The sequence below is a fragment of the Salmo salar genome, chromosome 06, assembly GCF_965601325.2.
Source record: "Salmo salar chromosome 06, fSalSal1, whole genome shotgun sequence".
Lineage (NCBI taxonomy): Eukaryota > Metazoa > Chordata > Actinopteri > Salmoniformes > Salmonidae > Salmo > Salmo salar.
In genome coordinates this window covers 34,744,960-34,887,638 of record NC_138296.1, presented here as the reverse complement: position 1 = coordinate 34,887,638, position 142,679 = coordinate 34,744,960, and the positions used below count along the sequence as shown (strand labels likewise).

The following is a 142,679-nucleotide window of genomic DNA, read 5'->3' as shown; positions in this document are numbered from 1 at the left end:
ACAAATGTTCTATAGGATTGAGGTCAGGGCTTTGTGATGACCACTCCAAAACCTTGACTTTGTTGTCCTTAAGCCATTTTGCCACAACTTTGGAAGTTTGCTTGGGGTCATTGTCTTCATTGTCCATTTGGAAGACCCATTTGTGACCAAGCTTTAACTTCCTGACTAATGTCTTGAGATGTTGCTTCAATATATCCACCAATTTTCCTCCCTCATGATGCCATCTACTTTGTGAAGTGCACCAGTCCCTCCTGCAGCAAAGCACCCCCACAACATGATGCTGCCACCCCCGTGCTTCACGGTTGGGATGGTGTTCTTCAGCCTGCAAGCCTCCCCATATTTTTCCTCCAAACATAATGATGGTCATTATGGCCAAACAGTTCTAGTTTTGTTTCATCAGACTAGTGGACATTTCTCCAAAAAGTACGATCTTTGTCCCCATGTGCAGTCGCAAACTGTAGTCTGGCATTTTAATGGCGGTTTTGGAGCAGTGGCTTCTTCCTTGCTGAGCGGACTTTCAGGTTATGTCGATATAGGACTCGTTTTACTGTGGCTATAGATACTTTTGTACCTGTTTCCTCCAGCATCTTCACAAGGTCCTTTGCTGTTGTTCTGGGATTGATTTGCACTTTTCGCACCAAAGTACGTTCATCTCTAGTTCTTCCTGAGCGGTATGACGGCTGCGTGGTCCCATGGTGTTTGTACTTGCATACTATTGTTTGTACTGATGAACGTGGTGCCTTCAGGCGTTTGGAAATTGCTCCCAAGGATGAACCAGACTTGTGGAGGTCCACAATTTTTTTCTGAGGTCCTGGCTGATTTCCTTTGATTTTTCCATGACGTCAAGCAAAGAGGCACTGAGTTTGAAGGTAGGCCTTGAAATACATCCACAGGTACACCTCCAATTGACTCAAATGATGTCAATTAGCCTATCAGAAGCTTCTAAAGCCATGACATAATTTTCTGGAATTTTCCAAGCTGTTTAAAGACACAGTCAACTTAGTGTATGTAAACTTCTGACCCACTGGAATTGTGATACAGTGAATTAAAAGTGAAATAATCTGTCTGTAAACAATTGTTGGAAAAATTACTTGTGTCATGCACAAAGTAGATGTCCTAACCGACTTGCCAAAACTATAGTTTATTAATATGGCTTGGGGGCAGTATTTCGACATCTGGATGAGAAGGGTGCCCAAAGTAAACTGCCTGTTTCTCAGGCCCAGAAGCTAGGATATGCATATAATTGGTAGATTTGCATAGAAAACACTCTAAAGTTTCCAAAACTGTTAAAATAATGTCTGTGAGTATAACAGAACTGATATGGTAGGCAAAAACCTGAGGAAAATCCATCCAGGAAGTGGGATATTTTTATGTGGGTATTTTCAATTGAATGCCTATAGAGTATCTAATGGGTTAGGACCCAGATTGTAGTTCCTATGGCTTCCACTAGATGTCAACAGTCTTTAGACATTGTTTCAGGCTTGTTTTCTGAAAAATGAAGAAGAATGAGACCTTTCTGTCAGTGGACTGTAGAATCATGCAGTGCTGGTTTGCGCACGTGACCGAGTGCGCGCCCTTCGTTGTTTTTCCTTTCTATTGAATACGCTATTGTCCAGTTGAAATAATTTCGATTATTTAGACAATTGACCATCTGAGGATTAATTATAAACATCGTTTGACATGTTTCGACGAACTTTACCGGTAGTATTAGGATGTATTCGTCTGCATGTTGTGACCGCCTTTGAGCCAGTGGATTACTGAACAAAACGCGCCGACAAAACAGAGTTTTTGGGATATAAAGAGGGACTTTATCGAACAAAACAAACATTTATTGTGTAGCTGGGACTCTCGTGACTGCAACCATATGAAGATCTTCAAAGGTAAGTGATTAATTTTATCGCTATTTCTGACTTTTGTAATTCCTTTACTTGGTTGTAAAATGTTTGTATGCTTTTGTAAGCGGGGCGCTGTCCTCAGATAATTGCATGGTATGCTTTCGCCGTAAAGTCTTTTTGAAATCTGACAAAGCGGCTGGATTCATCTTTAAGCCGATGTATAACACTTGTATTTTTGTGAATGTTTATTATGACTATTTCTGGATTTTGAATTTGGCGCTCTGCAATTTCACCGGATGTTGTCGAGGTGGGTCGCTAGCGGAAGCCTGCGCCAGAAAGGTTAACAAGAAATTTGTGGAGTGGTTGAAAAATGAGTTTTACTGACCAAAGGAACTTAAACGTTAGCTTTTTTACATGGCACAGTGCACTTTTACTTTCTTCTCCAACACTGTGTTTTTGCATTATTTAAACCAAATTGAACATGTTTCATTATTTATTTGAGACTAAATGTATTTTATTTATGTATTATATTAAGTTAAAATAAGTGTTCATTCAGTATTGTTGTAATTGTCATTATTACAAATATATATAAATAAATTGGCCGATTAATCGGTAGCGGGCTTTTCGGTCCTCCAATAATCGGCATTGAAAAATCATAATCGGTCGACCTCTAGTGTGGTGTAGCGCATGGCAGTTCTCTAGGCCCTGAACACTTTTCTATTTTTTACCTATGACCTGCCACTGGCATTAAGGGGATCCTAATAAATGCCAAATGCCAAATACCAACAGATCTGCTCGACAGGCGGGGGAGGAGGACACTGTCTAGTACCGGTCGCCGCCGACCTCCCGCTGGCACAGCAGGCGGGAGGCTGGAGTGACACTGTGATAGTTAACTAGCTAGCTAATCAGCGACACCGTGTGCTATCTTGCTAGTTAGCACACAGTGTCGCCCCCGACTTCTGTGCACTGGAGAAAACCTTGCTTGACAAGCGGGGGCAAAGGACACTGTCTACCAATCGTCCCCAACTCCCGCTAGCACAGCAGGTGGGAAGCGACACCATGGACTAGCTAGCTTGATAGTTAGCTCGCTAACTAGCAAGCACATGGTGTCGTTAACTATCACGCTAGCTAGTCCATGGTGTCGCCTCCCGCCTGCTGGGCTAGCAGGAGGTGGGGACGATTGGTAGACAGTGTCCTTTTTTTTAAGCTAACTAGCAAGTACGTGGTGTCGCTAGCACACAGTGTCGCTCCCGCTTGCTGTGTACTGGTTCTTAGGACTAGCTGGTTAAGCTAGTACACAGTGTCCTTCACTCCCGCCTGCCGAACACCTGCCCTCGCTGTCGGCAGGGGCGAAGGACACCATCTACCGGTGTATGGCTAGCTAGCTACTGTTGCCGCACCTTCTTCTGTGAGTTTATTGGCGGCTGGCATCCAACATTATTGTAACGACCCGGTATTGTGTTCTGTGTTTGTGGGTGTGTTATGGTTCTCATGGCTACTAGCAGGGGTTAAATATGTCAGGACAGAGGGAAAGCTTGGGGGGTTATGATGGGTAATCCCGCGGGATTTGGAAATGCATAAATAGGGATTACTGTCTCATCTTCTTTCTTTTCTGTTCGGGGCCTTGATCTGTTCCTATGGGAGTGACCCGTAACTCGACATGGTATAATTGTGTACGTTCGGCATTTAGCGGCGTGGGCTGTGGCCTGAACAATAGCCCAGTTTAGGAATAAACCTGTGTTCTGACCTGCACACCTAGAGTCCGTCTCTTTTCCCTTTATGACCCAGCCGGGTCATTACATTATTGTGCATTAACCCCACTTACTGTACTGGAGCGCCCCCACTTCCTGCATGTCCTAACTTAAAAATGTACCAATAAAAGTATAAAGAGTGGTTCCTGCAGATGCAGGAATACCCACATGCAGAAACACCCTGAATTGCGGGCCAATTGCACCCTTCTCCTCATTACTGCCATGCACAGGTCAACTGATACAGCAGGAGTACAGTATCCCAAAAGATCATTGATAAACATTTATTCCGAGTACTTCCGGTTTGGAGCGAGCAGTCGCACTACGCTTCGCTCCACAGGTAATATTACACTTCACTACATTACAACGGCTTGATTTGTTTGATCTGAGCAATTCTTCTTAGCTAGCTACATAGCCGTCTTTGTATCAAAGATAATTGTGTAGTTTAGAGTAATTAGAGTAAATATCGAGGCTAGCTATCTTCGTCATCCTAACGTAGTCAACACTGCTAGCTGCTAGCTAGCTAGTCATCACTGCTAGCTAGCCAACTTCTACCGACTAGCAGCACTGCAGAAACTATTACATTACAACGTAACGACTTGATTAGTGTGGTGTTAGTGTTAGTTAGCCAGCTACATAGTTGTCTTTGCTGTCTCTGTATCTAAGATAATTGTGTAGTTTGAGTAATTATCGAGGTGAGCTAGCCAGCCGCGACGCGGCGCCAGACTTAGTCAACACACCTAGTCATCATTAACCCACTGCTAGCTAGCCAACCGTTACCGACTAGCAGCGCTGTAGATACTAATACTTTACAACGGAACGATTTGACTAGTGCAGTGTTAGCTAGCTAGCTACTTAGTTGTCTTCGTCATAGCTTGATAATTGTGTAGTCTAGTAATTACCGAGGTTAGCTAGCCAGCCATTGAGGTCAGCTAGCCAGCTATTTCCGTCCCCCGCGACGCCATTTTTCCTAACCCAGGCAACTATTACCGACGAGCAGCATTGTAGAAACTAAATACATTACAAGGAACGTCTTGATTAGTGTTATGTTAGCTAGCTAGCTACAAAGTTGCTTTGTATCATGACAAGGGGTAGTACTGAAACTATCGAGGTTACCTAGCCAGCTACACGTTCAAAGTCAACAACGCAGCCACTGCTAGCTAGCCTACTCCACCAGCCAGCAGTACTGTATCATTTTCGTCATTTTAGTCAATAAGATTTTTGCAACGTAAGCTTAACTTTCTGAACATTCGAGACGTGTAGTCCACTTGTCATTCCAATCTCCTTTGCATTAGCGTAGCCTCTTCTGTAGCTTGTCTACTATGTGTCTGTCTATCCCTGTTTTCTCCCCTCTGCACAGGCCATACAAACGCTCCACACCGCGTGGCCGCTGCCACTCTAACCTGGCGGTCCCAGCGCGCACGACCCACGTGGAGTTCCAGGTCTCCTGCAGCCTCTGGAACTGCCGGTCTGCGGCCAACAAGGCTGAGTTCATCTCAACCTATGCTACCCTCCAGTCCCTAGACTTCCTGGCGCTGACGGAAACATGGATTACCACAGAGAACACTGCTACTCCTACTGCTCTCTCCTCGTCTGCCTATGTGTTCTCGCATACCCCTAGAGCATCGAGCCAGCGGGGTGGTGGCACTGGAATCCTCATCTCTCCCAAGTGGACATTCTCTCTTTCTCCCATGACCCATCTGTCTATCGCCTCCTTTGAATTCCATGCTGTCACAGTTACCAGCCCTTTCAAGCTTAACATCCTTATCATTTATCGCCCTCCAGGTTCCCTTGGAGAGTTCATCAATGAGCTTGACGCCTTGATAAGTTCCTTTCCTGAGGATGGCTCACCTCTCACAGTTCTGGGTGACTTTAACCTGTTAGGGCTAGGGGGCAGCATTGACACGGCTGGATAAAAAACATACCCGATTTAATCTGGTTACCACTCCTACTCAGTAACTAGAATATGCATATACTTATTACATATGGATAGAAAACACCCTAAATTTTCTAAAACTGTTTGAATGGTGTCTGTGAGTATAACAGAACTCAAATGGCAGGTCAAAACCTGAGAGATTCCTTTACAGGAAGTGGCCTGTCTGACCATTTGTTGAACTTCTTTTCCATCTCTATCATTTACTAAGGATCTCTGCTCTAACGTGACACTTCCCACGTCGTCCATAGGCGCTCAGAGCCCGGGAAAAAACAGAATGTCGTCATTCCAGCCCCAGGCTGAAACACATTATCGCCTTTCTCAAGTGGCCGATCAAGAGACACTAGCTTATGCGCATGACCCCGACCGCCCCCGCCTTTGGGATTTTTTCCTCTGTTTGCCGAAAAGGAGATTCCCTGTCGGAATCCCCACGTCTACCTTTGACTCATTCCTCTCTGCCTCCTTCTTTCCACTCCTCTCCTCTTTTGACCTCACCCTCTCACCTTCCCCCCCTACTCACAAGGCAGGCAATACGCTTGACCTCATCTTTACTAGATGCTGTTCTTCCACTAATCTCATTGCAACTCCCCTCCAAGTCTCTGACCACTACCTTGTATCCTTTTCCCTCTCGCTCTCATCCAACACTTCTCACTCTGCCCCTACTCGGATGGTATTGCGCCGTCCCAACCTTCGCTCTCTCTCTCCCGCTACTCTCTCCTCTTCCATCCTATCATCTCTTCCCTCTGCTCAAACCTTCTCCAACCTATCTCCTGATTCTGCCTCCTCAACCCTCCTCTCCTCCCTCTCTGCATCCTTTGATTTCCTCTGTCCCCTATCCTCCAGGCCGGCTCGGTCCTCCCCTCCTGCTCCGTGGCTCGACGACTCACTGCGAGCTCACAGAACAGGGCTCCGGGCAGCCGAGCGGAAATGGAGGAAAACTCGCCTCCCTGCGGACCTGGCATCCTTTCACTCCCTCCTCTCTACATTTTCCTCTTCTGTCTCTGCTGCTAAAGCCACTTTCTACCACTCTAAACTCCAAGGATCTGCCTCTAACCCTAGGAAGCTCTTTGCTACCTTCTCCTCCCTCCTGAATCCTCCTCCCCCCCCCCCCCCCTCCTCCCTCTCTGCGGATGACTTCGTCAACCATTTTGAAAAGAAGGTTGACGACATCCGATCCTCGTTTGCTAAGTCAAACGACACCGCTGGTCCTGCTCACACTGCCCTACCCTGTGCTTTGACCTCTTTCTCCCCTCTCTCTCCAGATGAAATCTCGCGTCTTGTGACGGCCGGCCGCCCAACAACCTGCCCACTTGACCCTATCCCCTCCTCTCTTCTCCAGACCATTTCCGGAGACCTTCTCCCCTACCTCACCTCGCTCGTCAACTCATCCTTGACCGCTGGCTACGTCCCTTCCGTCTTCAAGAGAGCGAGAGTTGCACCCCTTCTGAAAAAACCTACACTCGATCCCTCCGATGTCAACAACTACAGACCAGTATCCCTTCTTTCCTTTCTCTCCAAAACTCTTGAACGTGCCGTCCTTGGCCAGCTCTCTTGCTATCTCTCTCAGAATGACCTTCTTGATCCTAATCAGTCAGGTTTCAAGACTGGGCATTCAACTGAGACTGCTCTTCTCTGTGTCACGGAGGCTCTCCGCACTGCTAAAGCTAACTCTCTCTCCTCTGCTCTCATCCTCCTAGACCTATCTGCTGCCTTTGATACTGTGAACCATCAGATCCTCCTCTCCACCCTCTCCGACCTGGGCATCTCCGGCGCGGCCCACGCTTGGATTGCGTCCTACCTGACATGTCGCTCCTACCAGGTGGCGTGGCGAGAATCTGTCTCCGCACCACGTGCTCTCACCACTGGTGTCCCCCAGGGCTCTGTTCTAGGCCCTCTCCTATTCTCGCTATACACCAAGTCACTTGGCTCTGTCATATCCTCACATGGTCTCTCATATCATTGCTATGCAGATGACACACAATTAATCTTCTCCTTTCCCCCTTCTGACAACCAGGTGGCGAATCGCATCTCTGCATGTCTGGCAGACATATCAGTGTGGATGACGGATCACCACCTCAAGCTGAACCTCGGCAAGACGGAGCTGCTCTTCCTCCCGGGGAAGAACTGCCCGTTCCATGATCTCGCCATCACGGTTGACAACTCCCTTGTGTCCTCCTCCCAGAGTGCTAAGAGCCTCGGCGTGACCCTGGACAACACCCTGTCGTTCTCCACTAACATCAAGGCGGTGACCCAATCCTGTAGGTTCATGCTCTACAACATTCGCAGAGTACAACCCTGCCTCACACAGGAAGCGGCGCAGGTCCTAATCCAGGCACTTGTCATCTCCCGTCTGGATTACTGCAACTCGTTGTTGGCTGGGCTCCCTGCTTGTGCCATTAAACCCCTACAACTCATCCAGAACGCCACAGCCCGTCTGGTGTTCAACCTTCCCAAGCTCTCTCACGTCACCCCGCTCCTCCGCTCTCTCCACTGGCTTCCAGTCGAAGCTCGCATCCGCTACAAGACCATGGTGATTGCCTATGGAGCTGTGAGGGGAACGGCACCTCCGTACCTTCAGGCTCTGATCAGGCCCTACACCCAAACAAGGGCACTGCGTTCATCCACCTCTGGCCTGCTCGCCTCCCTACCTCTGAGGAAGCACAGTTCCCGCTCAGCCCAGTCAAAACTGTTCGCTGCTCTGGCACCCCAATGGTGGAACAAGCTCCCTCACGACGCCAGGACAGCGGAGTCAATCACCACCTTCCGGAGACACCTGAAACCCCACCTCTTTAAGGAATACCTGGGATAGGATAAAGTAATCCTTCTAACCCCCCCTTAAAAGATTTAGATGCACTATTGTAAAGTGGTTGTTCCACTGGATATTATAAGGTGAATGCACCAATTTGTAAGTCGCTCTGGATAAGAGCGTCTGCTAAATGACTTAAATGTAAATGTAAATTCCAACCTTTTTTGGAAGTACATACCGGGTGTGAAGGCAGTAAATGACGATAGTTGCTCAGCAAAACTCCATATTTGGTGAGTATAGCAAACATATTGACATAACGTTTGCAGAGCTGTCTAATAGAAAAATGAATGGTGGCTAACTGGGCTAGAGTGGCTACTCGTCATATTCATTGTCTCCTCCTCTACGCAGTTCAGATCATCCTGGCCAGGAAATGCATGTACAGCAAAGTGTTGCTATGTAAACATACACCGTTTTGAGAAAGTTCACAGTGTGCACAGCAGGATCCCACTAATGAGATGGTGTCTGCACAGCACAGCTCTGCAGTCTGCACTGTTCTTTTGTGTGAACATAACTTGCTACATTACATAACCTGGCAGTCTCAGTACACCACACACCCAAAGAGGTGCACAGGGCGTAAGCAAAGCTGTCATTCCCAATAACAGTGATCATGTCCTCCTCCTCTTCCTCCACCAAGGCCATTAGCCAGTCTTTTCATGCTTGCTGCATTGCTGGCAAGGGGTCACACAATATGAATGTGTGTTTGAGAGGTTGGAGTGTGTAGCTGGTGATGGGGTGCAACTTTATTCACTGGTCCCAATAGAGAACTACACCATGATGTAGGATTTAGATTATGGATCATTTATTGCCAATAATGTGTTTTTAGAAATAGACCTAGTTAGTTATTGTTCATCCAACTGTAAAATAGTTATTACTCAATTCTAAAATTATCCATAAATAAGACACACATTACAAAGCATGGCGCAAACGTGCAATGCAACTTGAACTGGACTGTGTTATTATGAAAGGAAAAATCCCGTTAGCTAGTAGCCCTTACAACATATGTCGCAAGCCTATCACTTTTGCTAGCATCTACTTTTCAATCTCGCGGTTGCTTCGTTCACTAAAATAACATGGCTAACTAGCTAGCAAAGCTAACTAGTGTGCTAGCGACCTTCGGACTGAACTTCTTAACTAGCAACACTAGTTTCCCGAGCCCGTCGGTAGGGGCCATTCCTGTCTTATCCATAATTATAACGTTTGAATTCACATTTGTCTTACCTTATACAGTGTTGTTGTTGCATGTTAGAAAACGGGAATACATGTCAAGGTGGCAGTTTTCAGAGAGCCCTCCAAGGTCCAAGCAAAAGTAATCGTAGCCTTCCAATAACTAAAGGAAAGTAATTTTGAGTCAGTCTCCCACAGAAAGCGAATCTTAGTACTCCTCTTGTGTCCAGTAAACACATAACCTACTCTTCACAAATATATGTGAAATATAAAAATACATAAAAGTATGTATAATTTGATGCAATATTTTCCAACTCCGACGCGAAAGCCAGACTCCGCTACATTGTCACTTGCTCCGTCAGATCCAATCCAGAAAATGTTCGTCCCTCCCACAGTCTTCTGTCCCCGCTTTCCCTTCCTCCGCTTCCAAAAAGAGCGAGCTGTGCGACCCGACTCGCGCCAGTGCGACTTGAAATGATATGAAATAAATAATATAAATAAAAAGTACATAACATGCACTACACTACATTTTAAAGCTAGAATCCCTAGTTGTACATACATTTTTAATATTTAATATATAGAATTGATTATTGAAGATGATAACATAAATGCCTATGAGCTTAGTTCAACTGTTGTACCCATCAGAACCAAAAATGTGTTTGTAAACAATGTAAATGTATTTAAACAAATTGTATAGCCTCAAAACATGGTTACAACTATAATGTTGATATCATGGCTGGTCAGTCCTTGCATCCATAGCTCTATGAATTTGAGTTACAATTTGGTTTCAATTAAGGACTCTAGCTTAATTAGGTTTGTAAAATTAAATATTTGCAGATGGAATAAGAAAACAATTGCACATAAGATGCCATCCCATAACATTTTGCACAGCTGTCAGTGGCAGAAAATGGCCATAACACAGCTTTCCCCATAAATGTGTAACATGTTTTACAAGTGGTCATTATCTTGCTTTTACAGTGAATGACATAATCTAGCAGCATTCACTAGTCTATTATCAGGATTTTTCATAACAGACACTGGAGATCCATTTATGTATTTAACAATAGCTCAGCAGATCAAAGCTTGACACAAGAATGTGTCACTTTGTCTTTATTGTGGCTTGGAGTAACCTATCCTTGGATAGGCACTGGACAAAGAGGCTGCAAGTCAAAGCTCATTTACAAAAAGGTTGGCATGAATGGACTGCTGGCTTCATAATGTGAATGCTTTCATTGTGAGTCCCAGTCAAACTGACAGTTTCTAATGAGAATAGGCATTGCAGGAAAATGAGAAAGAGGAATGACCGAGAGACTATAGTCTCGGCTCCCTGCACCTGCCTTCACAGAGAAGATAAGGGTTGTTCAAATGATCAAAGAAGGCCCGATCCCACAAACAGACGCTTGAAACACCTGAGCTTGGCTTTACACCGTCAAAGGCCTTTAATGTTGCTGTGAGACTAATGACAAAGGACGCCACACAACTCCAGCAGCCACTCCTTCAGAGGGACTACCTCCATGGCAAACATAGGAGTTAACAGCATTTCAAGGAAGGCTTTTCACATGAAAATACAATTGAGTGTCCATCATTTTACTTTTGTCCTCTTGTACAGTGACATTACTTTTCGTGCATGTAGTACCTCCCACAGCCAGCTCTCCATCTGCATGTCGTGGTTGGCATAGAAGCGCATGGGCAGCATCACAGCATCATAGTAGTGGTCAGAGAAGTCTGCAAAGTTTTTTGTGATGAAACCATAGGCAGACACCTGCAGGAGGGTATGAGATTTGTTCACTTCTGCATGAATTGCATTCTCAGTCAGCTGTGTAAATATTTGTATGCATAGTTTCAGTATAGCACCATCTAGCCTTCAATACAGATGTAGGGTCTTAATTTCATCACCCTGTTGCAGTAGAACTTTTCTGCATAGCAGGAAATTAAATACTTGTGTGTTTAAGATTTAAAAAGGCTTCTGAAGTTTGTAACGTACACTTTTACATTTCAGACTTGATTTTCCCTTACAAAAAAACGTATCAACCCCTACAAAAATGTTAATTAATTATAATCCACATTTACTGTTTCTGCAGGATTATGTTAATGAATTACATCTGACACAATCAATATGGAATAACAGTATATGGGGTCTATACCAGGACTATAAACAGAGGATGTCATGGTTTCCCAATAAATCACTTCCATACTGGCCAAGTTGCCATATGTCATTAGACACTTGGTTGGTTAAACAGTGACCAATAGATGACCAAGGGCAAGCGTGTGGTGATGTGACCTGACCTGGTCACACACGTGCAGGGCAGTCAGAAGCATCAGAGCACCAGTGCTGGGCATGTAGAGCTGACTGTACTTCAGCAGGGGAGACTTCAGAAACCTGTGCAGCATTGACAGTCAACAGTCATTAATGTCAAAAGCAGCCAATAATTATCTAAAAGTCTCAATTTGACCTGGCAATACGAGTCCCCTTACCTTTGTGTTACATATGTAATAAAATCTGGATGAAGCATTTTAAAGTGCTGAACTGGTGGCTTAAATCCAAAGTATCGAGAGGGCCTGTTTGAGGGGGTAAATGTAGTAAGAGGTGAAAAAACTTTCCATTAAGAACTTCAAAAAGTAAATCAATTGCAAGGGAGCTTACAAAAAGATGAGCATCATCAAGTGAATTGTATGCCTACAGCCCTACCACCACTCACAAGATTCTATCCATTGCGGACTGCACCACATTCATAGAAATACAGCAGCATCATCTTGTGGTAATAAAGTGAATTACAGCTGAGAAGCCTATTCACCAGCATAAGCGCAAGATCATTGTGCTTTCCTTGACCACAGTACTTCAACACACCATCGTATCATGCTGTTCAAATGTACTACTCTTCTTAATGTGGGCTTCACCTATGTGACCCTCTCAACTCACCAGTCCCCCTTGTCATGACCGGAGATGACATTTAGACCCTCGATAGCAGCTGACATCATCACATAGTCACGTTCGTTGGACGGAATGAAGATATATCGGACTCTCTGCAGATAGGAAATAGTCAAAGCTTTTAGGAATAGTTGCATAAACAACCACTCAGAGTATGACAAATTTCTAACACTTTAAAATGGACCGGATTCAACACTGTAGCCCAGGGTTTCCCAAACTTGGTCCTCGTGACCCCAAGGGGTGCATGTTTTGGTTTATGCCCTAGCACTTCACAGCTGATTCAAATAATCAACTAATCATCAAGCTTTGATCATTTGAATCAACTGTGTAGTGTTAGGGCAAAAACCAAAACGTGCACCACTTGAGGTCCAGAGGGCAGAGTTTGGGAAACGCTGCTGTAGCCTGTCCCACAAGTTCTTACCCGTCCCCGTGGGACCTTGGTGAAGCCATCTTTTCTGTAAGAATGTAGGGAATTCTTCATAGTATTTGTGGTGAACCCATAGAAAGATGTCTTTGTGCCCACATCCTCCTCAAAGTGCTTGGTGATTGCCCCATTGACCCTGGAATAAATCATTTACCATCACTCTAATACTTAAGCGTTTCCTTAACCTGTTGGGGCTAGGGGGCAGTATTTTCACGGCTGGATAAAAAAACGTACCCGATTTAATCTGGTTACTAATCCTACCCAGTAACTAGAATATGCATATACTTATTATATATGGATAGAAAACACCCTAAAGTTTCTAAAACTGTTTGAATGGTGTCTGTGAGTATAACAGAACTCATTTGGCAGGCAAAACCATGAGACATTTTCTGACAGGAAGTGGATACCTGATGTGTTGAATTACCTTTAAGCCTATGCCATTGAAACACACAGGGGCTGATTAATGTTTTGGCACTTCCTATTGCTTCCACTAGATGTCACCAGCCTTTACAAAGTGTTTTGAGTCTTCTACTATGAGATCTGACCGAACAAGAGCCTTGGAACGGTGATGGCCGATTAGACTCTGGCGCGTGAGGTCATGTTGGGTACCCTCGTTCCAATACGTTTTAAAAGAGAATGCATTCGTCCACCTTGAATATTATTCATGTTCTGGTTAAAAAAGGCACTAATGATTTATGCTATACAACGTTTGACATGTTTGAACGAACGTAAATATATTTTTTCCCCTCGTTCATGAAGTGAAGTCCGGCGGGCTTAGATCATGTGCTAACAACACGGAGCTTTTTGGACATAAATGATGAGCTTTTTTGAACAAAACTACATTCGTTATGGACCTGGGATTCCTGGAAGTGACATCTGATGAAGAGAATCAAAGGTAATGGATTATTTACATAGTATTTTCGATTTTAGATCTCTCCAACATGGCCGTTTGTCTGTATCGCAAAGCGTATTTTTCTGGGCGCAGTGCTCAGATTATTGCAAAGTGTGATTTCCCAGTAAGGTTATTTTTAAATCTGGCAAGTCGATTGCGTTCAAGAGATGTAAATCTATAATTCTTTAAATGACAATATAATATTTTACCAATGTTTTCTAATTTTAATTATTTAATTTGTGGTGCTGACTTGACTGCCGGTTATTGAAGGGAAACGATTTCCTGAACATCAACGCCATAGTAAAACGCTGTTTTTGGATATAAATATGAACTTGATAGAACTAAAAATGCATGCATTGTCTAACATAATGTCCTAGGAGTGTCATCTGATGGAGATTGTCAAAGGTTAGTGCATCATTTTAGCTGGTTTTATGGTTTTGGTGACGCCTGTCTTTGAATTGACAAAACATTACACACAGCTATTGTCAATGTACTCTCCTAACATAATCTAACTTTATGCTTTCGCCGTAAAACCTTTTTGAAATCGGACAACGTGGTTAGATTAAGGAGATGTTTATCTTTCAAAGGGTGTAAGATAGTTGTATGTTTGAAAAATTTGAATTTTGACATTTATTTGGTTTCAAATTTGCCGCTCTTGAAATGCACCTGCTGTTGATAGGGTGCACCACGGGTGGCACGCTAGCGTCCCACATAGCCCCAAGAAGTTGTGAATTAATATAAGGAAATATTTACAATTGCAACAAACTTGGTCTTAGTTATGTCAAAGAGTAATAAGAAGTCTAATAGTTTTTTGAAGATGGTCGAAGGGGAGCTGCAGCAGCACTACTGACCTGAAGACAAAGTGGTGACTGTCGATGGCCCTGCCTTGTTTGGAGCCTCGAAGGATGCCGCCATTTCCCACCACAGCACAGCGGACACACTGATCAGGCCACCTGCGCTCAAACAGGCGGCTGCTGGACGAGTCGTTGAGCAGGGCCAAAGTGGATCTCACAACTGATCAACAACAAATGAGCAAAAAGGTGAGAGGACAATGACTTTATATACAGTATACACGTAGTTTGGTTGAGATGACTAAATAGGGTCCTGAAGGGAATGTTCATACCGTCCTGGGGCAGGCCTTTCCAGCCGTAGGGGGGCATATACGTCTCCAATCGCCCCCACTCTGAATGGCTGAAGCTCCCAGCCCACTGCAGCACAGGCACTTTAAAGTTAAAGCGTAGTCTGAGGAAGTTGTCCTTCTTCACTGCTTTTCTCAGAGGACACAAACCCTCCAGCTGAGTAGAGACAGACCTCACTTGACATTGTACTGTACAAGACGGATATGTGTGCCTTTGTTCTATTAGATGAGAGGCAACTACATCATCTCTGTGCGATTACCTTCTCTTCCCCAATTGCTGTGGTGTTGTCCCAAAGCTCCTCATCACAAGTCCAAATGCGATCAAACTCTGTGTCTTGACTGGAAGGAGAAGACAACATGTATTGAAAATGCACAACAAAGAGTTAAATCCACACAAAACCTTGTTAAGTGGACAGAAGCACATCAGACCAATCCAACGGATCTGTCTAAGTCAGGGATGGGCAAGTTTGATGGGGGTGGGGGCCACAAAATCTGACCTCATGGCTCGCGGGTCTGCGTACCCACATCCATACCCACACATGCAGTCAGAGCTGGCCCTAGCCTTTTGGGGGACCCTAAGTAAAATTTTAAGTTACATTTCTGTACATTTCCTGCAATTCCACACATGTTGCAGTTGTAAAGCAAGTTTGCTGCAAATCTACACATTTTGCCATGGCGGGGAGGGGGAGGGGGCAGAAAAGTTTCCAGTTTTTAGTAGGACATCTGACTGAGAGTGACTAACAAAATCACTGGGGCCACCGGTAGGTAATTCAACCATGATTACTGCAAGTTTAAATAGCTGGTTGCAAATCTGGCTGCAAAATGAATTGACAATAAATAGATAAAAAATAGCTGACATGGGCTAATTGAGTGACATGCGAAAAACTGCTGATGCACAACCAAATTTCAAAATTCCACTTGATGTATTCTACTATTTTAACTCTCAGTAAATTGAGACCCCCCACCCCTTAAAAAAAAAAATGGTATTTAAGTCTTTGAAACTTGATCTACGGCCTGTGGGCTGTCAGTTACCAATCCTTGGTTTAATGAATGCATGAAGATTTTAACAGATATTTTATGGTACTAGAAATTCAACCCATCAAAACAATTCCTAACATGCATTTTACAAGGTCCTTTCCTTGGAACAGAGGAAAACAAGTGACAAGACTCCTGACCTCAATTCAGAGGAGAGTTCAAATTACTGCCATAAAAGTGTTGTAGTTGTGATAATTACTGCTGTCAGTTGTGTAATCAGCATATTACATTTACATGCACAATTTAAAAACCAGAGCACAATGTCTAATCTGTAATGTAGACAGTATTTGGTTCATTTAGGACATGTCTGAACAGGAATAAAAATGAGGTCAGTTGTGGGATATAGAGCACAAATGCGTTAGACACATTAGCCTAGTCAGTAGCTTTACCATTAACCACAAATTCAGAGCTTGACAAAATGGCAAGCATACATTTGAAGACACCAGCAACACTGGAAACTCAAACAATCTCTCATTTAGTGAAACATTTGAGTTTCAACTTTCAGCAACAAAAATGAAGGTAGAGTCTTATGAATGGGAAATGGATTATTACAAACTCCCCCCAAAAATGCATCAATTTGATAAATGTAATCTCATCTGCCAAAATCGAACCATTCCACAATAAGACACAAGAAAACTACAGTAGCAGTAGGTTGAGAGTGTCAGTGTCTCAGTTGAATGCAACAGGTCATAGAACTGTCAAGATTGATGGATTACAGGGATGAAGATACAGGTAGTTGATTTGCATGGATTTTATTTTTTTGGACAATGGTTTCCCAATTAACTAAGTAGCCTAGATTACATTCTACCAACGTTTTAGAATATACAAATATTTGAGAGGGAAAACTATTTTTTTTAAATGCAGAATATTCACCTGTTCGCAAGTCTGTCGTGGAAGAAGTCCAGGTCATAGCATTGTCCATACATAATCATGGTTATAGTAACACTTACACATAAAGCCCCCACTAGGAAGACACACTTCCTCAAAGAAATCGTCATATTTCTCAACTAGAGAACAGAATATCTTGTGCTGATTGAGTAAAAAAAAAAAAAGAGTTTGAGTTTAACTTTCTGTTACAAGTCATTTACTGCTCTAAATCCCAGGTGAGTCAGTTGTGCGAACAAGGTCCATATCCTTAATGCTCCACGTGTTGTGCACAACAGGAGCAAAACAATTTTCCTCTGTGTCTTTTTTCAGTCAGACTATGATCTGTCCCGCAGAGTATGATTGTGTTGTCTCTGTCCTGTTTTTTATTTTTAGCTGTCAATATAACGACACATGGTGAGACCCAGATGCAGACACAGGAAGCAGAAGGTTCGAGTCTCTGATATTTCTTAAACAACAAGAGTCAGAGTTCCAAATGGTACAGGGAGGCAGGCAGGCTCAAGGTCAGGTCGGGCTGAATGTTCAGGCAGGCAAAAAGTCAAAACCGGGAGCACTGAAAAAAACCACACTGGCTGACTTGACAAGACAAACTAGCAAAGACAGGAAAATCAGGAAAATCAAGAAGTATAAATGCGATTTGGAATATAAGAACAACAGACTAATATATCTCTGGCGAGACTCTAAACACAAGAAACAAAAAAAACGGAAGAGACAAGCCGATGACAGACGCAGAGTTCCTCTGTCAGACCGACTATCCACAGACAGCACTAACTCTGTCTCCTCTACCAACGCTGAGCGTTTTATCTACCCCAGAGGGCGGGGACACCGGGGACAACGTCCAGGACAACACCCCCAGCACGTAAGAGGGTTCGACACATACGTCAGGGGAAGAAGAAATCCACTACCACCCCGCAACACTTATCAATTGAGACCCAGGACGGGCCCCCAGTCCAACAGGAGCTAAATGTCTTCAACTTATCAAGTAAGACCCTGACGTCCGCTCACCTCAGTGTTCTCAATAAGGGGATAACATTTGTACCCACTGCATACATTAATGACTTTGATGTCTAGATAGATCTATTCAAGTTTTTCGTAATCTGAGATTGCGTGAGTTCTTTGATAAGAGTGATACTTACATGACTCCACTTGAAATGTAATCCTCAGTGAGATGTATACATAGGTCTACCACGCTAATCAATAGACTTACCTGTCCTACCGTGAGTCAAGGAGGAGATGGAGCCATTAACCCAGCTGAGGTACCTGAGAACTCTGAGAGAACTACATTTAGAGCAAAAAGTTCATTTGTACCTCCCCCAAACGCAATGCCTCCATAGAAACCTTCTGTAGGATTGTTGAAAATGATGTAGGTGACTTACTGAAAGATAAACAGAAACACAAATCCTATGATAACCTGAGTAGAGACGAGAAAACAGCTCTTAAGGACTTAAAGTCAGATCCTTCGATAATCATTAAAAAATGTGACAAAGGAGAAGGAATTTGTATACAAAACAAATGTGACTATGTGAATGAATGTCGCCGACAACTATCTAAAGGTGACTTTTATCGCAAACTGAATTGTGACCCTACCCTGGAATTGCAGCATAATATTTCATCCACAGTGGAAAGCTGTTTGGAATCAGGACAAATCACTAAACAAGAAGTTTAATTTCTATGTGTGAAATTTCCCAAGATACCAACTGTCTATATCAAATCAAATCAAATGTATTTACATAGCCCTTCTTACATCAGCTGATATATCAAAGTGCTGTACAGAAACCCAGCCTAAAACCCCAAACAGCAAGCAATGCAGGTGTAGAAGCACGGTGGCTAGGAAAAACTCCCTAGAAAGGCCAAAACTTAGGAAGAAACCTAGAGAGGAACCAGGCTATGAGGGGTGGCCAGTCCTCTTCTGGCTGTGCCGGGTGGAGATTATAACAGAACATGGCCAAGATGTTCATAAATGACCAGCATGGTCAAATAATAGTAATCACAGTGAACAGGTCAGGGTTCCATAGCCGCAGGCAGAACAGTTGAAACTGGAGCAGCAGCACGGCCAGGTGGACTGGGGACAACAAGGAGTCATCATGCCAGGTAGTCCTGAGGCATGGTCTCCTAGGGCTCAGGTCCTCCGAGAGAGAGAGAGAGAGAGAGAGAGAGAAAGAAAGAAAGAAAGAAAGAAAGAAAGAAAGAAAGAAAGAAAGAAAGAAAGAGAGAATTGGAGAGAGCATACTTAAATTCACACAGGACACCGGATAAGACAGGAGAAATACTCCAGATATAACAGACTGACCCTAGCCAGAAGAAGAATGCAGCACAGCACTCCTCCGCTGTTTGAAGGTCCAATGCAGTCATTTTTATCTCATTATCAAATCATTTCTGGGTAACAATTAAGTCCATTACTGTGGTTGTTTTCAATAAAAATTGTCAAAAAGGGAAAAAAAATTTTTTAGCAAAGGGCAATATCTCAAACAAGAATTTTGCTAGGATTGTCTGGGAGTGGGGAGAGAAACTGAAAATTAGCTGTTATTGGCAGAGAGGTTTGGAACTTTTTTTCTTATTGGTCTATTAACTCATTTATTGCATGTTGACGTCACCATGGAAGGCCAAAACTCCATTCCACCAAAACAGGCTGAAATTTCAGGTAGTCTTTTCATACAGCTCTTACACTAAAAGTGCATTATCATAATTTTCACAATTTCACAGTATTATTCCAACCTCATAGTGTGGAAAAGTACATTCACCGGTCAGTTTATTAGAAATACCACTCCATTCACAAAAATGGATCGCTCCTACAGACAGTGAGTCACGTGGCCATAGCTTGTTATATAAAGCAGGCAGGCAAGCATTGAGGCATTCAGTTACTGTTCGATTGAACCTAATCGACTTTGAGCGTGGAATGATCGTTGGTGCCAGGCGCGCCGGATCCAGTATCTCAGAAACAGCCGCCCTACTGGGCTTTTCACGCACGACAGTGTCTAAGGTTTACCAAGAATGGTGCGACAAACAAAAAACATCCAGTCAGTGGCAATCCTGTGGGTGAAAACAGCTCGTTGATGAGAGAGGTTGAAGGAGAATGGCAAGAATCGTGCAAGCTAACAAACGGGCCACAAACTGACAAATAATGCTGCAGTACAACAATGGTGTGCAGAACTGCATATCGGAACGCACAACACGTCGATCCTTGTCAAGAATGGGCTGTTGCAGCAGACGACCACAGAGGGCTCCACTTCTAACAGCTAAAAAGAAGAAGAAGCGGCTCCAGTGGGCACATGATCACCAACACTGGACAATTGAGAAGTGGAAAAACATTGCCTGGAACATGACAGCGAAATCAGTTTACTTGAGTGGCCTGCTCAGTCCCCAGACCTCAACCCAATACAGCATCTTTTGGATGACATAGAATGGGCTATTTACAGCATGAATTAACCGCCGTTGAATCTGCAGCAACTGCATGATGCCATTGTGTCAGCGTGGACCAACATCCCTGTGGAGCGTTTCCGACACCTTGTAGAATGTCCTGACGAATTCAGGCTGTACTGAAGGCAAAGGGGGGTCCGAACTGGTACTAGATGGGTGTACCCATCAGAAAAATCATGTTTTTGACTGCACTGGGGCTTTAATAAACAAAACAAAAACAATAATAAATGCGCCTGGGGCTGCCAGTGGCCAGTGGTGTCAAGTACTTAAGTAAAAAATACTTGAAAATACTACTTATGTAGGTATTTTGGGGTATCTGTACTTTACTATTTAAATTTTTGCGAAATTTTACTTTTATTTAACTACATTCCTACAGAAAATAATGGACTTTTTACTCCATACATTTTCCCTGACACCCAAAAGTACTCGTTACATTTTGACAAGTAAATGGTCCAATTCACACACTTATCAAGAGAACATCCCTGGTCATCTCTACTGCCTCTGATCCGTAAGACAGGACTCACTAAACACAAATGCTTCATTTGTAAATTATGTCTGAGTGCTGGAGTGTGCCTCTGGCTATCCGTTAATAAAAAATGTTGTGTCTGGTTTATACTTTTACTTTTACTTTTGATACTTAAGTACATTTGAGCAATTCCATTTACTTTTGATACTTAAGTATATTTAAAACCAAATACTTTTAGACTTTTACTCAAGTAGTATTTTACTGGTTGACTTTCACTTTTATTTGAGTCATTTTCTATGATGGTATCTTTACTTTTACTCAAGTATGACTGTGCACCTTTTCCACCACTGCCAGTGGCGCTGTTTCTCCAAGTGCGGAGCTCGGCTTTAAGAGTAAAAAAATATGTTTTGAGCAAAATCATTTTTTCAAGTTGCCCTCTGATGTCATCGGCCTCCCACCTTGATTGAGGAAAAATAGAGGAGCAATAGAGAACATTTGTGCCATGTCAGAGGACACCTGGACCACCTATCGAGATATGCCTTTTGTTAATAAAATCAGGTGATAAATGAGCTGAAAAGGAGACAGGAGTTCTGTGGGTATTCCACTAAAACCCCTACTTCTTCTCTGATCCAGACTTGGTGTCGTTAATCTTCTCACCTGTGGTGCTATGTAGAATGATGCCAACACAGCTTACAAATGTTATGGCAAGAGGATGTGATTATAATTATGCCTTGAAATTTATTATGACATAAACACAAACATTGTATGACTTTGATAACGATCTGAGCAACTATATTTTGATATAGTTAGGCGTTTAGGTGTTTTTGTTAGGTGTTTAGGTGTTTTTCAAACATGTACTGTGTAACTATGTACTCTAATTATTTCAAACATATACGGTGTAACTATGTACTCTAATTATTTCAAACTTGTTAGTGGTACCACCCCACAGAGGAATGATAAGAGCGTGACAAACAGCAGCCGGGAAGACTACTCATCTACTCATCTACTCAACCAGCTAGACCATATCACTGTAGCCTACCTCATTTGTCCTTGCCTGGTTTTACATGTACAACACATCATCAGGGAAATGTTGGACAAGGCATAAACAACTTGTATGTGTTCATTTGACAGAATTATAACAGTTGTTTAAACATTTTTACATTTCATAGTTAGCATTTTCTCATAGAAGTTTAGCAAAATAATGTTGGTGTTCGACTTACTGAAAGAAAATGTGAAATCATGATTTATCAAATGGACTGTTCATACAGTGTAGAAACAGATTTTAAATAAAAGCATTATCACTCAAACACACATAAAAAAAGTACATGATCACACGACCTGTTTTGAGTGTCATATTATTTAATAAAATAACTGGTAAAAAGATACACCTGAGTACATGAGGCTGCTGAGGGGAGGACGGCTCATAATAATGGCTGGATTGGAGTGAATGGAATGGTATCAAACACAAGGAAACCTTGTGTTTGACGTGTTCGATACCATTCCATTAATTCCGTTGAAGCCATTAGTATGAGCCCGTCCTTCCCAATTAAGGTGCCACCAGCCTGTGGTACTAACTATTAAAACCTCATCGCTTGAGACTCTAAACAAACTACTAAAATATCTCCATACAGTATGTACATCCATTAAAAACATTTGAAACATTCAAAATATGGAGTGTTTAGAACATATAAAAAACATACACTGAGTGTACAAAACATTAGGAATACCTACCTAATACCCCCTTTTCCCTTAGAACAGCCTAAATTCGTCAGGGCATGGACTCTACAGGTGTTGAAAGCATTCCACAGGGATGCTGACCCATGTTGACTCCAATGCTTCCGACAGGATGTCCTTTGGGTGGTGGACCTTGATACACACAGGAAACTGTTGAGCGTGAAAAACCCAGCAGCGTTGCAGTTCTTGACACACTCAAACCTGTGCACCTGGCACCTACAACCCATAACCCCTTCAAAGCACTTGTCACGTCCTGACCAGCAGATGGAGCTGGTGTAGTAGTTTGGGGGTCAGGACGTGGCAGTCTTGTGTGTGTCTTGTGACTCCTGATCAGGAACAGCTGGGAATCGTTGTTCCTGATTGAGAGTCATATATGTAGGAGTTGTTTGTCACTGGGGTTTGTGGGTGGTTGTTTTGCACTGCGGTTTTTTTTAGCCTGCAAACTGTTGCTGCTGTCACGTTTATTGTTTCCTGTGGATGCTTTACTCCTTTTGTTGGGTAATTAAAAAATGAGTATTCACATACCTGCTGCGCCTTGGTTCATTTCAGAAGACAGTCGTTACAGCACTTTTTTGCCCATTCACCCAATCCATGTCTCAATTGTCTCCAGGCTTAAAAATCCTTCTCTAACCTGTCTCCTGCCCTTCATCCATACTGACTGAAGTGGACTTAACAAGTAACATCAATAAGGGATCATAGCTTTCACCTGCATTCACCTATGTCATGTTTTGTACACTCAGGGTATATTTCCATATTACCTATATTAACACTACAAAGTCATTCCAAAATAGTTCTTTACAACTGAAAATACATACAGTATATGTGACTTACCAACAATACTTCATAAAACATTTAAGTAATATAAACAAATAGGGTGTATCGATATACTAAATGTAAATAAATTACTGCAATTGTTTTCATTAAATTGTTCATACTCTAAGAACATATGATTATTAAAGCCACTGTAACATTTCCATACTTTACGATAACCAATGTTAACAGAACAAGAACAGTATGAAGACTTGTCTTACATTCAAGTATTGTACAATTTGTTTTGGTCTTATGGGTAATGCCATTTAACCTATCCCTCTACAGTATGTCAGAATATTAAACCTATTGTCTTTGTCTGTTATGGATCATTCTGACCTGACATGATAAGTCAAACATAAATATGGTATTATACATTGACAGTTGCTCTGCTTGACACCTGCACTTTAAAAAGAGGAACAGGCTATTCAGCCCTATACAAGGTTGACAATAACAGAACCGCCCCATTCTGCTACAGGGAGTAGAGTTTGAGCTGCTCCTCCATGTCTCCCTCAGTCACCTCCCCTAGTGCCTCCTGGTTCTGCATCAGCAGGAGAAAGATGACTGCCAACTGATCGTTTTGCACCCTAGAACAGATACACACAGACATGATGGCATTGCTTCCAATGCCTGGGTCTATATGACACACAAACTCACACTCATCAATACACACAATAGATACATATAACAGAAACTCAGTGTACACAAACAACACGTGACACCCCAAAAAACACACACATGATACACCCCCCTTTGCATTTTTCCTATTATTTGATTTACACAACATGCCTACCACGTTGAGGATGCAAAATATTTGTTTTTGTGAAACAAACAAGAAATAAGACAAAAAAAACAGAAAACTTGAGTGTGCATAACTATTCACCCCCCCAAAGTCAATACTTTGTAGAGACACCTTTTTGTAGCAATTACAGCTGCAAGTCTCTTGGGGTATGTCTCTATAAGCTTGGCACATCTAGCCACTGGGATTTTGCTCAATTCTTCAAGGCAAAACTGCTCCAGCTCCTTCAAGTTGGATGGGTTCCACTGGTGTACAGCAATCTTTAAGTCATACCACAGATTCTCAATTGGATTGAGGTCTGGGCTTTGACTAGGCCATGCCAATACATTTAAATGTTTCCCCTTTAACCACTCAAGTGTTGCTTTAGCAGTATGCTTAGGGTCATTGTCCTGCTGGAAGGTGAACCTCCGTCCCAGTCTCAAATTTCTGGAAGACTGAAACTGGTTTCCTTCAAGAATTTCCCTGTATTTAATGCCATCCATCATTCCTTCAATTCTGACCAGTGTCTCAGTCCCCGCCGATGAAAAACATCTCCACAGCATGATGCTGCCACCACTATGCTTCACTGTGGGGATGGTGTTCTCGGGGTGATGAGAGGTGTTGGGTTTGCGCCAGACATAGCGTTTTCCTTGATGGCCAAAAACCTTCTTCCATATGTTTGGGGAGTCTCCCACATGCCTTTTGGCGAACACCAAACGTGTTTGCTTATTCTTTTCTTTAAGCAATGGCTTTTTTTCTGCCCACTCTTCCGTAAAGCCCAGCTCTATGGAGTGCACGGCTTAAAGTGGTCCTATGGACAGATACTCCAATCTCCGCTGTGGAGCTTTGCAGCTCCTTCAGGGTTATCTTTGGTCTCTTTTTTGCCTCTCTGATTAATGCCCTCCTTGCCTGGTCCGTGAGTTTTGGTGGGCGGCCCTCTCTTGGCAGGTTTGTTGTGGTACCATATTCTTTCAATTTTTTAATAATGGATTTAATGGTGCTCCGTGGGATGTTCAAAGTTTCTGATATTTTTTTATAACCCAACCTGATCTGTACTTCTCCACAACTTTGTCCCTGACCTGTTTGGAGAGCTCCTTGGTCTTCATGGTGCCGCTTGCTTGGTGGTGCCCTTTGCTTTGTGGTGTTGCAGACTCTGGGGCCTTTCAGAACAGGTGTATATATACTGAGATGATCATGTGACACAGGTGGACTTTATTTAACTAATTATGTGACTTCTGAAGGTAATTGGTTGCACCAGATCTTATTTAGGGGTGTCATAGCAAAGGGGGTGAATACATATGCACACACCACTTTTCAGATTTTTTTTTTTTTTGATTTTTTTTTTAACAAGTAATTTTTTTCATTTCACTTCACCAATTTGGACTATTTTGTGTATGTCCGTTACATGAAATACAAATACAAATCCATTTCAATTACAGGTTGTAATGCAACAAAATAGGAAAAACTCCAAGAGGAATGAATACTTTTGCAAGGCACTGTAGGTGTACATAGTTGGACACTGTGTGTCTTCTAATGTTATAATAAACACAGCTATAAAACATATCCTGGGATAGACAGGTCCTTCACAGTTTATTATTGTCATCATTCACATACTGGACCATTACAGGCTGCCCAATAGAAACACCTCAAAATACCTTCTTCTAGAGGGCTTCAATCTCAAGTCCCACTGAAGTTAACACCTACCTGACAAAGGCACGTCAACTAAGGCACGTCTTAAACATACAAAGCCCTACTAGTTACCAGAAATCATATGTCGAGTGGTGCAATGAGAACGGCTATTATTGCGTATGCATAGAGAGATTTGAAGTTATGATATCATCATCAATCCATGTATGACCTTATCTGGCTTACATAGAAAGATGCGATACATGACATACGGATTAGCATTGTGTTGTATGTAAATGTACTACAAAATGTGCTACAAAGTAGGTGAGCAAAACTCAATGATGAGACAAATTTACTGCTTTTAATTAGATGTGCTGATATGGAAAAATGGGTGGATTACTGGGTGGAAATGAGTAAGAGGCTTAAACAAGCATTGGTTTTAGACAAACTGGCTTTTAATAGTCAAGAGTTTACAAAAACATCATGTTTAAACAAAACATTTCAATCTCTCTACAAAAATCACTACGGGTTGTCATACACATATTCCACTTTAGCCATTCTAACAACCGAGCTCCAGTCCCATATGAAAAGAAGCCCATTCATTGTCAATGTGCATTGGTTACATACTTATAAAGTGACAAAAGGCCCCAGGGTTCGTCAGAGTCAGGACAGGAATGAGATATATGGTTCTCTCAGCATTCAGAATGCCATCATTAGGGTATTCGGATGTTACTGATTGGCATTTGTTACATTACCTAAAGTGTCTGGGACTGGCTCACAATGGACAGTGGCCACACAGACCAAGACTTGGGTAGAGGGGGCCTTTGCATGCAAATCACTTGTCTTGGCTTTAAATCACAGTTTCATATTTTAAAACAATGAAAAACAACACAATACTTCCCTACCCCTTCACCCATAATAGCTATTTAAACACTTCCTTACTGTATTGGTATTGCATTGGTCATCCATTTCTTCTAAAACAGTGGTTCCCGACCTTACTTCTTTCGGGGACTTTATTTGCACACCCCACACATCATACTTTGTAATAAGCATGGATGTATTATCTTCAAACGTTCCTTTGCGACTATCAGAGTCTCAGAATCCAGAATTAATATTTCCTGCTCTAATCAAAAGGATAGATGCCACCAGTAAGACAGCAGATAGAAAGCGAAGGGGGCGGGGACTAAAGACTCACAGAGGCACTTGTGTGTTTGGTGTAATGCAGCATGCTATTCACAGGCAGAGTTGAGCAATAGCCTTTAATTCACATCCTTCAAAAGTAAGAAAGAAGGAAAGAAAAGGGGAGAGGACAAAAAGCAACATATATTTTCCATATCAACAGCAAAGTTGCCAGACAATCAATCAACAGAAGAGATCGCTCTTCTCAGCAGAGGTTTCAAAGGTTCTTCTTCAGTGATCACTTTTCACAAAACAAAGTTAAGAATAGAAAGGTGTGGGTGTAGACTCATTCCTTTTCTTCATCGCCTACTCAGCTGCACTGAAAAAAATAGAGTACTAATATATCAGTACAATGTGGTACAGTTTTATCTATTGACAAATATAGGTATTTCATTGATATTATTAGCCAGTTATTGTTATTAGCTTAAGAGTCAGAAATGTTAAGTAGTTGTAGTATTGGAATTTGACTGATATCAAACTCGTGATTTGGAAAAGAGTGAGATCACTCACCATTGTCAGGGTTGTTATTTCAGCATGCATCAGGGTTAAGTAGGTTTCAAGAAACCTAAAGCAGACAGTGCTCTAACCAAAGGTTGATCAAAACACACCCGGAAAATACCACCATAGAATACCCTCCCCCACCACAGATCCCCCCTCCCCCACCACCTCCAACTGGTATATGGTGAAGTTGCCCCTAGATGCTGATTTTGGGTCAGTTTTGCATGTTCCTTACTAATTAGGGTTGTGAGAGGGGAAGCTGATCCTAGACCTGCACCTGGGAGAAACTTCACCCCGGAGCGCCGCAGAGTTCCCAGGCAGGTTAGATGGCAATGTGTGAGATGCATGCCATTTCAAAGGTTAGTATGTCCTAATTAGTGCAATGTAACAAAGAGACCAGATTATCATATGCATTCTAATAGCTGCAGTAGGCATGTGAATGTGACAGCTGAACAATTAACGATTGAAACAAGCATAGACTAGACGTAACATAGTAAATGTATATCTGGGACACTCCACTTGGTATGATATGTTACGTTTCGTACGGCCTTTGCAGACTGTACAATTTTAGTCGTTTTATGGCACGACTTTGCCGTCCCAGACAAAATTTCCACGTTGTGGACAAATTCTTAGGTCGTAAACGATTGTCGGACGTCTTGGCTCGTTCAGTGTGACAGAGTCTAGGTCTGCCGATTAAGTGCAGATTAAGTACCACTACGTGCAATCGTAGGCTCCGACAAAGTTCTAGCGGTGTCCACATTTTTTGTCCTTTATCGTGTAGTGTGGCTGGTGTTATGAGCTGATCCCGGTGACTGACCAATAAGAAGACGGCCGCCACTGAGTATGCACACAACAATAAAACTATTGTGAATAGTCAGATTAATATAATAGTTTGAATTAAACGTTTAGCCTACATGCTGTGCAAGAAGAATGATTTCCCTGTAAATAATCTTGTTTATATGACACATCGGAAATTTGGCTACCTGGTGGGATTTCGATAATTGCACAAAATCGCCAATCAAATGAAACGTTCGGACATATAAAGTTTGTATGTGAAAACTATTTCTAAGATGCCTACTTGTATTTATTCAGAACTCACTTCCCTCACGCATAAGCATTGAGTGAGGCTTGCGCTGCTGGTGCTGGCACATGCGCAGATCAAATACACCGCGGCAGGCAAATTGCAGAATGTAACGACAGAACTGAAGCAAATCGTACAATCTGGCCAGGTTGATATCAAGATTTTAATTTGGTGACGTCGCACAGTGTAACGTGATAATCATTAAAGACTGACATACAGTCTGCAAATGCTGTAGCCATTTCCTGCAGTCAAATGAATAGTGGCCTCATGGGTGGAATGTTATTAATATTTTTCAGAATTCCATTATTAATAAACTGAAAATCTGGTGTTTCTATGTCGAACGGTTTTGATATATGTCAGTCTTCTATGATGTATTTAAAGTGTAATATTGGGATGCAAACTCAAAACTTGATACATTTCAACTCTATATCTGACATGGTACAGGAGTCTTCTTTTTTAAGCCCATAACAATGTGTGTGAGGTGTATATTTTGGGGCGGCAGGTAGCCTAGTGGTTAGAGCGTTGTGCCAGTAACCGAAAGGTTGCTGGATCAAATCCCCGAGCCGAAACGGTAAATATCTGTCGTTCTGCCCACTGTTCTCCGGTAGGCCATCATTGTAAATAAGAATTTGTTCTTAACTGACTTGCCTTGTAAAATGAAGGTTAAATCATTTAAAAAAAATACTTTGCTGTCAAAGTATTTTTGTTTAAGACTACCAATAAACAGTCTGTGTGACCCTGATTTAGCCCACTCAAGTAAAAGGTTAGTTAAGGCAAAAACGAAAGTAGGGTGGTTGGCTGGGGTGGATGGGTGGGAGTATAACGCGAATGTCTAGCCACCCAAAGGTTGCGTTTTCAAATCTCAGCACGGACAACTCTTGCATTTTAGCTAATTAGCAACTACTTAGTACTTTTTAACTACTTTGCATGTTAGCTAATCCTTCTCCTAACCTTAACCCTTTAATCTAATTCCTAATCCTAACTTTAACCCTAACCTTAACCTTTAGACTAGCTAACATTAGCCACCTAGCTAACCTTAGCCACAACAAATTGCAATTCGTAACATATCATAAGTTTAGCAATTTCGTAACATATCATACAAAATGGATTGTGGACATCTACAAATTAAATCCGGGACACGCTATCATACTAATTAGAGTGTCCCGAATTTACATTTACTGTGTGACGTCTATCCCTGAGTCTAGGTTGCCCCTAGATGTAACAATGTTGTAATTGGAGATAGGACAGGCATACAGTAATACACATTATAGATAGACCTACAGACACTGGTAGGCTGAACATAAACAGTTTATGAGCAAAACATTTGTTGGGAAGATACCTATATTCCAGTGAGTCAGCGTTAATGCAATAATAATGTTGATCTTTATTTGTCAAGTAGAGACAATAAACATGGCTTGCAAATAGTGGCCTGATTTGCCTTTTCAGGCTACACTGATCAAATGCTGTCACCATCTGGAATAAAAATGCAATTATAGTGAAAGCATTTCAGCTCACACAGACACAGTAACAAAAATCCCCAATTTAAGTGTCTTACTACCTCAATATCGCCTGCAGAGGGCACAATGGTATAGCAGCAAAGGTCTAAGGTTCAGGGCTCAGCTATAATTCAACTTTAAAACTGCTCTCTGCAAGGCCCCCTGAGTGTGTACAAGCGCAGCTGTTGGCATAAGATTAGTTCTCATTTTGCAGGTGGCTCCTAAAATCAGAGTGGTCCTGATAAAAGTCCCACCCAACCACTAAATTATGAAACTCTTTAGTACTATCATGGCAGCCATTTGGGTGTGCAGTAAGTGAGTAACTGATTCTCTCTCAGGCATTTGTTTAGCAGGTGTCACGCACAACCAACCAATTCCAAATGGATTCCCCTCTGGCACCAGCATTAAGAGGTAAAGAACGTGCCTTTGTGAATGATTCCTCACAGATGTAATCTCAATAGAAGGTGGTGGGGGAGTCTCCCCTGCAGCACTGATGATGACCCACATTGGTGCCCCAGTGCAGTATTTCCCATGATCGCAGGGCCCTTTGTTTTCAATGGCCGTGAGACAACAGCATATGATAACTATTAACTGTATCCTTAGAGAACCTGAAGCTCCAGGATATTAGACTGTCTGAAGACACAGGGGGACGTAGATGGGGGGATGGTGGAGGGATGTTCGGGAAGTGATGTACAGTGCATTTGGAAAGTATTCAGACCTGTTGACTTTTTTTCCACATTTTGTTACGTTACAGCCTTATTCTAAAATTGATTAAATTGTAAATAAGGTATTTCTGTTTTTATTTTTTATAAATTAGCTAAAATGTCTAAAAACCTGTTTTCAATTTGTCATTATGGGGTACTGTGTGTAGACTGATGAGGAAAATACATTATTTAATACATTTTAGAATGGCTATAACGTAACAAAATGTGGAAAAGGGGAAGTGGTCTGAATACTTTCCGAATGCACTGTAGTGGTGGTGGTGGTCGTTGGCAGGGATCAAACAGAAAGTGTAAAATAGAAAGGATAAAGCAAGCTCTGCCAGCATGTGCCCTATCAGACCCAGATGTGTGCTCTACCACATCAGTGGAAGCCTATCAGTGGCTAACAGGTCCGTTCAAAAACAAAAAAACAATAGCCTACAGCCCAATCGCCTGGTGGCAAGGTACACTGTTGGTGATGTCATACTAGTGTAATCAGTAAATGGGTGAATGCGTCGATACACACTGCTTTCACCAGAGTCATGTATACAATGCCTTCGAAAAGTATTCAGACCCCTTGACTTTTTCCAAATTTTGTTACGTTACTGCCTTATTCTAAAAAATATTAAATCGTTTTTTCCCCTCATCAATCTACACATGATACCCCATAATGACAAAGCAAAAACTGGTTTTTAGAAATTTTAGCAAATTTATAATAAATACAAAACTGAAATATGACATTTACCTAAGTATTCAAACCCTTTACTCAGTACTTTGTTGAAGCACCTTTGGCAGCGATTACAGCATAGAGTGTTCTTGGGTATGATGCTACAAGTTTGACACACCAGTATTTGGGGAGTTTCTCCCATTCTTCTCTGCAGATCCTCTCAAGCTCTGCCATGTTAGATGGGCAGCGTCGCTACACAGCTATTTATAGGTCTCTCCAGAGATGTTCGATCATGTTCAAGTCCGGGCTCTGACTGGGCCACTCAAGGACATTCAGAGATTTGTCCCGAAGCCACTCCTGCATTGTCTTGGTTGTGTGCTTAGGATCGTTGTTCTATTGGAAGGTGAACCTTCGCCCCAGTCTGAGGTCCTGAGTGCTCTGGAGCAGGTTTTCATCAAGGAGCTCTCTGTACTTTGCTCTGTTCATCTTTGCCTCGATCCTGACTTGTCTCCTAGTCCCTGCCGCTGAAAAACATCCCCAAAGCATGATGCTGCCACCACCATGCTTCACTGTGGAGATGGAGCCTGGTTTCCTCCGGAAGTGACGCTTGGCATTCAGGCTAAAGAGTTCAATCTTGGTTTCATCAGACCAGAGAGACTTTAGGTGCCTTTTGGCAAACTCCAAGCGGGCTGTCATGTGCCTTTTACTGAGGAGTGGCTTCCGTCTGGCCACTCTACCAAGGCCTGATTGGTGAAGTGCTGCACAGATGGTTGTCCTTCTGGAAGTTTCTCCCATTTCCACAGAGGAACTCTAGAGCTCTGTCAGAGTGACCATCGGGTTCTTGGTCACCTCCCTGACCAAGGCCCTTCTCCCCCGATTGCTCAGTTTGGCTGGTCTGCCAGCTCTAGGAAGAGTCTTGGTGGTTCCAAACTTCTTCCATTTAAGAATGACAAGAGGCCTTTGTGTTCTTGGGGACCTTCAATGCTGCAGACATTTTTTGGTACCCTTTCCCAGATCTGTGTCTTGACACAATCCTGTCTCGGAGCTCTACAGACAATTCCTTCGACCTCATGAATTGGTTTTGCTCTGACATGCACTGTCAACTGTGGGACCTTATATAGACAGCTGTGTGCTTTTGCAAATCATGTCCAATCAATTGAATTTACCAGAGGTGGACTCCCATCAAGTTGCAGAAACATCTCAAGGATGATCAATGGAAACAGGATGCACCTGAGCTCAATTTCAAGTCTCATAGCAAAGGGTCTGAATACTCATGTAAATAAGGTATTTTGTTTTTTTATATATTGGCAACAAAATAAAAAACACTTTTCGCTTTGTCATTATGGGGTATTGTCTGTAGATTGTATTTTTATTTATTTAATCCATTTTAGAATAAGGCTGTAACGTAATAAAATGTGGAAAAAGTCAAGGGGTCTGAATACTTTCCAAAGGCACTATACATATGTACTGTATATGGCTCTGCCCTTCACCAGTGATGGAGTGCCAGTCACACAGTGTGTCATACCCTGGGTAGTGGGTGAGGGGAGCAAGGAGAGGGAGGTGAGGTGGTATTTTTGAGACTTGGGAGTGGATAAGAGGCTCTGGGGGGGTTAAAGTGAAATGATACCTTACCCATAATCCTTCCTAACTCACAGTGTGCTTGTTGATGTTGCTTATAGAGAGGTAAATTCAGGTGTGAGCTCTATCCTGAAAAGATAAAGGCAGGGTGAAAGCTGTTATGTTCAGCAGCACAGAACTCTACACAATTCCACAGCTTGGAAACAGACAACTTAACCACAGCTTTGTCCCCAACTTTGGCACTTATGGCAATGCAAATAGCTTTCACATGCTTACATCTTTTCCACACAAAACCTAGTGCCAAAAGGAAAACATTGCACTGAGCTTTATGAAATCAAGTTTAGGCCAAAATTGTGGTTGAGTTTAATTCAGGCCCAACGGTTGGTGTGGTGAGCAAGTACATCCTGTGCTCGTGTGTAAACACATAAGTGAAAGGCACAGGGTACAAGGCACAGGGATGTAGTAACATATAGCTGGGTTTGGGGCTGGAATGGGACTATAGTTAATCGTATAAAGATGTATTAATACATCGTTGGTCATTTAAAACCATGAGTCAATGCTCAGGCTTCAAACAACAGTGGAAGCATATTCCCCAAAAAAGACAAAGAAAAACATTCCTGAAACTCAGAGCCCACATGCCTTTCCTCCCTTCCTCCTATCGCAGCTCGCAACTCCATGGGAACATAACAAACCAACAGAGCAAAGCTTGGCAGATATTTTAAGACCTTGATTCAATTCCTGTGTTAGAAGGCACAAGCCACCAATCACATGGCGTTTAAGACATCCACTCTCCCCCCCCCCCCCCCAAAACGGTAAGTGTTGCTATTAATCCATGCTATTGCCTTTTTGTCACACCCCTAAACAGAGTCCACATCCGCTCCCTGCACGCTCACTCACTAAGTCATTCCAACCCCCAGCAAGCATTGGGCCCCAGGCTCACTGCACTGCTCCACTAGCAGAGAACAGGACTGGCTAAACCAAAAGATAGGAGGCATCTTGAGGTGTTACATCACATAACGCCTCCCTCCCTCTGCTTATGCAAGTTCAAGCCCTAGGATGTGAGAGAGAGAAAGAGAGAGAGGCTGTTCGCTCCATATGCCGGCCTCCCACCACAAGCTCACCACAGTCTGTAGGAAGATGTTTAGCATTACAAACTAAGAGTAACCTTTAGGCTTCAAAACAAGCAGTATTTGTTGTTGTTTTTGTCTCCTTCCTTAAGTGCCCTTCAATTTTCTTCATTGAAGTTCACTAATCTTATTTTACAATCTGGTGACCTATAAAGATACAGAACATCCCACCGCACACACTGGTTGAATCAACGTTGTTTCCACGTTATTTCAATGAAATGACGTTGAACCAATGTGGAATAGACGTTGAATTGACGTCTGTGACCAGTGGGATGTCTCAAGTCTACATTTCTTTTGAGGGAGTTAGTAGCTACAGGTACAAAGTCTGGAACGTCCCTCACTGCTTTGGTGGGTTATTGGTTTAACTGTCCACTCTGTGACCAACCCCCTCCTATCTGCAGAGGAGATGTTGTCATAGCACCTAAATGCCAGGTCAACACACAAGGACAGGATAGGGGAGGGAGGAAGAGGGGGAGAAGGTGGTTGCATTGGCGTGCAGTAGGAGGATAGGTTAAACTAGTCATGCCAGGAGAAGGGGGGCAGTAGGGAGAGAGAGGGGGGCACTCACCTCTGCTCCTCCTCCATCTCCTCCTTGGTCATCAGCTTCTCCAACTTGCTAATCTTCATTCCTGGGGTAAAGTGCACCTCCTCAGCTGATGCCACGTCAAAGAAAACAGGAGGGACCATGGTCAACACACTTACACATCATTCATACATACAGTACACACACGTGCATGTTCACACAAACGAACGCACGCATACACACACACACACAGAGATAAATGTTTGGAGGATTTCTAAGACCTCTGGGACCTCTGTGGCTGTTAGTTACAGTCCTGTTGTTGCTACAGTATATCAGGATTACAGGAAGGACACACAGTAGTAGTGTGCAGTCAAAACGGAGCCAAGAGTGACCATTTGGCTGTAATTAAATTCAGAGTCAGATGGCTGATTCACTTTTATGTGTGCCAACGTCACTGATTCAATTTACAGTACACAGACTGACATTACAACCCTGTGCTATTGGTGGAACCAGACCCCAACAGTCCCGTGTCTTAGTGAGGCAGTTTGTCTCTCATTTAGAGGAATACACTTTACTGATACAGACAGTGGTACAAACCAGGCCATATCCTATAGACAGGTCTGATAGTGAAAGAGACACTGATCAGTTTTTCAAGGAGTCCATTCTACCGAGAAGATACAAGCTCAATAATTAGATGTAATGTGGTGTTTCATGTAACACCTGAAAGGGTACATAGAGATCTTAAACATGATCATAGGATGACAAGAGTTAAGACCTCACATAGTTACAGCTCCATGGAACTGCATTACGGTGAACTAATGTTCATTTTCTGTCCTTAGGTAACTGTCAACTTCAAATGACGCAATAAATACACTGAGTATACAAAACATTAAGAATGCCTGCTCTTTCCATTTCAGACTGACCAAGTGAATCCAGATGCAAGGTATGATCCCTTATTGATGTCACTTCTTAAATCCACTTCAATCAGCGTAGGTGAAGGGGAGGAGACAGTTTAAAGAAGGATTTTTAAGCCTTGAGACAATTGAGACATGGATTGTGTATGTGTGAAATTCAGAGGTCGAATGGGCAAAACAAAATATTTAAGTGCCTTTGAACAGGGTATGGTAGTAGTTGCAAAGCACACCGGTTTGGGTGTGTCAAGCACTGCAACACTGCTGGGTTTTTCACGCTCAACAGTTTCCTGTGTGTATCAAGAATGGTCCACCACCCAAAGGACATCCAGCCAACTGGACACAACTGTTGGAAGCATTGGAGTCAACATGGACCAGCATCTCTGTGGAAAGCTTTCGGCACCTTGTAGAGTCAATGCACTGACAAATTGAGGCTGTTCTGAAAACAAAAGGGCTGGGGTGAAACTCAATATTAGGAAGGTGTTCCTAATGTTTGGTATACTCAATGTACATTCCTTGCTAACCAGTTTGTTCTAAAAACCAAACTCCCCTACAGCAATCATCCATCCATGTCACTTAATGAAACTCATGTTTCACTGTCAATCAACATTTAACTGTTGGTGAGGTGGAGACATGAGATCAAATTTGGCCTTAAAGTCCACATTTTTCCCCTTTACCATCTCAACATGCAAAAAGACAGCTTTACTATATGTTTTGTCCTGGAAACGAGTTATCTGCCCTGCACACACGTACAGTGATGATTGCCCGCTAGCAGCAGCAGTGGCCAGTATGCTATTCAGTGAGGATATACTGTAAGGCAAGGTTCCCCAACTGGTGGCCCTCTGGCAGAATTTGGCCCACAGGTGATTTTATTTGGCCACCCAAGTTTGAGCAAAAAAATAAAAAAATGTATATTTAATTTTTTATTGTTGGACTTACAAAAATGTAAAAACAACAGCAAATCAGTTCCAGGTTATTTTAATTTTGAAAATCTGTTCCAAAGAATTGCCACGCATAATAGAGAGATATACAGTTATGTGATCGTATACTATGTTATTATGTTTTAGTCAAATATGATACAGTATTCGTTTGGGCTTTTTGCGGTCAATTTGCAGTCTACAAATAACAAAAGGAGGCGTCCAACCGAAACCTAGTCAGATATATATGTGACAGTATAAAAGGCCATGTAGGCACAAAGCTCTTGTGTTTGTGTGGCTGTGTGGTTGTATTGTACAGTATTCCAGGGAGGCCTGACCTCTCACCTGGAAACACTTACTGTAATCTGCGACAATGAGACCTGCCTCAATGGAGACCTGGGGCCTCGAGGGATCAGAAAAGACCTGACTGAAAGACAAAATGGTGGCTGGTTTGAATGCACAACTCAGTTCCAGTGAAAGGAGGGCAAGTCTCAAGACTGTAAGGGGATGTGTCAGTGACGGATCTACCCCCGCAGAGTATACTCAAGCCAGTGTATCTGCTAGCCACTCCAGATCCAGTTTAAATGAGGATTTGCTGGGTATGCAGTGATGTGCATCCGGTTAATGCTGGCTAATGCATTAGGGCCCTTTGAGGTTGGTTTGATGCAGTTAGTCACTGCTAAAGTCAATCCATTCAGGGAGTCAAACTTGATCTGCTTTCGGACGACTGACAGCTGACAATTAGCGAACACCAAAAAACTATTAAAACATACTACCGATGCTCTCAAGGTCCTCTGGCTCTGGCACGAAGATGGGCTCAGGGATGGGTTCCCTCGCTGGCTTGGGGTTGGGTTCCCTCGCTGGCTCAGGGGTGGGCTCTCTGACTGGGACCTCCTTCACCACAGATACAGGTTCAGGTTCGGCGATGAGCTCAAGGATGGGCTCCTCAACAACGACTGGGGTGGGCTCTGGTTCAGGGATGGGCTCAGGCACGGGTTCTGGCTCAACCACGGGCTCTGGCACGGGCTCTGGCACAGCCTGCAAGGACAAAGTGTATAACAGATATAATTTACTGTACACCTGAAATGCTGTTTAAAACAATGGAATTGTGATTAATATTGAGCAAAACAAATCTGACCACGAACATGACTTTGTTTTCCAATGGCCTTCAATGGTCAGTGTAGCGGCTAATGGAGGTTAATAGGGAATTGTGTTGTATTCCCAACCTCGCAGTCCTAGGTTCTAAATATAGCAGAGCTTTAGGCTAGACTTGTTTCTATAGTACCTGAGACAATTACATTAGTGAAACCAACTGCTCACGGTAATAACAATAAGAACTGATGAGTGTTGTTTGTCATGCATAGCCTCCTGGGGAATATAAGACAGAGATGACTGAGCCCAGTGATTGTATATGAGAACTCATCAGCTCAACCAGTACTGACTTTGGGAAACTGCCAAGAATAGAACCACTGAACAGAACTCATGCAAAAATACAGAGGGAGTGTCTGTCAAATTGTCACTAAAGACAGCAATAGGACACCCCCATTGTATCCAAATTGCCCCAGTCTATAAGGAGTAGGTCTATGGTGGGGAAATATATCCATATACTTAAACAGTATCGCATCCCACATTCTATAAAAAGTAGAAAAGGTAAGAAAAATATTAAAACACAAACTGCAGAAATTACAGGAAACACTAAGAAACTTAGAACGAACTCATAGTCAATACAAAGACCCTCTTATATTACGAGAGATTCAAAAGGTAAAACAGGAAATTGACTAGATTTATAGAGAAGAAGTAGAGAAAAAGCTCAGGTTCCTGAAACAACGATATTATGAAGCAGGCTCAAAGGCAACCAAATTACTAGCCTGGAGACTGAGGAAACAACAAGCACAGAATACCATTTTCATAATAAAAGACCCCAAAACAAAGAAGATCACATGCAAATTAGATGAAATAGAGAATGCATTTGAATCATATTACACAAATCAGTACAAGCAACCAGAGAAGGCAGATGCACAGACAATAGAGCATTTTTTTAACTCACTTGATCTCCCCTCAACTGGGACAGAGCAAAATGATAGACTAACTTCAGAAATATCCACCGAAGAAATTAATTAAGCAATATCTCAACTAAAAGTAAACAAGTCTCCAGGCACTGATGGCTTCCCTTCAGAATGGTTCAAGACCTTCAGAGAACAACTAACACCTCTACTTAAGGCCTGTTTTAACTGGACTCTGCGGGAGGGGGGTCTCCCACCGTCATGGAGAGAGGCCATCATATCTGTAATCCCAAAAGAGGGTAAAGCTAAGAAGGAATGCAGTTCATATAGAGCTATCGCAATTCTTAACACGGATTATAAACTATATGCATCAATAATAGCCAAAAGAATGGAGAACATAATCCCAGAATTGATTGACGGAGATCAAACTGGTTTCATACAAAATAGGCAGACACAGGACAATAGAAGAACACTACATGTCATGGACCACATTACTCAGAATAAGACAAGTGCAATATTAATCAGTCTAGATGCAGAAAAAGCATTTGATTCAGTGGGATGGGATTACCTATTCCAAGTTATGGAAAGATTTGGTTTCAAAAAAGAAGTGATACAGTGCATCAAAACACTGTATTCATGTCCGACCGCTAGAATAAAGATAAATGGAGATTTGTCACGAACGACAAAATTAGAGCGAGAGGCAAGACAAGGCTGTAATATTTCACCCACGCTCTTCTCCTTGTACCTCGAACCATTAGCACAGGCAATAAGACAGGACCCAACCTTTGAGGGAATAACAATAAGAGGCAGTGAACATAAGATATGCATGTATGCTGATGACGTTCTGTTATTCCTTAAAGACCCAGGCTCAAGTGTACCTAGATTGATGCATGTTTTACAAACATTTGGAACATATTCAGGGTATGTGCTTAACGTACACAAGACCCAAGCCCTAGTATATAATTATACCCCACAGGAAGAGCTGAAGAGTAGGTATAACTTCCACTGGACTTCTTCATCCATTAAATATCTTGGAGTATACAGTGGGGGAAAAAAGTATTTGATCCCCTGCTGATTTTGTACGTTTGCCCACTTACAAAGAAATTATCAGTCTATAATTTTAATGGTAGGTTTATTTGAACAGTGAGAGACAGAATAACAACAAAAAAATCCAGAAAACGCATGTCAAATTTTATAAAATTATTTGCATTTTAATGAGGGAAATAAGTATTTGACCCCTCTGCAAAACATGACTTAATACTTGGTGGCAAAACCCTTGTTGGCAATCACAGAGGTCAGACGTTTCTTGTAGTTGGCCACCAGGTTTGCACACATCTCAGGAGGGATTTTGTCCCACTCCTCTTTGCAGATCTTCTCCAAGTCATTAAGGTTTTGAGGCTGACGTTTGGCAACTCGAACCTTCAGCTCCCTCCACAGATTTTCTATGGGATTAAGGTCTGGGGACTGGCTAGGCCACTCCAGGACCTTAATGTGCTTCTTCTTGAGCCACTCCTTTGTTGCCTTGGCCGTGTGTTTTGGGTCATTGTCATGCTGGAATACCCATCCACGACCCATTTTCAATGCCCTGGCTGAGGGAAGGATGTTCTCACCCAAGATTTGATGGTATATGGCCCCGTCCATCGTCCCTTTGATGCGGTGAAGTTGTCCTGTCCCCTTAGCAGGAAAAACACCCCCAAAGCATAATGTATCCACCTCCATGTTTGACGGTGGAGATGGTGTTCTTGGGGTCATAGGCAGCATTCCTCCTCCAAACACGGCGAGTTGAGTTGATGCCAAAGAGCTCCATTTTGGTCTCATCTGACCACAACACTTTCACCCAGTTGTCCTCTGAATCATTCAGATGTTCATTGGCAAACTTCAGACGGGCATGTATATGTATTCTTGAGCAGGTGGACCTTGCGGGCGCTGCAGGATTTCAGTCCTTCACGGCGTAGTGTGTTACCAATTGTTTTCTTGGTGACTATGGTCCCAGCTGCCTTGAGATCATTGACAAGATCCTCCCATGTAGTTCTGTGCTGATTCCTCACCGTTCTCATGATCATTGCAACCCCACGAGGTGAGATCTTGCATGGAGCCCCAGGCCGAGGGATATTGACAGTTCTTTTGTGTTTCTTCCATTTGCGAATAATCACACCAAATGTTGTCAACTTCTCACCAAGCTGCTTGGTGATGGTCTTGAAGCCCATTACAGCCTTGTATAGGTCTACAATCTGGTCCCTGACATCCTTGGAGAGCTCTTTAGTCTTGGCCATGGTGGAGAGTTTGGAATCTGATTGATTGCTTCTGTGGACAGGTGTCTTTTTTACAGGTAACAAGCTGCGGTTAGGAGCACTCCATTTAAGAGTGTGCTCCTAATCTCAGCTCGTTACCTGTATAAAAGACACCTGGGAGCCAGAAATCTTTCTGAGAGGGGGTCAAATACTTATTTCCCTCATTAAAATGCAAATCAATTTATAACATTTTTGACATGCGTTTTTCTGGATATTTTTGTTGTTATTCTGTCTCTCACTGTTCAAATAAACCTACCATTAAAACTATAGACTGATCCTTTCTTTATCAATGGGCAAACGTACAAAATCAGCAGGGGATCAAATACTTTTTCCCCCCACTGTATCTACCAAAAGATACACCCAAATTTTATAGCATGAATTACGATCACATCAACAAGAATATAAATGATGACCTAGACAGGTGGAATTCACTTCCCTTAGATCTTAGTAGTAGAATTGAAACAATCAAAATGAACATCCTGCCGAGGTTACTGTATTTATTCCAATCACAGCCCATAGAAATCCCACCTAAATAGTTTAGAGAATGGGATAAACGGATATCAAGGTTTATCTGGAACAGTAAGAGACCAAGAATTAGATATACAACATTACAATTACCAAACAACTGTGGGGGTATGGCCTTATCATACCTAAAAGATTATTATGTGTCAGCCCAATTGAGACCTCTGGTGTGTTGGTGCAATTCAGAATACGAATCCAAATGGAAAGACATTGGGACTACTTTAACAGAGACACCCATACAGTCAGTTTTGGGAAATACGGACATGGTAATAGAAATATACAGTAGACAAAATCAGTGGATTCATTTCTCTCTGGAGACATGGTTTAGGGTAGTTAAGCAAAATAAATTAGACAGAGAGATCAAACTGCTGAGTTGGCCAGCATACGACCCCAGCTTCATCCCTGCAACTCAGGACAGCAGATTTAAACAATGGACGCAGAAAGGCATCACATCATTCAGTACAATTATAAGGAATGGGGACCTAGATAACTTCCAGGACCTAAGTAAAAAACATGGCTTGGATAAACAAGATTTTTACAGATACCTACAAGTTCGACACTATTTCTGAAGGAAGATAAAAGTGACTGACACTCGAGCACCTCCAAAATTAATCCAAGTATTCACTAATGCATACAACTTGGGGAGTAACAAAAAAAACGGTCACATCTCTACTTGGGTATTCAATCCTCAAAGAAACATTCTACAAACTATATTAAAAAGAAATGAGAGGAGGAACTTAACATTGAAATAACTGATGAAACATGGTTGAACATATTAGAGTCTCAACAAAGCTCCACCAGCTCAAGGTCATGGAGAGAATTCTGTTGGAAGAATGTTGTACGTTTCTTCATAACACCTAAACTGAAATCAAAACAGACTGGCTCCCTACATCCTTGTTGGAGATTGCAGCCTATCGAGGGTGGATCACTCTCATATCTTTTGGACTTGCCCCGCAATCTAAACCTACTGGGGAGAAATAAGATCTAACATTGGAAAAATAATGGGATTTGACATAGAACAAACATTAATTCCTTTGTACTTGGGTGAAATACCTGATAACTTACACAATAGAGAAAAGTACCTCTTGAAGGTCCTACTGGCAGCCAGTAAAAAGGCTGTCACTAGGAAATGGCTACAAAAAGACCCTCCCACAGTGACACAATGGATAGACATTGTAAAAGAAATACACCACATGGAGTGTATGACCTTTGCTTTAAGAACACAAGAGGAGAGAGGTCAGGAATACTGGGAAGAATGGGTTTCGTACTTGGAAAAGGTCTAATTCAAAGATGTCAATGTAACTAATATGATGAAGGTATGACGTGCACTATAACTGCCAGATCTTTTTTGTTGTTCTTTTATTTGTACTTTCTTTGTACTTTCTTTGTGTTCCTACAATAAAAACAAAGTATATAAAAAAAAAAGTAGAAACGCTTTTTTCTGCTCTGAAATTGGTGCTGGAGGGACATAACCCAGAATATCATCCTTCACATGCTGAAATGTAAAACCTGCATATTTTGTGCAAACCTCTACAAATTGCTGACTCAACTGCTGAGCCCTGTGGACATGATAACCTCATGACACATTGTAATGGTTCTTCTATGAGTGACAGCTGTCATTTGCAGCTCTCTCTCAGGTTCTTGTTTAGTGGCTGTGTCCTCTCTGTATGCCGCCTGCCAATGACACAGGCACAAATAAACCCCCCTTCAATCCATCTCCTTCCCTCCCTCTCCAGAACTTTCCCTAGCCCTGACAGAACTGGATTTGCAGGAACGCACACACATACACATGCACACAATGCACCAAAAATATATTTTAATGCTTTTGGTGTCTGATACTTGGGAGAACTAATCTCACAGTGAGGACACAGAGAGACAGCGAGGTCACATATGGGGACACAGTGTGCTCAGGGCTTGAGGCCTCCTGTCATCTCTGATCAGAGTAACAATGGCTAAAGCCTAGAAATAAGAGTATAAGTAGGGTGCTCATTTACAGTAAAGTCCAGCTCTAAAGTAGTTTTAAATTCTCCAAATGTAGGAGACCAAAGTGAAGGAAAGAAGCTGAAGGTGATTTAATCAAAATATTAAATGTTTTGTTGACATTTCTGCCTGTGGCTGTTCATATTTGTGTCTATATAAATTGGCCACATGACTATAAAGTGTATATTAAATTTAGCAGAGGAAGCTCATGGCCACCTGTGTCACAACCCTACCCCTCCTCTTGGAGCAGACTTTATGACGATGGACATGTTGACTAACCCACCACAGTAACAAATGGTAGTAGACAGAGCAGGCCAGGGGCATGGATTCTACCAGGCCCAACTGTGTCTCATAGCCTAACCCCTGAGCAGCCCTCTTTAGACTACTCACACCCAACCACTGGAATGGAATCCATTTAGCAGACCTACCCACCAACAGCCTCTTCCCCTCTGCCACTGAATTCCTCAGCTATTAAACACCAAAATACTCCATGCATAGGACCCAACTCACACATTCACAAAAGCTATCTTATTCAGGGTCATAATAGGGCTGAATGTAGGTCTATAGAATCCCTTTAGAGCAATGGTATTCAAACCTTTTCAGCGGGGACCACATTTTTTGGCCCAGAATTTCTCGCGACCCCACCTTACCACAAATCTAATGACACAATCTTAAAATCATTAAATGTAGATTTTATATCAACAAATAAACTTCCATTCATTGCATTTTGATCTCTTATCAAAATGAAAATAAACCAATAAATACATTTCCACAAAAACCCCACTGTAGTTCCCCTGACCTTGAATACCACTGCTTTAGAATGAGATGATGCATTGCTCACATTTTGTAAGTCTAAGATTCAACATCCTCACCAATACTACATTTTTACATCTCCTAATTTGGTCAGAGAGCTCTCTCTAGTAGAAGTGTATGAGGTCATTATTCCATTCTGCATCAGTCATCATCTCTTAGGCTCCTCAAGTAACTTTCATTTTTCTAACGGTGTCTGTACCACCCAGAAACCAAACGTAGTCCAAGAGCTGTAGGATGGCTTGTAGAGGATTTAGAGCCCTGTTACAACTGCTTGTCCAATTAACCCCTCACTCAGCTCATATAGTGACATTGACCTCTGACCTCATGCTGTAAATGTGGCATCCACTGACATGCACTCAGCCATTTTGGGTCAGTACACTCTTAGAAAAAAGGGTTCCAAAAGGGTTCTTCGGCTGTCCCCATAGGAGAACCCTTTTTGGTTCCAGGTAGAACCTTTTCTTCTTAGCGTTTATGGGCCATGACCTCACAGCATGAGCACATCAAATCAAATTGTATTTGTCACATGCTTCGCAAACAACAGGTGTAGACTAACAGTGAAAATCTTACTTAGAAATGGTGACACAAGGAATAAAATACACAGTTGATAACAATAATGAGTAACAATAACATGGCTATATACAGGGAGTACCAGTACCGAGTCGATGTGCAGAGGTATGAGGTAATTGAGGCAGCTATGTTCATATAGATAGAGGTTCAGTGACTAAGCAACAGGGTAGATAGACAGTAGCAGCAGTGTATGTGGTAAGTGTGAAAGTGTGTGTGTGTGTGTGTGTGTGTGTGTGTGTGTGTGTGTGTGTGTGTGTGTGTGTGTGTGTGTGTGTGTGTGTGTGTGGCCTCAGTATGCATGTGTGCACGTGTTATGTTTGGGTGGGCGTATGTAGTGTGTATGTGTGTGTGCGGTGTCAGTGTGTGTGTGTATGGGTGGAGTCCAGTGCGTGCATAGAGCCAGTGCATTTGATTAGCTATTCAGCAGTCTTGTTTAGCAGTCTTATGGCTTAGAGGTATAAGCTCTTCAGGGTCCCTTTTCTTCCAGACTTGGTGAACTGGTACCGCTTGCTGTGTGGTAGCAGACAGAACAGTCTATGGCTTGGGTGACTGGAGTCTTTGACAATTTTATGGGCCTTCCTCTGACACCACCTGGTATAGAGGTCCTGGATGGCGGGGAGCTTGGCCCCAGTGATGTACTGGGCCATACTCACCACCTTGCAGTTTTCGTACCAAGCGGTGATGCAGCCAGTCAAGATGCTCTCAATGGTGCAGTTGTAGAACTTTTTGAGGATCCGAGGGTCCATGTCAAATCTTTTCAGCCTCCTGAGGCGCATGCTCTGAGTACTCGTTCTGGTATTTCGTCTGGCCCATCGGCCTTGTAAATGTTATCCTGTTTAATGGTCTTACATCGTCTACGGAGAGCGAGATCACACAGTTGTCCGGTACAGCTGATGCTCTCATGCATGGTTCAGTGTTGCTTTCCTCGAAGTGAGAATAGAAGGCATTTAAGCTTGTCTGGTAGGCTTGCGTCGCTGGGCAGCTCACAGCTGAGTTTCCCTTTGTAATCTGTAATAGTTGGCAAGCCCTGCCACATCCATTGAGCGTCAGAGTCGGCGTAGTAGTATTTGATCTTAGTCCTGTATTGATGCTTTGCCTGTTTGATGGCTCATCGGAGGTCGTAGCGGGATTTCCTATGTGTCCAGATTAGTGTTCCGCTCCTTGAAAGCGGCAGCTCTACCCTTAGCTCAGTGCGGATGTTGCCTGTAATCCATGGCTTCTGTTTGGGGTATGCACATACGATCACTGTGGGGACGAAGCCGTCGATGCACTTATTATGAAGCCAGTGACTCATGTTGTAAACTTCTCAATGCCATCGGATGAATCCTGGAATATATTCCAGTATGTGCTAGCAAAACAGTCCTGTAGCTTAGCATCTGCTTCATCGGACCACCTTCGTATTGAGCGCGTCACTAGTACTTGCTATTTTAGTTTTTGTTTCTAAGCAGGAGGATAGAGTCATGATCTGATTTGCCAAAGGGAGGGTGAGGGAGGGCCTTGTATGTGTTTCTGATCAAGAGGTTTGCCGCCTCTAGTTGCACAGGTGACATGCAAAAAAATAAAAATTAAATGGATTTCAGTTTCCCTACATTAAAATCACCGGCCACGAGAAACGCCGACCTCTGGATGTGCATTTTCTTGTTTGTTTATGGCCCTATACAGCTCGGTGAGTGTGGTCTTACTGCCAGCATCGGTTTGTGGTGGTAAATAGACAGCTGCATAGCTGTGTACACCTGATACCTGGCATCTGCAACATTGACAGTGGTCCGTGCATAGGAGGCAGAAGAGAATGATACCTCTCTGCAATTGGATACTGAATAACGTGGCTACCTTCATAGCAATAATAAACAGAAGAGTGATAAACTGCATTGGTCTCACTGGAGAACCTCTTAAGAGTTGTTGGGGTAGGGCCCTTGGCCCGCCAAGTGAAATTCTAGCTGCCCCAGGGAACTTATAGTGCTACCGCGCCCCTTGAGTGGGTGGTGGGCAAGGGTGGTGTTGATACTACACCTCTGATGTAGCGGGATGAACTTTGTGTATTTACTGTCCACATCAAGACTGCAGCAGCTGAGAATTCAGCTGAAGCCCCTTGGGTGTATTGTACCCGCTCCTTTACATTGTCCATGCCAGTTCTCTTCTCTTCCTCCATTGATATGACCAGGGGGTACCAGGCTGTTTGTGTCATGTTGTTGCAGTCCATCAGACAATCCCCTGAAAAGAGGCTCAGGGCAATGGGCCAAGGCATCTGGGGTGGAATAGTGTCCTGTTGTCTCAGCAACCTCCCACCCCTGCTCTGTGTCTCTGCGTACACACAGACACATTGTTCCCCCAAAGCCACTGCCTTATCGGTGGCTGATATTACCAATGAATGAAACAACGACAGACATACCTCGACAGTGTGTGGAGCTATACAGCGAGGAACATTCGGTGGGGTAGCATGAAGCCAATTAGTGTTCAGAACTCTCAAGTGCAGAGCTAGCCATAGGGTGTTGCTAATAGAGGTGTTGTTAACAGGCACAAACACACACAGCTTTGTGTCCTGGCAGTCAATGGTCACAGTGTGCTGTGGAGGCCTGCAGGAATGAGATCCTACACCATTGTGCCATCGATGACATCACCACTGGACTGGAGACCAGGGGTGAGGTTTCATTTCAGCATGTCATTGGCTCTGAATTGAGTCCAAATGTTGATTCTCACGAATAATGATTGACTTGGAATATGTTTGATTATTACTAAAATTATACAATAGTTTTGCCCTTGTTATGTTATCCGAAACAGCTGACTTTTATTAAGTAAGAACATCCTCAATGATTCAGGCCACATGACGGCAATCAAAAGAGTGAATCACATGATACAGTTTATCTGTTGTTTTGGCAGAACAATACACAGATCCAGAGCAGCAACACTTCTATAGGAAACAGCTCAACCCACCATGACTTCCTCCATACATACCAACACTGTATAGAAAGCATGTACTGTACTGTTTAGACATACAGTATACAGCACTGCAGTTGACGGTAGCTTTTAAGAGGAACTACCTGCCAAGAGGCCTGTGCAGGCCTGGCCAATGAACTTACAAAGAGCTGCTGTTTCTTAGCTTTTCACTGGGGGATTGGCTAACCTTTTAAGAATGGAAATTACTCCCTCATGCTTCCTCTCTCCCCCTCTCACTCCGGCACTGGGCAGACCTCCTCCATTCCTCTGTGTTGACTTGTCTAGTGCACAGCGCAGGGCCCAACATGGCCAGAAAAGACACCAGAGTTTCAGCTCTATGGTGAGTCAAGCTGGGGAGAGAGGGAGTCAGTGCCCACTACAGTGTCAGTGCCAACTGCCAACTTCTTGTCATGGGCCAATGCCCGTGTTACAGAGGGGAATTAGTGGTTGTAATGTGATGTGAAGCCATGGCATTGTCTTCTCATGGGGATGGGTGCCTGCCTGGATCTGGGTCTGAAGTCCAGCTGGGAAAGGGAAGGACAACAGGGACCAGAGCAGACTGTAGCTCCAGCGTGCATGCAGAGGTAGGTAGGCAGAGAAACGAGGGGAAATACCAAGAGAGGTAGGTCAGCGGAGAGCTTGACCAATGAGTAAGCAGCCCTGCAGATTCCATCACAGGCTACTGTTAGGAGTCTGACGAACACACAAGAGAGCAGAGAGCTGAGGACTGTTCTGAGAAACACTCCCTAGTCTCCTCTTGTAGTCTGTGTACTATACACATAACTCCCACTGTGTACTGTCTTAAGATAACTCAGATTTACTTATGAACTACCCTCATGGGACAACTGACAAACATTGGATTTACCCAATGAGCACTCAAAGGGTACCATACATTGGCCCTTATATACTAAGAATGTTTTGCCTGTATAAAAACACGTTAACAGCCTTCGACAGGCAGCAAACTACTTCCGGATAACAGTGTCCTCCATGTTGCATCTGACAAAAGAACAGCTGGCTCCAGCTGTTGCCTGTGTGTATCTTTGCCTCCTCAGCGTGAGCAGTGAGTTAGCTAGCAGGCCCAGACACATTCCCATGTATAGTGTGTTTCAACACGATGGAAGAGGTTAGAATGGAAGGTGCAGAGAGGTGCAAACAATTTCTTGAGTGTTTTACATATATAAATAAAGCAAAAAAGTCACACTTGTGAAAAGACACAATCAACATTTGTGTTGTTCCTCCCTGATACAGTAATTCATGGAAGATGTATCGCTAAAAGAGGTGAGCAAATACAACACTTGATTAACATGGTTACATTCAAGCCTGAGGCATAGAACGCTAGCTTAACTCTTTCTGACGGTACAACAAGAAAGGATGGGTATGGGGGCAGGGTGTGGAGTGTCGCAGCCATTGGAACATGTAAAACAAGAATGCTGTTTTACATCAATCTCAGCCAGAAGCATACGACAGTATCTTTGCTACTGTAACAGTATAGCTTCCATCCCTCTCCTCGCCCCTACCTGGGCTCGAACCAGGGACCCTCTGCACACATCAACAACTGACTCCCACGAAGCATCGTTACCCATTGCGCCACAAAAGCCGCAGCCCTTGCAGGGCAAGGGGAACAACTATTTCAAGGTCTCAGAGCGAGTGATGTCACCGATTGAAACACTATTAGCGTGCACCCCGCTAACTAGCTAGCCATTTCACATTGGTTACACTACCTTAAGGCCAACCCTGACACATACGCACATCTATAGAGTGCATATATCACCAGATAGTTAAGTGGGCAGCATTGAGGAGAGAAGGGGGCAGTCTTAATCTCAGAACACAATGCAGACATTGACTTGACAAGGCCTGGATACTGGGAGTTAATAAGTCATGGCCCCTGATTGGTCACTATAGGCTGACGTGCATGTGTACATGTATGTATGTTATACCGTGTGCTCCTCCACAACACGTGCGCACACACACACACACACACACTCACACAATGTTACAACGCTGCTACAGCTTGAGTATGGAATAATGGGCTTTAGTGGAGATTGTTTCCTTTCTGGTTTTGACGGGGCCACGATAGCATGTGGCATATTCACAGACTACTATAGGTGTAGGGTACAGTTAAAAAGGTTTGCAGACCCGACCCATAACAAGCAAAAAAAGACTGCTGAATATTCAATACTCTTTTCTTGTTTGTTACCCTCTGTCTTGGGAATGTGTCATTGAAAATTTGATGGAGAAAGTACTGTTCAATACTGTTGATGGAGTATAGTGAGGATATGGAAGAATGACTGTGGGTTGGCTTCTGATCTTAATGTTTCTCTTTACATTTGTCAGTGGCTGCTCTATAGTGGCTGCTCTGTAGGGTCTATACTAGTCTATAGGGTTTGAGAAGGGTGTGTGTCCAGGACAGTAACACACATTTATGAGCATCTTACACTGACCCCCACACCCAAAACAACACAGGAGAATGATAGTGAGAGAAGATTAAGGAACAGAAATGTGAAGTTCAAACAGAAGGGAAGACTATGGACGTGACACAGAGCATGCCTCTGCTGCTAAGCACACACAGACATACAGGACAAACACGAGCAGACAGAGGTAATGAAGGAGAGGAGAGGAGAGAGGGTGGGGTAATGATAAGGGAACACTTTCAGCAAAACAAGCAGCACAGGAAGGAGCCCCAAATTCCACAGCTCCAAGATGTAGCCTCGTCGCAGAGCAAAGGTTTAGTGATTATAGATTTTTAACCTCCAGTTAGAATGTAAATATGCAGTTTGCACTGCTGCTGACAACGGTTATGCATACTATGCAGTTACAGTACATATTGTATTGCATACCACCTATGGATCTATCAAGATGTTACTCCACTTCAATTGTATTACATTTGTGCAGAGTAGAGTAGTGCAGGTTAGCTACCAACATGGTAAATGAGAGGCCAGATCAATGATGTGAAACCGGTAAAACATACACACACGTTACTGTAGATAATATTAGACTTCAAACGTGTGCAGAGCAGAGCAGTGCATGGTGGTTTTCTAATGTGGTAAATGAGAGCCCAGCCCCAGATCATTGATGTGAATGCTGATGGTGATAAAAGTGGAGAGATAAAACAGACACCATGTTATTCTAATCTAGCCCCTCAGAAAGCCAGCCACACGAGGTGCCATGCCATTCGTACTGCATGTCGACTCGCCAGTGAGCTCCCCCTGCCCCAGGGCTGCAGCAGCACAACTTGGCTGGGTCCCATACAGCAGGCAACGGAGAGAAGTTATGTCTCTCATAACAGAGAAGGCTGTATGGGCTGGGTTTCTGTATAAGCACTTTGTGACATCTGCTGATATAAAAAGGGCTTTATAAATAAATTGGATTGATTGATTGTTTCACCTTGAGGGAAGAGAGAGAGAGAGAGAGAGAGAGAGAGAGAGAGAGAGAGAGAGAGAGAGAGAGAGAGAGAGAGCACTCTTAAATGTGCACTTTAAATGCAACTGTAAAAAATAAACCTAATAGTAAAGCTCAGACAGTAATGCTGCGTTCACGTGTTAGCCCTAATTAGGAAACTCAGAAATGTCCCACTTGCTAACTGGTTGTAGTTATCCACGTGCCACGTTCAACCAGTTAAGAAGTCCGAAATGTCTGAGTTCCGACTAGCATGTGAGCGCGGCAAAATGCACGGCAGGTGGTAATGTACACACAAACTACCTCAACTTAGATGGCACCGTGCCACTAACATAGTGATAAAGTCAGTCTAACAAAGTGGACCATAAAGATAAATATTACAGAAGAAGCTGTAAAATAGAAACTAATGGTAAATAATGTATTGTGTCATTTTGGAGTCATATTTATTGTAAATAAGAATATAATATGTTTCTGAACACTTCTACATTAATGTGGATGCTCCCATGATTACTGATAATCATAAACTAATCATGAATAATAATGAGTGAGAAAGTTACAGAGACATAAATATCATACCCCCCCCCCCCCAAAAAAAAATGCTAACCTCCCCTGTTATTGGTAATGGTGAGAGGCTAGCATGTCTTGGGGCATTATTTTTGTGCCTCTGTTACTTTCTCATTCATCATTATTCATGATTCATTCAGTATTAATTCACCATTAATTTCTATTGGGCACAAAATAATCTGAAACACAACCAAAACAAACTGAAAATGCATCCAACAAGTTTGTAGAGTCACGGGTTTGATGTGGTTATTGTGTGCTAGGAATATGGAAGCAAATACTACATTTTTGACTACTTTAATGTCCAGATACTTTTGGTTCCCTAAAATGGGGAGACTATGTACAAAACATGCTGTAATTTCTAAACGGTTTACCCCATATGGATTAAAATACCCTCAAATGAAAGATGACAGACTGCATTTTAACCTCATTTACATTGTATCACTTAAAATCCAAAGTGCTAGAGTATAGAGCCAAAACAACAAAACATGTGTCACTGTCCAAATACTTTTGACCTCACGGTAGTTAAATATAGAAAATACTGTATGTTTGGGACCAAACGTAGAGGGTGTCTCCAATGTATACTCTGTGACGTGTGTGTCAGGTGACAGCAGCAGTGGGCACATTCTGTGTGATGGAAAAGGTCAGTTGCACTATAGCATACACGGGGGGCAGGTATGGGGGTCAAAATGCTGAGTGCCCTTGGGAGACAAGGTACATTCAGTTCTGCTTATTGTGCGCTTTAGAGCATTAGCTCTGGAATGCACATAACACAGTCATTAGCTAAATGGGCATTATAAATCAAGTATTGTATTAACAGCCTTGGAGACACAGATGGTTTTTCATTGTCATTTTCCCTTCTGTGACAATACAAGCTGGGCTCATTTTAAATCCAGCTTGAAATGTAAGGATGTATTAACTGAATAAACACATTTCATGTTAGATTATCAAAAGAGACAACAGCTTTTGGTGGAATTCGTATTTGATGTGAAATAGCCTGCAAGATAAATGCATTGATGTTGCAAATGACGTGCTTAAGCAGTGTGTAAATGGCACAACTTTACACAAAATTTGGTTTATAACGATATTGATTTTGAATACTTTTAATTGAAATGTAGAGCAATTGCAGTGTTTTCAGACCAGGTACTATGCAACAAAGGCTGTGGTCAGTTCATGAAGTTCTGGAGAGTTGCCAAAGAGTCACTTCATCATCTTACATTTTTATTTTAGTCATTTAGCAGACGCTCTTATCCAGAGCGACTTACAGTAGTGAATGCATACATTTCATACATTTATTTTTCCTGTGCTGGCCCCCCGTGGGAATCGAACCCACAACCCTGGCGTTGCAAACACCATGCTCTACCAACTGAGCTACAGGGAAGGCAGGAAAGGCTTCAAACCAATTACTCAAATAATTACCTATGGCCAGATGTTCTATTCATAACAGGTCAATGAAGCTAAACAGAATATCTTACCTGAACCTCGGAGATAATTTCAGGCTCTTTAACTGTCTCTTCGTCTACAACATTGATCTCTTCAACTACTGGGGCAACTGTTACTGGCTCGGTTATAACTTCAGCTTCTACCACTTGTGGGGGTACCTCCACTTTTGGTACTATCACCGGTGGTGGTATCTCCACTTTTGGTACTATCACCGGTGGTGGTATCTCCACTTTTGGTACTATCACCGGTGGTGGTATCTCCACTTTTGGTACTTCCACTACTGCTACTGCTGGTGCCAATGCTCTGGAAGGAAGAATGTCGTCTCCGTTGCCTACTTTAACCCTCTTCTTCTTCTCCTCTTGTTTTTTGGGGATGAATTTGGCTGCCAAGAGAACAGCAAGAATGGTAAAGAAGAGCGCAGGGAGAATGATAGACGCGTCAAGTTCCATGATGGTAGAATTATTTAACGTTCACTTGACAATTGTTATGTTTTCTGCAGATGTAATAAATAGTATTTTTATGTGTACATGCAAAATTGTCCTTCTTGCTGCAGATGCCAACTGGTGTGTAGGTCAAAGTGTAGTCCCGCGCGCACTGTAGATCATCTCACCGCGCTTCCACTAAACACAATCGTATAAACCTGCTAGCGTAAACGCAGGCTATAAAGCTGAGCGTAATTTCGGTCGCGTTCCCCTGCTCAGACGTTGCATTCAACAACCAATGGTTGCGTGCAACGTAATATACTGTGCCGTCGGCATCAGATTGCTATAATGGTGGTTTCAAGAGAACTTGGAACCTGGAAAAACGTTTTTTTCTCAGACGGAGCTCGTTTTTTCCCAGTAGTCTTGAACTCACTGAAGTCGAAGAGTTCCGAGTTTCCAGTTGTTTTGAACAGCAATCTTCATATGATTGTATTAGCTGGGTCATTCCTACATTGCAGTGCCTTCCTTTTCTGTCCCTAGGAAATATCACTTCTTATTTAGTTTAAAATGTGGATTCTACAAGGCTTTAAATATAAGGTCAGGTGTCCTTTACCTTAAAAACACAAAAATATGCATCTTGAAAGGGAATTGTATGCATTTTGAACCCTTTGTTTCAGTGGAGATAAGCGTTTTTGCCATGACCCCAGGTGTTGTTCATCAAGTTCCACGAGAAATACAGTATAAGCCATAACATATTTAAAATCTTTCTTCATTATTTTATAGTCCTAGTTAATTTCTCTCTTATCAATAACGTTTTTTTCCCATGATTTATTTATTATTTTATATTTTCTGTGTGTCGCTGATATTACCTTCCACACGGTTAGTTTGTTGTAATTCTCCATTTAAGAAAACAACCCCTTCCTACAATGACACCACATTCAGGAAGTGTCATCATGTCTTTGGTGGGAAAACAATGGTGCAAAGCTAAATAAATATAAACACTCAGTTTTATATATTTTTCCACATTTCATGTTAGTCTGTATGTCCCACTCATACATTTCCACCCTGTTGGGCTAAATTATAGAGAAATGTAGCAACATTTCTAAATGTTAAAAAATGTGTGATAGAGAAGTTAAAATCCTGTTCAAGTGGTCACCATTATGCTAGCTCAATCTTTCTCACTCGCAGAGCTATGTTAGGTTCCACCCTGTTAGGATTATGCACCTAACAGGTTGGAAAATGCACCCCAAAAAAAATGGTGTTATTTTTTTTCTCAAAAAGTCAAACATTTCCCTTTTCTGATAGAATACTTGCATAAATTTTTTTATTACGCAAGTTATGAGGTCCAAAAGGAACCACATTGTAGGAATGAACCAGCTGATAGGTGAGAAAAAAAGAGAGACCTGCATACTACTCTTGCTAGTATCACTGGTCTTTATGAATTAAACTTTACGTTTAGGCCTCAAGGCCTTTGTCAGAGCTTTTGTGAGTGTTTCCAATTTGTACCCTTATGTAGACATTGCTCCACCCACATCGGTCCAATGCATAAAATGGGGTTGGAGTCGAGGGAAAATAAGCAGGTGTTACAAAATATAACAATGTGCATTTCATAACTATTCTAATAAAGTCTGTACATAAAACATATTATACACGTCTATAAAACCACAATGAGGAACAAGTAAGTTTTCATAAATCATTTGGTAGAGTGCAAGAAAAAACGTCAGAGTAATCTGAAGTGATGGCATAAATTCATGTTCACATTTACAACATAACATCAAATCAAATCAATCAAATCAAATCAATCAAATTTATTTTTATATAGCCCTTCGTACATCAGCTGATATTCTCAAAGTGCTGTACAGAAACCCAGCCTAAAACCCCAAACAGCAAGCAAAGCATGTGAAAGAAGCACGGTGGCTAGGAAAAACTCCCTAGGAAAAACTCCCTAGAAAGGCCAAAAACCTAGGAAGAAACCTAGAGAGGAACCAGGCTATGAGGGGTGGCCAGTCCTCTTCTGGCTGTGCAGGGTGGATATTATAACAGAACATGGTCAAGATGTTAAAATGTTAAAATGTTCATAAATGACCAGCATGGTCAAATAATAATAATCATAGTAGTTGTCGAGGGTGCAACAAGCACGTCCGGTGAACAGGTCAGGGTTCCATAGCCGCAGGCAGAACAGTTGAAACTGGAGCAGCAGCACGGCCAGGTGGACTGGGGACAGCAAGGAGTCATCATACCAGGTAGTCCTGAGGCATGGTCCTAGGGCTCAGGTCCTCCGAGAGAAAGACAGAAAGAGAGAAAGAGAGAATTAGAGAGAGCATATTTAAATACACACAGGACACCGGATAAGACAAGAGAAATACTCCAGATGTAACAGATTGACCCTAGCCCCCCGACACATAAACTACTGCAGCATAAATACTGGAGGCTGAGACAGGAGGGATCAGAAGACACTGTGGCCCCATCCGATGATACCCCCGGACAGGGCCAAACAGGCAGGATATAACCCCACCCACTTTGCCAAAGCACAGCCCCCACACCACTAGAGGGATGTCTCCAACCACCAACTTACCGTCCTAAGACAAGGCCGAGTATAGCCCACAACGATCTCCGCCATGGCACAACCCAAGGGGGGGGGCGCCAACCCAGACAGGAAGACCACGTCAGTGACTCAACCCACTCAAGTGACGCACCCCTCCCATGGACGGCATGGAAGAACACCAGTAGGCCAGTGACTCAGCCCCTGTAAAAGGGTTAGAGGCAGAGAATCCCAGTGGAAAGAGGGGAACCGGCAAGGCAGAGACAGCAAGGGCGGTTCGTTGCTCCAGCCTTTCCGTTCACCTTCACACTCCTGGGCCAGACTATACTTAATCATAGGACCTACTGAAGAGATAAGTCTTCAGTAAAGACTTAAAGGTTGAGACTGAGTCTGCGTCTCTCACATTGGTAGGCAGACCATTCCATAAAAATGGAGCTCTATAGGAGAAAGCCCAACCTCCAGCCGTTTGCTTAGAAATTCTAGGGACAATTAGGAGGCCTGCGTCTTGTGACCGTAGCGTACGTGTAGGTATGTACGGCAGGACCAAATCGGAAAGATAGGTAGGAGCAAGCCCATGTAATGCTTTGTAGGTTAGCAGTAAAACCTTGAAATCAGCCCTTGCCTTAACAGGAAGCCAGTGTAGGGAGGCTAGCACTGGAGTAATATGATCAAATTTTTTGGTTCTAGTCAGGATTCTAGCAGCCGTATTTAGCACTAACTGAAGTTTATTTAGTGCTTTATCCGGGTAGCCGGAAAGTAGAGCATTGCAGTAGTCCAGCCTAGAAGTAACGAAAGCATGGATTAATTTTTCTGCGTCATTTTTGGACAAAACATTTCTGATTTTTGCAATGTTACGTAGATGGAAAAAAGCTGTCCTTGAAACAGTCTTGATATGTTCTTCAAAAGAGAGATCAGGGTCCAGAGTAACGCCGAGGTCCTACACAGTTTTATTTGAGACGACTGTACAACCATCCAGATTAATTGTCAGATTCAACAGAAGATCTCTTTGTTTCTTGGGACCTAGAACAAGCATCTCTGTTTTGTCCGAGTTTAAAAGTAGAACGTTTTCAGCCATCCACTTCTTTATGTCTGAAACACAGGCTTCTAGCGAGGGCAATTTTGGGGCTTCACCATGTTTCATTGAAATGTACAGCTGTGTGTCGTCCGCATAGCAGTGAAATTTAACATTATGTTTTCGAATGACATCCCCAAGAGGTAAAATATATAGTGAAAACAATAGTGGTCCTAAAACGGAACCTTGAGGAACACCGAAATTTACAATTGATTTGTCAGAGGACAAACCATTCACAGAGACAAACTGATATCTTTCCGACAGATAAGATCTAAACCAGGCCAGAACTTGTCCATGTAGACCAATTTGGGTTTCCAATCTCTCCAAAAGAATGTGGTGATCGATGGTATCAAAAGCGGCACTAAGATCTAGGAGCACGAGGACAGATGCAGAGCCTCGGTCTGACGTCATTAAAAGGTCATTTACCACCTTCACAAGTGCAGTCTCAGTGCTATGATGGGGTCTAAAACCAGACTGAAGCGTTTTGTATACATTGTTTGTCTTCAGGAAGGCAGTGAGTTGCTGTGCAACAGCTTTTTCTAAAATTTTTGAGAGGAATGGAAGATTCGATATAGGCCGATAGTTTTTTATAATTTCTGGATCAAGATTCGGCTTTTTCAAGAGAGGCTTTATTACTGCCACTTTTAGTGAGCTTGGTACACATCCGGTGGATAGAGAGCCGTTTATTATGTTCAACATAGGAGGGCCAAGCACAGGAAGCAGCTCTTTCAGTAGTTTAGTTGGAATAGGGTCCAGTATGCAGCTTGAGGGTTTGGAGGCCATGATTATTTTCATCATTGCGTCAAGAGATATAGTACTAAAACACTTTAGTATCTCCCTTGATCCTAGGTCCTGGCAGAGTTGTGTAGACTCAGGACAATGGAGCTTTGGAGGAATACGCAGATTTAAAGAGGAGTCTGTAATTTGCTTTCTAATGATCATGATCTTTTCCTCAAAGAAGTTCATAAATGTATTACTGCTGAAGTGAAAGCCATCCTCCATTTGCGAAGGCTGCTTTTTAGTTAGCTTTGCGACAGTATCAAAAAGAAATTTCGGATTGTTCTTATTTTCCTCAATTAAGTTGGAAAAATAGGATGATCGAGCAGCAGTGAGGGCTCTTCGATACTGCACGGTACTGTCTTTCCAAGCTAGTCGGAAGACTTCCAGTTTGGTGTGGCGCCATTTCCGTTCCAATTTTCTGGAAGCTTGCTTCAGAGCTCGTGTATTTTCTGTATACCAGGGAGCTAGTTTCTTATGACAGATGTTTTTAGTTTTTAGGGGTGCAACTGCATCTAGGGTATTGCGCAAGGTTAAATTGAGTTCCTCGGTTAGGTGGTTAACTGATTTTTGTCCTCTGACGTCCTTGGGTAGGCAGAGGCAGTCTGGAAGGGCATCAAGGAATCTTTGGGTTGTCTGAGAATTTATAGCATGACTTTTAATGCTCCTTGGTTGGGGTCTGAGCAGATTATTTGTTGCAATTGCAAACGTAATAAAATGGTGGTCCGATAGTCCAGGATTATGAGGAAAAACATTTAGATCCACAACATTTATTCCATGGGACAAAACTAGGTCCAGAGTATGACTGTGGCAGTGAGTAGGTCCAGAGACATGTTGGACAAAACCCACTGAGTCGATGATGGCTCCGAAAGCCTTTTGGAGTGGGTCTGTGGACTTTTCCATGTGAATGTTAAAGTCACCAAAAATTTGAATATTATCTGCTATGACTACAAGATCCGATAGGAATTCAGGGAACTCAGTGAGGAACACTGCATATGGCCCAGGAGGCCTGTAAACAGTAGCTATAAAAAGTGAGTGAGTAGGCTGCATAGATTTCATGACTAGAAGCTCAAAAGACGAAAACGTAATTGTTTTTTTTTTTGTAAATTGAAATTTGCTATCGTAAATGTTAGCAACACCTCCGCCTTTGCCGGATGCACGGGGGGTATGGTCACTAGTGTAACCAGGGGGTGAGGCCTCATTTAACACAGTAAATTCATCAGGCTTAAGCCATGTTTCAGTCAGGCCAATCACATCAAGATTATTATCAGTGATTAGTTCATTGACTATAACTGCCTTGGAAGTGAGGGATCTAACTCATGAGGATACCCTAGGATAGGGGGCGCCACAGCGCATTTTGAAAAGAAATCGTTCCCATTTTCAACGGCCTACTAATCAAACTCAGAAGCTAGGGCATGCATATACTTATTATATATGGACAGAAAACACCCTAAAGTTTCTAAAACTGTTTGAATGGTGTCTGTGAGTATAACAGAACTCAAATGGCAGTCAAAACCCCGAGACCGATTGAAACAGGAAGTGGAATTCAGAATTGTGGACTCGACTTCTCATCTTTCCCTATAAATAACACCGTTAACCATGGTTCAGTGAGCACTTCCTATTGCTTCCACTAGATGTCGCCAGTCTTTTCACAGTGGTTTGAGCCTTATACAGTCGAAACTCAGTGAATGAGAGTCATTGGAAATTGGTCACAGGGGATGGGCCATCACCATTATGACGCCGGCGGCCATGTCTACCCCCACCTTTGGAAATGGTTTTAAAGGCAATGAAATCATCCCCCTCGAATCTTATTGGCTCTCTTGGTGTTACAGGCCCTGAAGATTAATGTTTTACAACGTTTGACATGTTTGAACGAACCTACAGGCGGGAGAATCTCATTTTATCCGGAACTTCAGCCCTGCGCTTGGAGAGAGCATTAGGACGCGCTACCAACAGCAGGCTAATGGAACGTGAAGTATGGACTTTTTCGACCGAAAATACATCTGTTGTGGACCTGGGATGCTTTCTGATGAAGACAACTAAAGGTAGGCGATTATTGACAATATTATACAAGATGAGATGTGACATGCGATTGTCCCAAGATGGTGCCGAGCTCTGTATATTAGCTCATTTTCTGAGTATCGCATCTCCTTTTATCGCAAAGTGTGATTACCCAGTAAAGTTAATTTAAAATCTGGTATGACAGGTGTTCTCAAGAGATATTCATCTATAAATGTTAGATTGACAATATAAATTTAAAAAATCGTTATCGGATAGTAAATTAGGGAATTGTAGCATTGTTTACCGGGACGCATTTGAGGGGAAATTATTTAGTCAACGTCAGACGCCGATGTAAAATGCTGTTTTTATATATAAATATGACCTTTATTGAACAAAAGAATGCATGCATTGTATAACATGATGTCCTAGGTGTGTCATCTGATGAAGTTTGTAAAAGGTTAGTGCTGCATTTAGCTGTTTTTTGGTTATATGTGATGCAAGTGGTTGGTCGGAAAATGGCTCTGTTGCTGCTTTTTACGATGGACTCATCTAACATAATCTAATTATTTGCTTTTCCTGTAAAACCTTTTTGAAATCGGACGATGTGGGTCGATTCAGGAGAGGTGTATCTATAAAAAAAAAATATATATATATATATATATATATATATATATATATATTTTATTTTTAATTATGATTTTTTTTAATGCTAATTGGCGATATGATTTTTCGCTGGATTTTGATCCCGCTGACGGGATGAGACGCTGAAGAGTTAAGTAACCCAATTTTGAGATGTGAGGTATCACAATCTCTTTCAATAATGGCAGGAATGGAGGAGGTCTTTATAATAGTGAGATTGCTAAAGCGAACACCGCCATTTTTAATTTTGCCCAACCTAGATCGAGGCACAGACACGGTCTCAATGGGGAAAGCTGAGCTGACTACGCTGACTGTGCTAGTGGCAGACTCCACTAAGCTGGCAGGCTGGCTAACAGCCTGCTGCCTGGCCTGCACCCTATTTCATTGTGGAGCTAGAGGAGTTAGAGCCCTGTCTATGTTCGTAGATAAGATGAGAGCACCCCTCCAGCTAGGATGGAGTCCGTCACTCCTCAACAGGCCAGGCTTGGTCCTGTTTGTGGGTGAGTCCCAGAAAGAGGGCCAATTATCTACAAATTCTATCTTTTGGGAGGGGCAGAAAACAGTTTTCAACCAGCGATTGAGTTGTGAGACTCTGCTGTAGAGCTCATCACTCCCCCTAACTGGGAGGGGGCCAGAGACAATTAATCGATGCCGACACATCTTTCTAGCTGATTTACACACTGAAGCTATGTTGCGCTTGGTGACCTCTGACTGTTTCATCCTAACATCGCTGGTGCCGACGTGGATAACAATATCTCTATACTCTCTACACTCGCCAGTTTTAGCTTTAGCCAGCACCGTCTTTAGATTAGCCTTAACGTCGGTAGCCCTGCCCCCTGGTAAACAGTGTATGATCGCTGGATGATTAGTTTTAAGTCTAATACTGCGGGTAATGGAGTCGCCAATGACTAGGGTTTTCAATTTGTCAGAGCTAATGGTGGGAGCCGTCGGCGTCTCAGACCCCACAACGGGAGGAGTAGAGACCAGAGAAATCTCGGCCTCCGACTCCGACTCGCTTAATGGGGAGAACCGGTTGAAAGTTTCTGTCGGCTGAATAAGCGACACCGGTTGAGCATTCCTACAGCGTTTCCCTCCAGAAGCTATGAGAAAGATGTCCGGCTGCGGGGACCGTGCGAGGGGGTTTATACTAACGTTACTATCTGTACTTAATGGTCATTTCATCATTAAGACCTTTCAGGAATAATTTCTGGAGGGTGAAAATCTAAAAACATTCTCTTTTGCTCAGAGTATTATTTATATCCACCTCCCCCAGTGATGCGTTGTGCAGACCGCACCACCCTCTGGAGAGCCCTGCGGTTGTGGGCAGTGCAGTTGCTGAACCAGGCGGTGATACAGCCCGACAGGATGCTCTCAAATGTGCATCTGTAAAAGTTTGTGAGGGTTTTAGCTGACAAGCCAAATTTCTTCAGCCTCCTGAGGTTGAAGAGGCACTGTTGCACCTTCTTCACCCCACTGTCTGTATGAGTGGACCATTTCAGTTTGTCTGTGATATGTACGCCAAGGAACTTAAAACTTTCCACCTTGTCCACTGCGGTCCCATCGATGTGGATAGGGAGATGCTCCCTCTGCTGTTTCCTGAAGTCCACGATCATCTCCTTTGTTTTGTTGATGTTGAGTCCGAGGTTATTTTCCTGACACCACACTCCGAGGGCCCTCACCTCCTCCCTGTAGGCTGTCTTGTCCATGTTGTTTCTAATGATTGAACTTTAATGTTCACTGATTCTGTTTGAGCGAACGACAGGTTTTACCTACATAACACAACCCACATGGACATTTAATCATGTAGATAACATGAGTGGTGGAGTACGTAATAATGTTGTTAATTTGGAACCGTTTTCCTGTATGTGGGTGGCAGAAATAATTCACATGAGCGGTCATGAGTAGATGTGCTTGTTTTGAGATTTAAGCGAGAGCTACATGTAGCCATGTGTGCACATTTGTTCATACCCTTTGAAAGTGAGTTATTAGCCCAGTTATAGATTATTTGAAATGGGGGAGTGATTGCTTCCTACAAGAGCACAACACGTGTGCATTTCTAGTCATCTTTGTAAAGTGAGTCAAGTAATTAGATTTTTTCTTGTCTTAAAGGGGCAGTGTTGTATTTTCAGACAGGCTTGAATAAACTAAGTAGCCAACAGGCAGAGGGTAGCATAATTTGATTGATTCTCTGTAATAACGGTATGGGAATAATGATGCATTTTATTTTGTAAAGTGGTTCCTTGCATCAAACAACAACATTTTCAGTCACCTCCTTGTCTGAAGGACATTAAACAGATTCATGTCAAGCCCTGCATGTTTTTTTCCCAAATCTCATGGAATATAGGCCTACAATGAACACCACACATTGGCTACTGTAGGCAGAATGATAGCTATTTCCATGTTAAAATGTTACAGGATGTATTTTCTCCATTGTTTCTGATGATAGGCCACTCTGGTAGGCCTACATTATGATCAAATAGCCACAATAGACTACTTGATTACTGTTAAAACTGTAACTTAAAGTGGGTACAGCCTCAGTGTTCACAGTGAACACGCACCGGAAGTTGCACAGAACTTCCACAATGTTCAAGTTTGCGCTCAGCAGACCTGAAATTTGCTCAGTGCCGAAAACAATGAGGGAACATTGGTTGTAGGCCAAACCATTCAGATGCTACAGACGTTTTCTGGTCTAATAAACTGCGCTGTAGCGTTGACACTTTCAACCGCAGATGTGGAAGGGCCACATAGGCAGATGCAGTGGACTGAGACGCAGCCCATGCAAAAAAAAACATATCTCTAGCTTAACCTGACAGATTTTGATGGGGATTTTTGTATTATGTTACTTAGATTGACACACCGGTGTGTCAATAGACTCTAGGGGTTTTTAAAGTCGCCATTGGCCTCATGGTGAAATCCCTGAGCGGTTTCCTTTCTCTCCGGCAACTATACTGCTCAAAAAAATAAAGGGAACAACACATCCTAGATCTGAATGAAATAAATAATCTTATTAAATACTTTTTTCTTTACATAGTTGAATGTGCTGACAAAATCACACAAAAATAATCAATGGAAATCCAATTTATCAACCCATGGAGGTCTGGATTTGGAGTCACACTCAAAATTAAAGTGGAAAACCACACTACAGGCTGATCCAACTTTGATGTAATGTCCTTCAAACAAGTCAAAATGAGGCTCAGTAGTGTGTGTGGCCTCCACGTGCCTGTATGACCTCCCTACAACGCCTGGGCATGCTCCTGATGAGGTGGCGGATGGTCTCCTAAGGGATCTCCTCCCAGACCTGGACTAAAGCATCCGCCAACTCCTGGACAGTCTGTGGTGCAACGTGGCGTTGGTGGATGGAGCAAGACATGATGTCCAAGATGTGCTCAATTGGATTCAGGTCTGGGGAACGGGCGGGCCAGTCCATAGCATCAATGCCTTCCTCTTGCAGGAACTGCTGACACACTCCAGCCACATGAGGTCTAGCATTGTCTTGCATTAGGAGGAACCCAGGGCCAACCGCACCAGCATATGGTCTCACAAGGGGTCTGAGGATCTCATCTCTGTACCTAATGGCAGTCAGGCTACCTCTGGCGAGCACATGGAGGGCTGTGCGGCCCCCCAAAGAAATGCCACCCCACACCATGACTGACCCACCGCCAAACCGGTCATGCTGGAGGATGTTGCAGGCAGCAGAACGTTCTCCACGGCGTCTCCAGACTCTGTCACGTCTGTCACGTGCTCAGTGTGAACCTGCTTTCATCTGTGAAGAGCACAGGGCGCCAGTGGCGAATTTGCCAATCTTGGTGTTCTCTGGCAAATGCCAAATGTCCTGCACGGTGTTGGGCTGTAAGCACAACCCCCACCTGTGGACATCGGGCCCTCATACCACCCTCATGGAGTCTTTCTGACCGTTTGAGCAGACACATGCACATTTGTGGCCTGCTGGAGGTCATTTTGCAGGGCTCTGGCAGTGCTTCTCCTGCTCCTCCTTGCACAAAGGCGGAGGTAGCGGTCCTGCTGCTGGGTTGTTGCCCTCCTACGGCCTCCTCCACGTCTCCTGATGTACTGACCTGTCTCCTGGTAGCGCCTCCATGCTCTGGACACTATGCTGACAGACACAGCAAACCTTCTTGCCACAGCTGGCATTGATGTGCCATCCTGGATGAGCTGCACTACGTGAGCCACTTGTGTGGGTTGTAGACTCCGTCTCATGCTACCACTAGAGTGAAAGCACCGCCAGCATTCAAAAGTGACCAAAACATCAGCCAGGAAGCATAGGAACTGAGAAGTGGTCTGTGGTCCCCACCTGCAGAACCACTCCTTTATTGGGGGTGTCTTGCTAATTGCCTATAATTTCCACCTGTTGTCTATTCCATTTGCACAACAGCATGTGAAATTTGTCAATCAGTGTTGCTTCCTAAGTGGACAGTTTGATTTCACAGAAGTGTGATTGACTTGGAGTTACATTGTGTTGTTTAAGTGTTCCCTTTATTCTTTTGAGCAGTGTATATTAGGAAGGACGCCTGTACAGTATATTTGTATTGACTGGGTTTATTAATACACCATCCAAAGTGTAATTAATAACTTCACCATGCTCAAAGTGAATTTCAATGTCAGTTTTTATTTTTTATTTTAATAATGACACAACCTACCTATAGGTGCCCTTTGCAATGCATTGGAAAACCTCCCTGGTCTTGAATCTGTGTGGGTTACAGAAATGAGGTAGTCACTGTTATTGCATACAGGGTGAGTCCACACAACATATGTGCCTTGCTAAGCACATTTTTCCTCCTGAACTTAAGGTTTGCCATAATAAAGGGGCTGAAAACTTATTGACAAGACATTTCAGCTTTCCATTTTATAATTAATTTGTAAAGATTTTGAAAACATAATTCCCCTTTGACATTACAGGGTATTTATTGTGTGTAGGCCAGTCACAAACACATGTAAATGTAATCCATTTTAAATTCAGGCTGTAACACAACAAAATGTGGAAAAAGTCAAGGGGTGTGAATACTTTCTGAAGGCACTGTATTACCCTTACAATGTTCGCAATGTCCATGAAAACAAACTGTTTGTGTGTGTACTCAGATCACTGAATATCCCATTCCCAAATGCCCTGCCCAATTTGACACTATCACAGGCAGATTCCAGCCAGCCATACTAGTGACGTAATGCTTCCTCAGTATTTATGATTCACCAGGGTTTGCTTTGGCAACTACCATCACAGGTACCAGTTTAGTAATCTTACAGATGCTAAAACTAACAACTGCAACACTACTGATATGTGGTTAAGGTAAGGGCTAAGGGTAAGCCAATGGTTTTGGATAGTTAGTTGGACAATTGATTGATTTAGTTGAAAATCTATAAACGATCTGTAAAGGGATTCTGATAAATTGTGATGAAACTATGGATATGTAGAATGAAACATACTAACACGTTGCTGCATGAAAAAAGAATTTATTAACTCATCAATAATTTATTAACTTTGATCTGGTTAGCGTCAAGGTATGTCTGGGTGTACATCTAAATATCTTAAAATGGCTTCCTCTCATCATTCTCCTTTATCTGCCCTGATCTGGACCGACAGGATAGGTGAAAGCCCTGATCTGGACCGACAGGATAGGTGAAAGCCCTGATCTGGACCGACAGGATAGGTGAAAGCCCTGATCTGGACCGACAGGATAGGTGAAAGCCCTGATCTGGACAGACAGGATAGGTGAAAGCCCTGATCTGGACCGACAGGATAGGTGAAAGCCCTGATCTGGACCGACAGGATAGGTGAAAGCCCTGATCTGGACAGACAGGATAGGTGAAAGCCCTGATCTGGACAGACAGGATAGGTGAAAGCCCTGATCTGGACCGACAGGATAGGTGAAAGCCCTGATCTGGACAGACAGGATAGGTGAAAGCCCTGATCTGGACAGACAGGATAGGTGAAAGCCCTGATCTGGACAGACAGGATAGGTGAAAGCCCTGATCTGGACCGACAGGATAGGTGAAAGCCCTGATCTGGACCGACAGGATAGGTGAAAGCCCTGATCTGGACCGACAGGATAGGTGAAAGCCCTGATCTGGACCGACAGGATAGGTGAAAGCCCTGATCTGGACAGACAGGATAGGTGAAAGCCCTGATCTGGACCGACAGGATAGGTGAAAGCCCTGATCTGGACCGACAGGATAGGTGAAAGCCCTGATCTGGACAGACAGGATAGGTGAAAGCCCTGATCTGGACAGACAGGATAGGTGAAAGCCCTGATCTGGACCGACAGGATAGGTGAAAGCAATATGACAGAACCCTAATAGAGGGCTTCCTTTTTCCAGTCCTGTAGATTTAGATCAGTGCGGCTGAAGGGAAGAGGTCGACCAAAGGAAGCCACATTAGACAACTGAGATGTAACCACGTAGGCTCCTGGTTCACACCATTCCCCCATCGGATCCAAGGCACTATGTGACCGACCCCAGGGACCGTAATAGTGCTAAATGCTTGACATGAGGTGAGCACCTAATGGGTTAAAAACAGCGCAAACACCAGACTCATTGACCACAAGTAGCAACACAACCTCTCATCTGCAGGCCAATGACAGTATCAATTGGTGCTTATAGGCACTTTTGTCTAAAGACAGTGGAAAACACCTACTGCACAGACATACAGCAATTCACATATTTCAAAGTACTTTCAATCATTTTAGATGACAAAGCCACATTTTAAAGCACAAAAAAACTGTATTCACTTGACTCCATGTTAAACCCACAGAACAAAGTTATACAAGCAGAATCTGCATTCAAACCATTAACTTGTATTTGCTGAATAACAGTAATGTATTAGCTAGTTGCTTTTGTTTGAATTTACACTAACGAAATACAAAGCAGTTGAATCATTGTAGAGCAGCATATGCCACATAACCTAGAAGCCACTTGGAAAGAACCATGAATTTAGTCTGTCCAAAATATCTACCTATCCTCTCACATAAAATGTATTTGCAACATTTCACAAACCCCCTTAGCTGTACTACACAGAGAAATAAGATCAAGATGTGCAACTACAAGGCCTAGAATATGTTTAAACTTTTCCCTGTGCCAGCCCTCATTTCTACTTTAAACACAACTGTATCTTCTGGACTGTAACCCCCACACACTAGTGCCAAGCTAGTGTGAGAACTCTGGCATTGGTGCCCCCTTCTGTATGCGATGGAGAATATAAAATGGTGGCTCAGAATGAGAACACAAGATCAAACACCTAGGGCTCCTTTCCTGGAAAGAGGTTAATTCTAATCTTGGACTAAAAGGCACCCGTGATAGAGACTTCTCTGAAAGTGCTTTTTGTACCAGGAATAGGCATGATTTGGGTCTGGGAAACCAGCATTTACAACAGGGGTGTTATACTCATTTTGCCCCAAAGGGCCACATTGTCTTCACTGAGGTCCACTTGTATTGGTTATATTACTTGCTGTCAAAATTGGCAAAAAATTGTTCTCTAACCATCAAATTTTCTAAACTCCCCGACTGTCTAGCTTTCATTTTGATGACTGTTAACAAGCTGGACAGAGTATAGAGACTATAAAATTATGTCCACTATAATTTCTACACAGTTTAGATTTGGTTTTAGGCATGTCAATTGAGATGGTTCTCCGGAAAAATTAGGGGGGGAAAAATTTAAAAAAATTGACACCCCTGATCTACAGTATAGCTGTGTAATGTCAAATAAATTGAATAGTTTGATTTCATTCATCTTAAAATGTTGATTAATATAGCAGCAAAGGGCACTCTTTTACACAAGAGACAATAACAATTGTTATCATACAAATTTGAAAATTGTGTGAGTAACCCATACGTAATTAAATTAATCCCGAGTGGTGCATCTCAGTGCAAGATGCATCACTACAGTCCCTGGTTCGTATACAGGCTGTATCACATCTGGCCATGATTGGGAGTCCCATAGGGCGGCGCACAATTGGCCCAGTGTCGTCCGGGTTTGGCCAGGGTAGGCCGTCATTGTTAATAAGAATTTGTTTTTAACTGACTTGCCTAGCTAAATAAAGGTTAAATTAAAAAAATCTATATAATAATAATTAAAGTCATAGAAACATTACATAACCAGGCAATATTGTTGTTGTTTCTTGGGTGGAATTTTGTTGATAACCCAACATTCATTTGTGGCACCTGAGAGTGATTAATTTTACCCAATCTAGAGCTAAGGGAGTGTAGTATAGGCAATTTCCTCCCAAAAGGGCAAGTTTTTGAATGTCAAGCTGAACCGGCTAAATCTAAGTCAGGAGGGGATCCCTTGGCCTTTACAGTTGTTGCTGGATGACTTGGGCTAAGTCTTGAAAAAGCTGCTGTTTCACTAGACATGTGTGCATTAGTCTGTACTACAGATGCCAACAGCAGGTAAATATGATATGAAAGAGAAATGCCACTATGCAATCTTTTCTTTGCTTTCTAGATCTGTTTAATGGTCTTGACTGGATTGTGGACTGTTGATTTGCTAATCGTTTAATTAACTGAAATTGAATGAACTGTTTTGATTGCAGTACATACGCATACCAGTTCAACTGTTACTAGCAAAAGAAGCCCAGAGGATGAAAGCAGAAATGTTAAATAAAAAATATAAAATCAGTGGCTTTTTTGCAGACTAAGAAGGCAGCATCTCCCTCCACCCTTACCCTGTCATACAGTATCAACTTATAAAACTCACAGTACACTTTAATATCTAAAGATGGTCAACTCTGCCATGATAAAACTCAACTGGCATCCCATGTACTGCAAAGTCAATCCAAAGCACACCTATCTATCTATCTATCCATCCATCCATCCATCCATCCATCCATCATCTCACTGTGAATAGAAAACATTTCCCCACTGAGCAACATAATACCATGGCACTGTAGGAGACAGGCCAGCCTGATAGGCTCCCTGCCTCAGCACCAGTACCTGGTGTACAACAAGGCAACAGCCCACCTCTCTCCAAAGGTCAACACCCCTCCCTCGCACTGAAATACTGCTCTTCCCACACCCCACAAGCAACAGCAATATAGATCGACGTTTGACTAGAAGCTGAGTGGTGGCAGATAAATCTCCAAGAGGTCCGCGCCTCAGGGGGAATCTCCTTTATCACAGCCTAGGGTTAGGCTGGCCCTCTTATCTATCCAACAGACTGACAGAGGGCCACCAGACTCTCCTTTGGAAAAACACAAATGAAAACAAACAAATTGGCCGCTCTTCATGTGAGAGTCCCCCTGGGTGTGGCCTTTTTGGAGAGCCGGGGCAGAGCGAGGGGGTCACCGGGAGGAGCTGCGCTCTTTGCTGACACAGTCGTCCTTGGTGCTGCTGTCTCCGTTGGATATCATGCCGCACGTCTTCCTCTTCTTCCGCCTGTGAGACATGGCGTCCCCCTCCGAGCCCGACTCAGCCTGCAGGGAGAGGGACAAACCAGAGAGACGGGGGAGGTCTTGGATACATCTCTCCATAGAACATACTACATATCTATCACCATCTATTTACCTAATGGGGGGACTAGGTGTCACTGTCCCTCATACACACCGTCTACTCACAAACACCCGTTACCAATTTAACATGCTATATACAAACAATCATCTGATGACAGTAGTGTTCTTGTTCAACCAGTAGAACACATAAGTCAGCAGAACAGAATATTCTCTCCAGGGGGAAGGCAGGGCCTACCAACCATTACACAAGGGTAACCCCCAACCTCCACCCCAACCCAACCTGATATGGATGTATATGTAACTGGAGGGGCGTGCTGTCCACCAAGCTATTCAACACCAGTTCCCCCAGTTCCAGAAACCCAAGACCCGTAGCCATGTTTCTGTGACCCAGCAGGACAACTTAGAGGGAACAATATAACCTTAACATGAAAGGTATTATATAGGAGCGTGTTAAGGCAGGGCTATGTAATATGCTCATAGTAACTTGTTGTAATTTCTTGCATCTAGACTTCCGTCATCTCTGACTGCCTTCTAAATGTAATATCAAGGCATGTTGTTGCCTGCATGCAGTAGTGAGAGAGACAGGACCTTTGCATTACAGCATTTCAGAGTGAGGGGACGTGTGTGGCTATATAGTATGTGTGGCCGTTTCACATGCACATGTGTGGCAGATCCCGTGACATCTGCCTGCATGTGAACAGGTGCCTGCTGCCCTCTATCTTACACCCAGCTCAGGGGTCCCTAGAGTAGGGGGCTACTGTATATTCATGTGTGTGAATGTCACACTGTGTGTGTGTGTGTGTGTGTGTTTTGAGGGAAAAGGATGTACCTCTGAGTCTGAGTCAGAGGAGCTGGAGGAAGAGGAGGAGGAAGAGTCACTGGAGCTGTCTGAGGCGATGCCAGTCGATTCCTGGAGGTCCACTTTGTCTGCCAGGGTAGCCATGTCTGGCCTCTCCTGCTTCAGGATACTAAGAGAGAGATTTTATGTATGAAAATAAATACCCTCCTTGTGGAAGTTAGTGGATCTGGGAGCAAATATATTAGAACATTATCATTAAAGACCATGCAAAGGAATATCAGAGACCATTCTTCTACAATGTATTTTCACATTGAGGTACCTACAAAAGGCAGCTATGGGTGACATTTTTGCAAAAACTACTATTAACCTCAATCTGGCAGTATGATTTCATTTGAAACATCTCTTCAGCAAGGTCCATTATAAGGAGGCGACTAATTATGTATTGCTTGGTTATCAAACTCTAGTTAAATAATCACACAATATAACGCACATTATTGAAGAAGTTACAAATTAAATTATGCTGCCAGATTATGAGTTTGCAGTAGTTTTTGCACAAATCAGTGCCCCTTTGGACCATGAAAATGTTGCCCAATGTATGGACTGGGGCTTTTGGTCCTCGCTGCTCCCAGGTCTCGTGGGTGGGGAAGAAGCATCAGCACTTGTGCCTTTGCACCAGGACATCCCAGGCACTCGTACCCAGAGGTTCAATGTGGATGCCAGTGCCAGAGCGGGCAGGGCCCATTCTTTACAAAACCTGCCAACACACTTTTTATTGGTTCCCATAAGTTTGGAAGCCCAGAACCAAATCTTACATGAATGCTGCCATCTGACCAGCTACTGGATTTGATGGGAGGGGGTGGTCGTGAGATGTTTGGCCTAGTGCGAGTGGCAGAACCAGGGCGGATCCTATAGACCAGATGTATTCAACTCTTACCGTACGAGGTCCAGAGCCTGGTGGTTTTCTGTTCTACCTGATAATTAATTGCACACACCTGGTGTCCCAGGTCTAAATCAGTCCCTGATTAGAGGTGAACAATGACAAAACGAGTTTGGGGGCTCTAGAGGTTCACATCCCCTCCTCTATAATCATCTCGGCCATCTATGTGCCAAACTAACCACTTCCCATCCGAGAATTCTAAAGATACCAGGTGAAAGTTCACCCCTGCTAAATCGTAATTGGTCCAAATAAACAGTGACGCAAAACCCAGTGTGTGCAGAATTGTTCCTCATATTGCACAGCCTCCCAACAGACATAATATTTTAAAGTTTCTTCTTTCACGAGGTGTTCCTACAGCTGTAGGGGTTCTGTTAGGAGTGCTTACCGATACCACTTCCTTGATAGTTTGGGCCGGCCCCGCACAGTTTTATGCCACACGATGGGGAAGTTGGTGGTGCTGGCAAAGTTCTGAGTGATAGCGATGGTGGTGTCCATGTTGAGAACCACATGCCACCAGCCTCCTAGAGAACAAGCAACAGAGATGACCAGGATTAGGTTTCGGATCACCAAACCACAGAAAAGAAAACACAGAATGGCCAAGTACAAAAATACACCATCTGACCTTCTCACATGGCAGAAAACATACTCTGTCCGAGGACATTTTGATGAAAATCTTAGTTATTAGTTTACAAGACCTTTATGGAGTGGAGGAAGAGGTTGGTGGAGAGACAGAAATAGTAAGGTATGGATGGACATCTTCAGAGGAGACAGAACAGCATGTCCAACAGGGTTCTTCTCTTGAAACAAATACACTCCCTCACATACACTCTCTCAGTCATCAGGACCTAATATTCTGGTCTCCAACTTGAGTAAACAGGAAAAGTTCAAGATCTGGACCAGATCCAAAGGAAACAGAGAGTTTAATCCCGTCTTGTCAGTCAGTTAACGCAGGAGGGTGCAGGGTATTAGGGTAGGTCAGTAACACTGGATTAACGTCTGCAACCATGTCGATCACTGAGCCCTACAGTGTAAGTGTGGTTGTAAACAAGGTGGTGGCTACACTTCTTGTTTATTTTCATGGAGAGAGCTAGCAGAAACTGGATAGCTAGGATAGCCCAGCTACATAGTGAAAGTGAAAAGCTGTGAATACATATATTACATGGCATATCACCGGACAGTTTATTACATACAAAATGGATCACTCCTACAGAGAGTGAGTCATGTGGCCGTGGCTTACTATATAAAGCAGGCAGAGAGGCATCAAGTTACTGCTCGATTAAACGTTAGAACGGGTAAAACGAGTGACCTAAGCGACTGAGTTTGGTATGATTGTTGGTACCAGGCACATCAGGTCCAGTATCTCAGAAACTGCCACCCTCCTGGGCTTTTCACGCACGACAGTGTCTTGGGTTTACAGAGAATGGTGCGACAGACAAAAAAACATCCAGTCAGCAGCAGTCCTGTGACCTCTCTCATGGATGAGAGGTCGAGGGAGAACGTGAACAATCATGTAAGCTAACAGACTGGCCACAAACAGACAAATAACGGCGCAGTACAACAGTGGTGTGAACGGCAACTCAGAACACACAACTCTTCGGCCCTTGTCACGGATGGGCTATTGCAGCAGATGACCATAGAGGGTTCCACTTCTATCAGCTAAAAACAAGAAGACGCTGCTGCAGTGGGCACGCGATCAGCAGCACTGGACAATTGGAAAGTGGAAAATCATTGCCTGGTTCGATGAATCCCGGTTCCTGTTGCGTCATGCTGATGACAGAGTCAGGATTTGGTGTAAGCAGCATGAGTCCATGGCCCCATCCTGCCTGGTACAGGCTGGTGGCAGTGGTGTATTGGTGTGGGGAATGTTTTCCTGCCACACGTTAGGGTCCCTTGATATCAATTGAGCAACAAATGTTTCCGACATTTTGTAGAATCCATGCTCCAAAGAATTCAGGCTGTTCTGGAGGCAAATGGGGGACCAACCCGGTGCATCTAATAAACTGGCTGGTGAGTGTATGGCACACACACACAATACCAGTCAAAAGTTTGGACACATCTACTCATTCAAGGGTTTTTCTTTATTTCTACTATTTTACGCTATCTTCAGTATACCACCCTTACCTTGTCACAACACAACTGATTGGCTCAAACACAAGGAAAGAAATTCCACAAATTAATGTTTAACAAGGCACACCTGTTAATTGAAATACATTCCAGGTGACTACCTCATGAAGCTAGTTGAGAGAATGCCAAGAGTGTGCAATGCTGTCATCAAGGCAAAGGGTGGCTAATATAAAATATATTTTGATTTGTTTAACACTTTTTTGGTTACAACATGATTCCATATGTGTTGTGTCATAGGTTTGATGTCTTCACTATTATTCTACAATGTAGAGAATAGTTAAAATAAAGAAAAACCCTTGAATGAGTAGGTGTGTCCAAACTTTTGACTGGTACTGTACATATACACACAGCTATAATTTATGTATTCACAGCACATAACATTGGTATAGCACTTCTCATCAAAGACCTTTCATACTCACTGTATGTTCTGCTCTACTTTTATATAATATATTTCCTAACTAACTGAACCCTGGTCTTTTCAGATCTTGACAAATGATTCAAAATCGCTGAAGATTAAAACTACTTCTCTCTCTCCAGTCAAACAGTATTCAAAGTGAAAGACAGACCAGACATGTCTATAAAATGGCAGCAGTAGCCCACTGACCAGGGACAAACACGGTCTCCCCTGGTCCCTGCAGAATCTCCAGGGGTCTGAACTCAGCAGGCCAGGTTGGCTGCTGGGTGCGTGGGTACACCACGTTAAACCAGGTGATGGCCTCGTCCTGCTGGTTGCCCCCGTCCTCCCGGGTCACCTTGATCAGCTCCCGGGGTGTGTGGGTGGGGAACAAGCACCAGCGCTTGTGCCCCTGCACCAGGGCATTCCAGGCACTCGTACCCAGCGGGTCAATGTGGATGCCAGTGCCAGAGCGGGCAGGACCCATTACAAACCATCTGAGAAAAAAGACAGAAAAATAAAGGGACAGGTGTTACTAGAGTTAGTTCAACTTCACAAAACATACAATAACATTGCAGCTATTTTAGTTTATGTTACTGAGAATAGCTCTTACCTGTAAGGAGGCCGACGCTTCTCCCCGGCGAACTGGAAGAGGTCGTCCCTAAAGTAAACTGGCACCTGGTAGTCCTCCAGCAGCTTACGGCGCTTGGCGTGCTCGCCGTAGCTGCTGTCGAAGATATAGAGTGGGCTGTCGTCCTGTGTGGACTCCAGGTACTCCACGTAGTACTTCATCTTCATCTTCACAGAGTAACCGTCATTGTCCTCACCACACTTGAACTTCTGGTTGCGGTACTTACGTTTGAGGCGCTCCATGGTCCACTTCTCGCGGGCGGGCCAGGTGTCCTGACAGTTGAGCAGCACCACAGGTTTGTAGGGCCTCTCGAAGCGCTGGATGAACTCCTCTGCGCTGAGACGCAAGGTGTCCACACGCTCAACATTGTCCTGTGAGACGCATATGTCATGTCAGTTTGTGTGTGCGAAAGAGAGAGGGTTGAGGGCTACATTTCATGAATGTACGACTACTTTAATCAATAACCTTTCTACCAATATAAATTACTGTACTGAATTCAAAAGGAACACTAGTCATTTCTGACTTAATGCTTCCCAGTCATTGGGCCTAGTATTGGTCTCACGGATTGAGGTTGAGTGTTTTACAAAAGTGCATCACAATAAAAGATCAACTGTTTTTGAATGCAATGCAACCAACTGGAACATTAAGGAGTAGACTCGGAGGAAGACCTTTTGATATAGTCTGATCTGGGGCAAAGGGAATACAAAAGGTCATGGGCATTTTTGTTCTGCTTTTACATGGAATGACGGGGTCTTAAAGTCACCTTTTTTTAAATGTATTTTACCTTTATTTAACTAGGAAGGTCAGTAAAGAACCAATTCTTATTTTCAATGACAGCCTAGGAACGGTGGGTTACCTGCCTGGTTCAGGGGCAGAATGACATTTTTACCTTGTCAGCTTGGGGATTCGATCTTGCAACCTTTCGGTTACTAGTCCAACACTCTAACCACTAGGCTAAAAGTTAAAGTTAAGTTCAGAAGCTCAACCCCAAAAGAGAAGGAATTAAACAAAAATGCTGAGATGAGTTGTTAACCTATAGGAGAACTCCTGAAACTACCTAAGCTTCGAGTGTCATGGGTATTCTTAGCAACCCAGAGCAGCCCTTAACTCTTGTGATGAAAACTAATCTCCTGCTGAACCACTTGGCAATAACCCAGTGTCCCACATGGTGCAATGAAAATGCCCTCCAGTGGGCTTATTTCAAACATACAGTTAACAATGAAGTTGGTTGTAAGATCAATGCATTATCAATCATACAATGTTGTAGTGATTGTGTCAATATAACAGTGTTTTATCAGGACACACTGTGGAAAAGGTATGGGCTTTCCTAACCATGGTAGTTGTTTATCTTTGAGAACAAGGGCAATAATTCTTACAGACATAATATAATTACAATCTTCTTATAAAATATAAACAGTGGATCAAGGTGGACAAAATACCATCATCAGCTGTCTATTGGGTGTGAGAACATGGGTCAGTAGGCTGGCTACCTGTTGGTGGTGACTGGCTAATATTCACATGTAAGCCTCAATGAAATACAAATGTAACAATGTCACGATTTCACAAAAAATTAACTATACACCGTCAAACTAATGTGGTCAATAATTAACGGAATGGGCTGTGGCACACAGTGTTTGAGTCCAGACTGACCGATTTGACAGTTGCGCCAATGAAGACCACTGTGCGCTGAAAGTGCAGCAGCGGCCTACGTGACCATCCGCACTGGTTTTGTAAGGTGAAACGTGTTAAAAGAGCTAACATGGCTAGCTAGCCTAGCTTGCTACAGACAGTTTACCTTCACTGAGCGGTGTGACACATCGAAAGTCTCGCAATAGTCATGTTTCGTCCAGTCTGAAGAGTCCTTCAGTTCAGGTCTGGCGCTCCGCTTCGCCTCTTTGATCCGCTTCTTACTTTTATGGTTCATTCCTGCGAATTTATGGACTTGGGTTAGCTAGCTAGCTAGACTGGGGTGCATAGACAAACACATTTGCTAGCTTGACTTGCTAGCTAGTAGTGAAGCGAACGTTAGTTTAGTAGCTAGTCTGGAGTTAAAGTTAAACGGTAAGCAACTTCATACGAGTACTTTGTTGGTGTTACTGAAACACGACACGTTGGCCTTAAAATTACTTTTAATAGCGAGGGGGAAGCTGCCCGGATGAAATTAGCTAAGCAGCTAACGACAACAATGCTCTTGCAACCAAACCCGGGGTCCCTACAATTTGAAACCCGCCCACCCAGAGAGCCGTAGGAAGCTCGTTGGCCACATACAAGAGCGAGTCATACATCCGAGAAAACCGATTGGATAAAATGTGGAATACGCCTTCCCACCAGTCATTAGCACATGTCATTGGCTGTAAACGTTCTACGTTTTCCCCGTCCTTCAGCAGACAGTCTCAAGCGTGTCTGTTTTTTTTTTAGAAGAGACGGGTTTTATGATAGTAAACGTAGTGTTTTACCACTGAATTTATTTACTAACTCTCACTTTTACAATTGGGATGGTAAATGGAAAACAGAGCAACTGAGATGTCCAACATAGTGCAGAAATCGTTCACATTCGAAGAATACGAGGACCCAAAGCAATCACTGAATGTGTCCATCCCTGAGGTACTTGCGCACTTTCGCCATTTGGAACCAGCGATGTTTCTGTAAATAATATTGTTCGTCTACAACTGCATTGTGGTAATTGGCTCTGAAGCCTGCCGAGGTCCTTGGAGAGGAGTACAGAAGATATCCTGCCAGGCAGACTTTTCTGAATCAATGGAAGTTAACATTCATGTCGTTTCTCCCCTCTGTACTAGGTCCTTGATCCACAATATGGGATGCATGTATGGCCCTGTGCAGTGGTATTAGCACAATATGTGTGGACACATAGGGAAGAGCTGATGCACAAAACAGTGCTAGAGGTAATTTACTGAATCAAACTAATTCACAGTCTACTCTCCAATTCACTTATTTACCATGTAAATGTGTAATTTGTTTCTAAAACAAACTATTGAATCAGAATGCACTGCTGTTTGTTCACAGCTTGGGGCTGGTGTGAGTTTACCTGGTGTGGTGGCAGCTAAGTGTGGGGCACAAGTGATCTTGTCAGACAGTGCAGAACTTCCACTGTGTCTGGAGAACTGTAGGCGCACCTGTGAAGTGAATGAACTGCCCAATGTGCTCGTGGTGGGCATTACCTGGGGAGAAGTCTCCCCAGACCTTCTGCGCCTCCCTCCATTAGACATCATCTTGGGATCAGATGTTTTCTATGAGCCTGAAGGTTAGCTCAGACTGACTGGTTAGTTTGGAAAAATTTGAGCAGATCATTCAGATCTGTAACTCAACTGAATTTACAACTTTCAGATTTTGAAAATGTCCTGGTGACCATCTCCTTCCTCTTGAGGAAAAACCCTGAGGCCCAATTTTGGACAACTTACCAAGAGAGAAGGTATGCCTTTCAGGACCAGTAGTCCATGGCTGTCAGTCAAGGTCAAGTAAACATTACTCATTTTCTTTGTCTTCATGTTTCAGTGCCGACTGGTCCATAGAGGCATTGCTGCACAAATGGAACTTGAAGTGTCTCAACATTCCACTGGAGAAATTCCATGCCAACAAAGATCAACTAGCTGGGTCAACACTTCCTGGAAGCCATACTGTACAAATGATTATAACCGAGGACAAGGAAAGCTGAATGAAAGACAATTGTCAACTTATCCTTCAGTTACTGCTAGCAAGGCACATTCAAAGTCACCAAATAGTCATGACCCAATACAAGATCAATGGTTCAAAACAGTTTAAGTTGTATAGTATTAGTGTTCTGTTAAAGTTTTATAATAAATAGATAACCCAAATGTTTTAGAAGACAATTTTTATTAGCTTTCACATTGGACACCTATACAGACTCTTGCAAGGGGGAAAAGGAATGCACAAAGGGCAAGACAGAATGCATGAAACAAAATTAGCACACCATACTTAGTGCTCTGAATTAGAGAACATTTTAACTTGTTGAAAGACAGGCATTCTACCGATGGTGAATTTGTAGCAGCCATTTAAGTTGGCCACCATCACAGCATTGTAGCCACAGGGGCATTCCGGAGAACACTGGAAACAGCCAAGCACTGCAACACGCCACCTTAACAGCTAACCAGCAATACTCAACTGCTACACAACTGCGCCTAGTGCACAAAAAATACAGGAGAGAAGATTAGAGTCACAATGAAATTAAACAAAGCTACATAGCAAAGTTAACCTGCAAGTAAATCCATGCCTGGTTCTTTTCATACTTATCCTAAAAGCCATAGCCATTTGAACTTCAGTAATGGCCTTCATGAAACCCAAAATAACAGTTGTAAAAGCTAGGCCATCAAATCTTCACTATGACAGTTTTAGATAAAAATAGCCATGCTGTCCAACAAATTGAAATCCCAGCAGTTTTAGCTTCTACCTCAAAAGCACATTAAGTATAGTTTTTATTTTTTGTTAAACATTGCACAATGAAAGACAAGCAGTCTGGGCGAACGGAAAAAAAATGAAAATACACCAAAAGCCTTCAGATCAAGATACAATAATAACCTTTTACACAGAAATCATTGTATGGACAGGGTCCTCAGTCTGAAGTGTGACATCCTCATTGGCATCTCACCTGAAAAATGTTTGAAAGACAAGGATGTAAGAAACGTGTGTTGGAAAACAAATAACTCAATTTTGTTTTCAACCTCTAGTAATGAAGTGGCGACGACTTGTTAACTTTACCACCACTCCCTTCAGATAGACATGGAGACACCTCCAGGCCATATGTATGGTGTAATCAGCTGGCAAAGTAATGCCAACTTCATGTGCATAGCACATTTCCCCCATATTAGTAGGAAACTAGTCTACATTTGAAAGAAAGAGCCAAATCAAAAGCTATGCAAACCCATTTCTGATGGGTGAAATTTTTTGGATCAAGGAAGGAACCAAACGTCAAGAGACGCCCGGGCTTCACAAAAAGGAAAAATCTTGTCATGAGAAACCAGAGTCAGACAAACCTTGGTTCCCTCCTGAGCACAAGTCTTTGCCCCAAAAAGCAGAGAGCATGACCTGGAGGACAATGCAAGGCTTCTGTCCATTGTCCTGCAGACGTACCTCAACACCACCCCAACACTGACTGCAACCTGCAACCGGCCTGCTCCATAGCAACCCCCACAGCAGCAGGTGCCCGGACAGCTCACACACCCAGCTCACTAACTGCTCATACTGCCTCAAACTCCTCTTTTGCAAACAGGATTCCGCAGCTTGGAGGAGAGAATTCCAGATTTTTTTTATGAACATTTTATTTTTTACGGTAAAAATGTATTCTCAAATGCCACATACGTACAATGCAAGAATGGACCTAAATTTACCCTACGCTGATAATGAACTGGAACATTGGGCAGGACAGAACAAAATTGTGACAAAGGAATAGCCCCCAAAATCCATCAAATGTGGGTTTAAGGAAACCAGCATATGGGAGAGTTTTCCATTCCTCTTTGCCATGCCCAGTGTTACAGTAATATGCATAACCACTGAAGTGGAAAAGACTTAAAGCAGTTCACATTGTCAAGACATCCCACAACCAAACCCCTTCTAGTCAACCACAGATAACCATGGAAAAGGGAGACTTGGTGCAAATCCATCCCACACATAATATCCCCACATCACCTTCCTTATGCTATTCATTCAATCTAGTGTAACGCTAGACTTCACTTCAAACCATCTACAAAAAGGTAGTGTTATGGTCCCATCTCCTTGCCCAACACTTACCATTTTGTCAGTCATCTATGGGGTTTCAGCTCCATTCTCCCCAGGTGACTTGGGCTGGCTCTTGGATCTTGATCTTGAGGCTCTTTCCGCAGGGGTGTGGCTCCTGGAACGGGACTTTGACTTAGGAGACTTGGATCTGGAGCGGGACCTGGACGGGGACTTGGCCTTGTCTCTCTTAGGGGAGCGAGACTTGGAGCGAGAGTAGGAGCGAGACCTTGATCGGCTGTTGCGGGAGCGGCTGCGGGAACGAGATCGGCTTCTGCTCCGGGATCTGCTGCGTCTCCGACGCCTCGGACTGGTGGGGAGAAACGAGTAAATTCGTTGTGTCGAGTTATCGCCTATCTAAAAACAGTTGTAAACGTAAGGCGACAACACCCTCAAAACGCTGCTAAGTTACCAGGTCAAGGAACCATGCATGTAATGGTGGCCTATCGACGCTACATAATCGAAGCAAGGGCCATAAGGTACCGTTACAAGATGTAAGTTCCTAAACAAACATACATCATAGTTAACGTTAATTCAATAATTATCACATAGCTAACAATGAAAAAAAACTACCCAATCGAAGGAGAGCTAGAGCAACTACTTAACCATGTGCTCAGCTCTTACCTCCTACTTCGTCGGCCATCACCCCCGTACCTCCGGGGAGCACCTCCACGCCGACGGTCACCACGATCTCCACGGTCACCACCGCCTCCATGATGAGAATCTGGGGGACGTCCGTAACGGGCCATCTGGACTCTCAGCTCGCGTCCGTCCAGCACAGCACCATCCATTGCGTCCATCGCATCCTCTGCGTCCCGCTTGTCATGGAACCGCACAAAGGAGAACCCTCTGCTCTCTTTCGTATAACGATCTCGGGGGATGTAAACATCTCCTACCCTACCATACTTTTCAAAGACACGGCGAAGGGTCTCAGGTGAGGTTCGGTAAGTCAGATTATCCACTTTAAGAGAAGTCATACCCTCAACATCGGGCGGGGGCCTACCATAACTCATGTTGCAGATAGCGCCTTAGTTAGCCTAGCTAACAAACACGCAACGGTACTACCAGAAAATGTGGGCGAAAGGTCAACACCCGCTTAAAGTTGTTGATTAAAATGATCGTGCTTAAACAGCCTGCTAGCAATATGTCGAGTTTTTCTTAAAAAAATGCAATATAGCTTTCCAAATTTATGACGATTTCCTCAGCACCGACCATATGTTGGAACGAGGTGTTGGCCCTTGCTCCTCCTCGTTGAATGAGGTTGACGAGTAACGCTGCTGCGTATTTATTTGGAGGGAAAAGCAACACACCTTCAAATTACACATTTTTAAATCTTAATTCAATTCACCAAAACATATTATATTATATACAAATAACTCGGACGGGACACAAATGGAAAATACTTTCAATTTAGTAATGTTTTAATTTTTTGACCCGGAAAGGAGATTGACGTCAGACTATAGCAAATAAACTCAGTTTCCCAGTGGGCTTTGGGTTGTACGCCTTGAAATGTCAGCTGACTATCTCACATGACGAACAGTTTTGGTCACTGACTGAAAAATATTCAAAGACTATTTTTAAGCTAGACGGGAGAAAAGGGTCGTAGTCTAGTACATTATTGTTGGATTCTTTCTAGGATTTGAGTCCATCTGGTATCTCCACAAGTCGTTATTGGTTTGCTAACTATGTAGCTTGCACAAACAAGGACTATACAGTGCAGCACCCGACTCGGTCAATTGTTCTCTTCTCAAGTGGCTAAACAGACAAAAGTAAGGAAATACTTACTATAGTGATTATTTGGTAGCAGATCTACCTAGATATGTATTGTCTTGACAATAGTTCATATTCATAGCATAGCATCCTTTCTACAGTTTTGTCACCAAGGTTGTTTTGATTCTGTTTTCTTCAGATGAGCTGTGGACCCCTTCAGAGGTTTTTTAACTAACCCATTTCGTCAAGTAATATTACAGTGACACCCTGCAGCAAGCATGGGTCCAGAGGGAAAGACACTATTGAACATCATAATCCTGGGGTTTGGATTTATGTTCATGTTCACTGCTTTCCAAACATGCGGCAATATAGAGGTATGGTTGAACTGACAAATGATACATACAAATTCAAGCCACACAACTGTAGGGAACCTACAGGGGAAGTTCATATTGATGCTGTCAATTGTTTATGTCTCATGCTTTTTCAGCAAACTGTGATCAAGAGTTTCAACAGCACTGAATTCCATGGGAGTGGATACACAAGGTAATTCATTGTGATGCTGAAATACTGTGACTGACCTATGCGGCTCCTATGGTATAGATTAGAACTGTTGGAAAATTGTAATCCTGTCTCTCTCTCTCAAAGAGGTCTCCAAAGGTAAGTAATTGAATCTGCCCAGTTTAGGCAACAAAGTTGACTTTCAGTTCTCTACACTATCCCAGTTTCCTGAGGTATTTCGTAAATAACATGCATATGACTGTGGTGATGTAGGGCCTCATCTGGGATTTAATTGCTGCTGTTGGCCTTTATGGACATCTTAATGACACCACCCGTGGCAGGCAAACACCAGGCATTTTTTTTATTCAAACACATCCTTATTGAATAAAATGCCTGCACTTGTAGCCATGTTGCTAACATTTTCTATGAATAGTGGTATTACATTGGCGCAATATCATCTAATTCACTTTTACACGTGTCTTTACATGTAGCATGGCCATCATCTATGGAGTTTTCTCTGCATCCAACCTGATTGCTCCCTCAGTAGTGGCTGTTATAGGCCCCCAGTTGTCCATGTTCTTTAGTGGACTAGTATACAGGTGAGCACACTCTTTTGACCTTTCTTTAAATCAACCCACTGTAGCCTATACCTGTTTACAGAACTGTTTATTTATCTATTCTCTCTGAGTGTGCATAAAGAACTTGTTTTCATTAGCTTATTTGTGATGTTAACACTGTCCAATGTTTTATTTCCATCAGTGGATACATTGCAATGTTCATCCACCCCTACACTTGGAGCTTCTACACGGCGTCTGTAGTTGTTGGAATAGCGGCTGCAAGTAAGAAGACTGTGTTATTCTTACTTGAGAATTAACGACTTGTATTTCCTATCAACACATAACTCTCTTTCTTTTTATTCTTTCAATCTCTTTCCATCTGTGGCCTAGTATTGTGGACAGCTCAGGGGAACCTACTCACCATCAACTCTACAGATGCCACCATCGGCAGGAACAGTGGTATTTTCTGGGCCTTGCTACAGTTCAGGTACTTCTTTTATCAGCATAACTGTATTGATTGCATCACTGTTTACCACAGCTTTTTTACTCTGGTACTGAATCCACGGTGTTGGACTGCCTAACATGTATCTATCCCATTTTGCAGCTTATTCTTTGGAAACATGTATATTTATTTTGCCTGGCATGGCCATGTTCACATATCAGGTATGTCATCAGTTTTGGTTAACTTTTTACTATAACAATGTAGATATCTTTTGAATGTATTCTACTTAGATTCATTAGTCTTTTCCCCTTTCCTTTTTATAGTATCTAGCATTCCCTAAGTTCCCTTGACACAATGAGGAAATTTCATTTTGGCCATAAGTTGCTGACGTGTGTGTGTGTGTGTGTGTGTGTGTGTGTGTGTGTGTGTGTGTGTGTGTGTGTGTGTGTGTGTGTGTGTGTGTGTGTCTAGACAAGGATCGCCAGACGGTTTTCATCTCTCTCACGGTCATCAGCCTGGTGGGCAGCTTTCTGTTCTTCCTGATCCAGAAGCCGGAGCCTGAGGCCACACCCTCCGAGGCGTCTGAGTCACTGCTACAGACTGAGTCCACAGAGAGCTCCTCTATCGTCGTGTGAGTGTAGTCTGCAGACAGGCTGTGATGGAAAACATTGTCTAGGTCTAAAGTTAGAGTAAACTAGCACAAGAACATTTTTCCTTATCTACCCTTTTATTGACCAGAATCACGCATGTTGTCATGCATACATACACATGAAATAGTGATATACTAATAGATATGCCATACAAATGGTGTTTGTGCATTCTGTACCTGCTGTTTTATGTAAGGTACTTTGTATTCCTCCATAGGCCTGGGTTGAATCTGGATAATCCAATATTCCTTTATGTCTGGAAAGGCTGTACTTAAGTTTATTTATGGATTTCTCTTCCTTGCAGAGCGACTCCAGGTCTCGGTTCCCAGGCTCTGGATGCTTTCAGTGAGTCAGAGTTCATTGGTTGCGTCTTACTTCAATCTGTCATGTCAGCAACAAAGGCCCAGAGCTCAGCTGACTGATATGTGCCCTCTTCTTACAGAGAAAGCGTTGCAGTTGTCTGTCACTAAAGAGATGCTACTGCTGAGTATCTCCATAGCATACACAGGTGGGCAAATTCATTCCAATTAATCAAGATTCTTTTTTGGGGGGGGGGCTATTTCCAACATGAGGAACTTCTTTCAGTGGATGCTAGTATAGAAATATAAACGGATGCATATTCAATTGACATTGAGTATGTTTAAATGCGTAACCATAGGTTCTATGTGTGTAACTCTTGCTCCTTCTCCACCTTCAGGCCTAGAGTTGACATTTTACAGTGGGGTATACGGGACATGTATAGGAGCCATGACTCAATTTGGGGACGATGCTAAGAGTCTGATCGGGCTATCTGGCATTTTCATTGGCCTGGGAGAGATCCTGGGTGAGTCAAAGTCATTTTTTTAAATCTTCAGTGCTGTTTCAGATCACATGATACACGTGAGGTTTGGAAAGCAGATAAACTGGTTGACAGGAAGGGACTGATGATTTGAGGAAGTCAACGCTTCTGTTTTTGCTGTGTCTCTGTTTGTCCAGGAGGGGGCGTGTTTGGGATGCTGAACAAGTGCAACCGGTTTGGGAGGAACCCGGTCGTGCTGCTGGGGCTGATCACTCACTTCGTGGCCTTTTACCTGATCTTCTTGAACATCGCCAGTGATGCCCCTATTGCCCCAGAAGAGGGCACACACCTACAGGCATACATCACCCCCAGGTACACAGCAGGGCTTACTCAGTTGGCCCATAAAACAATGACTATTGATTACTATTACAACAATTCCACGTCCTTTGCATAGGAATACAGCAGGTCAGGACATGAGCATTATGTTAAGTGTAGCAGTAGTTCATAATTGCATTTGAACTCTATCAGGTTACTGCAGATTGTGTAAGGTTTCATGTCTGTATTAACTTGTTGTGTTGTTTGTTCAGTGTTGAGGTGGCTCTGCTGTGCAGCTTCCTGCTGGGCCTGGGGGACAGCTGCTTCAACACCCAACTGCTGAGCATTGTGGGATTCATGTTCCGGGAGGACAGCGCTCCTGCCTTTGCCGTTTTCAAGTTTGTCCAGGTACATTGATATCTGTTAGGCCTACACACACGATATGGTTTGCTATCTATGGTGATAATGTATTACTCTGAATGATTTGAAGAAATATAACATTGAGCTATTTGCTTGGTATATCCCTTGATGATTCCCCATACTTGCTAACCACAGTTGCTGTATTACAGTGGTGTAACTTGGTGCTCTTGTCCACAGTCCATCACTGCAGCCCTGGCCTTCTTCTACAGTAACTATCTCCTGCTGCACTGGCAGCTGCTCATCATGGTTGTGGTGGGCTTCCTGGGCACGCTATCCTTCTTCGTGGCTGAGTGGGTGGTGGTCTCCAGCCGACGGGACACTGACTATGACAGCATATGACAACCTATGGGAGGAGGGGGTCACGGTGGGAGGAGCTATTCACAGCTGGACGGGTCATCTGGGGAAGAGTCGGTATAACACCTTCCTATCAACCTAGCTATCCTTTGGAATCCTTCAACTGACAGTTTGACTGGCCCACCTCAGCCCCAATAAGCAGACTGTAGTAACACTGTTTTAGCACAGTCATTCACAGCTCTATTGATTCCAATAAGCAGAGACTAGTAACACTGTTTTAGCACAGTCAATCACAGCTCTTTAGATTTTTGCCTTTCAAGTGGAAGATACACTTAAATACTGTATATTTTACTTGGAGTGAATCAGTTGTGCACAGAGGAGCCTTTATTTTCATGTTCAATGTCATTCACTGTGCTTCTGTCTTCATGTAGATGTTCAGCTGGTTGGTTTCAATGTGCAGTAGTCATTGACTAAGGTTTGGCTAGACTGCTATTCCTACCAAGGTTTCCAGTCTCAACATCAATCTTATTATACTACTTCAATTTGATAGAAGAAGAAAACGTAGTACAGTCGATTCTTGATAAGCGCACATTGGATATGTACAAACTCTGTTTACATGCAGTACAGTTTATCAGTTCAAATACACTTTTCACTTCTGCATGCTCAGGTTTAGTATACACATTTAGAATACTGCCAAGCCATTGCATTTATCAGGACTCGACTGCATCTAGATTTCTTGAAAGATGGCATTTGTCATAAAGGGATAAATTATCAAGACGCATATACACTAGCTTATTGCAATTTAAATTATTTGTTATAGTGATATCTGTACGAAATTGTTGATCAATGCTCTAAATGTTTTTTCTTTGTCAATATTTGCATCACACTTTCAGAGTATCTAGTATTCCATAGGTTTTGTCAAAAGTGGGATCCAAAAGGCCATAGATAGTGTATTGAGGATGAATGGTGAATTACAAAATGTAGACCAGAATTTTTATGTCTAAACTGCTCTAGGTTATATTGCTCTGTTAAAATGTCACATTGAAGAACTCTTGAGCTTATAAGTTTATAAGGCTATGGTTTTATTTAGAACTCACATCGAAACAATGGCCTTTGCACTCTGCAAACATCAAGCATTTTTTGTTCTACATTTTCATCATGCAATTTCGATTGAGGTCACGAACTGTTTACAGTGTTTGTGCTCCTCCTTGCCAAAAATGTATAGTCTAATTCATGAATCATTTCATTCATTGTGTGGATTGCTTAATGTAGAGTTCAGTTCTGTGGCACATGAAAAACTGAGTTTGAAGATTGTTCAGAGCCATTGGATGTGAGGCAATCAATAGGATTTTGAGGGAATAAACTATGTGTTTTGGATTATGAACTAGATTTTATACTTGAATGTAGTTACTTAGAAAGGCACCAGGATATGCACGCTTGTTTTTTACATTTTTATTATTATTAAATTGCTATTTTGAGCCTTTTTTCGTGTCTGTATGCTCCTTTTGCATACCTGGGGTGAGAACAGGTGATGCTTTGCATACTTTCTCAACAACACAACCTTTGTCCTACCTGATGAGGATTTGATGCCCGCCTCTGCCTTGTTGCTCAGCAACCAGGGACGCTGTGAGTCACAATGTGGGACGCAATTATTGTGTAATGGAAGGAGGCTACATCCAATCACAAAAGAGAACTGTACTCACTGTCATTGTTACGTCCAATACGGTTCTATGGTAGGCGTGAGAGATTAGAACCAAATTGAACCAATTTCTAAAATAAGGTTAGAAATGGCATTGGAATAAGAAACAACCGAGATTGAGTAGCAACGAAAAGGTGTTGAAAATTAACTGTGTAGGGAACATTTCATTCTAATTTACAAACACTTTATTTAGTACAGAAGAATCAGAGTATTTTTGTTCTATAATTTTACATTTAAAAAAAAAATAGCGTTCGATCCTGTCGTTTTTTTTCATCTTATGTTGTTTAATTGAATCATTCTGGCGTTTAATTTTTACAAACTAAGATGGCAATATTGGAAGAAGATATATCTTTCATATCCCTCGTAAATACTTTTTAATAACATCAACTCAAAAGTAGTGTGAGACAAAATGTCAGCTGACATTAGTTTGTTCGATTTGGTGAACCTGTCGATCGGGACACCTGAAGTTGGAGCTGTCAACTTCAATGCGTTGCATACCCTCCTCCACGCTATCCTGGGACACCTGAAAATCCAAAATGTGACCACCGGCTGGAGAGAGCAGGATACCCCGCCACAGGAGCCCCATGGCACTGTGGCGCATCTGACCAAGTCCTCTAGCCCGTACCATCACATGGAAGACAAACTTCGGCAGATAGAGAGACAGATGGCCGCGCTGGAGAAGCTTCCTAGCGGTACAGATCTTCTGAGCCGCACTGCCTCAACCACAACACCGGTCAACGACTTGTGGCAGCTAATGCAGCTTCGCAGCAAGGCTCAGGCGAGTGAGGACGGCGTGTCCAAGGTGAGACAGGCTCTTCCTCAAAATGTAATTATTAAAATCACACTGTCATCGCTGAGTTATAATTGTATTATAAATTGAAATAATGTTATGCGAGGACAGGTGAAAGTTGAACACTGCTGCTGTGGCAGTGCTGCCTCCCTTGATCAACAGTCAAAACTGTGTTGAAACTTTGATTTGTCTGTGATGCACAATTTTGCTTGTCGTAAGATAGGCGCCAAATCATCCCAAAACATTTTTGTGGTCAAAGAAAAATGTCCATAACAGTCAAGAAATAGGATTACATTCCAGTTCCACTGGGTATTCTAGACTAGACATCCATCTTGTGACAGATGTTAGAGTCTGAGGTTTATTTATTGACCCTTATTTTACCAGGTAAATTGACTAACATATTCTCTTACAGCAACGACATGGGGAAGAGTTAACGTTGGGAGGAGAGGGCACGAATGAGCCAATTGGAACCTAGGGATGATTAGGTGGCCATGATGGTATGAGGGCCAGATTGGGAATTTAGCCACAACACCGGGGTTAACACCCCTACTCATACGATAAGTGCCATGGGATCTTTAGTGACCACAGAGTCAGGACACTGAAAGACAGCCCTGGGGCACTGGAATTTCCTTAGACCAGAGGGAAGAGTACCACCTATTGGCCTTCCAGTGTAACCGATGTGAAATGGCTAGCTAGTTAGCGGTGGTGTGCGCTAATAGCGTTTCAATCGGTGACGTCACTCGCTCTGAGTCCTTGAAGTAGTTGTTCCCCTTGTTCTGCAAGGGCCGCGGCTTTTGGCGCGATGGGTAACGATGCTTCGTGGGTGTCAGTTGTTGATGTGTGCAGAGGGTCCCTGGTTCGAGCCCAGGTAGGGGCGAGGAGAGGGACTGAAGCTATACTGTTACACCAGCAGCATTCTGTCTCCAATCCAGGTACCGACCAGGACCAACTACCTAGTTTCTGAGGCAAGCCAGCAGTAGAATGCAGGGGGATATGCTGCTGGCAAGTGATTCAGCCCCTCTTATCTGTATTAAGTCCTTGAGTGCTTGCTCATCAAAGCCCTGTTCCACAGCTGGGGGCCTGTCTGTGTGGTGAATGGTGAGCATTTCAGAACACTCAACACTGGATAAGGATATTGATGACAGAGCACAGCACAATAGGTGATGGGCACCACACTGTCTTCTCAAATGACCTCGCTGTGTCTCTGTTCCAGTTTCCAAAGGAAAGGCCACTCCCCAAAGATAAGCACCACTCCTGTGTTCGCTGTGGAACAAAATTGAATAGCTGAGTAGTACAGATCACGAGGGGAGGCTGCTGAGAGGGGACGGCTCATTGTAATGGCTGGAATGGAATTAATGGAACGTAGTCAAACGTGGTTTCCATATGTTTGATGTGTTTGAAACCATTCCACCTATTCAGCTCCAGCCATTACCACAAGCCCGTCCTCCCCAATTAAGGTGCCACCAACCTCCTGTGGTGTACACAATTTAGAATCGGTGTCGGTCCAGTACTTCATACCACACTCTGAACTGTATCTCTGCTGTCATCTGAAATGAGTTTGAAATATGGACACTGATAGAGACATGACAGTCTGCGTAAATAAAGCAAGTAGGAAGATAAAAGATTGCGCAGGACTTAGCTATCTTCACTGATGTTGCCCAGACCTGCCCAGTTAACACTCAGGTGATATGAGGGAGGGACAGCCAGTGGGTACAGGCAAAGGTGCCTCTGAAAATCCTCTGCTGTGGGTCAGTACCAGTATCCACTGGACCTGTCTGGACCTCTGGCCCTCGCTGGCCCTGTCTGGCCTTCTCTGGCCCTGTCTGCCATATCCCTGAAGACCAAACTAAGACACAATGTCCATCAGTTTCTGCCTCACAACTCATAGCAGCATATTGTATTTCCCGCATACAGGCCCTTAGCTAGGGTCTCTTTCTTCTTAACCCATGGCAGAGGTTATCAGGGGATTGTTGTGGTTGATAAAGGTGTGCTCCGCTGTGACCCCACAGGGTACATGTCCTGGATCTGAGAGGGTAGCTAAAAGTCTGCCTGAGTGGCGCTCTGTGTTCACAGTGGCGTGGAAGGATTCCAGGCCACCGGCCATCTTAGTTAATGGCTGACTAAAGAGTAACAGGGAGGTAGAGCGGATGTCTATCTTCCCAATCGCAAATAACTTCCTTATCGTTGGGACAGTAAAAGTCAGTGTACTTATATTATGTTAGTTACTAATTTCCTACCCCTTGTACTGGAGTTTTGCTTGTTGTCAGAAGGGGCTTGTATTTATGTTGTCCTGTCCGTTACCATTTGCAACAGACTTGTGGGTGATGCTGACCCAGATGTTGTGGCAGAAACAGGAAGGAGGTTGGGCACTCTGTCCAAACAACATCCTCACAGACAAACAGACAGAGTACTAGGGACATTGTGTCAGAGGAAGTTACGGTTGCGGACGTCCCCTGGTTAGGGAGCGCAGCTCCTTTGAGGGAATAGGACGATGCATACATTTTGCCTACTGTTTGCTGATGTAGGCAATTATCATCATTTCCTGTGAACTCAATATGTCCAATCAGCCTCACGAGTAGCTTTTAAAGTGTCAAAGGAATCTCATAGGAAATGAACCATACCCTGGACCCACTCATCAAAATGTGACAGATACAGTTGATTGTCTCTCTGTTTGTCATTAGGAGTTGGGTTGGTTGCCAGGTTAGAATATTCTAGTGTATGTCCTGCTTACAAGATTTGATCATGTTTTGCCTAATCTCATGTCTTTGAGATGCTTGAGGCGATCAATGAAAAGGTGGTCTCCTCCAGAAATTCCATACGCGCAGGTCATATATCACTTCCACGTTTACAGCTCACTTAACAACCTATTAGTTATTCAGCCAATTGTTTGACGGCCTGTGCAGCTCAGTGGGGTCGCTATGCGTCATTTCATGTCTGGGTGCATTAGAAAAACCCACCGGATCTCTGGTCAATACGTTCAAAGCCACCTGTTTCAACTTTGCTTAGTTAACACAAGCTATTTCTAATTTGCAACACCCAGAGCAAATGTGTGGGTTTACTCTGTCAACAAGGCCTCAGCTGTGTTAGAGAGTGGAGTGGTTCCATATGGGCAGGGGTTATGTACTCTGAAAAACATGGATTATCTGGAGACAGACAGGTCCTACCGCTGCTTTGTAACAGCTGGTGTATCTCATCTACTGCATATGGATGGTGGTGTCCTGGTAACCTCCCTTGGGGTGAAATGTCAACTGGATGGAGCCACAGAGAGGGGTTTTGGGATCCCTCCTAAATGAAGGGGTTTAGGATCTTCCTACTGATCTTCAAAGGAAGTAGCCAGGGGAATAGTCACACATATGGCTTTGGTCAGGGGGATTTCTACCTTAATGAGTCCCCTGACCGCTTCAAAGTTTCACAGAGTCTTACTTTGGGAGATTAGAGAACTGGGCTGAGTCAGTTTCAAGTGTTTTGGGCATGAAGAGGCTGTGAAAAAGCTTTAGACCTAATGTAAAGAGATCACCATGCGTGTTGATTCACCCTGAATAAGGCACCGTGATGCCGAAATGTTGGAGGTTTACCCAATACATTACTGGGAGCTTATATATCGCATGTGCGACCCTCTTTATTTCTATAGCCTACGATTCAGTCATTATAACAGAAACTGACAAAAAGTAATGATTGTGTTAAGTGATCTGACCAGTGAAGTGAGGTTCTTTGAGCTTTGAGTCCTTCGAACACACTCTGTTGTGTTTCCAGTCTATGTCGCTGATCCAGGATCTGCTGAAGGAGATCCAGGACCTGAAGGAGTCCAGAGACGACCTGAAGAAAGAGGTCAAGAGCCTCCAGAACCAACTCAACCAGGTCAGACACACATCCATACTGGCAAACCCTCATAGTGAGGTAGGATTGCAGACAGACAACATTTGGCAACCTTGCTCATCTCCCTCATGAATCTACAGTAGGGGATATACCCAGTGCTCATCACTAGGGAATCCTTCTCCATTTCACCACCCCACACAGTGGTGAAATATAGCGTCATGTAGAGCCCGATCCACCCTGGCCCTGGTCCCCTCCCCCCATCACTCTCTGTAGGGGACATGGTGTCATACAGAGGGCAACAGCATCAAAGAGCCACAGCTTATCTCTGGCAACCTGGCCTGTCACTCACCCCAACAATAGAGTGAGGATAATAGGGATCATCCTACATATCTGTTTCCATCTGGTAGCATGACGTTGCTCTGGGTGTTTTTGGGTTCCAGCTGAATATGAGTGAGCTGGTTGACAGAATCAACGAAGTGGAACAGTACTGCCACCGACTGGACAACCTGGACTCTGCCACCGTGAGTTGGAACTGAGGAGACTGCTTTCCGAGCTCAGAAATGATATACTATATTGTTAAGAGGAGACAAACAATAGTATAGTACTGTAGTAGCTAACTCTAGTAAAAAGAGGTTAATCATGACTTCCTCTCTTTCTTGTCTTCTCTCTATCACAGAAAGAGCTGCAGGACAGAGTTGGGCGTTACCCAGACCCAGACGAGCTCATCCAGTGTGTAACCTGGGACATCATGCAGACCACCTTGGTTAGCGAGCAACAGAATCTGCAAAAGGCATGTCTTATGTCTTGCATGAAAGAGCGAGATTCCTTTATCAAGCAATCATATACAAGACATAGGAATAGACATTAGCTTTGTGTTGATGGTAGCTATTTCTCCAATAGGAAATCAGGCACTCAGTCCCTGTCCCCACATCAGTTGTCATGACCACCATGACTCCTTTCAGCGCCTCAGTCAATGCCAACACTGGAGCTGCTGCCTTCACTCCTGTTACTGTCAGTGTCAGCCAGCATGGGGGGGCACTGCCCCAGCAGTCCCTCTCTGATGGAGCTGCTGCCTTCACTCCTGGCACTGTCACTGTCAGCCAGTATGGGGGGGCGCTGCCCCAGCAGTCCCTCTCTGATGGAGCTGCTGCCTTCACTCCTGTTACTGTCACTGCCAGCCAGCATGGGGGGGCACTGCCCCAGCAGTCCCTCTCTGATGGAGCTGCTGCCTTCACTCCTGTTACTGTCACTGCCAGCCAGCATGGGGGGGCGCTGCCCCAGCAGTCCCTCTCTGATGGAGCTGCTGCCTTTACTCCTGTTACTGTCACTGCCAGCCAGCATGGGGGGGCGCTGCCCCAGCAGTCCCTCTCTGATGTGGCTGCTGCCTGTACTCCTGGCACTGTCACTGTCAGCCAGCATGGGGGGGCGCTGCCCCAGCAGTCCCTCTCTGATGGAGCTCTGATGGTGGGCAGAAAACCCCTGTCTCGTGTGGCCAGCGGGGCAGAGCGTTACCCAGAGACAGTGGAGGCCCTGAGGGACGTGGGCAGGCTCAGGGAGAGACACAACACCCTGGAGACCAGAGTAGAGCTGCTGGAAGCAGGCAAGGCCGACCAGGCCCAGCTCCAGCACCTCCGGGAGCTCCTCACTGACATGGGTAAGATAACAATGTGGAGATTGGATAGTGTATGGCTATTCTATGTTTTCTTTTACTGAATGATATCTTTTGTGTGGGATGACCATTTTTGTCCTGAATGTGTAGGTGACAGGGATGTGCCAGACAAACTGTTGGATCAACTGAATCATCTGAGAGTTCTGGTCGACAGCCTGATGGGTGACAGAGCCAAGGTGAGCGAGGAAGATGTACGCACGCACACGCGCACACACACACATTGTTGATGACCCCATGTCCCTGTCGTAGCTGGGAGAACTGGAGCAGCTGATTCTGAACATAGGGACAGTTCAGGGCTCAGAGGGAGGCTCAGAAACAGCCAAAGGGTCAGACAGTGAGGACTCCTCTGACTCTCCTAATCAAGGACTGCTCAGACTGCAGATATTATACCTCAGGTAAACAACAACACAGGAGCACACAGGAAGGCTAAATAGAGATGATAGATAGTTTATTATGGAAACTACATTTGATATCATTTGGTAGTCTAAGTAATTTGTAACACAGGAGGTTGGCGGTACCTTAATTGGGGAGAACGGGCTCGTGGTAACTACTGGAGTGGAATCAGTGGAATGGTATGGAGGCCATGGTTTCCAGGTGTTTAATGCCATTCCATTTGCTCTGTTCCGGACATTATTACGAGCCATTCTTCCCTCAGCAGTTTTATGGCCAGTTGAGATGTGGTAGTTTTCCATTGGAAGAGAGGTGGTGGCCTGCTCCTCATGGCCTGGTGCTCCTGTTCCACCACTCTGTGTTCAGGAACGCAGTGCAGAAAGTGGAGGAAGAGGTGCTACTGCTGAAGACTGAGAACACCTCAGCCAAGGCTGAGCAGAAGACCAAGAAAGACAGACAGCTACAGGATCAGGTTAGACAGACAGACAGACAGACAGACAGACAGACAGACAGACAGACAGACAGACAGACAGACAGACAGACAGACAGACAGACAGATATTCCAGTGCGTATCGATATTTGAATACACTGTCAGGTCTAACACCAGCGTGTAAAACCTTCAACTGTAGAATATAGCTGAGACAGCATCATCCATAATGTAACAGCTAGTGGCCCCTGGTGGCCCCAACATGGCCCTCACACTGCCCTCTCACCGCAGATGGACAACCTGCGAGGCATGCTGGAGGACATGATGGCGTCCTCCTCCTCGCTGCTCTCCCAGAGCCTCCAGCAGGAGCCCCAGGGATCAGAGCAGGCAGGCGGGCAGCAAGGCTCCACGTGCCCCTCCTGCTCTGTAGATGTGAGCAGGAAGGTCAGCCAGCTGTTCCAGCGCTATGAGAATCTCCAGGGCCTGGTTAGCAGATTCATGAATCAGCAGGGAGGAGGCAGACCTGGAGCAGAGGTACTATAGGCAGGGCCAGGATAGAGGATGAAACAGAATAAGAAAGGGTTTAAATTAAATAATAGGTCTGTTATGTTGAACCCTGAGGGAGGGATACGTTTAGAGATGATATGTAAGGGAAGCTCTAGCAGGGCAGTAGTGTGTTAAGGGAAAGGAGTGTGTCAGTGCCAGCGCGCTCCATGGCAGTGGGGCCATGGCTGTGTATTACACATATAGAACCCTGTCTCTCTGTGTTGTTTCTGCCAGAGCTCGGAGCTGATGAATGACGTTCAGGGAGCCATCATGCAGCTGCAGGCTGAGTGTGAGAAGCTCCACGGCACAGCCAACCACCTGATTGAGGAGCACAGCCAGAAACAGGTCCACATCGACGTGAGTCTGGGAGGGAGGGCTGCAGCAGGGGGAGGCCCATAGGGGAATAGGAGATGCTCCATGCTGTACTTCTGTTCCAAGCCACAGAAAGAGGATTCTCAGTAATGTCTTTCTGTCACAGCATCTGTACAAGTCCATGGAAGAACTGGACGAGAAGAAAGCTGACAAAGAGCTTGTGGAGATGGAGATTGAAATCGTGAGTCTCTCACCACAACATGGCATAGTTTAGCTTTCCTTCAGCGTGTTATACTCATCTCAGGTGAACTCTCACAAGTTCTCACATGTTGTTAGTCTAGACAAGCTTCCACAAGTCCGTTCAAGACCATAGGGGTACCTACAAATCCCAACATGCTCAAGTTCACCTGTACCAGTCCATGCTAAACCCTAACAAGGCCATACAAGTCACCACAAGCCCATACGTGTCCATACACAAGTTCATACACATGTGTATTTATTCCAACAAGTCCATACAGGTTTCACCTAACCCCTACAAGTCCATACAGGTTTCACCTAACCCTTACAAGTCCATACAGGTTTCACCTAACCCTTACAAGTCCATACAGGTTTCACCTAACCCCTACAAGTCCATACAGGTTTCACCTAACCCTTACAAGTCCATACAGGTTTCACCTAACCCTTACAAGTCCATACAGGTTTCACCTAACCCTTACAAGTCCATACAGGTTTCACCTAACCCTTACAAGTCCATACAGGTTTCACCTAACCCCTACAAGTCCATACAGGTTACACCTAACCCTTACAAGTCCATACAGGTTACACCTAACCCCTACAAGTCCATACAGGTTTCACCTAACCCTTACAAGTCCATACAGGTTTCACCTAACCCCTACAAGTCCATACAGGTTTCACCTAACCCTTACAAGTCCATACAGGTTTCACCTAACCCTTACAAGTCCATACAGGTTTCACCTAACCCCTACAAGTCCATACAGGTTTCACCTAACCCTTACAAGTCCATGCAGGTTTCACCTAACCCTTACAAGTCCATACAGGTTTCACCTAACCCCTACAAGTCCATACAGGTTACACCTAACCCCTACAAGTCCATACAGGTTTCACCTAACCCTTACAAGTCCATACAGGTTTCACCTAACCCCTACAAGTCCATACAGGTTTCACCTAACCCTTACAAGTCCATACAGGTTTCACCTAACCCCTACAAGTCCATACAGGTTTCACCTAACCCTTACAAGTCCATACAGGTTTCACCTAACCCTTACAAGTCCATACAGGTTTCACCTAACCCCTACAAGTCCATACAGGTTTCACCTAACCCCTACAAGTCCATACAGGTTTCACCTAACCCTTACAAGTCCATACAGGTTTCACCTAACCCTTACAAGTCCATACAGGTTTCACCTAACCCCTACAAGTCCATACAGGTTTCACCTAACCCCTACAAGTCCATACAGGTTTCACCTAACCCTTACAAGTCCATACAGGTTTCACCTAACCCCTACAAGTCCATACAGGTTTCACCTAACCCTTACAAGTCCATACAGGTTTCACCTAACCCTTACAAGTCCATACAGGTTTCACCTAACCCTTACAAGTCCATGCAGGTTTCACCTAACCCTTACAAGTCCATACAGGTTTCACCTAACCCCTACAAGTCCATACAGGTTTCACCTAACCCTTACAAGCCCACACTAGTACTGCCATTGCCCTGACTGCATCTCCTCTCTTCCTGTAGAAAGCAGACAAGCGTGCCCTGGACACCAAGGTGAGTCGCATGCAGTTTGACTCCATGACAGAGGAGCTCAACACCATGTTCCAGGAGCTGCTCAGCAAGATCACCGGCCAGGAGCAGGACTGGCACAAAATCATCGACAAAATCTCCACCGAGATGGAGTGCAAGGTGGGACTGAGCAGGAAGTTACCCTGCTAAATGGATGTTTTTATAATAGGCCTACATGTCCATTGATATGCTATCACCAATACATATATCTCACAAGTCTGTATGTCACAAGTTTTTAAGTGTTTTACGAACGTGTTTATAGTGACAGATAGCATTGCTTGTAAAAATCTCATGGAATGTCTGTCTGGAGTGTCTGGTGGTAGTTTATATCTTTGGGATCCCTGTAGTACATCTGTTGTCTATCTGTGTAGCTGGACCGGATTGAGCTGGATCCTGTGAAGAAGCAGCTAGAGGACCGCTGGAAGAGCATCCGTAAGCAGCTGCAGGCCCAGCCTGCCCCGAAGGAGGACGACGCTGCAGGCATCAGGAAGTAAGTCACATGTCACTGGTCACAGCCAGGCCCAGGAGGGATGATGGCTGGATAAGTCCAGGTAGCTCTATGGAGTTTTACATGATGATGCCTTCATTGTCTTCCTGTGTTTTTTCGTTCATTTTATCTCTGTCTATATTCTGTCTATATGTCTATGTTCTGTTTGTATACTGTTGTTTACTCACGGTGTATGTACAGTATATACTGTATTCTGTTCATAGCGCATCCTAATATACCTACTATTGTACACACTATTTTCCTTCCAAATGATATACTGTCTATACACACCACTGTCGTGTCTTTGGTATCATTAAACTGATGACTGTTAGTTTATCAAGTCAATTCTCTGTAATTATTGTTACGTGATTATAATCAGGTAAAATGTAATTAACTAGGAAGTCGGGGCACCAAGGAAAATATTCAGATTACAAAGTTATAATTTTCCTAATATAACTTTCAGATATTTTAATATCTGATCAATTAGTCTCATTCCAAACGTCGTAAATTGTTGGTTATCTGCACGAACCCAGTCTTCACTATGAATCCTCGATACATCAATTGTCTCAATAATTTATTTATTAACTAACTAAATAATCACAGAAATGCACATACAAACAAACAAACAAACAAAGTAGATATGGTTACAAGGAAATTATAGGGGATGTGCCCTAGTTGGCTAAACCGGTATTACGGCTTGGTGGACAAAAGGGAAGTGGGTGTAGACTGAGAAAGGCGGGAATTACGCAAATGAGTCACTACACACTTGATAATCATATTCATTGATTGAAATGCTAATCCTTTATACATGAACGCTCACTCATTCGGGAATAATTGCAATCAATATATATATTTACGCTCAGTGTGTCGTCATGATCGCTGTTGGGATCGTCCGTCTTTCTGTTGGAGAGTTTGTCCGCCCTCTCTCTCTTCCGCGGTTAGAATGGATAGTTCAGAGTAACATTCAGCAATGTTGTTATAGAATAGATGTTTCGGCAGTTGTTGGCCTTCGCATTCAATGGTATAGAATTCCTAGCTGCAGACTAGTAATTAGTATCAAAGATTTGCTCTTATTCTGTCGGTATCGATAGTCTCAGAGTTTCAACAACCATTACAACCTTAGCTTATACTCAGGTTTATGGTTTCTCCTCAAACCTTAGCCCTCTCGTGGTAATCGAGGTAAGCTGGTCTGCTCTCAAACCTTAGCCCTCTCGTGGTAATCGAGGTAAGCTGGTCTGCTCTCAAACCTTAGCCCTCTCGTGGTAATCGAGGTAAGCTGGTCTGCTCTCAAACCTTCGCCCTCTCGTGGTAATCGGAGTAAGCTGGTCTGAAGGGAATTCTTCAGGTTGGGGTTAATGTCTGTGCTCATGGGGCGGGCCAATGATTTAGTTAAACTCCAAAGGGAATTGGAGTTTCTTTCTTTAAACAGTTTAAAATCACATGACATAATTTCACAAATAGTTTAATCTTTACTCATTCATTTTATACAAGAATTAGATGCAAGCCTCACAACCGAGTCTCTTGTATAAACAGAGTTATGGTAATGTGGCTGTATTGTCTCTCATGAGATTCACAAAATTGTACAAAACGGACCAGTTCGTTGCTAGATTCTTCCCCGACCGTGTAGACATTCTCCAAAACATGGACATTGTTCAGTTCTCAAGTTCTGTGATGTGGAAGAGGTTCCTTTGTTCTCCTGTGAACCTCACTCCCTCTATACTCTGGCCATGAGGAGAGAACTCCTCTAGGAATTTATGACTTGCCTAACAGAGCCTGGGTGTAGGGGGAAGAGAGAGAGGTGGTGGTGAGAGAGAGAGGGGGATGGTGCAGAGAGAGGGGGATGATGCAGAGAGAGGGGGATGGTGCAGAGAGAGGGGGATGGTGCAGAGAGAGGGGGATGGTGCAGAGAGAGGGGGATGGTGCAGAGAGAGGGGGATGATGCAGAGAGAGGGGGATGGTGCAGAGAGAGGGGGATGGTGCAGAGAGAGGGGGATGGTGCAGAGAGAGGGGGATGGTGCAGAGAGAGGGTGGTGAGAGAGAGAGGGGGATGGTGCAGAGAGAGGGGGATGGTGCAGAGAGAGGGGGATGGTGCAGAGAGAGGGGGATGATGCAGAGAGAGGGGGATGGTGCAGAGAGAGGGGGATGGTGCAGAGAGAGGGGGATGATGCAGAGAGAGGGGGATGGTGCAGAGAGAGGGGGATGGTGCAGAGAGAGGGGGATGATGCAGAGAGAGGGGGATGGTGCAGAGAGAGGGGGATGATGCAGAGAGAGGGGGATGGTGCAGAGAGAGGGGGATGGTGCAGAGAGAGGGGGATGGTGCAGAGAGAGGGGGATGATGCAGAGAGAGGGGGATGATGCAGAGAGAGGGGGATGATGCAGAGAGAGGGGGATGGTGCAGAGAGAGGGGGATGGTGCAGAGAGAGGGGGATGGTGCAGAGAGAGGGGGATGGTGCAGAGAGAGGGGGATGATGCAGAGAGAGGGGGATGGTGCAGAGAGAGGGGGATGGTGCAGAGAGAGGGGGATGGTGCAGAGAGAGGGGGATGATGCAGAGAGAGGGGGATGGTGCAGAGAGAGGGGGATGGTGCAGAGAGAGGGGGATGGTGCAGAGAGAGGGGGATGGTGCAGAGAGAGGGGGATGGTGCAGAGAGAGGGGGATGGTGCAGAGAGAGGGGGATGGTGCAGAGAGAGGGGGATGGTGCAGAGAGAGGGGGATGGTGCAGAGAGAGGGGGATGGTGCTCGCTGTACCCAAAGAGGGCCACGTCATGACACCATGTATTTATATTCAGGATTCTGACACATGCTCCCTCTGATATATCTACTCTGGATTGTTAATTGGACTCGTTCTGTCATTTCTTGTTTGTTTGTTTGTTTGTTTGTTTCTTGATTATTTGTGTATTTCTATTATATTTGCTAGACATTCTACTGCGCTGTTGGAGCTAGAAACAAAAGCATTTTGCTGCACCTGTTATAACACCTGCAAATCTGTGTATGCAACCAATAAAGTTTGATTTGATTTGTCTTTGTTACGTCCCTTTCATAGACAACTTGTGGCAAGGTTCCACTGCATCTCCTGCGACCGCCCAGTCGATATGCTTACCCCAGGACCGTAAGTAAATGATAATAATGTCCTATTTTTATACAGTGCATACAGACATTGTGGAAATTGAAATAATAGGATTGTGGTGCTGCTTATTCACCTACCTCTCTTTCTTCTTTCTCTCTCTCCACTGGACAACAGGCACTTGGTCACCGTGCCCTCCACTCCTGGCCTACCCTCCCACAAGTCCAACCGACCGTACACCATCTATGAGCTTGAGCAGGTTCGCCAGCACTGCAGAAGGTGAGAGCAGACAGTCATACTCTATACATCTCCGTCAAACATCACAACTGAAACTCTTACTTGGCCCCATTTTAACCAGCAGGGGGTGCCAGTGTCCCAACATCCAATATACAGTGTAGTCAACTTTATCTTACCCCCAAAGACCTAACACCCACGCTAGATCAGTCAGAAGTGTTCCATAGTTACAAGTGTCTGAAATTAGCCAGCTCTCCCCCCATCTCAGCCTGAGGCCAGGAACCAACCACAGCCACTTTGAGATGGCCAGCTCCGAAAGGGCCATGATGCAGGTGCAGAGGATCCACACCATGATGTGTAGGCAGATAGAGAGAGTGCAGAGCCATCTAGCTGGCCCAGAGCGCACCTACAGCCAGGGGGCTCTGAGGGAGATCGGGTCCTCCCGCTATCCACACATCCTGAGCCCGCTGCAGAGGACCAGCCAGAGTCTGCCCAAGCAGTGAGTCAGTCAGTTAGGCCAGGGTCAGGCAGGGAAGCCGGGAGCACATGTATTGAAGCAGGGGAAGGACCAAAAAGTTGTCCATATTGCTTTGTCATGGTTTAGAAAAGGGTCAGGGAGGCAAGGTGACCCAATTTACCTACAAACTATAAATACTGTATTGTCAGGTCTGTTTAAAACCTCTAGAAGTGTTTATCTTCTGACCTTCAACCTCCACTCCTGTGTCCATCCTAGCGAGCGCATCCCAGAGATGGCGGACTACAGTTACCTGGCCATGTCCCGGAGCTGTGGAGGCAGCCACACCGTGACCTACCCCAACCGCCGCTACACCCGCCTGCAGCACATCAGCCACTTCATCCAGGCTGAGGAGGAGACACCGCCCGTCTCCAGCTCCCCACTGCGCATTCAGGTGAGTGAGACCAACCTCACCTACTGTGGGTTACTGTACTGACAGATAACTAAACCACTGCCAGCCCATAGGAATACACCTGGTCGATCACGTTTGTTGAGCCATTTATACAAGTTATCATGTTGAGTACAGAGTATATTTGAGGTGTATTTGACAGTTGTAAGGTATGCAAATATTTGACCTTGTCCTTGTGCCTATTGGTCAGCCGGAGGAGGTGGACATCCTGGGATTGGACGGACATATCTACAAGGGCCGCCTGAAAACCAGATTGGTCAAGACTGTGGATGCCAGACTACCCACCATCTTTCCTAAAGACGGTACAGGGTTCTGGACTGGGATTATATTCAGCTCTACTCTACAGTACTGTGTATTTTTAGAGTGGAATTACATGTATTGAAAAGAAAATGGAATCTGGACAATTGTGAACAAAAGATAGACTACTTAATTCATGTTACTCAATTCAAGCAACTGCAGTGCAGTTAAACTATTCCCACTGGTCCATTTTGTATTTTTATGCCATCGCTCCAAAAAGTCACCTAATGTTAAGTGTGACATGTCTGCATGCTGTGGGCAGCTGTCATGGTCCGGGCCTGGGAGAGAGGTGAGGTCCAGACTCCAGTTCTGACAGCCCATATGGACTCCTCATTGACAGTGACGCACACTTCCGAGGATTCACTGTCACCCCTGGGCCCAGTTACACAACGCGTCTTAAGATGATGATCACACTGTGCCTTCTGTCCAGGCCCCAACTGCCCTTAGCCTGTTTCCTCTCTCTCGCTCCCTGGACAATGTGTCCAGAGTTGGGCTCGCGGTGCAGAGATAAAGAGTAAAGTGGAGTGTGTGGAGGAAGAGTGAGGGGGGACATCATGGGGAAGTGGGAGGTGAAGGGTCAGGAGAGAATGGGGAGGAGACTGAAAAGTTGGGGTGGGTTGAGAAAGAAAGTGGGCTGTTTGGTTGGGAATGAGAATTTGAGGAGGGATACAGTACAGTGTTTAAAGTGGCGTATGATGAAGGATTTGGAACGAGGGTCTGGAGAAGGACGAGGGTGAGGAGATTTAGGGAAGGAGAGAGGAGCTTCCCTAAATCTAGGGAGTATTTTAGGGAGTATTTTAGGAGGGTTTAAGGAAGTGAATTAGCAATAAGAATGGGCTGCACTGGGGTTGGGGGAGGGGCTCTGGTTGGTATAGTGTTCCACACTGGAAAGAACCCAATGTTACTATGTTATAGAAGATCAGGCCTGGTGTCTGTAACAGACTGTAAATAGAACCTGGGGTAACACTGCTTGCATTCCATCATTTCTATCTTAATATCCTTAATATCTGATCATACAAATCAAGCCCTGTAGGAAGAAAGAGGGAAATGTGCTGTCCTGTTTTATGCCTGGGATTTGGTGTTGTGATTCCCAGTAATTTATGAGACAATTGAATGAGTCAAAATAGTATTGAAAGAGTATTTTGCTCAATACTTGGAAGAAGGTGTATGTCTGGTATGGGTATGTAGGTACAGTATGGCTATGGTTGTGGTGGGGTCCTGTCATTCCCATGTCAAGGCCGCGATGTGACGTTGTTGTTTTAATGACAGCAGGCATGTGCAAGAGCAAAGACAAGATCATGCGCTCCCAGTTCCAGAAGCCTGGCTGCACAGAGCCGGGCTGTGTGACCCCTGTGCGACCCCAGAGTGCCAAGACCCAGCGCAGCCGCTCAGGTAGGTCAACACCAGCGTCATTACCCATTTGCAACATATAAACCAATTTCACTAACTGGAATAGTGATTACTATGGAATGGTACTGAAATAACACTCACATGGAAATAGCATTCTTCTTTGCTATTGCTGCTGTGCAGCTGTTAAGGTTGATTGTAGCAGACACCTGAACCCTAACCCTTGACCTTTCCCCCTTGCCCCCCTTCCTCCCTTTATCTCCCCCATTCTCAGGCAGCTCTGTGCGGGACCGGCCCATGTCTTCTTTAGGCTGCCTGTCCCAGGCTACCCTTCCCCAGAGCTCGTCCCATGCTGACACCACCAGCGAGCTGCTGCAGCAAGATCTGGAGCTTCACGTGGACCTGAGCCAGTCAGAGGAAGAGCCTGTCATCATCCTGTAGGGGGCGATGGAGAGCCCCACACACCTTATTTTAATAAACCGTTTACAGCAGCAGCAGGAGGGTATCCTGGTCTCCATTTTGTAATGGAGCATACAGACGTTGTGAAAATCAAGTCTGATATTAGTCAGTTAGGTTATTTATGGATTGTAATGGAAAAACACATTCTGGGACATATGAACACTGTTTCCATGCAACAAAATAGCTGAGTCACAAAATAGTCACATTTCCAAAATGTAGCTTTACAAGTCAGATACCTTACGTGTGGCTACATTACGATTTTGGTTTATGATGCCTGATTTTCAATTACCTTCATAGAGAAGCTTTCAGACAGGTGACCTGAAATACCAGACTGTTTGGATGCAGAAGAATACCACCATGGAGCAATTCATTTGACATATAGGGTCTTATAGAGCGGTATCATTAAGGGCTTGAAATGTCTTCCCTCTCACAGACCCAATTTCTGTAACGTCTGATTCATTGTATTAGTGTCTCAAGTTGTTCCATCACATGTTAAGAGGAAAGACATTCATGCGTGCTGTCATTACCACAAAAATGTACCCCTGTCGTGGACTCATAACGATGGTAGTCAGCCACCTGCATCTATTGGGGAAGCAAAGCAGCCAGGGTTGTAAAACCGGCCCAGATGGCGTTCCCTTCAAATGTCACCATGCCTGTGTCCAGTTACAGCAGTCTCCTGGTGTCTGTGTTTTAAACAAGGGGGTTAGCTATGTGTGTCTCACTCTGGCATAGCATACCATTTTTAACCATGGCACAGCATTGGCTATCATAGCATATCATTTTTAACCATGGCACAGCATTGGCTATCATAGCATACCATTTTAAACCATGGCACAGCATTGGGTATCATAGCATATCATTTTTAACCATGGCACAGCATTGGGTATCATAGCATACCATTTTAAACCATGGCACAGCATTGGGTATCATAGCATACCATTTTTACCCATGGCACAGCATTGGGTATCATAGCATATCATTTTTAACCATGGCACAGCATTGGGTATCATAGCATATCATTTTTAACCATGGCCATGCATTGGGTATCATAGCATATCATTTTTAACCATAGCACAGCATTGGGTATCATAGCATACCATTTTTAACCATGGCACAGCATTGGGTATCATAGCATATCATTTTTAACCATGGCACAGCATTGGGTATCATAGCATACCTTTAGCGTAGCGCCATGTCAGCACTCTACTGCAGTTGTCCGTGGGCCGGGGCGTGGCACGGGGGGAGGGACACAGTTCAAAAAGCCTGTGTGATTGCAGGACACAATATGAATGAATAAACTTGAAAGGACAAACTGTACTGTCAGTGAGGAACGGGGTGACAGTTTCCTAGAAGCAGGGGCTCTGCTTAGACACATTTTGTGTCAATGAGAAATATCATGTATATGTATCTCTATCCATGCCAGTTTATTAGGTACACCCATCTAGTACCGGGTCAGACCTCCCTTTGCCTCTAGAACAGCCTGAATTCTTCAGGGCATGGAAACGTTGCTCAATTGGTATCAAGGGACCTAACTCTGCCAGGAACACATTCCCCACACCATTACACCACCGCCACCAGCCTGTACCGTTGACAGCAGGCAGGATGGGGCCATGGACTCGTGCTTACACCAAATCCTGACTCTGCCATCAGCATGACGCAACAGGAACCGGGATTCGTCGAACCAGGCAACATTTTGTCACTCATCAATAGTCCAGTGTTGGTGATCGCGTGACAATTGGAGCTGCTTCTTCTTGTTTTAAGCTGATAGGAGTAGAACCTGGTGTAGTCGTCTGCTGCAATATCCCATCTGTGACAAGGACCAATGAGTTGTGCATTCAAAGTCGCTTAGGTCATTCGTTTTTCCCATTCTAATGTTCATTCGAACAGTAACTGAATTCCTGGATGCCTGTCTGCCTGCTTTATATAGCAAGCCACGGCCTCCTGACTCGTGAACAAGGTGGTGTACCTAATAAACTGAGTATAAATGATCCCTTTCATAGCATTTGGATGTAGTCAGGAGTAATGATGCTACTGAAAGGTATTTCAGGAGAGTATTTAAGACAGGCAGTTAATCTGAATGTAAGATTTCCATTGGTAGATGTATCTTTGTTTTCAAAGATAAATGGGCCTTCATGGAATATGTGATGTATGTGTCATATGATGTCCATATAACTGTTATGCGAACATATGTTGACTCATTGACTGTCTGCAATGAATTTTACTTGTGGTACGTAAATATATCTGTACTGTTTTACACAACTCCATCACATGCATATAATTCGACTGTGAAGGCACATTTTGTGAGCCACGCTGTTATGACACACGTCAGTTTCAGACACTTAACACATTAACTGGGCTGGATACACAATTCTAACCACATCCTTCCTCAATTAACTGTCACGCTGTGTGTTTATTGTCTCTCTTATATAGGCCTACTTGTTCCTTTGTACTATAGAGACACACTATTTATAGGGATATATAGATTACTATAGTATTATGCAGTGTCATATTACTGAAGGGGTTCCCTTACAGAAAATATCTCAAAAGCAAAGTTACTATGATGTGTTCAAATGTGCCTTAGCAACCATATTTCATAAAAGCACCAACATTATTCTCCGCAAAAACAAGACCCCAGAACAACTCCAACACTTAGCAGATCATACCTTATTTTATTAAACATATAAATACACATTTCAACAGGGGAAATAAACACAAAGTACAGGAGAGAAATATCTATATAAAAAGACAGATTAGAGAGATGTAAATGAGGGTCCATGAGAAGTTCTTGGTTTACTCGTGCACTGCAAATTGCTTGGTGTTTGACTTGTTTTAGGATTTCCGTCAGGCATTCTGCACATCTTGAATGGGTGAACACGACGTTTGAAAACTTCATAACACCCAGTTTGTACAGATATCATGGGGGACCAAACGGTCTACTGTTGATCGAGATTCATGAGAGCCTTATAAAATATGTTGATGAATTCCAAAGCTGTGGCAGGAGAATGGCGACCGGGTCACATCACCACAGGAACCATAATCCCCCAACACTACTGTGTCTGGGTGTGTTAGTTACCACAACAATACTGAGGAGAAGGAGCCAGTAATCCACACAGCAGGAAACACTCATTATGGAACCAACCTCCACTCCCACCTTGTTAAAAACACAGAACTGGAAAATCACCAACCAAAACTCATGCAGTTGACAACAAACATTCCCCTTAATAGAACACATGAGTTAATGAATGAGGTGGTGTTATGAACACCCCAAGAGGAACCGCCGTTGAGTTTCTAATATCCATCTGAAAAGATCCATGGATTTAGAACCAGCTCAGACTACATGGCAGCACAGTGGAGAAGTGTCCCTTCTTTCTGGTGACATTGACAAGGGTCCACATTGGCCAGGTGGCATCTGTCCAACATTACATGACTGTCCATGTTGTACATTATAAAATCCTCCTCACAAGGTCACAGCTTGACAAATGTGATTTTACATGTATTCAACCAGAGGGAAGAAAGAACATGTGAATATGATTGTGATTGTCTGAGTGAAGACGTGGCAGGCAGGCATAATATAAAAACATCATTTAGTGAAGGCATGAATGAATGTGACATTATTTCAGATAAAGTACCCTCTGTATACAACTGTAACCTGTTCAGACCTCCCTATTCCCTCTTCATTGTGATAATTATAATGAGAATGATTGTGAAAATGGCTATCTTTCCATCTGTCATCATTGATAGATTTGCAAATGTTCTGACATGGGCTGTTGTATGAAGAGCTCACCTATAAGTAAGACTCTGGGTTATGAAGCATTGTTCATCAGTACACTGAATCTCATAATATGTAAACATTGCCTGAACAATCATTTAGTAAATATTTGCAACCCGTACTAAATTCATAACTCTATAGTTGACAAGACACTCATTTCATTATCAGTCAATCAAGTAATTCCACTATTCTAACGGAGGGAATTACACACGTTTTGAGCACTAGGAGAGATTCTGCTAATCTGACCCATTGAAACCGACTGTTTCTGCAGGGAATACATTCGGCCTCTCCCATTTAACCAGAGGTAGGACCAGTTGATCTTCTGCTAGAGGTTGTGTAGTAAATCACTGAGTGGGCCTCTACTCCCCATAGAAACCCGAAGAGGTTGCCTACTGATGGCTCACACCCATCTATGTTAGTCAAAACATTTGCAAACCAGATTAAATTCAGTGTTGACAGCATAACTGAGATCTCAATCTCGTCCCCAGCCAGGTTACGGAGTTCAACATTTTTGCACTTTGTTTCTGCTGAGCCTTTATTTACAATGGAGTTCAGAAGATGTTTCCATAATTGTTACTGAAAACAAGTTTACATTATCAGTCAAAAGAAAGTTGACTAGGCAAGTCAGTTAAGAACAAATTCTTATTTACAATGACGGCCTACCCCGGCCAAACACGGACGATGCTGGGCCAATTGTGCGCCACCCTATGGGACTCCCAATCACGGCCGGTTGTGATACAGCCTGGAATCAAACCAGGGTCTGTAGTGACGCCTCTAGCACTGAGATGCAGTGCCTTAGACCAATGCGCCACTCGGGAATCCTTTGACATCCATAGGTAGAAAATATTCCCAAAAACAATGATAAAAATGCATCAGCCTTTAATCTGGCTTCAATCTTCCTCAAATGATTGCATACTTTGCTGTATCTCAACACAAACTGAATTACAGTATTAACATTTCTTTACACGTCTCCTTAAAACACCTCTGATGTCAGCTTTCAGACACTTTAAACCAAAGCTTCGAGTCCACACATACTGAAGAGCCCACTTCTCAGACACAACAGCATGCAGTGGAGCCACTGAGTCAAGTTTCACTAAGCTACATAGTACTTACAAAATAGACATTTTAAAAAGGGATACATGGCTACATGAAACTTGACAAAATGGCTACAGTGTTTGTTCATGATCTGTACTATACAGATACCACAAACAATATTGAAAACATATTTTTTCTGGGCTATAAGATCAGCTGAGAACACAAAACCATCATCATTTGTGTTGCAGTCCCATTTTGTTTTTGTCTGCTGGTTATTGTGAAATCTGGTCACATCGCTGGAGCGTTATTGAACCCCAAGGGAGAGAAGAGTTTTAAAAACAGCCAATGATCAAGCACTTTAGCAGATCACATGGCTCCTATCCTAAGTAAGTGCTCTGCTGGGTCCAGGGCTCGACTTGCATTGACGAAGAAAACTGCATTTCCCAGAGTCCTTTGGGGGGGGGGGGGGGGTTCAGAGACTCCACCCCCTTCGTTATTCCACTTCCTCATATTGTTATTAGTGGTTCTCCCCCGGTTCTTCCCAGGCTTTGATGAGTTATGATGAAGAGAGAGAGAGGAAACAGACGTCCTCCAAAGAAGACATTGTTCATCGTCATTTTAGAAAAACAGAAAGAAAGGAAGGAAAACAACAGTAGCGTGTCTTTTCCCCTTGGCCAACAAGACCCTTTAATCCTGACAGCCAACCCCCCTAGTAGATTCATTAGGCTGCACTCAGCCCAGCCCAGCCCAGCCCAGCCCCCTCCCTCCCTCCCACACTTGGGTAGAGTCTCATCTCTGGCCATGCAGGACCGATACAACAGGGGTCTGCTGGGCGCTGCCGGGCTGGGACACAGGGGGCCACATGGGGGTCTGGTGCATGTGGTGATGGTGCTGGTAGTGGTGCATGTGGTGGCCTGTGGGCGAGGAGGGGGGCAGCCAGACGGGCTGGTGGTTGGGGGGTGATGAGGCCCAGAAGGATCCGAAGCCAGCTGTGGAGGAGGGGGGGGAGCAGGCCATGGACACCTGGGTGGGACCTCCGCCCCCGGAGCTCCCCGAGCAGTCAGACGCCCTCAGCTTGGAGAACATGGTGATGGTGTCGGGGAAGTTAGGCGGCGTGGCTGGGGTGTTCCTTGGAGTGCACATCTGGAAAACAGAAGACACGTGGGGTTTAAAATGAGTGACTTACATTGAGTTGAATGCAAACACTTCATTAACACATTATGTCCCAATTATTTGGTCCCCATGGGGTGCTTCCATTGCTGCTGCCTGCTGTGAACTGTATGTACCAATAGAAGGCATGATTGGTGAGTTCATAAAACAAATAGCCTAGACTAGTTAGTTAGTTACTGTTGTGGGAGGCAGTTCACTTGTAGACTTGGGCATTGTGTGCAGTACAACTGCTGAACATTTGTGAAGACAAGGTTTCTAAACCCTGCAGCCAACGACATCCATTCACTGTGGTAAACATGGCAGCTTAACATGCTGTGCAGTTGCACAAAATGTCAGATGTCCCCACTGAGGCCATGAATTACTTCATAATTTGTAAGACTGAGTGTGGTGCCTCAGGATAGAAACACCCCCACCACCAACAGGGATCAGGTAGCAGGCTAGCAGCCATTACAAGACGGAGGACTTCTTAGCATTACAGGAGGTCAGGCCTGTTTTATTTCTAACACACAGCCATGGCCCCGCTGACATGAGGGTCACGCAAGCACCCGAAATGTGGATCTAATAGTATAAAAGAGGTGTCTAAAGTTGAAAAGGTAAATTGATTAGGTCACCAAACCAGATTAGAGCCTGGGGCAGGCATGGTCATAGCTAGCTAAGATACTAGACATTTTGAAAGTGGAGGGAGCAGAGTGTAGTGCAGCGTACAGTATAGTATTGAAGTGAGGAAGTGAGGCACAGTCTTAGTGTTGATGTGAGGTGACAGGTCTGTCAGAGTGAGCAGCAGCTGCTCCAGTTAGGAGATGGACAAGCATGGTTTCAGTCTGTCTGGGTCTGTGATGGTTGACCACACTGAAACTGCCTCTCCTGCAGGACCCAAGATGGTGGTCCATACAGGGGGTTTCCTGTTTTTCTTGGGAGAGACGTGACTGAGTTTTGCTTTAAGCTGTGAATTATTCAACTTGTTTGTTATGGAAATCAATAGTAAAGGAGATATTCAAATATGACATCTAGTCAAGTGATCAAATGTAGCTATAAAGCAATGAAGTCGACCCATTAGCAATACAGCTGCTTAGACTGTCCAGATACAGCTGTAAGGCTTGGTCCTAGTGAAGCAGTGAGTAGGTAGACAGAACAATAACAACCCTATGCTGGGAAGTGTTTAGCTACAGTGCTGTGCTGGGAGGGTGGGGCTGGGGCCTTGTCTAGCAGGTTTGGCTGAGAGGAAGGGCAGGTCTGGACTGGACCCCATCTGCCTCCCATATGACACCCATCGTTAAATAAAACACATACACACATTCACAAGGGAGTTTGAACACTACGTTCTTTCAAGTTACAACTGTTGCGATATCATCCTTAATGTTTACAATAGTGGTACAGCTAGTAATAGTGGTAGTGGTGATAATAGTAGTGGTGATAATAGTAGTAGTAGGGATAATAGTAGAAGTGGTTATAATAGTAGTGGTAATAATAGTAGTGGTAGTGATAATAGTAGTAGTGGTGGTGATAATAGTGGTAGTGATAATAGTAGTAGCAATGATAATAGTGGTGGTATTGATACTAGTGGTAGTAGTAGTAATAATAGTAGTAGTAATAATAGTAGTGGTAGTAATAACAGTAGTAGTGGTAGTAATAATAGTAGTAGAGGTAGTAATAATAGTAGTAGTGGTAGTAATAATAGTAGTAGTAATAATAGTAGTAGTAATAATAGTGGTAGTGATAAGTAGTAAGGATAATAATAGTAGTATTGATAATAGTAGTGGTAGTAATAATAGTAGTAGTAATAATAGTAGTAGTGGTAGTAATAATAGTAGTAGTGGTAGTAATAATAGTAGTAGTAATAATAGTGGTAGTGATAAGTAGTAAGGATAATAATAGTAGTATTGATAATAGTAGTGGTAGTAATAATAGTGGTAGTAATAATAGTAGTAGTAATAATAGTAGTAGTAGTAGTAGTGATAATAGCAGTAGTGATAATAGTGGTAGTAATAATAGTCATGGTAGTAATAATAGTAGTAGTGGTGGTGGTGATAATAGTAGTAGTAATAATAGTGGTAGTGATAATTAGTAAGGATAATAATAGTAGTATTGATAATAGTAGTGGTAGTAATAATAGTAGTAGTAATAATAGTAGTAGTAATAATAGTAGTAGTAGTAGTGATAATAGCGGTAGTGATAATAGTGGTAGTAATAATAGTAGTGGTGGTGATAATAGTGGTAGTGATAATAGTGGTAGTGGTAGTAATAATAGTAGTGGTAGTAGTAGTAGGGATAATAGTAGCGGTAGTAATAATAGTAGTTGGGATAATAGTAGTGTAGTTGGGATAATTGTAGTAGCAGTAGGGATAATAGTAGTAGTAGGGATAATAGTAGTGGTAGTGATAAAAGTAGTGGTATTGATAGTAGTGGTAGTAATAGTAGGGATAATAGTAGTGGTGATAATAGTAGTGGTAGAAGTAGTAGAAGGGTTAATAGCAGTGGTGGCAAATAGTAACGGTAGTAATAATAGTAGTAGTGATACTAGTAGTGATAATAGTAGTGTAGTAAAAATAGCAGTGATAATAGTAGTGATAATAGTAATAATAGTAGTGATAATAGTAGTGTAGCAATAATAGTGGTGATAATAGTAGTGTAGTAATAACAGTAGTGATAATAGTAGTAATAATAGTAGTGACAATAGTAGTGATAATAGTAGTGACAATAGTAGTGTAGTAATAGTAGTACTACTACGACTACCACCACCACCATCACAACTACGACCACCATCACAACTACGACCACCATCACAACTACGACCACCATCACAACTACGACCACCATCACAACTACGACCACCATCACAACTACCATCACAACTACCATCACAATTACCATCACAACTACGACTACCATCACAACTACCATCACAACTACGACTACCACCAGAGTGCACTACCCACTTTCCATGAATTACATTATGTACAGAGTAATGAAAAGAAACAATGTCATTCAACTGGTTGTGGCTTCTATTCATCAGATTGAGTACATATTAAACTGATATAGGAATGTCATCCTCTCTAGGACTTACTTATTAGGACTTGTTTTCTCAGGTCAAGTACTAGGCCTAAATAAATAAAAACCCAGCCCCATGTTAACAACAAGCAATGCAACCCTGGATGTCAAGTGGTTGTGGAAATGTGACCCTTCGGTGTAGCTTTAAGGCTATAAGAATCCCTCACATATACACATATTTGTTCTCCATGTATAGTCAATAGTGTTTGACTGAGGGCAGTGTTGTGTACACTATTGTTGCTACACTGAGCTCTTTCTTACCCACACCCACTGTTTCCCCTTCGGCTCCCCCAGGAGAGTACAGAACGAGAGAGAGAGAGCGAGAGCGAGAGAGACGGAGGACTAACACCGGCAATACATGGAGATGGCTTGCAGCTGCTGATGACTGACTCTCCACTCTCTCTATCCTTAACAGCCCTTCCTCCTCCTCTGTAGCAGATAGCTCTCTTACATCACTCCTCCTCCCAGCATGCACATGCCCGCCTCACACACAAACACACATGCACACACACACACACACAGTCGCAAACACACAAACACCCTCCAGCGGTATGATGTAATGGCTGCACCGAAAATAATAACAAACCCTGGCCCCCGCCACTCACACACTTCCTCTCTCTCAAGCTCGAACATGCTCCTCCCACCCAAGAGGAAGGGAAAGAAGAGAGAAAACCAAAACAGTGTTGTAGCAGCAGACCAGCAGCAGACAGATGATAAGGGGATGGCTGGGTTCAGTGTGCACGTCAACACTGCATGCTCACAGCACAGCCTCCATGTGGTAAACATTACATTACATTTCCAGCTCGCCGCTCCAGGGCTTTTACTGGTCAAATGAGGGAGCAGAAATGGTTTCATGCACGGACCACATGATCACTATAGCCGTTAGGGAATAGCATTGCGTAAATTGGCTTGGGCCAAGGACAGGGGCCAGCCTTGTGCCATTGCTTTCATCGCAGTTAAATTAGCTATTGGGTCCCAGCTACTTCGCTGTGCCTGACATATGGAGTTGGCATAACAATGCATATTTTCATGAAATACATGTTGAAGGAAAAGGTTTCAAAATATTGTGTAAGGTTTAAGAATTCATGATATGAAACGCGTGTTGCACTAAAAAGCATGGTGCCAGTCCATGTGGCAGTATATCTTAAGTAAGTTTACCCTAAAAGGCTTGGGCAGTGTTGAAAACCAATAAGTACCGTGGAGTAGTACAGCAGGATGTAGACTATACTACTCAGGAGCGATAACTCCAGTGATGTCACTCTGCCAGACACAGCTGTACTACTATGCCCATGGCTCTAGTCCTGTCCTGTTGGTGAATCTGTCCATCTGTCTGTCTGACTGAAGAGGAGGAGCAGACTGGCCTGGTCACTGACGCTGCAGCCATGCCCTAAATTAGCTCCCTGAACACACTGACAGAATGTAATACATGCCGTAAGCCCTTTTTTCATTTTTTTAGGGGGAACAAAATGCACTTACCATCTGGTGGTGGTGACTAGGGATGTTGGCCTCCTGGAAAAAGGAGCTTAAGGCTGTCTGTGGAGGGAGAGAGAGACAGAATGAGGGGAAGAGAGGAAATTGTGTGTGAGAACATTGTGAGCACTTGAACTGCCATTAGCGGTAGGGTGGGCATTTGACCTTTGACTGTTCGAGTACTCACATGATTTTTTTCCTGAATATTCGGGGAAAAAAACGACTTTTAGAACACAAGGCCCACACTGGAAAAAATGTGTACATTTATCTATGCCAACAGTGCGCAACAATGCGGAATTTATCATAACCATTATTAAAGATAACAAATCCTAATTGCCTCATATATACACACTGAGTGAACAAAAACATTAAGAACACTTTTCTAATATTGAGTTGCTTGCGAACAACCCCCCCACCCCCTATTCCCTCAGAACAGCCTCAATTCATCGGGGCATGGACTCTACAAGGTGTCGAAAGTGTTCCACAGGGACGAGGACCCATGTTGTCTCCAATGCTTCCCACAGTTGTGTCAAGTTGGCTGGATGTCCTTTGGGTGGTGGACCATTCTTGATACACAAAAAAAAACTGTTGAAAATGTAAAAATCCACCAGCGTTGCAGTTCTTGACACAAATCGTCTCAATTGTCTCCGAGCTTAAAAAACCTTATTTAACATGCCTCCTCCCCTTCATCTACACTGATCGAAGTGGATTTAACAGGTGATATCAATTAGGGATCATAGCTTTCAACTGGATTCATCTGGTCAGAGCAGGTGTTCATAATGTTTTGTACACTCAGTGTATATTCAATCAATTAATAAACAAGTGTCATTTAAGATACATTTTCTGAAACTGTAATATCAACTGGTTATATTATATATTGGAACTCAATCTTCAAAAAGGTAGTAAACGCAGCAGTGTGGCACTTCTTGTAGAAGGCTATAGCTGTGCAATGGCATAGCCTTGTTTTGTTAATTTAGCAGACAAGACTCTTATTTCCCGAGCCGTTATCACAGTCAAGACACATCTATTATATATTAGCAGTTAAGAGCGTTGGGCCAGTAACCAAAAGGTTGCTGGTTCGAATCCCGAGCCGAGTTGGTGGGAAGAAATCTGTCGATGTGCCCATAAGCAAGACACTTAACCCTAATTGCTCTGGATAAGAGCATCTGCTAAATGACTAAAATGTAAAAATGTAACATAACAGAATAAAATAGAACCAAATAGTGCGAAGTGATACACATCTGATCATTTGAAAAGGGTTACAAACAAAAATATGTATTTTTGGGGGGGGATATACACAGTGGTCTAGTTTATTCTGCCTGTTCTTTGGAATTTTCTAAATGGAATAACAATTCCACTTTGAACACTGAACGGGGATGAATTATGACCATGACATCTGTTTGGTGAGTAGGCCTAGGCTTAATGATTCTGATGAAAATAAGCTCTGTCTTTATCAAACTAATGTTTTAGCATATTTCAGAGTAGAACCTGTCTATGTTTATAGGGGGGGTATATATAGCCAAGGCTAAATAATTCTGGCACTAGCAGTTCGCAAAGTGGGGTCATGACTAGTTACCACAGCCACAAGGTCAAGCTCCCGAATGGCGCAGCGGTTTAAGGCACTGCATCTCAGTGCTAGAGGCGTCACTATAGACCTTGGTTCGATTCCAGGCTGTATCACAACCGGCCGTGATTGGGAGTCCCATAGGGCGGCGCACAATTGGCCCAGCGTCGTCCAGGTAAGGCCGTCATTGTAAATAAGAATTTGTTCTTAACTGACTTGCCTAGTTAAATAAAAAATAAACTCTGCCTGTTTCTACAATGTCTCTTCTTAAAATCAGATTTTAAACCTAACCCTTAACCCTAACCTTAACCACACTGCTAACCCTTAACCTTAAGACCAAAAAGCAAATTCTTTGTTTTCATGAATTGTTCCGTGCAGTCAATTTTGACTTTGTGGTAACTAGTGACAACCGCAAAGTAGCATAATAAAGCGGAAAATGACACAATTATTACAAAATTATTGAGCATTGTTGGAACACATATTTCCCAACTTCAGTCAACCAGTCCATTTTGAATTTGTGATAAATCTGACGTCATTTGGCAAGGAATGTAGCTTGTGTATCCCATCAGTTAGATACGTTTTTATAGGCATTTATTTCTGTAGGCCTAACGGGAGCTTGTGTGTGCACTCAACACGCGTGTGTAGAGGGAGCGGTCAGAACACAACTGAGTGAGTGAGACAAGGAGGGTAAAGGGAATTTAGGGAGCAGAACTGTGTGATGCTTGGCCTGGTTTCTTTTTTTGTGTGTTACGCAAATGCACATGTACAAATTGAACAGAGTCAAAGCAAATTGACATTGTCTTCAATAAAAAAAATTGAACCAAATAGTTTTACAGTATAAAAAATGATAATCTCTGGTTAAAGACTGAGTTTTGATGTACGTTCAAGTACTCATGCCCATCCTTAGTTTGCGGACCACAAAACAGTAGTAACACATTTCACCTTCCTTTCCGCTCACACTGGAGAGCCTGACCCCCATCCCCCTCTGCTAGCATCGGCCTATGGGTCAGTTGGTACGAGTAGATCACATGGCTCTGGGGTTAAAACTATTATCCTCCACTGTCCAAAACAGGGCTTGTAAACCACGCTGAGAGAGAGGCAGTGGCAGACAGGCTAATGGCTCAGTGAGAATGTACACACTACACAGGCTTGTTTAAAATCATAATTAGCATGGAAAAGAAGATCGCTAGTACCCTAGTACTGTTCCTTTACTTAAAACTAGTGTTTACAACTCAGTGACGTGAAAACACTTTAGGCTATATAAACTACCGTGAATAGGGTATGTGCTATATGCTCAGGGACAATTCACATAGACCACAACAAAACCTTGTTTGTGACAGCCTTCCTCTGACGGGCTATGAGGAAACACAATGTAAACAAGTAGTCCTACTTTCAGTTGCTTCCCTTGAACACAAACAAGGAAGTCCATAGGCTACTTCTATTGTTTCACTCTGTTGTGAATACAAAGGCCAGCCTGGTAAGGACACCATGGTCCAGAAACAAAAATACACTGATACCAAAACATATCCTTAGTAGTTTATCAGATTTTATTGCAAGATACCGGTTTTATGATTCACGTAGTCTGACTGGCCCATGATTAATGTTCTTTTTAAGAGGTGGAAAATTGACAAATGCTGTGTCATTCCTTCGTATACAAATCGCCTCAAATATGAATGTGTCTTAGTAACTGGATTAAAATAATTGCATGCAGCCTACTACTAAAATGACAGCATGTCTAGCTAAACCTTAGTCCCTTGCCTAGCCTCCATTTCCCTTCACTAAAATCTCTCTTTGCGAACACTTCAATGAATGTGTGGTTTCCCCTCACGGCTGAAGCCGGCCCCCTCCCCCACAAACCATTTTCTGTGGTTGTTTGACAACAGCAGCAGTAGTGCTGGAATGTCTGCTGCTCAACGTGACACACATATCAACATGAATGTGCTGCACTGCCATTGTCTACCAGGCTGCTGGGATCACACTGCTCTTTGTCTATTTATGTTTTTTAATGTTAAGGGTGTTTCTGTGTACATCCAAGACCATCAACAACGGTTCCGTTTCACACACAAATTATGTAGGTTACAAACACACAGTGCAACACCATATCTAAGAGCATCGGCATAAAGGTTTCAGTACTACTCATGGGCTTTAAGTGAGAGCATCCATTACCTTACGGAGCAGAGAACCTAGCAATGGAGCAGAGAACCTAGCAATGGAGCAGAGAACCTAGCAATGGAGCAGAGAACCTAGCAATGGAGCAGAGAACCTAGCAATGGAGCAGAGAACCTAGCAATGGAGCAGAGAACCTAGCAATGGAGCAGAGAACCTAGCAATGGAGCAGAGAACCTAGCAATGGAGCAGAGAACCTAGCAATGGAGCAGAGAAGAGTCATGACAGTGTTGCTTATGTAACATGACTGACAGAACACTGCAATGAAGCCCAGCACTAGGCCTATATAAAAGCAGAAGAATTGAACAGGCGTCTAAATGAGGGCACAGCAAACAATAACAAAAACATATTTTAAAAAACAGCCTGAAATAGAAATAGGATAAATAAATATAGGTGAACACAAAAAGAATACTGAGGGTGATACGGAAGAGTGCAGAAGAAAGAAGTAATGATGGTGTAGTAACAGGGATAATGAGGCTGAGTGGGGGCTGTGCCCTGAGGGAGTGACAGAGTACGGAACATGCCCATGGACACGAAGACACAGCCTACCCTGCAGCCAAGAGCCATGAGCAGACACGACGACACAGCCTGCCCTGCAGCCAAGAGCCATGAGCAGACACGACGACACAGCCTGCCCTGCAGCCAAGAGCCATGAGCAGACACGACGACACAGCCTGCCCTGCAGCCAAGAGCCATGAGCAGACACGACGACACAGCCTGCCCTGCAGCCAAGAGCCATGAGCAGACACGACGACACAGCCTGCCCTGCAGCCAAGAGCCATGAGCAGACACGACGACACAGCCTGCCCTGCAGCCAGGAGCCATGAGCAGACACGACGAAACAGCCTGCCCTGCAGCCAGGAGCCATGAGCAGACACGACGACACAGCCTGCCCTGCAGCCAGGAGCCATGAGCAGACACGACGACACAGCCTGCTCTGCAGCCAGGAGCCATGAGCAGACACGACGACACAGCCTGCCCTGCAGCCAGGAGCCATGAGTAGACACGACGACACAGCCTGCTCTGCAGCCAGGAGCAGCCCAGTGAGAGGGACATTATACTGACATCATAGAAAGATGACTAGCCACAAAGACATTCAATTAACTAATAAAGGCTAACATTTTGAGATTGTATTATACATAAATATTTTATATAGAGAGACTCTACATATACGCATACAGTATATACAATATGTATACACAATATATTCACAGAGAGCACAAAACATTAGGAACACCTTCCTAATATTGAGTTGCACCCCCTTTTGCCCTCAGAACAGCCTCAATTCGTTGGGGCATGGACTCTACAAGGTGTCGAAAGCGTTCCACAGGGATGCTGGTCCATGTTGACTCCAATGCTTCCTACAGTTGTGTCAAGTTGGCTGGATGTCCTTTGGGTGGTGGACCATTCCTGATACACACGGGAAACTGTTGAGGATGAAAAACCCAGCAGCATTGCAGTTCATGTCATACCATCAAAACGGTGCGCCAGGCACCTACTTCCATACCCCTTTCACAGGCACTTAAATATTTTGTCTTGCCCATTCACCCTCTGAATGGCACACATGCACAATGTCTCAATTGTCTCAAGGCTTAAAATCCTTCTTTAACCTGTCACCTCCACTTCATCTACACTCGTTGAAGTGGATTTAACAAAAAACATTAATAAGGGATAATAGCTTTCACCTGGTCAGTCTATGTCATGGAAATAGCAGGTGTTCCTAATGTTTTGACCCTCCACTCCTTAGCCAACAGCACCTGGGGGAGCTCAGCTCAGCCATAGGCAACTAGCCCTTTGACCTTGAGCCGGACAGGTTACCCAGAGGAGGCTAAGTTGTCTCTGCAATGCATCTGCTCCAATCAAGCTACAGGCTGACTCTGCTCTCAGAAGCTTGGGAGGACCTGAGCAGCCTCCTCAGCCCCTTCAAACCACCTGGCCCAGCCACTTCTGCTCGAGCATAAGCACTAACAAAAGCTTGGCCATTAGACAGAGCGGAGGTGTGTTTGGGAAACCATCTGGAAAGAGAGGCCTGAAGCCTCAGATCTTCTCAGCATCTCTCTGTTGTCCATACTTAGGGCCCTGTTGAATATTTCAAACCAGTGGCCAGCTGAGTTTTTCAAACAGGAGCGGATATAGCCTACAAGGCTTTGCATACTTTTCATTATACATTACTCTAAGGTGTGCTTCAACATGAACTGGATTTTTCTTTCATATCATGTAGTGAATTATTTATTCACTAAAAAGGTATGTTACTATTATGCTCATTCAAATTACAATTCCACCTTGCTGCTCTGGCTGAAGCCATGACTGAAAAGGGTCACGCTGTGTATCAGCTTAGAAGAAACGCCTGTTCATATGGTGTGCATCTCTGAGCCAGGACTAGGAGTACTGGATATGAAGAACTGGAAGGATAAGGCACCGTAATCTGCCTAAAGATAGATATCCCCTATGAATACTCCTGGACAAGAGTACGGTCAATCCAGGAGCTCCGCTGTGTACCCTTCCACTGACCTTGTTCAACAAGCAATCATAAACACAATGTTCTTTAAATGTGTGTTTGTGAGTGTGTTTATTGGTGCACTACTCTTACGTAGCCAAATATGGAAAGTAATAACTAGTAGAAGCTTGTTCCAAAATTGGAAGTGTGTATTGACTGGTCATAAGTCATACCAGCTGGGACTGAGGTATGAATTGCTGTGTGTGCAAGCTATGTAACATACATGCTATTACACTAAATAGCCTACACATTTTCAGAGCAGCGGCGATATTCAAAAAACAAAGGCAACGTTTGAGACACCTTTTACTTAGTACAACAATGGGGTCTGGACAGGAAGAGCCTCTGCGTGTTTTGTGTGTCAAGTCAAGAATGTAAACAAAGTTTACCTTATGGATTCAAAAACCTAAACCAGGTATTTTCTTTTTGGACACTCCTATTCAGACATAATTGATGGAACGCGCTCTAACGTTACATTATCTAGCTAATTCGCTCTCTGGATAGTTAGTTAGTTAGTTAGTTAGTTAGTTAGTTAGTTAGTTAGTTACCAAAAGCCGGTTGCACTATTACTGTATCTAGCTAAATTAGACGTTCGAGATTGATTATGTTCATATGGCATTGAAAGAAATCGGATCAGACTACTATCAACTGCAACCATGGCTAGTTAGATAATGCAAATTTATATTGAATAGGGTCAAAATGAAAAACCTAACATAACATAACCAACGTAACCAATACAGATATCAAAACAATAACGTTAGCAGCATCAATTTCCCATACAGTTAACGTTAACTGGTGTGAACAGTCAAAGCAGAAATTCGATGGCAAACACCACATTTCCTAATGTTAGACCAGGTCTTCCGGATTATTCACCGTAAAAGCATGGTCGTATGACTGGGTTTACTTACATGGTTGTAAAAAAAAAAAAAATCGCCTTTCACTAATTTCGGAGAACTTCTCCTTCTTTGCCTTTGTTAGTTAGCTAAAGTGGCTAGTTAGCTGCATCGCTATGAAACCAACATATAAACACACACATCGCATACCTCGAATTGCCAGTGAGCTGCTTGAAGAAGCTGCTTCGCTTGATCAGCAGCACAACCAGCAGTCAAAACAAACTGGTTGATCATCACTTGATGCCTGAGTTCGTCCATATTCACCGACATAACCGCTTTTCACCCACCTCAGTTATTTTATCGTTGAAACCTGGGAAAACAAAGCCTCGTTTTTGTTCTTCAAAATTTCGAAATCAATTGCTCAAACCTGACCCTCCTTACCACGCTCTACCCTCGCCTTCCAGTAACAACAAATATGTCCATGTCATCACCAACAACAAAGCCAAGCACAACAGCTGATTGGATAAACAAGTCAGCAAGATTGTACGGGCTGGTACACCATTGGCTATCACGCGAGCCAGCAAGCGGTTGGAGTAAGGTAATTACAAGGTACATATATTCATGGATTGGATACCAGAGGATGAGTAAATCACACCTATTGGCTTATTTCTATAAGAAGGTATATGAGGGTCGTGCTATAATTGGTCAATTTAGAGATAACGTATTGAAAAGGTCCAGGATTGGTATTTCTATTGTAAATATTTACAGCAACATTATGATGGTTGTCTTTGTGCCAGACCAAACAGTCAGAGACATATTGTACTGGTTACAATATAGGCACGTTTCAAATTCTGTACATTGATCATAATAACAGTAGTCGACAATATAACAGCTTATGGACGGTGAGCAAAGCCTACTGTTCATACTTTTTTTCCCAAACAGAAAATACATCAATAATAATAAATGTGCTGTGCTGTCGGCGAGTCTCTGCATAGCTGATACTATATTATGAGACAGCATATACGGAAGAAAAGTGTATTAATTTCTGGCTGTATTGGTGATCAAACACGTTCCGTGTGTTATTCTCTGTGATTATCTCTGAGTACTATCCACTAGGCAGTGGGACGTCAAGCTCCCTTCCTGCAAGACTGAATAATTCAGCTGAGGTGTAGGTATACAGTATATTAAAGGTGACAGAGAAGACTATCTATTATGTATTGTTGGTGGGTGTTACCTGGATAATGTGAATTTGATGGTGTATATTAATAATGGATTGGAGACTACACACACAACTCTTCAAACAGTCAATTATGACAATATGTTAATTTATTGTGTTCAAAATCTATCATCTGAAATCGATTGTAAATAGGGGTCCCCAAAGGTTCCCAGAGGATCTCAAATTTCACCTTTCCTCTATTCTTTCTGACTTTTTTTCTGCATAGCAACATCTTACTCCATTATTTACTTTAATCAGTTGTCTGTGTATTTTAAATAGGCTCACAAATTACATGCATTTTTCCCCATTTATTTTGAGACTGATGAGTAAATTCACTTGACTAATAATTGGAGACATTTGGAATGAAGCTTCGGAAACATGTTCTTTCACATGGAAAGATAGCTCTGGGAATAGTGACCTCATGTTCCAGAATGGTCTAATGAACTATTCAAGGAAATAATTTATGAGATTTTTGTTGGTCAGTTATGAGCATCTGTTGGGTGTTTATCGTGATGACTTTCAACAAATGACTTATTCTGTTCATTCTGCACCACACTGAGAGGTGGTTATTTTAATAGGCAATTTGCTTCAGCAAATAAATCATTACACTAGAAGGTCACGTGACTTTTTTTGTTAAAACTTGAAACAAACATACAGAAGATAAGGACATAAGGACAATTCTGCCATTTTGACATTACACAACCAGAAAGTGAAAGTCACTCTGTTGTTTAATTTTCAATGAAACAATGTCATACACTGTGACCATCAAGCCTTCAAGGTTACCCATGTTTTATCTTTTTTGAGGTAATAATTTGAACAAAAAACAACACATTTCCTCTCAAAATGGGCAGCATATAACATTTATCCACACAAAATAGCTCAATACTTGACACTTTGCTTTAAATGGTCAGACCAAATGATCTGAAGCTCATGTGAGAGGTCAGTCAGTTCAAAATACTGAAAAGTAGGCTACTGCTGAATGGCCACCTTAACTGTCCTTATGCTGTGTTATTTTGTCCCCATAAAGCTTATCTGGACAAATGCCCTTGCTTTAATGGGTGATATATTCTGTAAAACTGTATTACTCACACTGCAGGGAGACATAACCTAAATTGTTATTGTCTCATGCAGATCACCATCTGCTTTCAGATACCAGGACCCTAGGCTCTCCCAAAACACAGAGTAAAGGGGGTGGAGCCATACTGTCATTGGTCAATGATTAACATGATCTTGACAGTGTGGACTTTGTTTTCAGAGATACTCAGGATGTCTTGCTTGTTTTCTTGCCCACGTGTTGACCTCCATCTTGGTTCCCCCCCACCAACCTGAGTCTGTGACTCATGAGTCAGTCACCATCTTCCTTTTGGGTCTCTGTCAGAGCTGTGAATGCTTGTTCAGTGTGTAAGTAGCACGCAGCCAGGGTTTCCTGGAAAAGCCCCTTCACTATAGCTTTGGGGCCACTGGAAACAGTGAATAAACTCTGTGTATAACAGGCAGGGGTTTTGATTAATATATATACAGTACCAGTCAAACGTTTGGACACACCTACTCATTCAAGGGTTTTTCTTTATTTTTACTATTTTCTACATTGTAGAATAATAGGGAAGACATCAAAATTATGAAATAACACATATGGAATCATGTAGTAACCAAAACATATATTTTATATTCTTCAAAGTAGCCACTGTTTGCACACTCTGTTTGCACACTCTGACAGCTTTGCACACTCTTGACATTATGTGTAACCTTTATTTAACTAGTCAAGTCAGTTAAGAGCAAATTCTTATTTACAATGACGGCCTACCCCGGACAATGCTGGGCCAATTGTGCGCCACCTTATGGGACTCCCAATCATGGCCAGATGTGATGCAGCCTGTATTTGGCACACTAGTTCATTTAAATGCATTCCAGGTGACTACCTCATGAAGCTGGTTGAAAATGCCAAGAGTGGGCAAAGCTGTTATCAAGGCAAAGGGTGGCTACTTTCAAGAATCTCAAATATAAAATATATTTTGATTTGTTTAACACTTTTTTGGTTACTACATGATTCCATGTGTGTTATTTCATAGTTTTGATGTCTTCACTATTATTCTACAATGTAGAAAATAGTACAAATAAAGAAAACCCTTGAATGAGTAGGTGTGTCCAAACTTTTGTCTGGTAGAGTATGTCAATCTACTATAGTAGATTGACTTCGGAAAGTATTCAGAGCCCTTGACTTTTTCCACATTGTGTTATGTTATGGCCTTATTCTAAAATGTATTAAATAGTTTTTTTCCCTCATCAATCTCCACACAATACCCCAAAATGATAAAGAAAAAACAGGTTTTCAGAAATGTTTGCCAATTTATTTAAAAAAATCAGAAATACGGAAATATCACATTTACATAAGTATTCTGCCCGTTACTCAGTACTTTCTTGAAGCACCTTTGGCAACAATTACAGCATCGAGTCTTCTTGGGTAAAACGCTACAAGCATGGCACATCTGTATTTGGGGAGTTTCTCCCATTCTTCTCTGAAGATCCTGTCAAGCTCTGGCAGGTTGGATGGGGAGCATTACTGCACAGCTATTTACAGGTCTCTCCAGAGATGTTTGATCGGGTTCAAGTCCGGGCTTTGGCTGGGCCACTCAAGGACATTCTGAGATTTGTCCTGAAGCCACTCCTGCGTTGTCTTGGCTGTGTGCTTAGTGTCGTTATCCTGTTGGAAGGTGAACCTTCGCCCCAGTCTGTGGTACTGGGTGCTCTGGAGTAGGTTTTCATCAAGGATCTCTCTGTACTTTGCTCCGTTTAATCTTTGCCTCGATCCTGACTATTCTCCCAGTCCCTGTCGCTGAAAAACAACCCCACTGCATGATGCTGACACCACCATGCTTCACCGTAGGAATGGTGCCTGGTTTCCTCCAGATATGGCGCTTGGCATTCAGGCCAAAGAGTTCAATCTTGGTTTCATCAGACCAGATAATCTTGGTTCTCATTGTCTGAGTCTTTAGGTGCCTTTTGGCAAACTCCAAGCGGGCTGACATGTGTCTTTTACTGAGGAGTGGATTCCGTCTGGCCACTCTACCATAAAGGCCTGATTGGTGGAGTGCTGCAGAGATGCTTGTCCTTCTAGAAGGTTCTCCCATCTGCACAAAGGAACCATAGAGAGCTGTCAGAGGGAGCTTTGGGTTCTTGTTCACCTCCCTGACCAAGGCCCTTCTCCTCTGATTGTTCAGTTTGGCCGGGCGGCCAGCTCTAGGAAGAGTCTTGGTGGTTCCAAACTTCTTCCATTTAAGAATGATGGAGGCCACTGTGTTCTTGGGAACCTTCAATGCTGCAGACATTTTTTGGTACCCTTCCCCAGATCTTTACCTTGACACAATCCTGTCTCGGAGCTCTACGGACAATTCCTTCGACCTCATGTCTTGGTTTTTGCTCTGACATGCACTGTCAACTGTGAGACCTTGTATAGACAGGCGTGTGCCATTCCAAATCATGTCCAATCAATTGAATTTACCAAAGGTGGACTCTAATCAAGTTGTAGAAACATCTCAAGGATGATCAATAGAAACAGGATGTACCTGAGCTCAATTTTGATTCTCATAGCAAAAGGTCTGAATACTTATGTAAATAAGGTATTTCTGTTTTTTAGATTTAATACATTTGCAAACATTTCTAAAAACCTGTTTTCATTTGGTCATTATGGGGTATTGTGTGTAGATTGCTGATGTTAATTTTTTTTTTTTTAATCCATTTTAGAAAACGGCTGTAACAAAAAAATTTTGGGGAAAAGTCAAGGGTTCTAAATACTTTCCAAGGGCACTGTTGTCACGTTCCTGACCCAAGTAAGATGTCATTTTCTATAGTAGAGTAGATCAGGGCATGACAGGGGGTGTTTTGGGTGGTTTGTCTGTGTTTTCTATTTCTATGTTTTGTTCTATTATTCTATTTCTATGTTGGAGTTTTTTTGGATGATCTCCAATTAGAGGCAGCTGATTCGCGTTGTCTCTAATTGGTGATCATATTTAAGTTGGGTTTTTTTCTAGCGTGTTTGTGGGCAGTTGATTTCTGTTTAGTTGTGTTCTGTGTAGACTTTAATACCTGACAGAACTGTTAGCTGATCGTTTTTCTCTTTGTTATTTTCTTTCGTGTTCTGAGTTTAATAAAAGTAATTATGAGCACTCAACACGCTGTGCCTTGATCCGCTCTATATGACAGCCATTACAACTGTATTTGATGTATATTTAGTTTTTTTGATTTTGATTTTGTTTAGAATACTTTTTTTCAGAACACAAATTATTACACTACACAAATACATATTTTGAGGATTTAAAGAAAGTACATCAAACTATTTAATAATTGTGATATTTTATATTTGTTCAAAAATCTCAATTGGTCTGTTGTTCTCCTTGGAGAACAGAGCTACACTGTCATTTTCTATGATCTAGCGCCATCTCCTGTCAATGGAAACGCATTGTCACAAACCCTAACGATTGCCTGAGTAAAGTTCGAGGAGAGAAGTTTATTTTGTAATGTGATGCAAGTCATTCTTATACAGGGGGATTAAACATTCAATATCTCAGATGTTGATCATGTTTGAGTAATGAAAATGTCTAAAACCTGTATGAATTCAAAAAATCTGTGGCCTATGCATATATATTTTGTGTGTCTATGTCCTTAGGTGGCTGTTTACTAAACTCATATGCATCAGGTTTAGTTTCCCAATAATTCACTTTTTGTTACAGTTTATCTTGTTTGAGTTGATGATTGATGATAGCAATAAAGACTGTAGTTGTGCTGAGGTTTGTTGGGTATTCCCCAGCTTTGTCCAGCTGTGACTCTGCCAAGGTCATTGGTGTCTAATCTCTGTCCCTTCCCTATTTCCCAGACAGCCCTCAACTCATCTCCCTGTCAGCATTACTGTGATTAGCTGCTCGCTTTTCTGACCTCTGACTTCTCCTCAAGGTGGGCAGAGGAGGAGGGCCGGGGCCTAGTTCAGAGTCTGACATGAACAATCAGGTCTGGTCAGAACACCAGCCCTACAGGGCCCAACAATGGGCTGTGGATTTCGCGGTTGAGTGGCAAAAAGGGCCGACTGGTACTAAGCGGAAAGTACTCAGGGAACTGGCCCTGATCCTATCCTCCATCACTCTCTCTCTCTCTCTTTGTCATACTGGAGTGATCTCACTGATTGGTCTGTTGTTTTTTCCTTGTCTGCCCTCCCCAAACTTGGTAGAGAGTACTAGGTACACGAGAGTTTTGCCCTTGGTGTAGCCTACATGTATGGTAAAATTTCTAATCTGTGATTGATACATTTTTGTAGTCATTTTTGCCATATGACGGCAACAAGTTATGATGATGGAGGATTATACAATCGTAACTGGTTATGATTGAATGAATCAGCGCCACAGCGATAGGTTCTTGGAACTTGGATGTACCCTTTGGACATCCAGGAAGGTGTGCGTCTGTGAAGGAATGTACTTTTGTTAATAAGACAGAAAAGGAAAAAAAGAGAAACAAAAAGGTTTGGCCCCTTGGACGCTCTATTAGTGTGGCTGAGTGGTTTCCTGAGACTCTTGACAAAAGCAACTGTAAAGCAATAAAAAGGCTTCCTCATCTCTTGAGTTCTGTCCCCACTCCAGAGCTGGATGTCTGCTTTTTTGTTGAATTGTTTTTTTGACAACTGTCACTCAGAACTGGGTCAAACACTCCAAAATGTCTTATCTTCAATGCCAATGACACTCAGAGTTTACTCTCTGCTCCTCATTGCCGTTCTCTGCAAAGTTTAGGATGAACAATTCATGTACAATTTTTGGGGACAAAAAACCCCAGATTTTTTATTTCCAGAGTTCACTTCCAAAAGTTGTCGCAAAGCCGCATTGTCTGCAAGGTATTGGGTTAAATACCCTACTCAAATGAATATAAATATATATTGTATTATTATATTATTGTATTATTATTATTACAATCTGCTTGAACATTTAGATAATGTATATTTATGCTGCATGTCAAAACCGCTCCATTCAACACATTTAGTAAATTTCCATTTAACATTTAAACTCATCTGATGGGATAAAGATCAAGCTGATTTGTAAAAAAAAAAAATCCTATCAGTCCTTCCAACTCCCTTTTGGGACACTAGACTGGATTTACTTGCGTGACGAACAAACCTGAGTGAGACTGATTAAAAATGAAGCACTATAGCAACAACCAAGCCAATAGAAGAACGGGAAGCTGTTTACAAGGGGTGTACCGTTTCTATGGTTGCCGGACAAACCTCCTGCACCAGGTATTAAACTGCCCCCGGAGAGATCCTTTAGCCGCTGCCACCGTTATAAAGACCTGCTTTTGAGACGTTGAATTGAACAAGCGCGCATCAGAGCGCCAAAGACATCTTGAGGTATTTTTTCATACATTTTCAACAGGTGCAAATCCTCAAGGCTAAAGTGAGATTAATAATTTATCAATTGGCCATTTGGATTGTAAGGCATTTGCTCAGCATTATATCAGATCAAGGTAAGTTTGTCATCTTTTTACATTCTTTTTATTAAAAAAAGTAAAACATATTAGAATGAAGTCGGTTATCATTAAATTGTAGCAAATTATTTTGATATCTTGCCATGAAAATACAAATATGTTAATTGTAACTATTGTAAGGTTTTGTTGTAAAGTTAAATTACGAGCTAGCTATAAGCATCTTCATATTTTTTCAAATAATTGAAACACTTAAAATAAATAATCTCAAATATCTGATTTGGCACAATTCATTAATTTGTCTAGAGTCAATAGCCTACTCTATTTGATCACGTTTTGAGTCGTTTATCATAAATTCACTCGACATATATGAGTTTATAACAGTGACTTTGTCTCAGCCTTTTTGTGGAGAGTCCCGTTTTATGGCTTTAAGCTATTATGTGTAGATAGGTAGGCTAGACGGCGCTCCTATCACTTTTCACAAAAGTTCTATGACCTCCAGATAGTCAACATCGGAACGAGTGAGAATAAACATAGCAGGTCTTTCGCACATCATTTCATTAATAACAGTCTTTATTCTGGGATAACAAACCCATGCACTCCTTTTGTTAAGCAGTTTCTAATCAAATATCAACATTTGAAAGATCTCAACTACATGCAGCTGTTGTTCCTACAATTTGTTTCCCTACAAGTCACTGAATAGAACGTGCCATTACCACAGAGAGAAACTATTTCAATTTACCCCCTGACATGCCTCAAAGGGCTCTGTTTTCAAATAGGGCTATCATTGTCCTTTTCAGCTTTGTTCATGTCGGGTGTATATTTTCTCCTTGTCAGGCTGTTGTCTGGTGGTATAGGGGGGAGCTTTAGCCATCGGAGCGGAGGGAGGACCATGCTGTCTCTAAGCTGTGCAGACCCCTGGCCCGAGGGCTCGGTGGGGCTGGAGGAGGAAGTGGTGACTGCCGCTGCTCATTCTGAGGAGCTGGACCTGGACGACAGCTCAGCCTCAGCAGGCTCCAGCAGCACTGGGGGCTCTGACAACCTGGATGACAGCCTGACCAGCCTGCAGTGGCTGCAGGAGTTCTCTATTCTCAATGCCAATGGGCCTCAACAGTCTCCTCTCTCCACTCACCACCAGCCTCACTTCTTCGGCCATCAGCAGCTGGGCTCCGAGGCTCCCGCTTCCCCTCTGGCTGGTGACCCTGCATCCATAGGGATGCCCCTCACCCCAGGCAAGCCCACAGCAGCAGCCTATTGTAGGATGCAGTCCCTGTCAGCCCTCCCTAGCCTGGTGGCCCATGGTCACTGCCCTGATGAGGTGGACTACAAGACAAACCCTCATATCAAACCACCTTACTCCTACGCCACACTCATCTGTATGGCCATGCAGGCCAGCAAGAAGACCAAGATCACCCTCTCCTGCATCTACAAGTGGATCACTGACAACTTCTGCTACTTCCGCCATGCTGACCCCACCTGGCAGGTAAATGTTGCTAAAGTCACACACACACTTGAAAATGTGAAAATGGCTCTAATAAGATGCTTTAGACTAGGTCCTGTGAGAGGCTCTCAGTCACGTTCGTAACTTGACTATGTCTCGAGCAGCCAGATAGTGAGAGACAGAGTCCCCTTCAGCATCTGCCACAGAGGGCTCTATGTGTTTTGGAGTGGGGCCAAGATGCAGCTGGGCACAGAGTTTTTCTTTAACAGGAACGAGTAAGAGCACAGTTCTTTCCAAAGTCTGTATATCGAGAGCTCTGGGCCGTCTGCCACACTCTGAACAAGCATTAGCAGCTATGGTTTATGGGAATTAAGGGCTCTCATGGTACAAAGATGGCAGCAAATACTCCTGTAACTTACAAAGATTGTAGCAAATACTGCCTTGGACTTCCCCTTACTTGGCAGTGGGCATCTTGCTTCAGAAGACTTCATCCCCCCCTCAACACACATTTTAGCGTGTGTGTGTTTTTAAACCCATTACATTATTTTTCAGAAATAGCTCCCAGGTTTTCTGCTTGAGCAACGAGAGGCAATGGGGGAGTATGGGGAGGGGCAGTATGGCATCAAAAGTGCAGATTCCCCATCAGAGGGAAGAAATTCTCTGGAAAAAGTTTAATTTGCTGGATAAATGATTAATTAAGTCGTTAGCCGTACTCCCCAGTTCCAGAAGTTATACTAATTTCCTGAGCATTCTGTTATTGTAAGCCAGTGCATGGGGCAGATAATATTTAACAAAGGTCAGCAGGTCACTCGTCTAGTTGGGGGGAGGGGGGGGGGGGGGGGGGGGGGGGGAGCAGTGTTGAGCTCCTGGTAAGGCTGAATGCAAGGGTACACAAGCTAATATATTTGATGGAGCAGGACTGAATGTGTACTGCCATGTCAATCCTGTCCCCCTCATGCGCTATTTCAGAACTCCATCCGGCACAACCTATCCCTGAACAAGTGTTTCATCAAGGTTCCAAGGCAGAAGGACGAGCCAGGGAAGGGAGGCTTCTGGAAGATTGATCCCCAGTACGCAGAGCGCCTCCTCAACGGGGCCTACAAGAAGAGGCGGATGCCCCCTGTCCAGATCAACCCTGCCCTGCAGAACAGGCTTAGGGCCAACCCCCATCCCCTGCCCAGGGGCCTCTGTAACCCAACAGGCAGCCAGAGTGGGCTATGTGTAAATCCAGAGGCTCAGCAGCTCCTCAGAGAGTTTGAAGAGGCCACTGGAGCCGACCAGAACTGGGACCCCTGTCTGGCCGAAGGCACCATGCTGGGGGCATGGCCCATGAGAAAGGGAGGCCCTGGACACAAGAGGAAACACCCACTGGGCTCCAGGACTGCCATGGTCAAAGTCCCCCGGCACTCCAGCTCTCCTTTGCTGTCTGTGGAGGAGTATAGGGAACTGGGCTCCCTGAAGGGGAACTTTGACTGGGATGCCCTCCTGGATTCTGCACTGAGTGGGGAGCTGAGTCTGGATGGAGGGGGTCCACTGAGCCCCACTCCCCAGGAGGAGGACCTGATGGTGCGGGGCACTCACATCTGCCCCCTGGAGGCCCCCGAGGGGATAGCAGACAGCAGCCACGTGCTGGCGGAGACCCAGAGGAGCAGCGGAGCAGACTTTGAGGAGACGTTCCTGGCCACAGCATTCCTGCAGAGCCCCTGGCCAGAGGAAGAGGAGCAGGGATCTACCAACTTCCTGTGCAGCTCCACAGTCAACCTGGAGCAGCTCTTTGACCTGGGAGATTCCCTCGGAGGGGACCTCAGCAGTAAGATAGAGTATCTTCTCTAAAGACATGTTCTCCAATTCTTTGGCCTCCAAGACTCTTTGACTATACTGTGATGATGACACTACTAGATTATTGTTTAAAAAGAGAGGCACCACATGAACTAAATGGACCTTTTACACATACATGTTTTTAAGATTTCTAGATGATGTTTTTTGAAATTGGTACAATAATGGATGACATCATTAATGCCTACAGAGCAAAAATGCCACAATGAACTGCAGTATTCCAAATGATTACTGGACAAAAACTATATCAAACCTACTGTTGGGACTATGACATTGGATAATAGACATTATCAATAAGACTTCGCTCACAAAGAGAAACAAAATATTCCTGTCTGAGGACAGGAAAACCACCAATATGTCTTTGTTTACATTCTGAATATATATGTGGTATTGAATGGATTGCAGGTTGACATGGATAGAGGAATTGTCATGCAGGCACAAGGCGAGCAACAGAACATTGGAATCGATGTTTTAGAAATTGACATTTATTTTGCATTAGATGAAATTACAAAGTAAGACTTTACAGTGACTGTACTCTTTGAAAGTTATGGACAGTTTCGAGATGCAAGGCCAATAGCTAATGATGAGATGAGGTGTTGTACCTCACAGTGATGCAACATTTTAGCTGCTTAAGAATAGGTGGTTTAGCATGCTGAAAATTTCATAAAGGTTAAGATGAATCCACCTCAGAGGGAATACTATTATTTGTTGTGAAGATCTCTTATTATTGTTTAGGAATTAAAATGATCACAATGCTGATGCATACTAAAATCCCAGAGAAGGTTATGGAATGTATGCATCAGACTTCAGGAATTTCGGTCCTGTACTGAATTTTCTACTGAATTGCTGAATGATCTGGCTTTTAACGATCTGTGGATGCATTTAGATGAAATTCTGAATCTAGTGTCTATTTAATATCGATATACAATATCTGTAACTGAAGTGAAAGGAATACTATGATGATCAATGAAGAGATATTTGCCAAATTACTACTAATTAGAAGAGTTTTTAGACTTAAAATAGTTTTATGTGTGGGGTTTTCTATAATGACTACTTTCTGAATGCATTCTTTGAATAATGAGCTTTTCACTTTAACTAAATGTATGCAGAACAATTTAAAACAGGTTGTTTTTTAGCAAGCTTAGGATTGTCATATTATCAGCAGAGAGTGTAAATTTATATTTAATAATCATTAATTCAACAAATTTCAGTGAGTTAACCAGTTACAGAGAGCAGTAGACAGATCTGGATGTCGTAAAGACAAGTTAATTCCAATGCAGAATAGCTCAAGGCAAGCTTCTCCTTTGCAAAGGTTTCAGTGGCTTGTCAATGAATACCCGACCTTCAGGTTAGATGTGCAAAGAACAACACTTGGGACCAGAAGGCCGGCAGTGTTAGAGGCTGGGTTTTCACCAAGGAAAGCTGATGTGGGCCTATTGGTCAACAGAAGGACACAATGCAAAAATGATGACATAAACAAGCAGGAATTACATGAACAAATGTTGAGTTATGAGATACTCTCGTTTTGTTTCAAGTCTACCTTTACCAGGAAATTGCTTTGTCTTTCCTCTGGTCTTACTAAACCAAATCACACGGTTTCAAGACATGAGTGAGTCTTAAAGGTCGATTTATGGCACAAAAAACGGTCAAATTTCAAACAGAAATGGGGTGTACCTTTGGTGGTTCGTCGAAGTGTCATTCTGGTCATGCATGCCGCAACTAACGTAGATAGTTTGTTAGCTAAGATAGCCACTTTAGCTAGCCAGTAACTCCTCCAGTGTGTTGATGTAATTTCACAGGATTTGGGTTTGGAAAAAAACTGTAGCGATCGGTAAGAAATTGCCCTTCTGTAGCCAAATATCTTATTCATAAATTGTGGTTGTGTTTTTAAGCATTAAATGACCTAGTATGATGGTGCATTGATCAGTTATACAGTTTAAAGCCGCTATTTTTGTGTTTTTGCCCAAACTCAACCTTTAACACGTATATTAAAATGTGCTAAAAGTCGTTATCTTGCAGAATAACTACTCCTGGTTTATTAGTGTTGTAAATCCACCATGAAGTGTGAAAGTGCAATCAATGTACAGTGAGTGATACTTGGTCTATTTTACATTACATTGAAGGGTAGTAATGCAGTTTACTTAGTCAGACCCAGTTCATGGTTTATTGTGTGGTACGGTATGGATACATTCTGATGGAAGGAAACTCCTCCTTTAAAAGTGAATTAACTACTACGATATTTTGTCAGTTGTGTATTAGCTCTTCCAAAACACTTGTCATCCAAGTTGACCGTATTGGCATCATACCTCAAGATTTTTTTTTTTTAATGGAGATATGCATTCATGTGTGCATTCATACTCTGTTTATTTTTTCTGTTTTTCCTTGACAATAAAAAAACCTTCAAACATGAATGAGTTTACATGAGTTTTTGTACATCTGGGTGCGGTGCTTTTGAAGATTTCTATCTGTCTTTCCGTCTTTTTCTCTCTGTCTCTATTTTCTCTCTGTACATTCCTGATTCCACCCCATGTCTTCTGTGTGTGTGTGTGTGTGTCGGGGTGATTTACGCTTGCCTTTTCCTGCTCATCTCTTTTCGGGGGTGACTGTGCTCAGGCAGTGTATTGGGGTCTTTCTCTGGCTTTTGTCTGTGCTCAGTCTGACACTTGTCCCCCCCCCCCCCCCCCCCCCCCCCCAGGGCTCTGCTCTGTGTTCCTCTCACTGGGTCAGTGTGGGGTCTAACAGGAGCAAGTGTCCCACGCCTCCATACATCACTATCCTGTCTGTTCTGGACCACACCGTCTCTCTCTACTTCCGAGGATTAGCTACGTAACACGTTCAGGGAACTATATGAATATTTCCCTGTGGCGTTTTCAAATGAAGCCCGGTGTATATCTAGCGTGTCATGGTGTCAAAGACTGGGACTGGCTTTACCACACGAATGCCTCATGAGGTAATCACGAAAAATTTGGAGCACACAGGTGAGAAATCCTATACCTCTGTATGGTAGACTGGACACCCAACCCTCCACGGGAAGGGTATGGTTCTCCATCTCCATCCGTGGTGCTCTCTGCTTGGGAAAGGAGAGCTGACAGTCTGAGTTAACCTTCTCCCCCAGCCCAGCTCCACAGAGGCCCCCTGGACAGCAGTTATTACATGCTACAGTTATCTGTCCAGGTGGAGCGCAGGGTTCATAATTATAATGTGGCAGGCTGGTTAGATGAGAGGCTGTTGGTAACATGATGCAGCCATTCTTCCCCAACCCTGCTGATGGCTGCAGGTAAGGAGAGCTCCCTGGTGAAACGCTAACCCTCCCCATCACTCGCTCGCTTGTCCCAACCCAGGAATGCTCCAAACTGAAAGTGAAAAAGGCAACAACAGGAAAATGTGAATACCCAGTTATTCATTATTCTGTCAAAGGACAGCAAAGTCAGACTTATCTTAGAGGTGTAAAGAGATACATGTGCAACGCTTCCATTTGTTTTATGTGATAAGCAAAAATGTAGTGAAAAACAAGTAGGAAAAGGAGAAGATCTTTTTTTGAAATAAAAAAGAAACATCCAGCTAGTTTAACAAGAGGACCTGACCCAGGAGGTCACAAACTGAAGAACATATCAGCCACTAGAACGAGGGCACCAGGGCGTTGCCTTCACAATGTATTTCTCCCCGTTGCCCCCACAACTCCATTGGTATTCAACCAGGCTGTGTACTGCAAAGGAGGGAGCGAGCCGCTGATGGCTTGGGCAGCTCTACTCGTGAGTTCAGCTTATCCATCGGCTCCAGAAAAGAGGGAAAAAGGGAAAAGTGTTAAGAAGAGAGGGGAATACATCTTTTTTATCACACGGCCAATGAAAGGCTGGTCTCCGGGGTAACTGCTGGTGCCATTGTTATGTAGACTGGAGGGAGAATGGGAGAGTGTATGTTACTGGTCCCTGCAAGGCCCAGGGAGGGGTTGATTAGGGTTGTGGACGGATGGCGTGGAAAGAGAGGGAGGTGTTCAGCCCGCTCAGATTTATTATAGTGGCGGTGTAAGTCTTTGTAAAAGTGCACTTACCTTACTAAAGTGAACTCACACCCCCCTTCTGGGTGGGGAGGGGGTGGATTCACAGGGTCTGCCTTAAAACACTGCACTGTCTTGTTCGTTTTCCCCCTTTTACACCCTGCCAGGGTATACTATGTATTGGAATAAGCCTCTTATGTTGTTCAGTCAAGTGAATGTCCTAGATAGTGCTCTGAATGGCCAATCATATGGGTAAAATAGATGCACTGTGCCATACAAAGCCCTGACAAGATAAGTGGATCACTACAGACCACTTTATTTTGTACCGTATGTTGCTTGTTTTTCATCTCTGTTCAGTGGGTGTGTGGAGGCGGAAGTAAAAATGTGCCTTATCACATTTTCACTATGGTGCCTGAAAAATCAACAAGGTTACCACACACCATAAAACACATCAGAGAAGCCCTTAAGTTTTATGGTGTGCTTTACTGTTGATTTGACTATGTTCTGAAACAACCTCTAGAAACACGTTTCAGTACAGGTTCACTGCTGTAAAATGATACAAAATACTGGTGAAAGAGGAATATGTCAAAGGTCAAATAGAATCAAAGTCAATATTAGGCTGATGCCATATGTGTTTGATATGTTGAGGTCAGGCGAACGCTGTGGACCATTGTGAGAGGGATGTGTGGTGGTGAGTGTATATTTGGTGTGACAGTGTGTGTTTGTGTTCTCCTCTGCTGCAGCAGTGTGGGTCGATGTCTCTTTGTCAGTGAGACACAGGCAGAGGGGTAATCTGACATCCATCAGTGGCTTAGTGAGCAATACACACAGTGTGTAACCACAGGGAAACAATACCCAGGGAAACAGTGGGAGGGCCCAGCATTCATTACACAAGGCTGGGGAAGATCTTTTGTAGGTGTTGAAGAAGACAGAATGAGACAGCAAATGATTGCAACGACAAGGACATTTCTGGGGTTTTGCAGTAAACTTTAACTTTTTCCCCTATTGCTTTTTCCCCTGTTCCTAAGGGAGTTATCTTTCAAAGAGGTTGCTATTAGAGAGATAGAAAACCAGCCAGTCAGTTTAAGGGTGCCACGCTTTGCAGTTAGGAAGGGGGAACCAGTCAGATGTACTAAAATGAATATGGGGGAAATAATAGGTGGCTCAAAGTGTATTTGTATTTATTATGGATCCTCATTGCTGCCATGGCAACAGCTACTCTTCATGGGGTCCAGCAAAATTAAGGCAGTTATATATAATTTTCAAAACATTACATTACATTTCACAACAGATTTCACAACATATTAAGTGTGTGCCCTCAGGCCACTAATGTGCTACCACATATCTACCAACACAAAATCCATGTTTACGTGTGTGTACAGTGCGTATGTTATCATGTGGGTGTGTATGCGTGTGTCTGTGCCTGTGTCTCTTCACAGTCCCCGCTGTTCCATAAGGTGTATTTTTATCAGTTTTTTTCAATCTGATTTTACTGCTTGCATGAGTTACTTGATGTGGAATAGAGTTCCATGTAGTCATGGCTCTATGTAGTACTGGGACAGACCTCTCCCCATTTTAGCTACTGTTACATCAATATGTTTTGACCACGACAATCCAGCATTACTCCAAGCAGTTTAGTCTCCTCAACTTCCACATTATTCATTACAATATTTAGTTGAGATTTAGGGTTTAGTGAATGTTTTGTCCCAAATACAATGCTTAGCGTTTTTGAAATATTTAGGACTAGCTTATTTCTTGACACCCATTCTGAAACTGACTGCAGCTCTTTGTTAAGTGTTGCAGTGATTTCACTTGCTGTGGTAGCCTACATGTATAGTGTTGAGTCATCAGCACACATAGACACACAGGCTTTACACAGAGCCAGTGGCAGGTCATTAGTAAAGATTGAAAAAAGAAAGGGGCCTAGACAGCTGCCCTGGGGAATGCCTGACTCTACCTGGATTATGTTGGAAAGGCTTTCATTAAAGAACACCCTCTGTATTCTTTTAGACAGGTAACTCTCGATCCACAATATAGTAGGGGATGTAAAGCCATAACACATACGTTTTTCCAGCAGAAGATTATGATTGATAATGTCTAAAGCTGCACTGAAAGCCTAACAAAACAGCTCCCACAAAACATTGTTTTACTAGAGAGACCTAAGACAACAACATAGCAAGGCAGCAACACATGACAACACAGTATAGTAGCAACACAACATGACAACAACATGGTAGCAACACAACATGGTAGCAGCACAAAACATGGTACATTAGCTAAGTCATTTGTGTAAGTTTCATACATGTTGAATTCCCTTCTCAATAAGTGTGCTGAAAATCTGTTGTTAATTTGTTTACTGTGAAATAGCATTGTATCTGGTCAAACACCATTTTCCCCAAAAGTTTACTAAGGGTTGGTAACAGGCTGATTGGTTGGCTAGTGATTTTTGCTTCCCTCCAGGCCTGAGGGCACACACTTTCCTGTAGGCTTAGATTGAAGAGATGGCAAATAGGTGTGGCAATATCGTCCGCTATCATCCTCAGTCATTTTCCATCCAAGTTGTCAAACCCAGGTGGCTTGTCATTGCTGATAGACAACAATATTTTTTTCACCTCTTCCACACTCACTTTACGGAATTCAAAATTACACTTGTCTTTCATAATTTGGTCAGTAATGCATGGATGTGTAGGTTGAGAATTTGTTGTTGCCATGTCATGCCTAAGTTTGCTAATCTTTCCAATAAAAAAATCATTAAGGTAGTTTGCAATATTAGTGGGTTTTGTGATGAATGAGCCATCTGATTTAATGAATGATGGAGCAGAGTTTGCCTTTTTGCCCAAAATGTCATTTAAGGTGCTCCAAAGCTTTTTACTATCATTCTTTATATAATTTCTCTTCGTTTCATAGTACAGTTTCTTCTTGTTTTTGTTCAGTTTAGGTCACATGATTTCTCAATTTATAGAACATTTGCCAATCGGCTGTGCTTATTTGTATAGAACTTATTTGCCATTCCTTTTGCCTCAACCCTCTCAACCATAAAATGTTTAAATTCCTCATCAATCCACAAGGGTTGAACAGTTTTTACAGTCATGCTTATTAGTAACCGGGTGCATGCTAATTAGTAACTGGAATAAGCAATTTCATAAATGCGTCAAATGCAGCATCTAGTTGCTCCTCATTACACACCACATACCAGCAAATATTATTTACATTATCAACATAGGAATAACTATAAAACTTCTTGTATGACCTCTTATACACTATATTACGCCCAGCCTTTGGAACTTTGGTTTTCCTAGATACTGTATGGCTACTATAAAGTGTACAAATGAATAATGTTAATAAACAAATGAAATTGCAATTAAAGTTCTGCATTAGGGTTAGCTGTACTAATCGTTTTAGAAATGTGCACCTGTCAAGAAGTGTTCCCTACTCAGACATAAGTGTCATGGTTCCTGTGTTTCCTAATTAGCATGTATGTTACGCTGTCCAGGTAACAGCCAGCAAGGTGAGTCACTCCAGAGAGAGAACAATAGTCCCAGAGATCTAGTCCCTCTGAAGCCGCTTAAAGCAGAATCAGTCTCAGTTTACACCTCTGTGTTCAACATCTCACATCATCGTTGTTCCCCCTTAGCAAGGAAGAAATGCATCTGATCATATGACACGGCAAAAAATATACAGTGTAATGTTGGAGGAATTAATGAATTGGTTGTAGCAGTGGAAGCTGGATTGTGGGCCCTCTATGGATTTCCCAGCAAGCCTTGCGGCAGTGATAAACTAAAGCACCCTGTTGGCCCTGATCAGGTGACGCAGGGAGACGGTGAAGCCATTGTGGAGACAGACAACACAACAGCAGCGATGCACACCTTGGCCACATACCTCTGGAGGAAGTGACCAGGTCAACTGAAACCTGATCATGCCATACCCTAGAGAGAGCTCCTCACAGACTGCCCCTCCCGTGGGGGTGGAGGGGAGGGACATTTACTGAGAGGAACAAAAAACAAACATAAACAAGGACCATGGCAGCTGGGGGCAGGCTGAGCCGTATGCGTTCCTGGCAGCCGTGGCCGACCTTGGCCGGGCAAGCCCAGACCTGCCTCTCAATGCTGGGTGGGAGAGGCACCAAGCCGCTTGCAGGACTTGGCCTGACTCAATGAGAAAAGAAAATAACACTCTGGGCAAACACGAGCATAGTAAGCTCTTTCCACCTCACTCCCTTTTTTATTGATTCCTTTATTTATTTATTTCTCAACACTCATCGGATTCCAGCAAACGGCTTGGCTACTGCCCCCCTTTGCTTTTTACTACAGAGGATACTTTCTTTTTCTCTTATTATACTCTTACTCACTCCTTTCCAGACTTTAATTTGATTTCTTTATTTCTTTGTTTTTCACAGTGGAGATGAGGCTTTGAAACGTTGCTGTTTTACATATCTTAGGGGCTCCCCTCAATAGGTGAGCTGCCGTGGCGACAAAAGCCATAAAAGCCCCCCAGGCCTGGTCGAAGCATAGGACCCCCTCACTGCTTGGCTCAGCTAGAGCTTTCTCTCAGCACCCCTCCACGGCTCTGTCCCTCCATTCATTGGTGTTGCCTCTCACCCCAGCAAAGAGCACGGCGGTTTGCATCGAGTGCATCCACTAAATGATTTGATCGGAGGAGACGTGGGATGGAGTGAAACAGAGACCTCCCTGGCCATTTCCCACACCACATTACAGCCCCCAGTGTGAATGTCTGGGTCTCCCTCTCCCTTTTCATCTGTCTCTCTCTCTCTCTCTCTCTCTCTCCCTTCCATCTGTCTCTCACTTTCTACCTCTCCATTTTCCTCTCTCTCCGTTCTCCTCTCTGTCTAGGGGTGAAGGTAGATGTCATTTCTTACCGAAATACATCAAAGGGCTCCTTTACTAGGCTACACGCGCACGTTCATCCACTCGCAACATATTTCCAGCCTCCAAACAGTTGTGAATGGAAAGAGACATCTGTTCTACAAAACACCACAAAGTGTAATGACATTTTGGTGATTGTCATTAGGCCAGAATTTATGCATCCACTGCTGTCCTTGCGTGTTTCAGTGTCGGCCATTCATCTCTGCCTTGGCAAAATGTCAATATTCTTGTGGAACCACATCGCATTTTTGAGCATAGGCCTTACCACCCGTTTTGAAGTCCATTCGCTCATTTTTCATGCCCCTGACATGTGGTAGCCTAATGATAAATCATGGTGTAATAGCTTACAGTTTGCTTGACATTTTGTTTTAATTATTTTGATAGGGTCATGTATTTTGCCGGGACACAGTACCGAACTGTGCCGCCTTACATTCACCCCTGTCTTCCTCGCCCTCTCTATCTCCCACCCTCACTCTCTCTCTCTCCTCATCTCTGCTATCACTCATTTGCAGTGTGGGGTGTTAATGGGACTAGGTTGATTTGTGTGTGACGATGGGAATGCTTTATTACCTTACTGGTCAGAGCTTGTCAGGATTTCACATTCTTTTTTGTGCAGAATTATAGGATGTGTGTGTACTGTTCAAAACAGGTCAGAGGATACAAAATGAAGCATAACATAGGCCTACGTTTACTTTTAACTGCTGGCTTTAAGGTCATTAGTCAGTTGACAAACGGTGGTTGGCTTGATGTGTCAGCTGTGTAAAGGAGTTGATCAAACATTCAAACTGTGTGTGTTTGCGTGTGTGTATGTCAGAATGCCGTTGCTACACCTGACTGGCTGCGGTAGATCGGATTTGGCCAGCCACCTCTTGCTGCTGTTTTTACAGCTTGGCCATGGGAGGGGCCAGGGTGTTTGCGTGGGTGATCTTTAGCCTCCTGTCAGGGATCAGACAAACACTTATTAACTGAGAGGAATGCAAACAAGGGAGAGCTATAGCTGGAACACAGGACAAGACAGGGATGGAGGAGTAGGA

The 142,679-nt window shown here is 43.4% G+C and overlaps 10 protein-coding genes across 22 annotated transcripts in view; 4 read left to right on the top strand and 6 right to left on the bottom strand.

Moving 5' to 3' along the window:
• caskin2b (CASK interacting protein 2b) overlaps positions 1-9,884 on the bottom strand; it is a 95,077-nt gene extending 85,193 nt beyond the window's left edge. For all 5 annotated transcript variants that reach the window (XM_045720291.2, XM_045720292.2, XM_045720293.2 and 2 more), the window contains exon 1: positions 9,541-9,884. The gene's annotated coding sequence lies outside the window, so the exon portion shown is untranslated. The remainder of the gene's footprint in view (positions 1-9,540) is intronic.
• Positions 9,885-10,901: 1,017 nt separating this feature from the next.
• Positions 10,902-17,557, bottom strand: st6galnac2 (ST6 (alpha-N-acetyl-neuraminyl-2,3-beta-galactosyl-1,3)-N-acetylgalactosaminide alpha-2,6-sialyltransferase 2). Its single transcript, XM_014193764.3, has 9 exons — positions 16,778-17,557; positions 15,130-15,208; positions 14,855-15,026; positions 14,583-14,745; positions 12,837-12,975; positions 12,407-12,510; positions 11,962-12,045; positions 11,773-11,866; positions 10,902-11,248 (listed from the first exon to the last, which is right to left on the bottom strand). Exons 1-9 carry the CDS (start codon positions 16,900-16,902, stop codon positions 11,069-11,071), a joined length of 1,140 nt encoding a protein of 379 aa, XP_014049239.1. The 5' UTR covers positions 16,903-17,557; the 3' UTR covers positions 10,902-11,068.
• Positions 17,558-26,050: 8,493 nt separating this feature from the next.
• On the bottom strand, positions 26,051-53,475 carry LOC106601523 (uncharacterized). 6 transcript variants are annotated; one of them, XM_014193765.3, is made up of 5 exons: positions 52,838-53,475; positions 37,069-37,333; positions 34,513-34,597; positions 32,872-32,946; positions 26,051-27,110 (listed from the first exon to the last, which is right to left on the bottom strand). In XM_014193765.3, exons 1-4 carry the CDS (start codon positions 53,252-53,254, stop codon positions 32,913-32,915), a joined length of 801 nt encoding a protein of 266 aa, XP_014049240.2. In that variant the 5' UTR covers positions 53,255-53,475; the 3' UTR covers positions 26,051-27,110; positions 32,872-32,912. The 6 variants fall into 6 exon arrangements, with proteins under 6 accessions (XP_014049240.2, XP_014049241.2, XP_014049242.2 ...); XM_014193766.3 differs by having other exon boundaries at positions 37,072-37,333; positions 52,838-53,468; XM_014193767.3 differs by lacking the exon at positions 32,872-32,946 and having other exon boundaries at positions 26,051-27,115; positions 52,838-53,472.
• A 12,230-nt stretch (positions 53,476-65,705) lies between these two features.
• On the bottom strand, positions 65,706-76,805 carry jmjd6 (jumonji domain containing 6, arginine demethylase and lysine hydroxylase). The gene is made up of 6 exons (XM_045720280.2): positions 76,391-76,805; positions 74,578-74,966; positions 74,175-74,461; positions 71,832-71,967; positions 70,540-70,678; positions 65,706-69,674 (listed from the first exon to the last, which is right to left on the bottom strand). Exons 1-6 carry the CDS (start codon positions 76,517-76,519, stop codon positions 69,543-69,545), a joined length of 1,212 nt encoding a protein of 403 aa, XP_045576236.1. The 5' UTR covers positions 76,520-76,805; the 3' UTR covers positions 65,706-69,542.
• On the top strand, positions 76,797-78,428 carry mettl23 (methyltransferase 23, arginine). The gene is made up of 5 exons (XM_045720281.2): positions 76,797-77,199; positions 77,394-77,498; positions 77,620-77,857; positions 77,941-78,025; positions 78,109-78,428. The coding sequence occupies exons 1-5, from the start codon at positions 77,098-77,100 to the stop codon at positions 78,266-78,268; spliced, it is 690 nt and encodes a 229-aa protein (XP_045576237.2). The 5' UTR covers positions 76,797-77,097; the 3' UTR covers positions 78,269-78,428.
• Positions 78,429-81,614, bottom strand: LOC123743423 (serine/arginine-rich splicing factor 2). 3 transcript variants are annotated; one of them, XR_006770192.2, is made up of 4 exons: positions 80,968-81,614; positions 80,359-80,653; positions 79,702-79,850; positions 78,429-79,219 (listed from the first exon to the last, which is right to left on the bottom strand). XR_006770192.2 is itself a non-coding variant. In XM_045720282.2 (3 exons), the coding sequence occupies exons 1-2, from the start codon at positions 81,354-81,356 to the stop codon at positions 80,374-80,376; spliced, it is 669 nt and encodes a 222-aa protein (XP_045576238.1). In that variant the 5' UTR covers positions 81,357-81,614; the 3' UTR covers positions 78,429-79,219; positions 80,359-80,373. The 3 variants fall into 3 exon arrangements, 2 of the variants coding, with proteins under 2 accessions (XP_045576238.1, XP_045576239.1); XM_045720282.2 differs by lacking the exon at positions 79,702-79,850; XM_045720283.2 differs by lacking the exon at positions 79,702-79,850 and having other exon boundaries at positions 80,998-81,614.
• Positions 81,615-81,836: 222 nt separating this feature from the next.
• mfsd11 (major facilitator superfamily domain containing 11) lies at positions 81,837-87,487 on the top strand. 2 transcript variants are annotated; one of them, XM_082976051.1, is made up of 14 exons: positions 81,837-82,074; positions 82,253-82,427; positions 82,541-82,596; positions 83,043-83,150; positions 83,311-83,390; positions 83,499-83,595; positions 83,713-83,771; positions 84,022-84,181; positions 84,502-84,542; positions 84,640-84,705; positions 84,895-85,020; positions 85,173-85,347; positions 85,563-85,698; positions 85,888-87,487. In XM_082976051.1, exons 2-14 carry the CDS (start codon positions 82,332-82,334, stop codon positions 86,047-86,049), a joined length of 1,362 nt encoding a protein of 453 aa, XP_082832177.1. In that variant the 5' UTR covers positions 81,837-82,074; positions 82,253-82,331; the 3' UTR covers positions 86,050-87,487. The 2 variants fall into 2 exon arrangements, with proteins under 2 accessions (XP_082832177.1, NP_001167066.1); NM_001173595.1 differs by having other exon boundaries at positions 81,906-82,112.
• Positions 87,488-87,519: 32 nt separating this feature from the next.
• On the top strand, positions 87,520-104,305 carry LOC106606957 (uncharacterized). Its single transcript, XM_082976502.1, has 16 exons — positions 87,520-88,505; positions 92,247-92,351; positions 92,750-92,830; positions 92,986-93,099; positions 93,210-93,963; positions 94,069-94,154; positions 95,576-95,698; positions 95,820-95,894; positions 97,413-97,577; positions 97,829-97,947; positions 100,987-101,052; positions 101,185-101,286; positions 101,975-102,149; positions 102,355-102,466; positions 103,734-103,853; positions 104,083-104,305. The coding sequence occupies exons 1-16, from the start codon at positions 88,113-88,115 to the stop codon at positions 104,247-104,249; spliced, it is 2,757 nt and encodes a 918-aa protein (XP_082832628.1). The 5' UTR covers positions 87,520-88,112; the 3' UTR covers positions 104,250-104,305.
• A 2,611-nt stretch (positions 104,306-106,916) lies between these two features.
• On the bottom strand, positions 106,917-122,326 carry ubald2 (UBA-like domain containing 2). The gene is made up of 3 exons (XM_014193779.3): positions 122,027-122,326; positions 114,766-114,822; positions 106,917-110,214 (listed from the first exon to the last, which is right to left on the bottom strand). Exons 1-3 carry the CDS (start codon positions 122,144-122,146, stop codon positions 109,861-109,863), a joined length of 531 nt encoding a protein of 176 aa, XP_014049254.1. The 5' UTR covers positions 122,147-122,326; the 3' UTR covers positions 106,917-109,860.
• A 6,864-nt stretch (positions 122,327-129,190) lies between these two features.
• LOC106601528 (forkhead box protein J1-A) lies at positions 129,191-135,176 on the top strand. The gene is made up of 3 exons (XM_014193780.3): positions 129,191-129,530; positions 130,326-130,971; positions 131,899-135,176. The coding sequence occupies exons 2-3, from the start codon at positions 130,381-130,383 to the stop codon at positions 132,760-132,762; spliced, it is 1,455 nt and encodes a 484-aa protein (XP_014049255.3). The 5' UTR covers positions 129,191-129,530; positions 130,326-130,380; the 3' UTR covers positions 132,763-135,176.
• The last annotated feature ends 7,503 nt before the right edge of the window (positions 135,177-142,679 follow it).

Coding starts and splice junctions, on each gene's coding strand:
- st6galnac2 (XM_014193764.3), bottom strand. CDS start 16,902: ATGACGATTTCTTTGAGGAAGTGTGTCTTCCTAGTGGGGGCTTTATGT. Junction 12,046..12,406: donor GGTCATGACAAGGGGGACTG/GTGAGTTGAGAG, acceptor CCCCTCAAACAG/GCCCTCTCGATACTTTGGAT. Junction 11,249..11,772: donor CCCTGCACGTGTGTGACCAG/GTCAGGTCACAT, acceptor ACCCTCCTGCAG/GTGTCTGCCTATGGTTTCAT.
- LOC106601523 (XM_014193765.3), bottom strand. CDS start 53,254: ATGGAACTTGACGCGTCTATCATTCTCCCTGCGCTCTTCTTTACCATT. Junction 37,334..52,837: donor AAATTATCTCCGAGGTTCAG/GTAAGATATTCT, acceptor TTGTCCTTGCAG/GCTGTGCCAGAGCCCGTGCC. Junction 32,947..34,512: donor GAGATGGAGGAGGAGCAGAG/GTGAGTGCCCCC, acceptor TTATCTTTTCAG/GATAGAGCTCACACCTGAAT.
- jmjd6 (XM_045720280.2), bottom strand. CDS start 76,519: ATGAACCATAAAAGTAAGAAGCGGATCAAAGAGGCGAAGCGGAGCGCC. Junction 74,462..74,577: donor AAGCGTCGGCCTCCTTACAG/GTAAGAGCTATT, acceptor CTTTTTTCTCAG/ATGGTTTGTAATGGGTCCTG. Junction 71,968..74,174: donor GGAGACCGTGTTTGTCCCTG/GTCAGTGGGCTA, acceptor CTTGTTCTCTAG/GAGGCTGGTGGCATGTGGTT.
- mettl23 (XM_045720281.2), top strand. CDS start 77,098: ATGGAAAACAGAGCAACTGAGATGTCCAACATAGTGCAGAAATCGTTC. Junction 77,200..77,393: donor TGAATGTGTCCATCCCTGAG/GTACTTGCGCAC, acceptor CCTCTGTACTAG/GTCCTTGATCCACAATATGG. Junction 77,499..77,619: donor TGCACAAAACAGTGCTAGAG/GTAATTTACTGA, acceptor GTTTGTTCACAG/CTTGGGGCTGGTGTGAGTTT.
- LOC123743423 (XM_045720282.2), bottom strand. CDS start 81,356: ATGAGTTATGGTAGGCCCCCGCCCGATGTTGAGGGTATGACTTCTCTT. Junction 80,654..80,967: donor GATGGCCGACGAAGTAGGAG/GTAAGAGCTGAG, acceptor TCTCCCCACCAG/TCCGAGGCGTCGGAGACGCA.
- mfsd11 (XM_082976051.1), top strand. CDS start 82,332: ATGGGTCCAGAGGGAAAGACACTATTGAACATCATAATCCTGGGGTTT. Junction 85,348..85,562: donor CAGGCATACATCACCCCCAG/GTACACAGCAGG, acceptor TTGTTTGTTCAG/TGTTGAGGTGGCTCTGCTGT. Junction 85,699..85,887: donor CCGTTTTCAAGTTTGTCCAG/GTACATTGATAT, acceptor TCTTGTCCACAG/TCCATCACTGCAGCCCTGGC.
- LOC106606957 (XM_082976502.1), top strand. CDS start 88,113: ATGTCAGCTGACATTAGTTTGTTCGATTTGGTGAACCTGTCGATCGGG. Junction 95,895..97,412: donor TGGAGATGGAGATTGAAATC/GTGAGTCTCTCA, acceptor CTCTTCCTGTAG/AAAGCAGACAAGCGTGCCCT. Junction 102,150..102,354: donor GCTCCCCACTGCGCATTCAG/GTGAGTGAGACC, acceptor CCTATTGGTCAG/CCGGAGGAGGTGGACATCCT.
- ubald2 (XM_014193779.3), bottom strand. CDS start 122,146: ATGTCGGTGAATATGGACGAACTCAGGCATCAAGTGATGATCAACCAG. Junction 114,823..122,026: donor CAGCTCACTGGCAATTCGAG/GTATGCGATGTG, acceptor CTCCCTCCACAG/ACAGCCTTAAGCTCCTTTTT. Junction 110,215..114,765: donor CTAGTCACCACCACCAGATG/GTAAGTGCATTT, acceptor TCTGTTTTCCAG/ATGTGCACTCCAAGGAACAC.
- LOC106601528 (XM_014193780.3), top strand. CDS start 130,381: ATGCTGTCTCTAAGCTGTGCAGACCCCTGGCCCGAGGGCTCGGTGGGG. Junction 130,972..131,898: donor ATGCTGACCCCACCTGGCAG/GTAAATGTTGCT, acceptor GCGCTATTTCAG/AACTCCATCCGGCACAACCT.